The sequence below is a fragment of the Grus americana genome, chromosome 1, assembly GCF_028858705.1.
Source record: "Grus americana isolate bGruAme1 chromosome 1, bGruAme1.mat, whole genome shotgun sequence".
Taxonomy (NCBI): domain Eukaryota; kingdom Metazoa; phylum Chordata; class Aves; order Gruiformes; family Gruidae; genus Grus; species Grus americana.
The window spans coordinates 150,393,044-150,522,216 of NC_072852.1; the positions used below are offsets into that span (position 1 = coordinate 150,393,044).

The 129,173-nt window shown below is 41.4% G+C and overlaps 1 protein-coding gene across 4 annotated transcripts; it reads left to right on the plus strand.

The window, feature by feature from the left end:
• The first annotated feature begins 9,949 nt into the window (after positions 1 to 9,949).
• On the plus strand, positions 9,950 to 93,926 carry NCK2 (NCK adaptor protein 2). Of its 4 annotated transcripts, none has more exons than XM_054811951.1 (5): positions 9,950 to 10,241; positions 43,071 to 43,142; positions 62,521 to 62,762; positions 83,273 to 83,994; positions 92,535 to 93,926. In XM_054811951.1, the coding sequence occupies exons 3-5, from the start codon at positions 62,537 to 62,539 to the stop codon at positions 92,727 to 92,729; spliced, it is 1,143 nt and encodes a 380-aa protein (XP_054667926.1). In that variant the 5' UTR covers positions 9,950 to 10,241; positions 43,071 to 43,142; positions 62,521 to 62,536; the 3' UTR covers positions 92,730 to 93,926. The 4 variants fall into 4 exon arrangements, with proteins under 4 accessions (XP_054667926.1, XP_054667941.1, XP_054667932.1 ...); XM_054811966.1 differs by having other exon boundaries at positions 43,075 to 43,142; XM_054811957.1 differs by lacking the exon at positions 9,950 to 10,241 and adding an exon at positions 14,063 to 14,084.
• Positions 93,927 to 129,173: the final 35,247 nt, after the last annotated feature.

Below are 129,173 nucleotides of genomic sequence, written 5' to 3' on the forward strand. Positions count from 1 at the left end.
AAAGGAAAAGGAAAAGGAAAAGGAAAAGGAAAAGGAGAAGGAGAAGGAGAAGGAAAAGGAAGGGGGAAAAAGGAAAGAAAAAAGTCTTTTGAGAGTTAATTCTTCAGTCATTTTCCTCTCTTTTTGAGCTGGCACTCCATGACAGCATTTCCATTATGTGCCGTCTCTGGTGTATTGCTATCAAAGCATACAGAATTTTTCCATTGAGTGGAAAATTGGCAAGGCTTTCTTGTTTACAACTGCAAAGGTAACAACTCTGATAAACTAATGGCCATAATTATGCCACTTTTAGCCAAACTGTGGGAAAAATAACTTTCCGTTCCGTTAGCCTGGTCAGTGCACCTGAACGTGTTATTCTTAAAACCAATACGGATGTGGCTTGTTAGCAGCATCCCCGCTCAGAAAGGGCTGCACTCACTTAGTGACTTACTGGCTTCAGCAAATCATAAAAGGGTTCTCCCTGCAAGTGTAGTTTGAGGATTTTCATTGTAATCGGTGCTCTCAATAGGCTCAGATTTGGCAGAAGGGTCTGAGATAGACTTTATTTCTATACCACAGGTTAGAGGCAGCAAGTGAAGCTCTGTGCTCGAAGGGGACCAGGCGGTTGCAGCCAGCTCAGCAGATTCCCCCTGCAGCCCTTTCAGGCTCCTCCGTGTACTGCTGCTTCTCACCAACCACCCTTGAAAGACCAAGTCAGGTCTAAGACTGAAATATAAACGGGTAGATGCTGCACTGCCGTAGCGATCACGCCATCCCCGCTATAAAGATTCACAGGCAAAGCAGTGTAGTGCAAGCCCAGTTGAGAAAAAAACCTCTGAATGAAACTCTGTTGAAAGTAGACCTAGGCTACTTGGAAGGACTTAAAAAAACCCAGGACCACCGTTATTTCAATGCTTTCCCTTTGTGGATCTCAAAGCACTTTACAAACATTCATCGAGCTTCACCACCACCCTGCAAGGTGTTATAACATTGCTACTTTCCCAAGGGTGGATAAAGCAATTCCTGGGTGCCCACAGGGAGATACGTGGAACTCTCAGAGATACCAAACACCCAGAACTGCTAACCACTGGCATGCATAACTTATGGCCCCAAATAAGCACTATTAAAAGTGCAATTGCAGGCTTATTTTTATTTACCTCCTAGTACAAAAGAGCTTAGGAGCACACATTTTCAAGTGTGGCTCCACAGCTTTGAGAGCAAGAAACTTATTTGCTTGCTTTTTTTGCCTAAAGAAAGCTGAGAGTAAACTATTGAAGTAAAGATGCGATTCGGGCAGTTTGGTCTGTAAGCAAAATAAAGTACAGACCATATTGGATGACTCACGGTGAAATTGCAAGAGCAGATGAAATCAGTGAGAGCTATGAGCTTTTCTGTAAACAATTTCAAAGTTACAGACACCAAAGCACAAGGCAGCACAGCATTAGGCACCCATCAGAGGAGAAGACCATTAAAACACACCACACTGTGATGCGATACACTGCACCAGGCCAAGAACAGTGTGGGGAGACCAGCACAAAGCCCGGTTCACAACCTCTTTAGACCTGCTTGAACAATAACATCTTGACCTAAACACACAATTCATTCCCTCTAGCTTGGATACTTCCCAGGAATTCCCCTCCCGGGAGTATTTTGGTGGAGAGGGCCCAGTGACTTGGAGGTTTGGGACAGGAATGGGGAGAATGCAACCACTCCCCGTTATCATTTTTCCCACCCACCCTCCCACGGTGCAGAGCTTTTCTCCCGCCCTGATGCTTTCGCAGGAGCTCCGAAGCCAGCAGCTGGCAAGGGGAGGCGAGCCAGCTACCGCCATGCTGGAGGGGGCTTTGAGGGGGGCTGCAGAGGACACGGGCCTCGAGCCTTGACCCTCGGCAGGGTTCCCTGTGGTCTGCTGGGAAACTCCTACGGTAAATGAACCTGTTTTGTGGGGTGTGGGCAAAGGAAAACAGTCATTTTCCAGATTGATCTGTGAAAGGACCGTCAGGACCTACCAGTATCAACACAAAGTAAATGAACTGCAATTAAGGTTGCTTACACAACTTGCCCTGGCAGCTGGGGACTTCACCAACCAAATTTAAAATCCCTGGAGAGCAGCAGGATACAGCGGTGTTGAGCACTGCAGAAAACCCTCCAGGAGACAAGGAGGAAAACACCATGTAAACGTTTGTAAGAATTAACTCGTTTCACATAAATTTAAACATCAATGTGTAGGTAATTTAAAACCTAGAACAGAACTGTTTATTAGGTCAAATAGCTCCTTAACGCATTGGATCACTGCATTTTCGTACGGCAGCTGAGCAGCGTGTGGCCGCCTGCTCCCTGTGCCTCCTGCCTGGTGGCAGAGCGTGCATTCACGGCTATGGCGAGCAGTCTCTGCTCAAGAGAGGTTTGGCACTGAAAGAGCTACAATATTTTAAATTGAGAATTTGGGGAACTATGCGGACCCCTGGTCCAGAATAGTCTATTTCTGTCCAGGAGTAGGAATTGCTCCTAATTTTGGCAGACGGCACCGGCTCAGACGCCCGTCCAGACTCCTCTGTTTCACATGTATGCCCATGTAAGTTTGCAGACTACAGATAAACATGCCTTGACTTACATTAATATGACAAAGGTATCTGGCTAATGAGTGTCAAAACTATAAACACAACAGACCCACGCAAAATTTGTTAAAGAAAAAATAGCACCCGATATGTTCCAGCTGAGTGCTGGATTTTTCAGCTAAATCAGAATTGATTTCACTGCTGCAAGTCATAACACTAAAATATACCTGTATACGATGCCCTCCGTGCTTTACATCTACAAATTAGCCCTCCATCATCCCGGTGAACTATTACCATAATCGTATAAAAGATAGGAATGCTAAACTGCCAAAGCTTTACTGACTAAGCTAAAGCTAGATAGCACTCAGATGACAGTGACAGATAGAAAACAAAGGCTGGGAACACTGATTTCTGAATTATTTCTCTTGTCTCTAGACAATACCTGTATGTAATAGAGATCACCTAAAAGAATGGTAGTGGAGCAGATCTGAGGTTAGATATGCTCAGCCATTTGCTGTTACTGTCTTTGCCATAGCCGCTTAAAAATGGATTGCTTTTAAGCTGAAAAAAACCCTACCCAAACCCAAGAAACCCGTAACTGTATTTTGCAACCTGATTTTTTTCCAGCTCTTTTGTCACAACTAAAAAGTTTGTCCCTTAAAATAATTAACTGTACAGAACATGAGTTCTGTTTAAAATACAATCGATATTTAAAATAAATTTTACTTTATCTTGATTTCAGTTAACAACCCATATTTACAATTTTGTATACTTAAAATTGTCTCCATCTCTGATTTAACCGTTCAGTGTTTCCAGATTCTTTTATGTAATATTTGTATTTGACCAGTGATTTTTATATTGCTATCCTGTATTCGGTTTTTCTATTATGTATAATTGTTCAGCTGTTTCAATTATAACTGATGGAGTCACAGGACAATTTCTCTTTCAATCATGTTAGTTCTTTATACTAGCTTTCTTTCAGCTAATTCTAATTTTAATTAGTTAGAACAGCAATTGATTGTACTGATGTACTATTCAATTAATTCCACAGTGGTCACTGAGGTTATTTGCTGAGTGACAGCAAAATACCAGAGTACATTGTATTTTACAATAATTACGTACCAGTTCTACTGGAAACAGTGGTCCATCCTCTTGTATATCCAAATGCTGATTTTAAAGTCACACCTATTTACATATTCTTTTTTAACATATTTCTCATTAGAAAACAAGGATGACTTCACTTGTTAAGTGTAGAGATGATAAGCTCTGTAACATTAAGAAGGAATTTTAGAAATCGACCATACGAAACATCTTGAAGTTAAGTTCTTCATCAGAAGCAGGCGGAGTCTTGGTTTGTTATTGTATGTCCATGGTGTTCTAGCCCTTGTTATTGTAGGTCATGTAGATGCAGGGAAAATTATCTAGTGATCTCTCTACTGTTATGGTCTTTTTCATCTTTTAATTCGAGATGGAAAGGTAAAATACAGGCTACACTTCTGTATTTTCTGAACCAGACAAAGCGGATTTGGCTATGACCCATGTAGATCATAGACGATGTTTGATCTGTGCGGACTGCACATCTGTGTAGACTAAAACCTTGTGTACTGATTGGTAACAGTCTGCATTACCTATTCAAACAGGAAATGTTGCATGATGGTAAACTTCATGCTGGCTTATAATAGCAGAAATCTACTTACAGTGTCTGACCTGATTCAGAATCACCAACCTCAAACATTCAAAAATTCAATCAGGACACCAATCATGAGACTAATGTAAAATCCTGATTTAAAAGCACATCGATTTTTCTGTTATCTACAGGTTTCTAAGTTCACAGGGATCAGGGATCCAGACTTTCCCCAGCAGTCATGAAGGATGAAAACATTGTTTGAAGGTTCAGCTTCTCGCATAGCCTTATGCTTCTTGGAATCGGTGCTCTGAGAGATACCAAATATTTTGTATAACAATGACAATACTGTAATAATTGGCAATACAGTTTCCAAAGGCAGGGCCTATTATTAGTCATCAGTTATTACAAAAGGAATGGGAAGGCTAATAAGGAGCATTTGTTTCCTTCTCTGCAGTCAACTACAGTATTGTTAGCTTGTGAAACTCTGACACCAGCTAGAGCTCTTAAGGGTGAAGTCATCTCACGCGTATAAAGTTGGTAATTAAGGCTGTAGACACACAGTATAGAGCTGAGTAGGAACTTAAACCCGAGTCACGTTACAGGATTGTTGAGTTGCCTTCACTCACAACCTGTGGCTGCTTTTCCAACCTCTTGGTCCAAATCGATGCCACTGTCTCTCTGCTCTGTTTGCCCAAGGTCTTGGGTTGACAGGATCCATCAACGTAACTACAGACCTGCCACAAGTCCCTTTGCCCGCCTCCCCAGACCGTGGCTACCATGCCAAGCTGGGATGGGCCAGAGAAGTCGTCCTGCCCATGCACAGAGATGATGTCCCCAAGGTGGTGGGGGAGACAAGGCTGGTGAGTCCCCAAGGAAGCTGCCATGGAGCTTGACCAGGTTGAGGGCCCACTGGGTTAAGCTTCTCTCCATCATAAAGGATAAATGAGAAATGCTCCTTCCAAGCAACGAAAACGCTGGTCCCCGGGCTTGTGCAATCTGTAAATTGGTCATGCAGCCTACTGGATCTGCAAGTAAAAGAAAACCCTCTCTGTTTCTCTTCTGTTGCCTCTCCCTGCATGTTTTTCTCCATGAGAGGGGAGTATCAGCTTGCAGTCCTGAGCAAAGTCCAATGCGGGTAATTACATTTTGCTGACATAACCCACCTTGGCAGTGGGACGCTACATCCTGCGCCGCTTGCTCTGAACTCTTGCACGACCCTGCCACGTTTCAGTCTCCCTTGAGACAGCTGCACCTCATGGCTGGAAGATGCAACGCCCAGGTCAATGCCTGGGTCTCTGCAGTTTGCAGCACGGCCAGCTCTGGACAGAATTTGGTATTGCAAAATGGAGATTATGCTGCAGAGTCAAGCCATTTAGCAGCAATATTTTGAATTTCAAAACTGTATGAAAGATCAGTTTTAACCTTTGAATAGAGTTCAAAAGATGTCCCTCAGCACACTTTCACTTTTAAATAAACAGGAGAATCAAGGGCCCTGACATTTCCAAAGCCCAAACCACCGGTTTGTTTTCCTTACATAAATACTTCGAATCTCAGCAACTGTCTACAAAAGATAACGATAGAATTTGTCATAATAAAATGCAATCTGCTGATAGATTTAGCTGGCAGTTTTACAGCACCTTTGGGTAGCTGTGGTCCACTGAAGAGAAGAATTTGGATGTATTTTGAGCTCTAAGGACACGTTCTTCCCCCTCAACGTTTTTCGTAAATGTCATTGAAGATGCAGCAGCCATGCAGCAAGTGAGAAAAGCAGCTGCGTTACCATCAGGCTGAATTAGAATCATTGTGCAAATATACTTAAGTGACTCAGCAGTAACTAATTGAGTACTTGGGATCTCTTCTCCCCTGGTAGTGGTCATGTAATTCCCCTTCATCTACATGGTAATCGAGCATATGCTTCAAGCAGAAACTAGATGATCTGGATGGTATGTAGTGATGTAAACCCTTGAAGAAGGAGATTTTTTTTTGAGAGCAAAGACTTTGACGCTCCTTTCAACATTTTAAAATTACCTGAATCGTAAGCTGGGAAATTTTCTGAAAGGTGTTATTAAAATTAACATTTTTTCAGATTAGAGTGAATTAAAAACCACCTTGTTTTTTCTGGAGTACCCAGTGTTTCTTTACCTCTCCATCCGTAGGTGACACAGTATTACAACCCTACATGTATAAATTAATTTTATTACAATATCGGTGCCTTTAAAAGACAGTTTTGAAAAGCAGGAATAGTGATTTTTAAAACAAGTTAATTTAGATTTACGTATATTTTCTCCGCAATGGACTAACATAGAGTGACCAAACACCTTTGCTGTCCACCTCTGAACTGGACAATGCCATTTTCCATATTTTCAAACAACTTTTCAGTCCCTCCTTCTCACATCCCTGCTAAAATGTCTCCCGGTGGCCTTTGGGAGTGGATATTAGCTCATACTCTACATAAAGCAGCTGGTGAGAAAACTTGATGCACCTGGAAAAAGGGTAAGTGTGCAGAATGTGGAAGGAGCCTGCCTGGGATGTGGCAGTTGTGTCCTTGCCACGCTGAGGTGTAAATATATCAAAATGGCTGGATCTGTACAGCTTGGGTCCGTGGCGGAGATTATGGCCGCGTGCCCATCCTGAGGAAGCCACCACTCGGCCGGGCAGGTGGTAAAGCACAAGCAGCATCACATAGGGGACAGAAAATGGGTAGTCATGAAAAAAGAAAAGTGAAGAAAAATAAAGAAATACAAGCCAAAAGACACAATATGGTTTTTTAGCCTTTTGTGCAAGATACGGATGTCAAGACTGCCATTACGTAACTGCAAAAGAAGTCTGTCACACAACATGTGTGACATGTTGTTCGCACGTAACCCTGTTCGAAGCAGCAGCATGAGGCAGGCTGTTTCTTTACCAAAGACGAAGAGACATCTTTCTATTGCTTAATCATTTTTTCTTTTATTTTTATATACAGTTACAGCCTTAGGCTGGGAGAAATATTCATGCTCTTCTCTCCTGTGTATATATTTTCTAAGGACTGCACCACTCATGCATATGCAGAAGTGCATGCTTTGCATATTTACTTTCTTTATACAAAACAGTGTGCCTGCCACATCATGTACTGCTTTCACTTCTGTGCAGATTCCCCCAAATTTATCATCTTCTCATATTTAGAATATAATTCTCACTCAAATCACAAGTAGCCAGCTCTTCTTAATAACAGTTATTCCAGAGATAACAGCTAATTATGAGATTTCAAAAAGCGTACATTAATATTTTAGTAGGCTCAACATTTTGAAATACTACTCAGGGCAACATCTTGGTCTTTTTTGCTGGTGAAACATAAAGATAAGTTCAGCAGACAGGCAGTTAAAACACACTTCAACATACCCTTGCAAACCCTTTCTACATTTTATCCTGTTCATCATAAGCCACAGTTTGGAAAAAAACAGCTTTAATGGCTCGTTTCTTAATGTAATTAAATATTTTTAACAACAGTATGCTTCAGAGTCCTTAAATTAGTCCTTTGCCTGAAGACAATGTATTCGCCCAAATCCCTCCCTAAAACATTCTTCTGTAAATCCTATTAACATTAATCTGCTAAAGCTAGATGTGCTTTATAATTTTTTGCCAGACACCTGGAAAGCTTTGAGATCTACTGCTCACTCGGCGTCTTACAGTGCTGAACACTTCCAGAGGTCTGATTTAGCCTGGAAACCCTGCAGGGTTGTGTCACCTTCCCCTGGACGTCCTCAGCTCAGCGGCGCCGTAGGGAAAACAACAAAGTGGAAGGTTTCTGAAGGATGGGACTAGCAAGGGTGTGGTAGTAAGGGACAAAACCCAGACTGAAACCTAACTGTGTATTATAAATGCAAAGGAGAGGAGGGATAATTCACCTCTCCTTTATCGCTCCCATGGTGCATTCTGTTCCAGGAACAAGAGACTTGTATCTGAAAGTCCTTGGACAACCGATCCTATTTAAATTCAGCGTAAGACTCCACAGGCTGGAGTGAGACCTGACCGCACAGTGAGGTGGAGGCAGCAAGGACCCCAAATATTTCCCAGTTCTAAAAAAGCGCGGTCAGCTTGTTGTTTCAAAAGGGAGATTAACACCTCTCTGAATCGAAGTCAAATGTGTGCGCAAAAAGCCTGGAGAGGAAAGGGGCCTTCTGTTCCTCCCCGAGGCGCACGCAAAGTCTTTCTTGGAAGCAGAGGCCACACTTTCCTTTCAGGTTTATCTCACGGGTATGTGAAAGGTGCTTGGGGCTTCCCAAACCATCAATTAAATGCTGCGAGAATTAGTAAAAGTTAACAAGGGGAAGAGGGAGTTGTTTGAGGATTTCTAACCTGTTTTAAGTAGGAGCATGGAAAGATCTCAGAGTACGCATTTTTTAATCATTAACGAGTTGAAAATCTTTCTTCAAGGTTTTCCCTGCTACTTATAGCTTCATACGGGAAAACAAGACAGCAGGGCTGCTGACTTTATTTTGGATTTGGAAAAGGTGGCGTTGCATAGCCTTGCCTCCCAAGCCAGGAAACGTGTCCTGAAGAGAGACTGAACCAGGATGGGTAACGCGGAGCCTACTCTCTGGAAGCCGCCATGTTGGAAAGGGTTAATAGCTTTATAACGTTTCAGAGCGGCTTCCCCCGCACCACTCGTTTTTACCCCGAACTCTCCGGGTTACTCCAGAGGGACAATCCTTCCACGCTCACCCCCGCCGAGGAACTGCACCCCGGGGCCGGCGGGACCGTGACTGCCCGACGTCGGTGTCCCCGACGACCCTTCCCACGAGAGACCCCGGCCTCAGGGGGGGCCTTCTGCCCACCCTCTTTAACCACTCGTGGGGAAGCCCACCCTTCCCACGAGTGAAGGAACGCAGGGGGCGGCCCGGCCCTGCCCCGTACCCCGGAATGGGGCTCAATTTCCTAAGAAAAGGGCGGCTTGGGGTGGCTTCCGTGCCCGGCGCCCTCTCCTGAGGGAACACCTGGACAGGTACGTACCGAGCCCCGGTAATAAAAATTACCGCCCCACTGGGTTACATGCGGGGCGCTGAGGTTGAAACTCTGCCCCGGGGAGGAAGGGGAGAGGAAAGACGAATAGAGACCGGAACCGAGACCAGCCCGACCCGACCGCCGCTCTGGGGCTGCGGCTGCGGCTGGGGCCGCGGCCGCCCCGCGCGCCCCGGCGTGACGTCACGGCCCGCGGCCAATGGGAGGCGGAGGCGCCCTGATGCCATGGCTGGAAGTTCCCCGGCGGCGGCTCTGTGTCTCCGGTCCGTCGCACCGCCGGGGCAAAGCGCGGAGCGGCCGCTGACCGCTCCGGGGCTCTTCTCCCGGCCCGGCCCCGAAGTCCGCGCACCCTGCCCTCCCCCCCCCCCCGTTTCTTTAAGCGCTCGCCACTACTTTCCCCAGGCGTTTCCGCTCCCAGCGGGGGAGCGTTACCGGGAGTGCCGGGTCTCCCGGGGATTGAGGGGGACGAGTGGTGGTGGTGGTGTGGGGGGGTGCCAGGGCGCCCCCGCCGGGCAGGACCCCCCCTTGCCCCACCCCCCTGGTCCCAGCCCGCAGCCCCGGCGGCGCAGAGGGGAGGGAGCCGCCCGGCCCGGCCTTCCTGCGCTGGGGCGGGGGGAGCGGCGGCCCTCCCGGCGGGCGAGGGGGAGTCCGGGGAGCTCCTCCCGCGCGATCCCGGCAGCGGCAGCGGCAGGAAGGGCAGGGCGGAGGCGGGGGCTGGGGCTGTGCCTGTGCCGGGGGGGCGGGCGGTTGGCGGGGGAGGGGCTGCCGCCGCCGGGCGCAGCAGGCTGAGGGGAGGCAGGGAGCGGAGCCGCCGCCGCCGAGGGCCGGGGCCTTGGACGCGTCCGGCGCGGAGCGGAGGAAGAGGAGGAAGGGGAAGGGGGGGAGCCAGCCGGCCCCTCTCGGAGGACGCGGCCCGCATCCGCCCGGGGAAGGGCAGAGGGAAGCAGAGGGGGGAGCGAGCGGGCGCCGCCGCCGCGGAGGAGACAAAGAAGCGGAGCCCGCCTGGGCTGGGAGCCTCCCCACCGCCGCAACCGCCGCCCGCCCCGCTCCGCTCCCCGCTGGCCGGCCGGTCGGAGGTAAGCGCGGCCGCAGGCGGGACGAGGATGGGGCTGGGGCCCGCCGTAAACTTGTGGCGGCCGCGGGGGGCGACCGCTGGGGGCGGCGCGGGGGAAGGGCCGCCGGTAGCGGGGGGAGGGGCGGGTGTCACCTGGGCGGGGAGGCCCCGTCGCCGCCCCGAGGGGGGGCCGGTACCTGCCGTAGGCGGCACGGGGGGTCGGGAGGGGGGTCGGTGTTTGTGTGCCACGTCCAGGTGCGGGGGGGGGGGGGGGTTATCGGGGACGGCTCCTCCTCATCCTCCCGAGTTGCTGCTTGTGAGTGAGTGTGTGACAGCCGCTGCTTTGTGCCACCCGCCGTCCTGCCGGGGGCAGCGGCGGGCCGGGACGCCCCCCTCACCTACCCCCACCCCGCGGGGCTCCGCGGCGGGAGAATAGAGGCGGCGTATCCAGCGGGCGCGGGGGCAGCCAGCGGGCCCGGCGGCGGGGGAAGGCGGGCAGCGCCTCCCGGCCGGAGCGCGGCGCAACCGGAAAGTTTCCCGGGCGGGAGCGCCCTCGGTGCGGAGCGCCGCCACCCCGTGCGGGGACCGGCCGGCTGCGTTCACACCGGGCTGCGGCCGGGGGTACGGCTCCCGGGCCCCCTGCTCCTTCTTTCTTTCCGTTCCCGACTTTCGACTTTGTGAGAGCTGAAGCTGGGGGTTTTCTAGAGGAGCGCGGTGCAATATGCCCCCGGCCGATGCCAATGTAGGTAAAGGACATAAAGCTAAAAGAAACCCAAACCAACAAACCAATAAGGTGAAATTATACCTCGTGTACTGACTGCTCGGTAAAGCGCATCCCTGGGTGTTTTGGGAAGAAAATTACTTCAGTTTATAAGTATTTTCATCCTGGTTTTAGTCAAAAATGTGCCCACACTAACAGATACCCCTTGCTGGCAGGCTGGGCACCGTGGCCCACCTCAAATAAAGTTGTCAGATGGGGATTCAGGTTTGTAATTCAGGTCTGACCTGCCGCTGGCTAATCGTGAGTGCCTCTCCACTCTCCTTCTGACGCTAACATCTTCCACTGTTGCTTTTTTTACAGTGCATGTGGCCCTCTGCATGTACCAGGGTTATTCCGTGAATTCCATATAGCATTTAACTCAGAACTGTCTCGTTATTTTGTTACTTTAAAACTTGAATGCTGACTGAACCTCCGCAAGAATTTAAAGCGTTCTTTAGCTGAACCGCTTCTCTTCCCCTTGCTGTGAAGCAATATTTGTTTCTGAGGAGCATACCGCTGCTGTGGTAGTGGCTCAACGCAGGAGAATTAGACTTCTCTTTCATGAAACGTGGTAGTGCCCTTTGTAAAAACAGTTTTTCATGGCCTAACCATGCGTGGTTTGTATCATCGAGAGTTCGGACTGGTAACTTAATATGGAGGAATTTGAAAGGGCTCACTGGGTAGGAGCTGATGAAGAATTTCTGTTTGAAAGTACTTGTTTTGCCACTGCTTTTTAGGAATCTGAAGCAGTCAGCACCATGTAGATGATGTTAATAGTACTGTGTTCTCATTTTTAGGATTATAACTTCTGAAGTAAAATAACATTGCTTCTTAGAAATAGTGATTTCACAACTCTGGAAATTTAAATCCTCTGTCTGACCCAAGTCAGTTTAAGCAGTTAAGCATATCTCTTTGTAACTGACTTGCTTCTTGAGACTTTGGCAGAAGGTGTCACTTTTGGGAACAGTGAATAAATGTAGAGATAGAAGGCACTTGTATCACGGAGATCAAGATTGTAATTAGCAAATATTTTTATATAGGCCATGAAACAGATACAGACTCTTTTTGATGTTAGCTCTCGTTGCTGTTGCTCTGTCATTGCAATGTTAGCTGTTGTATTGGCCTTTTCCTTCTACCAGATGACATTTCTGATTGCTGTTGTGATATAATGATACACAAAATTTCTTTTGCTATATTAACCCAAAATAAACAGAGTTAATCCTTGATTGTCTGGATGGTCCTTCTTATTACATCCTTGCTACTGAATATATGATAAATTCAAAACTTCAGCCTTTGGCTTGTTACTGCAGTGGAAAGGGAACTTATTATCTCCCCTTCCTCTCTCTTCTTCTATGGTTTCCTGGCTAGCTGTGGGAGCATAAGGAAAGGTATTTGCTCTCTTACGTGTCACCTCGCATCTACTGTCAGCTAAAGAAGAGGGACAAGGTCAGCAGCATCTGTTTCTTTTTCAGCCTTTCTTTTTCGGAGCTTGTGTTGCCGTTGTAGGTTACTCCTTTGTGGTGCTCGGGGCTTTCCTGGGTAGAAACTCTAACAGTACCGACTCAAAGTGATGCCTGGATAGCTTTGTTTGCTGGTCATGGTCTTGAGCAGCAGCAAAACTACCCAGATTATCTGTGTTTTTCATGCTCCTTGAGCATAAAAGCTGCTTCCAGACTCATGGAGACAGGTGTTGGATCAATTTACTTGCCGCAGGTTTGAAATCAAAACCAAGGCATCTTTGAATCCGAAGCGTATGTTCTAGAAAATATTTCCTGTTTGCATAGAGGGACTGATGGTTCCTAGCCGTGGGTATTCCCCCCTTACCCTCTGCTGTGTGTTTTGAGGAAGGGGGGTTGCTGATGGGGATTAGAGATGTTTGAGGGAGCTTGTAGATAGCTGAACACTGAAACCAGATGCTACTGTGTTTCAGTTGGTTTATTACCTGGGGTAAGGTGCCGGGCGCTGGACACCCTGCTCCCCTGAAGTAGGTCATCGGGCATGTTGAAGAGGCGGAGAGTTGAGGCGCTCTGCAGGAAAGCTGCTTTCTACTTCTACTGAAATAATAAACTTACAGGCAATACGCTTTATCCGTGCATTTACTAGGTATACAGAAATGCTGCAGAACAATAGTTTCCCCAGAGTGAAAGTTAGGAATCCTTCTTAGTTCCTGGGAGTGGAAGACCTTCGGAGAGAGCCGGGATGGTGTTTGTAATGTGGGAAATAGCATTGTTTCTTCTTCCTAAAGTGTGTGAGGCCTGTGCTCTTCATTTAACCAGTGCACCCTTGTCCAGTCTTCTGAAAAATGTACTACATGAGATCCTGGTGACTTACACCTTTTGAAAAATGACTTTCCTGTTTGTTTTGCTTTGCAAATTTATGAATATTGGTCTGGGTATCCTAAGCTCATTTCTGTTTTAGGTAGTGCCATTAAAATTTTTCTTGCAGATTCAATTAGGCCCATTAGTTTCTTCATAATAACGTAGTCGTCGGTGTTCTGCCCAATTAAACTGTTGCTCTGTTCAGTGATGGGTTAAGTAATTCTTTCAGGTGTTAAGTTGTTTTTTTTTTCTTGGAGTAATCTTTTTTCCCCATCATAAGGATTCTTAATTGTTTCATAAATGCTAATGAAATGAGTAAATTGGAAGTGCATTGAAATATGAAATATATATTTTTATATTCCATTAAATATATGTGACACAACAAATGAATTTTTCTCACCATTAATGAAGTGAGTTCATATTTTAAAACCAGCATAAATAACTTTGTGTGCAGTGAGGTGGCCTGGCAGTTTGTTTCTAAGCTTTAATAGAATATTGTAAATTTTAAGAATTCAGGTGCAGAGCAATAAATCTCGATTAGAGAATAGCAACCCGTTGCATTTTAAATTATTGCAGCTATGGACAATAATCTGATGTCAGTAAAGTTTTAGAAATGCTCATGCTGAGAAAAACATGTGTTAGAGTGGAAGCTCAGACATGCTGGTATAGCCAATATTTGTTCAAAGACGTAGAAACAAACTTCGTGGCTTAGAGGCTTTTTTCTTCTGTAGGTTTGTTGTGCTGGTTTTGGACCTGATCTCATTAACAAGTATTAATACGGTGACATGTAAGTAATATTGATTATTCTGTGAAGCAGACAGTGGGGTGAACATGCTGGGACTCTTGGTAAATGCCTGAATTCTCAAAAATGTTGCTTTCTCTTACAACCACGACAAAATACAGATGTAAAATAAAATGCAATACAGGTGTGTTTTTAATCTAAGCTGAAGAAACCTGATCCAGTTTTCCTCAACTCATCTAAGTTATTGTCTGCAGAGTACACACAACTGTAGAAATAGATGCAAAACCAGGTCGCGAGTTATACCACAGAGTACAGCTGAAACTTATCGGACAAAACCTGGTATATTTAGTATGTTTACAAAATTAGGTGGTAACCCTCTTGGGCAACCTCCTTTTTTAACTTTTTTTTTTTTTAAGCAAATGATATATAAAATTTGTTTCCAAGAAGATTTTTAATTTAAAAAAAAAGAAAAGTATATTTAGATGGTAACTCATTACCGTCATGTTTCAGCAGGTTGTGCTGTTTTGATAGGTAGGGCACTTTCTTCTTCTGGTGCTTCAGCAGGTGTCTAACGTGTGGTCCTTGGAGGCGGTGAGGAGAACGTTTGCTGTGCCAGGGCTGGGCTGTTTAGCCAAAATGGATCAGTAACCAAGAAGAAATGAGCAGGCATTCAGATTATTACTTCTTTGTTAGAAAGGCAGATTTTAGCCTTCTGAGCCATATAAAGTGTCTGAGTTCTAGCAATGGTCAGAGTATTTGTGAGAGCCTTAATAAGGAGAAGTGACAGGGGTGTGAAAGCAGATACCGAAGTTTAGTGAGTGGGTAGAGGCTGTGGATGCTCTTCCTGACGCAGGTGAACTGGGTCACGTCCTCCTATGGTGTGAGAGGCTGCTTTTAGTTGAGTGCCGTCTCTCGGCGGTCCTTCCCTACAGGTTACACTGGATCCAGCTCCGTGCAAGCACAGAGGAGCTGTCAGACCCTGCAGGAGAATGGGAGGAGGGTTAGCAAAAGCAAGTGCTTTCTGCTCGTGCTGGGCTGAGATTTCGGGTTCTGCTAGCAGTGCAGGATTTAAAAAAAAATATGCTTTTTTTCTTTAAGAAAATAAAAGTAAGCTGTTCAAAAAAATAATCAATTTATCTTCTGATTTAACTATATTGCCCTTATTTATATTATTTTCTAAAAGTCATTAAGCACTGTTTTAGAACCTTTCCTTCAAAATGAGAATAGATCCTTGCAGAGTGTGAATGTTTAGAAAGAAAATAATAGTTTTCATTAAGCATACAAACTATACATAAAATATATTGGCATTTTTTTAATTCCTCCTTCTTGTCAAATTTAAGTTGGCTGAAATAATCCTTTTTGTATACCAGTTAAATATTTAGTTAACTATTTAGTAAAATAAAGCAGTTCATGAGTAGTCCCTTTGCAGGTTTAGGAGAGAAGAGGAACACTGAATCGTGGTAAAAAGTACTCCACATATGGAGAGTGAAACTGGTGTATTACTCTGAATTTCTTTAGGGCATTCTGGACTGATAAAACATTTCAAGGAACAACAATAAATTAAGCCTCCAGTTTAGCAAGCCCTGGCAGTGATACTGGAGGAGAGGAGTCCCAAGCATCGATCGGACTGACCTCTTGGTTTTAATGCAACAGGAGCGTAGCGTGGCTGCAAGGTTTTTCCTTCCTGTTCTTACAATAGCAGTGTATTCATCACACTTGTTTTCTCCCACATCCCTTGTGTGTCAGACTTGGCTCCCAGTGCCATCCTGGGCTACTGCTGTTCCAAGGGAGTTGACTTCTTAGCTGACATCCTAATGATGTTTTTGATGACGACAGGGACAGCATTTTTCAAACTTTTAGTGCAGAAGGAGAGATACATGGCTGTATGATATGTTCTCAGGCTGAATTTTGATAGCTGTGTGACAACAAATCACACGTTCATTTCCCTGAATGGATGGTGTCCCTCCAGACACACACAGAGTGTTATCAAATTTGACAGATCTTGAATGATGACATGTCAAGGATTCTGGATTCCACCACAGGGTACTTGGGCTGCTGCAAATGCACACTGCCACCTGGCTTAGCAAAACTTACTGTAGGCTTTTTCTTGGTTTTGAGTTCAGGTGGAAAAAGAAGTGCCCTTTGGGGTTTTGTTTGTTTTGTTTTAAATAAATTTAGTGTTTGTTGAAAAATTAATTGGTGATTTTAGATTGGAAGTTTGTTTGCTAGATCAGCAGAAGGAAAAAAAGGTATTTGGACTTCATCCAGTCACTTTAATGATCTGTATGTTTCAGATGCTTTCAGTGTTTTTATTAAGAACTTCAACAAAAACAGAAGGGCAAGTGTTGAGTATTCTTTAGGTCAGAAGCAGGCACTTTATGCACTGGCTTTTCATTTTGGGTTAGTGTTACCAGTCAGTGATTACACAAACTCCCCACGTTAGTCCTGCTGAGGAGGGCAGGGGCGGGAGCTGACACCTGTATAGATGGGCTGCGAACCCGGGCAGTGCCACAGATGGTTTGTTTGGCTTATTTATAGCCTTGCCTCTTGTTTATTCGTAAAGTTGCAATTTCAGTTGGACAGCTGTTTCTGGTTTAACCAGACTGCAGAAGTCTTGTAAAATTGGATAAAAACCTGTAAATACTGATTTTTGTGTGTTTTATATGAGAATGTTATGCTGGGTTATGGTCCTTCAGTATCTAGTGCTCTGGTAATTCTGACTCAGATGATCTGCAAACAGCAGTTTTAGATGAGTGGCATTGTATTTATTTATTTGGAGTTGTGAATTATTTTTGTTAGCAATACTGTCTGGCTATATCTGTAGCAAGTTAATTAAAAATTGGTATCATTTAGCTGCTGGAAAAAAAGGTGCCGTGTTTGTAGCTTCCTACCAGAACTCCTTGAAATCCTGTGGATGTATCAACTTTGGAAATGTAAGTTAAGACATAGCGTTTTTCCCAGCAAGTATTGAAATTTTGTAAAAGTCCCTGCTATTTCTGCAGCTTTGTGGTTTTAATTAAGAATGTTTTTGTTCCAGTTGTAGAAGAAATTGGCTATGGTATATCTTGCTTAAATGTGTTTTCCTTTAATCATTGCACATTGAATACAAAAATATGTAGATGGCATTTATAGGTATAAAGACATATATTTTTACATCAAAAAAGACTGTAAGTCATTTAGAATATAAACATATCGAGCTTCACCTTTTCTGTCTTCCTGAAAAAAGATTTTTAAAAAAATTGATGATCAATCTCCTTCCTTTACATTTTCCAGTCTGTAGGCAGTCTTTCTGCTAGTGCTGCAGGGATAATATGGAAATAATTGTATTGTGGACTATTCATAAATTCACACTGTTTTGGATTCCATTTAATTCAAGTAGAGAAAGAAATTAATGCTGATATCCCAAATAATTAATGCTATAATAAAGGATCTGCCTTCCACTTGACACTGAATGACTTATGTTCTGTTGCATCAAAAGACTTAAATCATTTTGAGCATTCAGTATTAAAATTCTAGTTCATGAATATTAGAAATTTAATCAGATAGTAAGGACTATGTGGATTGTATGGGGTTTAAACACGGGTAATAATAAAGCTTGTGTTTAGCACAAGTATCAAAATATGACACATCATTTTTATGAGGTCTGAGGCTCTTAAGGGATGCATGGGGAATCGTAATGAACTGAAATGTTATAGACCTCCTGTGACAAAAAACTATTAAAGTCTGTGTAATGTTGTTATTGCAGCGATGTGTGTCTTCTGCTGTTAGGCCTGTCTTGTAATACTGATGTATTCCTTTAGGATCTTTTCCGGTTTTGCTGCCAGGAGATCCTGGATGTTTTATTTTGTTCAGATATTCCTTTTGCCTCTCTGGAACGTCAGCGTTGTGGTTTTAGCAAAGTGTTTGTTCTTTGTTTGGTATGCCAACTTTTCCTGCTGTTGCTGCGGCCCTGTGAAAATGCAAGTGTGTGCTTAGTGGTGCTAGTGGTCCTACTGGAATGAACGTCTCTTATTTACAAAACACGAAGCTGAGCCATAAGTACGTCTTCTCAAGACAAGAACCATAATTACATTGCAGGTCAACTCTTTTTTAGTTATACGTTCTTTAACTTGTCATGACGTGTATGTTAAATTACATGCTGAACTTCTACTCGCAGTGTCACATAGCCGGCTTATGTTTACAGACGGACTTTACACTTATACACTATTATGTTACTCTATCAGCAGTCCCATAAAGTCAGTGGGACTGCTAGTAGTTTAACGTTGTTTAATTAATGATAATACTGAGATGCTGAAGAACAGGGATGGATCAGGTAGTACCTGATATAATAATGCCTGCTTAAGTTGATGGAAAAAGGAAGTTAGTTCCTCATGGGGAAAACAAGGAATGGTTTAGTTTGGTGTTTAATTTTAAAATATGGAAACCTACAATTTAAAAATGAAAACCAGACTGTATGAAAGCAGAAAAAAGGAAAAAATAAAATGCGATGCATGAAAAGCCCTTAAATGCATTGAGGGTTATAATATCTGTTTTGGAGGAATTGAGGTTTGAAGATAGGTATATTAATGCAGAACATGGAAAGAAACTATTTTAAAATTGTTTTTAAAAATAATTTTTGAACAATTTTAAAACTCTCTCTCCCCCACCATGTTTTAACTATAATACATTGTTTAATGGTGCAACTAGACTTATTTTCAACATTTTATGATAAAAGTATTTTCAGCTTGCCCTTATAATTTATCTATTCTGTTCTTTGATTTTTTTTTTTCTTCTTTCTGAATGGACAATTTTAGCAGTTAAGTAGTTGGTCATTTGGATTCCTTTGAGATAATATAAGCGACGTACTTGTGGTTAAAAGAAGATATCGTACATAACTGCAATCTGAATTAATGGACATTGCCTTACTCTTCTGCAGCAATGGCATACATACCATTATTAAGTGTACATAGCACTAGAAGCGGCTTGGTATTCAGTAGATTATACTGTGCTTGCTAAGCAGGTAGTAAAATTTTAAGTGTTTCATTCTTAAAGATAGCAATCCTGAGTCTGCCAGTGAATCATGAATGCAGGTGAGTCAGGGTGAGAAGATAATTTTTCTGGTGGTTGAGGTAGAGCACCTGTTGATACATTATCAAGTCACTTCACAGCAAAATCTAGGAGGAGTCTATATAGACCCTAGATCAGCAAGATAATAATCAACTAACCTTTGATTGTAAAGCCTTTTTCTTACTGATTGTGTGGAGAACAGCTTGGCATTGCTAATTCCAGGTGCGTTTGGCAGTTTAGAGATTGTTTTTCAATACATGAACCGAACGTGTTTGGCAAAGGAGCTGGTAAGTACTGAGGGAAAGGCTGTGTGTCCCCCAGGTCTCCCGTGGCCCACAGCCGCGTGGGAAGATGTTGGTAAAAGTGCAGGGCTCATAAACTGTGAGCAGCTCAAAAAAAATCAGGTGTTGACTTTCAAGCCCCAGCCCTCAGGCAGAGCTGTCCTGCCTGCAGGCGAGCCCGTCCCGTGTCTGCCTGGGCAGTGCAGGCAGCCCAGAGCTGTCACCTCCTCCGCCACCACACTGGTCGGCTCTGCCTGCCCGCTGCCTGCCTGCCTGCCTGGCAGCAGCCCTTGCCTCTCACTTCTGCCCCTTTTTCCTAGGACCGGCTTTTTGAACGTGAGGGATGTGCCCATCTTGCAAGATGCCACCCCGGTGTTAAGCAGCTGGATTTCAGTGGGTTGTTTAAATTGCTGACACCATCCTAAAATTGTGGTGCCTGCTAGATGTAAGAAAAGCCCAACAAACCCAACCCCAAATAACCCAACAACAAACAAAACCCCAAACCCAATAAGAATACTTGCACCTGGTATCAATATAATTCATGGTTTCAGTGCTTGTATAGATGTGCCCTTAGATTTTCTTAGGGAAATACCATTTTATTTTACAAAGCTTGTGAATATTTGATCTTCATTCTAGAAAAACTTTAATTTAGTTGGTGCATACCATGACTGGTTTGTTCCTAAACAGATGGTGATCACCTCTGCTTTGTGGCTGTGTTAGTCTTTTCGCTCCTCCTTTTCCATTTTGCAGTGTTTTGCACAGAGTTAGAACTGGGAATAGTCTTGACTGTGAGTGGATATGGATTGTCTGTAATCCATTCATATGGCAGAAATATTTCAAGGGGAAAAAAAATCACTAGACAAGACTAAAAAACCCCATATCCTGTCTAGCATGATTACACTCATCTGGGAATAAAATGAGCAAGATTTGACTGCAACATTGCAGTTAAAAGTGATGTTTAAAAATACAGTTGATGAGGTTTCTGAAATAAGGACAGATTATCCACACTTTTGAACCCTCGCATACAACGTTTCTTCTCCCGTAATTATGTTCTGGCATTGCATTAAGGTATTGGGGTGGGCTCCCATATGTTTTGGTCAGTAACTGTCTTTCACTAAATAAAAAGAAGCATTTTCACATTGAGAAAGGTCGTGAATGTTTTCCATTGTTTTTGTATCATTTTCAGTGCATTTGTCTTAAAATACTATAAATTTACAGAAGGCTAAAATTAATGCTGTGGTGCGTAACCATCCTCTGGAGATGTCTGTATGTTCCTGCAGCTGCTGTGTGAGAGCTATCGTCATATGTTGTCTTGAATCACGCAGCCCCTTGCTCTAATCCCTCTTTCAAAGCATTCGAATCCGCCTTTTCCCCCCATCTCCATTCTGCTCCCTTTGCAGTACCAGGGGGGCACTGGTCATTGCTTTAGAAATGCAGGTCTTGTGATTAATTCACTTTTTCCAAGCGACTTGGAGGCTGTCAGGTAGCTGAATGGCATCCAGCTGCTGTGTTATGAAGCCCCTTGTCTAACGGTCTGCTGTTAAAAAAAAAAAAAAAAAAAAAAGTTGCTGTGGACGCTATCGCTCATGTATCCTTCATGCCGAAAGAGTCTTTTCATTAAATTAACAGCTGTGAATAAGATTTGGATAAAGATATTTTCATTCTTGTTTTGTTGGCTCGCTATTCTAAGCATGCAGTCGCACACCAGTCACAGAAATGAGGTTGTCTGCTTGCTTTATCTGCTGAGGCTGGGAGTAAGTACATGGTGCCTTACAGGTTCTGCTGTTGAATGTCATGTTTTCACTTCCTACCTACATATGCATATGCCTGCAACCTGGTGTTTGGGAATGATTTGTTAAATCTGAACTGAATTTATGAATATCACTGGTCCAAATTGGAGTAGGATTTACCAGTGTGAACTGACTTTGGACTAAAATGAATTCTATAAAAATGACACCGTACTTTCCTTCCCTATGTAGCGGTGTCCTCCTGCTTCTCCACGCTTTATCCTGGGAGAGGGAGAGCTGCTGTAGTGAGAAATGTGTGCTGAGGTCCAGCGTTGGATCTCAGTGCGACAGTGAGTTGGGGGAATAGCAGAAGCAATCTTACTTAGGTTTTCCTGTTTCCCAGTAGCTGGATATTCTCTTTTCAGTAATATTTCTCCAGAATGTTGCTGCTATGAAAAATCTCTGTTCTTCAATACTGAAACATAGCCCGGGGTTTTCAGCTTGTAGATGTGCTGTAATATACTTTCTGACAATCACCGATTCTGAGGCTTTTATATGCAATGCCAATCTAAAACTTGGAAATTTCTGAGGGTAGGTAAAGGAAAGTGAGCTGGAGAATAGCAATCCTGAGTTTCAGGAGAGTTAGGCAAGGAATGCATGATTTACAGCTAGTAGTATTGAATGTGTATGTAGCTTTTTTTAAAAGAAGAAAGTTTCATTTGGGCATGCTTCTAAGATTGGTTTTTAAAGTTGATTCTTTGTGCCTAGCAGCTTTTGCTGCAAAGTGGACATAATGCAGGTTGCTGAGTCATTGACCCTTGTAAGCAACAATTTATGTATCTTCAGCTTGTTTAGCTTCATACGAAGAAACAGTAGAAAAGTGATATTTATATAAAGTCACTAGGTGAATAAACTTGTTCACGAAGGAAGAACTTTAATTTTTCTCTGGTACATCTAATTTTTTATCATTATGTGTGGACTTACAGAATGTGCTCAGCTGAGATTGATCACTGGTGTGTGAAATGACCAAATTATAACAATGGAGAGTTTTCTGAGGTGGGTAATATATTTTCATATGTAGCTTCCAGCAATGAGTTTAATACACTGAAGGCCACATTTTCAATGCTTCTGTTATTGAAATGTAGTGCTCTGATCGTTTTTCTGCTGAACTTCAATTTGGAGCTTCATCTGGAAAACATCCAAGGAAAAAAGCATCAAAGCAAAATAATAAGAATTGTGTCGGAATGCAGGAAGATCTTTAAGTATAAAATTAAAATATGCAGCAAGAGTATGAAAAAAAGTGCATAGAACACCTTAAAGGCTAAATCTGTAAGTAAGAAAAGAAAATAGCTTTACTGGCACATACCTTGAAATTGTAATAGTTTGCTAACCTTGGGTACAGGAAGTAAACTTTTACGTTCTTACTGTTTATAGCTTCATTTCCCATCTCGAATCTTTTGGCTTTGCTTCAGCTAAAGGATTGTTACCATTTTAATGATAGATCCCCAAGGAGTATATTACTACCTGCAGAGCTCTGGTTCGGTCCTCTGCTCTGGTTCAAAGCCACCAGGTGAACTCTTCCAAATATTTAATCAACTGAGTTATGATACTCAAGCCACTTATGTTTAGTTAACTTTTCCAAGGCTTAGATTTGGGACTTCAGTAAGAAAAGCACATATGTGAAAAAGAAAACTGTGATTAAAAGAAGTGTATGCGTAGCTGAGACTCAGTTCTGTCTCTGTAGCATTTTAGTTGTGACAATGTGAGAACTGCTGTTCTACATACTTGTGTCTGTCTAGGATAGCTTGTTGCCAGTGTAGTAATAGCTGTGGGAGGATGGTAGAGTGTGTGCAACTCCAATAGTGGGCTGCTTTTCTCTTTTCTAGTCCTTCATTGAGGAATATGATACAAGTTGAGTTTCAAACTGATGGCCAATATATTTTTATTGTAAGAATAATTAAAGAAGAACTTTCTTCTGTATTATCCAGGAACACCTCCATCTATCACACTGAAGTCATTCTCTTGCTTAGGCTTCTTCCCATGTGGGATTTTCCTTTCTTTGCAGTAGGTCTGGAGCTGTCAAACACAGACTTGGGTGGTTCTTGAATTGTTCTGGCAGCATCAGCAGGTAGTTTCCATGCAACCTGCAAAACATATAGAAAGTTCTTTCTAGGGGTTTTATTTGTTTTTATTCTGCCTTGCAATGAATTTTAAAACATTCAGGAAATTTAGCATGCTTTATTTGTCTGCTGGGCACAATAAAATTTTGCTGTAGCATGTGAAAGCTCAGTATACTTAAAAAGCCCAGGTATTGGCTGGGAACAGGGAGAGATCTGCTCATCAATCTAAATCTTAGCAGACATGGGGATTTTCTTCACCTCTTTTATTACAGGGGACTCTTTTGCTTGTTTTAGTTTCTACATTGTCTGTCCAGCTCAGCCTACGCATTTTTCTTGCTTTTCTAGGAATAGCTTCCCTTGATGGCAACACCAGTGGCTGGCAGCTCTGTGCTTGTTACGCCTGGGGAAAAAGCCCTGGGTTTCTTAAAGCCCACTGCCTCTAGCAGCAACGGGCAGAGACGCTGTCACCATTAGGAGATGTGAGCGGCAGATATGCCGCACTCTTGCCTCCGGATAGCTGAAGCACTCGTCGGCTGGAGCAGCCGAATGGATCCTGCTCTTGGATGAACATGATTGATTAGTATAGTGGAACAATATCTGTGCTATGTTAAATATCCCAGTTGATGCTGCCATAAGTTATTTAGGTGCTTGCAAGTGTTCTCTCCCAGTTAGGGTGGAAATGCTCTTGATTTTCTTTCTTATACATAGAAACCTTGCAGTAGGTTTGGATTAGACTCTGATTACAGAATCACCTATATGTTCTTGTCATCTTTCCGGTCACGTCCCCATTCTGGATAAATGGTATACGTACACTGTCTCCAAAACAAATTTGGCTATGGAATATGCACACAGGACATTCTTCAGAGACTCTAGGATCCACCCCTCTGGAGTAAGATTTTTTTTTTTCTTGATTTCTGTGTATGTTTCGAAACAAAGTACCAGCCCCAAAGCAGCTCTTGTCAACAGAGTTATTACTTGCTGTTAATTTTCATCCTGGGGTAAAAAGATGTGTGCTAAGATAAGTTAGTTTCAAGAGGCAAAATGAGGAGGAAAGAGAGGAAGGTAAAACTGAGCATGCCAGCAAAGGTGAATGATTCACTGTTTCCCAGTATCTTTGTTGAAAAATACTATAATCTGTGATTCCAGCCTTGAAAGAAAAAAGCAAGGAGGAAGGTCATTCCAGTCATGTAATGTCATTTGATTGTTGCTTGTTAATCTCTGTTTTCTTTCTTAGAAAAAGAAAAATGATTGTTTCTTCACAGATTGCAAATAGTGGAAAGCTGACATCCCTGGAAAGTAGAAATAGCAGTAGAAGGATGAATTAGTTGCTTTCTACCTACAGTACAGGATTTGCTCACTTTGGCAACAGCAAGATGTTTAGCCTAGCTCCGCCAATTTATTTTTTTTTTTAAATCTCACTCTAATTTGCTGAGTTTGGAGACTGTCTGATTATCTCAGCCAGCAGGAGAGCCTTATTTCATTTTCAGGTTTAAAAAATAATAAAAATCTGTTTGCTAATTGTTCTGTTATTTTTTTTAAAATGTTACTTCCTGACGTGCACCATTAAACTTTGTATGCAGGAATGGGAAGAAGTAATTATTTCTTTTTCAGTTGGTTCACACTGAAATAGCCATAAAACTCTTGATCCTGATTCTCCACTGTTTTGCAGCTTGTAAATCATTTACTTTGTGCTCCAAGTGCAACGTGTTTGCATAATTCTAGTATTGATGTTGATGTATTATTTCTACTTCAGTCTCACTTAAGGCAAGTGTAAATAACTTTAGAGAGTTGCAAAACAGTAGGGAAATGAGCCTCCACAAGCTAAGGCATCAGATTTATTTTCTGGGGCAAATGAAGAGATTCTTTGAAGCCTGATCAAAGCCCAGGCTCTACAATTGCGTGTAGTATGAAGTTGGTGGTGTTTGAGCTGGATCTGTTGGCTTCAGGAGGGTTGGTGGTTTTCTTTCTTTCTTTCTTTTTTTTTTTTTTTATTGGGGCTTTATATCTCTGGAACCCATATTCAACATATTTCTGGAAATGACAAATGCACTGCCATATGGCACGCCAGATTTCAAGCCACTTCGAGGTGTATGTGTGAATTTTAGAGTGCCTGGAAGAAATGAATGAAAACCACATTCTCAATTTTATCTGTTGCCGAGCTCTGTGGGCAGAGGAGGGGGGAGGCTTTGAAGTAAATTCTGCTGGAGGGATTGCATGCTTATTTCTGAGCTGCCATCCTAATGCAGCAAGGTGTAGACGTAATTTATGTTTCAAAATATGCACTAATTTCAGCAGGACTCTCAGTTTATATGCTGCTGTGTTTATTCTGGGAGATGCTAAGAAATACAGAGCATCCTTTTGCTACTGGCAACTCTGCCATTTTCAATCCTTCATTTCCAACCCTTTTTTGTGCCTAAACCTCTCTTTCAGGCTTTAATGCCTGAATTTAATTCTTAGATATTGTTGAACTGTTATTTCTATATAAGCTGTGTCTCCTTAAAAGGTTCTGTATTGATTGTACTTCATGAGTAGATTTCTTAAGCTTTTGTTGGTTAGTAAAAGCTGAGGAAGCATTACTGGAGATATTTCTACCAGGGTTATTTTAAATCATGGAGACTTTATGAAAACTTTTTAAATGCAGAAAAGATGTTTGAGGAATTTGTGTCAGGTTTGGGTTAGACAAAACATCTCCTTGCGAAGGGCAAACTAATAAGGTAGTTCCTTACTAAGATCAGTTGTGTTCAAACTTACACAAATTCTGTGAATTTTCTTCAGAATCAAAGACAATGAATTTTTAAATTTTCTTTATATAGAAAAAGGGAGGAAAACCCCCTTACTTGTGACACAGATAATTTGAATGATTAATATTTTGGTACGGTAGTTGCTTAGCTGGTAGAATTTCTTAAAATTGATTCTGTCTTCCTGTAGGAATAAGAAAGAGTTCACAGGGGAAATCATGTTACTTTACTAAATCCTTTCCCCCAATTTTTCTTTTAAAAAGTGTTGTATCTTGATACAGTAATTGTTCATAACCGCTTGCAACCCACAGCTCTTATACTGTTCGATTTGCATGGACTCCTAAGGCTTTTGATAAGGTTGTGAGTTTCCTCCATGTTAGATCATCTCCATGGTTCAGTGGAACTTCTTGTGTGCTGGTTAATTGCCACTTCTGACCTTGAACGAAGGCATGTGTTGTGCGCTCCAGTTGCAATAAAAGTGTGACGACGAAGGGATGGTATTCAGTGATGTAAAGCAGCAGTTTTACATGTGTTTATAATTACCAACAATTCTGATGTTCTTAGTCACACAGCTTTCTGGTGGAAAAACGTTCTCCTTCCTCCTGGAAAATACCAATTCATTAGGCCTATGTTAATTAATAAATCAGTTTGACGAGGATGGATCTTCTGGTCAAGGTCAAGAAGCGGGAGGCTGCGGTTCTCGCCGGCAGCGGGCAGGAGGGCCAGAAGCCGCTCCTGGGACCTGGGTGTGCGCGTTGCTGCTCCGGGCGCGGGCAGCTGCCCCTGGTTGGAGTGCCGTGGTCAGGAACGTGAATGGGGTTCCTGATGCTGACAGCACGTTCTTCTGTGGGGGCAATGGGTAACTGTCTGAAAATTCAGGGAGACTTCTAGGAGGGGAAGACTATATCCTTTCTTTTTCTCTGAGTGAGCTTTTTTTTTTGTGTGTGTGTGTGTGAAATCCATCTTCAAACGATCATCTTTCCGAGGCAAAGGATTTCTTTTTAATGTAATTTAAGCAAACTTTTTTAATACAGAATCTCAGTTCATATCTGTACTCCACTTAAAGACTTCTGGAGTATAAATAAAAAACCCAACAATAATAAGACATTGTTATTTGCTTTTGAAATTCTGTGACACCGTATCTAGCATTAAGCATGTATTCAGTGTAATGTTTCTTTGTGATCGAGAATTTGACGTTTCTGAAATGCAACTTCTGGGATTTTTTGGTAGGAATAAAATAAAAGACATTTTAGAGTTTTTAGCTTTATCTGTTTTACACACCAAACAATTTTTAAGCATAATGTTCTGTGTCAGAATGGTAATACACTTCTCAAATTTCCATCCATGTAGAAACTGGGTTTGAAATGGTTTAAGAGGAGTATTAGTACATCGTGGATTTGTTAGTTAGGCTTCTTTCTTCATATCTTCATTTGAAAACTCTTCTCCCACTTTTTCTAGAAATGCTATGTGTATTCACATGTTAAAAGAAACTGAAAAATCACAAAATGAACAGGTAGTCAGACATTTAAAGAATCGCTGCACGCTAAACCTTTTCGTCTTGTGTCTTTGACTTGGATCAGAATTAACAACAACAATCTCTGCAATTCTTCCCTTTCTGAAAGGCTGGCTCAAATTCATTAGTATTTTATCTTTCAGGATTAGAGTTTAAGCTGTCAAATACAAAACCTTAACTAAAGCCTGAGATCTTTTGGCGTAATACTCAGTGTAGATGGTCTGTGTTTTCCTTTATTGTTTATAAATTTCCTTAACTTTATTATCTCTGAAATTTCAGTGTATCAAAAAGGATGTCTGCACCTAGGCTATTACCAGCCAACCCTTATTTTCTGTCAAATTGTTCTGAATATTTTAAAAAAATCTGTTATAATTAGTGGTTATTTGCCATCAGCTTAATTAAGAAAACTAAACTCTGCATAGCTCTTCCATGAGTGTTTTTCCTTCCCTGTCTGTGCAGGGAATTGCAAATTGCGTAAAATCTTTCTGCATCTTTTTCAGTGTTGTTCCTCTTATGTTTTGGCTGCTCTTGGCCTGTTTCTTCCTCCGCTTTTGCAGTGCTCAACCTTCTCACAGCAGCCTCCCACTCTGTATTGTACGCAAGGTGTGGAGTCTTTACCAGCCACTTAGTAAGAGACTACATGTGCAATCCGAGCTCTTGTTTTGAAGACACCAGCGAGGAGCAATTTGGCAGATCTCTCTGCAATAAAATTGAGATGTGATTGCATGCTGATCCAAGCTTTAATCTAGATATCGCAGGTAACGGCAGTAATGAAGATATGATAGCATGGTCTAGCAACCAGGATATATCCCGGTAGATTTGTATTCTCTTTTGCATGTTGGTACTGCTTGGAGAAGCTCTGTAGACCTGATGCAGACCTCGTTCTGCCCTCAGGCCATTGATTTACAAATATTTTTAGTTCTGCAAGTTTTCTTGAAACCATAGGTGTATGAGGTTTTATTGTTTTTTGTTTGGTTTTTGTTTTGCTTTATTTCGGGTTGGTTTTTTTAGTGAAGAAATGTTTCATAACATTTTGTGGTGATTAGTTTGAGTCAGTCTTTTGAGTTGTAGGGTAAACCCTGTCCTGCTGAGAGTTACAGAAGTCCTGTGGCTGATTTTTGAGGACCCCACAGTCTCATTCTATTTTTCAGTAAAGCTTTTGTATAGGTACACAAGATGCCTTCATAGTTTGCGGATGTGTATGTATTAGTCTGATGGCTCATTCTTTAATTTGACATCATAAATTTGACTGAGTAACATGTGCCAAGAACTTTTCAAAGCTGGTGTTTATGTCGGATTACTTACTCTTCTGCTTGCCAGCGTAACTCTTCTTGAAGTAGCAGGTCTGGGCAGTCCTCCTGCCTTATAGCTCTGGGGAGAGCATTGAAAGGAAAAAGACAATTTTTGCCTGTGGGTATATTAAAAGGCTGGAAGAAGAAACAATATCACCCTCCTTTGAGGTGATTTGGAGCTTTATTCAAACAGGAGGCGTTTTCACTCTGTGACAGCTTTGAGTTTGGTTCTCAGACCCAGGTGCTCATTTGAAGCTCCCATCAGGTTGTACTCTGCAGAAAAGAGGAGTCATGTTTTTGTGGTGAAGCCAGACAGCTTTTTTTTTTAGGTGGCAAAGCTAAAATTGGCTTCTGAAACATAAGTTATGCAAAGTGTGTAACATTTAGCTTTACACTTTATAAATGTAGCACCATCTTCTTGGAAACTTCATTACTGATCCATAATAGGCGTAGAAACCCAAGCTAGGGAATTTTGGTGGGTATATGCTCTGGAGGGTTGCTTTTTTACCCCATGTTTCCATTGAGTCTCACAAAGTGAGATGGTCCTCTGCCTGTAATAAAAATAAGTAGATGTGAATTGCTTTGGTCCATGCACATTTTGAAATGCTGAATATTGATAGACCATTCTTGAGATCATTAATGCCCATCATCAGCAGGAAGGGTAAGGTAATTTTAGTTGAACAAAGAAGTTTGCACATGTAAAGTTACTGCAAGTTAGTAAAATGTGAGGTGAGAATTGGCATTCGGCAGAGGAATGAATTAATGGTGCACCCCGTAAGGGGCAGAACCAGTACTAGAAGCTGCATCATGCTTTTTGTCCTTGGTGTTCCTTCACTGTCATGTTTATTTCTGACTGTTGGACCATCACCAGAATTTTGAATCCTGTTTGCACAGGATATCTGTTTCTGGACTGATTTTTTTTTTTTTTTTTTTTTTTTGCTACCATATGTCAAATGTGCTAAGAACTTGAAGCTTGTTGCAATGCTTTCTGAAGGTACCTACTGCCTCTAAAAATACAGTAGCTATAATTTAAGCACTTGATATGTTTATAGTCTGTATTTAGTCTCTAGCTTTGAAAATTCTTGATTTTTACTGGGAACTGTTACTTTATATTTGTCAGGAAGAAAGCACTCATGGCATCTGTGACACCACTGATTTAAATGGAAGGTTGCTATAACTGATATTGCAAAGAAAAATTGTGTGTATGCTTTAGCAATCGACAGTGGGTTTCTGAGACACTCTTAGGTTTCATGGCAATAGGTTTTGTGTTCTGAAACACGTGGGATGTTTGTGCTCTTTTGCAGCTCAGCAGGTGTAACTTCCCAAGAGAATAAGTTCTTGTTACAGGATCCGTATTTGCCATCATAGCCTACTGAAAGAAATGATAAAATACAATGAAAGCAAATATAATTAAAATCCAGTAGAAAAGAGGGGAAATCATTCCACCTTAAAAGTAAACCAGAGTTTTCAAAATTATTTAAATATACAAATACAATTTAGTATTTTCAGTTCTTTATTAGCTTTAAAAATAGGAGATGATACCCTTAGCTTCATCTTCAGGCTTCATGACATTTGGGTCGTGAAGCTTCATATTTTTGTAAGTGAAGTTTATCTTCCTTAAGGTCTGTTATGTTGCTTAAAGTTGCTGGCAGAGTTAATTCAGGGTCTGTGGTCTTTGGCTTTTGTTGTTCCCTAATGTGGCTTGCCCATAGTTTTAGATATAAGGTGAAGATAAATGGGAGGTAGTTAAATGGGAGCAAAAAGCAAAGCAGTGGGGAAGGCATTTTAAAGGGCATGCAGAAAAAACCCGTGAAAATACACTAGAAAAGGCTGTTATTGTGTAATATGCATAGGGAAATGCCTGTCTTTTGCTTCCTTTTCTAGCAAAAGGGAAAAAATCAATAATGTTGCTGTCTTTATAATCTTCTCTGCACAGGGAAAGCTCTGGCCCAAATCTTCCTATTCTAATTGCAGAATTGGAGCACAAACCTTGAAATGCCTTAATTACCCTCCCTTCCCCCATCAGCATCCTCTCTCCCTCAACCTGGAACTTACCTGTTTCTCATGGTTTTACTGACTATTGGTGGCAGGCATGTAAAGGCCAAAACTTAATAAAATTATAACTAAAATTGTTTAATGGGATGACTGAAATATTTAAAAGTCTGTTCTTGAAACTTTGAACCTTTCTTTCCTAGCAACAGAGTAAGTGTCTGGGGAATATGTTTGAAAGTGGACAGCATATGTTTTCCTGGCTTTTGTTTTTTAACAACAGATCATGTGTTTAAATGTCAGTGTGACATTTTGATTTCTAGCCTGCATGAGGAAGATGATTTAGTCAGGTCAGCTATTAAGAAACAGCTATTCAACAAGGCTCTTTTGCATCCTTCTGAGAGAGCTTTGACTGTGGCGACTGCTTACAGCAAATGAGGGTTTTTTTGGGGTTGGTTTTTTGGTTTGGTGGTTTTTTGGTGGGTTGGTTTTTTTTTTGCATTCCCAAAAGGAAGGGTAGACCTGGACATCTCTAAACAGTAGTCACTAGGTAGTGAGACAAGCTCGGGAAATACTGTAATGAAGGTAGGGGGGCACATGATTATATTATATCCATAAACTAATTGCACTGAAGCATTAAAGTATTCAGAACTTCTGAAAGTTGTGCAAATTTACTTTGCAGTGTTTAGCAATGATAGTTTTTTACATCCAGATAGGATAAGAGCTTAGCTAAAAATGCCATCATCTTTTCAATACTCTTCAGATTAGTGGGGTTTTGTTTCGCTCTCCCCTCTTCCCAACCTTCCATTACCCTGTGTCAAAGGGTTCCTTACGCAAGAAATCTTAAAACACCAAAATCATGACACCTTTGAAATCAATGTTGAATTTGCTAGGTAGTGGTTGGTAGGGTTTGCATGTGTTTTAAGCATTAAGCACTGTGACGCACTTCTGTGCCGCCAGCAGAAGGCTCAGGTGTTTGAGAAGCATGAAATAACTATGGCCAATGGGCTTCTTCAAGGGAGGGTGGGAAGAAGCGGCATTTCCCAAGTCACCCAGAAATGCCTGGCAGAGAAAGAGAAAATTCAGAGCTACCTTCCTTGTGAATGAGATTTTATTAAGCTGTGATTGCCACCTATGTCATGCTGTAAAGATGGTTGAAAAACATGCTGATGCTCATTTCGTTCAGTTTATTGTCATACCGTATGGGATTTAAATGAGACCTAATACAGTAGTAATTGGATTTGCAGTGCCTGCGTGACATAAAGGAGGATTCATGGTACTGTGCTCGGTGTCTTCTAGAGAGCAAATGCAAAAATGAAATCTCTCGTAATAAAGAACTGGCAACAAATGGATTCCTTGTATATATACTTAAAATTAAAAAAAATTAAAAAAGCTGAAGAAATTTGTTCTAGGATTTGCCAAAATGTTTGACAGCCTCATTGACTGCGTGGTTCAACTGGAAGCTATTTTAAATAAACTGTGTATCTTTTCATTGTAAGAATATACTCACAGTAAAGTATATTAACAAGTTTAGTTAAAATTATTGTATATGATATTCTAAGTTATGCTTTAACGTCAGAAGATGTGTTGGGTTACTGATCTGCATTTGGTCCAAATTGGTAATATTCAAGATTGCTAGCTTGCAAAGGGATCTCTGTGCATGCCTCTCAAAATGATTTTGACATTAAATGAACTGAGCAGGTGAAGATGGTAGCTGGTCTTTATTGGCACTGCTCTGAATTAAGACTCGAGCTCTGGAGTGCAACCCTGTATTTGTGTATTACCCATTGCTTTGAATTTCTTTTTGAATTAGTTGTACACCCTAGAACTTACCAGATTTTGACCAAAAAAAGTTTCTTATTTTCAGACTTTTTTGAATATCCCTAATGACTGTGCTCAGGAAAAAAATAAAAAGTAGCAACACCCCCCTCACCTTATCCCCCCCCCCCCCCCCCTTAACTGTGTGAGTCCAGGTGTAAGAAGCACAGTCTGGAATGTGCAATCCTAAATCTGGGCCCGTTCATAATGAATGCTTTACTCTGTCCTGAACTGGCTATCATGCTGATAGCAGAAGCACTCGTAATATATGTACAGTGCATGTTCTATCCTTACCTTTGAAAGTGTTCTCTCCAGTATACGAACGGATTAGAGTTAGAAAATTTGTCTAAATCAGTCCACTATTTTTCATTGTGATTCACTTACATTTATTTAAAGGTTTATTTATTTAATCGTAATAGAGATAAAGGTTTCTAGTTAGAATGTAGTTACTAACCAGTATGCATTGCTTCAGTTATTTGGCATGTGCAGTTTTTTCTTTAGTAGCAGTCTCTTGAATAGTTTCATTTAAGAAACAGATAAACTTGTATTTATCTGTAGTTTCAAAAGCAGTTATTTTAATATGCCTGCAAAGAAAGAAACAAAAATTCTTTTATTTTTTTCTTTGTTGAATTAAAAGGCTATTCTCCCCCTCCCCAACTTGATAGCTGTCTTTTTTAAAACCGCAAATGAACAGAACCCCATGGCAAGGTTCAGCAAACTGAAATTGCCACATAATTAAGCAGTAACACTGACACTTCCAAGGCAAAAGGGAAATCAGCAGTTACAATGGTTTAAGGAAAGCAGCAAAAGCAGCAAGAAATCATGCTCTTGAATTAAAAGCCCCAAATACTATTTGTCACTGCTGCTTAGTACTTAAGTGAGGGAGAGTATTTTTTTCTTTTATGTAGGTTTTAGATAAATTTAATTTGTGCTTCTGGGAAGTTGGCATGTTCTACTACTACTGTTAATATTTGGTTGGGAAAAAGAAGTTTTGGAAAAACCAAAGTGGTATTGGAGGTAAGCAGAAATCTTTTTAATTATTGGAGTCAATACATCTTATTTCTAAGAAGAGAACCTGGAAGCTATTATCTTGGGGGGCAAATTTGGACAAGTTAATTGGCTTTGACCTTTTGCCAGATGTCTAACAGTTCTTTTTCTCCTCTCCCTTGCATCCAGATAAATGTCATGCCTTTAGGTTTTTGTTCCCTTGTTCTGGTTTCAAGTGTGGAGCTGCTTATGTAGCTAATCTGCGCTTAAAATTATTTCCACTTCTAACCCCAGTAGGACTCTCTTTTGGGGTATTCAGACAGAATTGACATAATTGGATTTCTGCCCAGATACTGTATTTAGATCGCTTTGGAGATGTCATTAATTTGACAGCTGCCATAGGAAATCTTTGTTTTGACTATTGTTACAGGGCCTGCAATGTTTCTATTGCATTTTCATTTGTAGTCTGCCACTGAATTGGCGTGATTAAAATGAGTAGAATAAGACACCATCAAATGTGTACAAGACATGAAAGGGAGAAAATCAGTGCTGAAAAACCTCAGAAGGCAGGCTGTTGCCAAATTTTATTTGGGTATTATGAGATTTTGGAATATCTAGTTATCTTTCAAATAGCAATAATAGCAGCGCCTGCGGCTAGGGCTGCTGTACGCTGCGGTGGAACCAAAGCTGTGTTAATGTTTCTCTTCTTCTTGTCAACCTAAAGCAAAGTTTATGGGGCGGTTCAGCCAAACACTGCTTCAACAGTTTCTGACGGTGAACTTGGAAGAAAAAGCGGGTGTTTTGGGGGACATTGTGTTCTTGGGAAGTAGCGATCCTAGCAACTCAGGTGTTTGTTCCTTTATGGGGATCTGAGGAACCTAGCGGTTTTGTTTTGACCTGCACGTTGAAGGTGCCAACCTTGGGGACTGCCATTCTGCCATGTCCAAAGAGGACAGTCACGGTACCCCATGTCACCAACTAGCATGTACCACCTACCAAATCGTATAGGAACCAAAACCACTTCTAAGTTCCAAGTGTTTGTCTTCCAAGAGACCTTTGGCTCTTAGTTGCAAACCCCTAGTTATGATAGTTTTGTACTTGAAAAGCATTAAGTTTGTTGTTTTTCTTCAATTGGGCCATCAGAGGAAACTCAGAAAAACTTTAAATCTGGAATGGTAGTTTTTCCCAGCCTTTGATATACAAATGTATCAGGACAAAAATGCCTTACCCCTCCCAAGGAAGATTGTTTTCATCAGTGCATTACCGAATTCTAACACTAGGTACTATTTGAGCATATCCCAGTTTCAGTAAGGGGTTTTGTGTTGTGATCTTTGGGGTTTTTTGGAGGGGTTTTTTTTTTTTTTTGGTTGGTTGGTTTTTTTACTAATGGGTTCCAGTTTAATGTCTGTTTATGTGAGTTCTGCACCCTTGTGCTTTTCAACATTGTAAATGAAATACCAAGTTTGAGTAAACAATAGATCTTTCTACTCTTTCTGCTGATGGTGGTTGAGAAAGACTTCTTCAACTTGCTCCCTCAGCTGAAATCGTTATAGATTTCTTCACCTGAGGGCCGAGGTGCCTGGACTTTTCTGCCATCCCTTCGAAGTGAAATGGCTCTTGTTCATGCTGACAGTACTTCAGATGCAGTTTGCCTGAACAGATTAGGGCAGAGCTTGCATACTCTTCAGAAAAAGATGTTCTACTTGGACAGTAATGCCCGCAGCATCGTTGCATACTCGGTAGCTGTGCACCTGGAGGAAGGGTAAAACCCAAATACCCTCAGGAAAGAGGCCCAGGCACATGGAGCGATTGCTGCAGCTGTTGGTGATGCTGCTTTTACAGCAGGTGGGGAGTGCCTGGACCAGGCCTCCTCCCATCAGCATAACCTACCCAGTTGCCACTTTGGTTTTTTAAGAGTTTTCAAGTTGTTTCTGACAACGTTTTCCTTGAGGGCATCAGTTAAGATCTGCTCTGTGCATTTCTTTCAATTCGCTGTATCTGCCTGGTGATTTCAAAAACAACCAACCGACCTTGGCCTGCCCCTTTTAACATCACCTTACCCCTATATTTTAGCACTGAGACAATAGTGGCACTATTATTTCAAATTCGGAAGTGCCATGTTGAGTGTACACACAGAAAAGATTTTCTTTGGACTAAGAAAGAACCAGAACCGGAGCTCTAATAAGGGTTGCAGTCAGCCTTTAACTTTGAATTGCTGGTGGGCTAGGCCTGCCTTACTTGACTCTACCGTATTAGTGATCTGTAGTCTCTCTGTAGCCCCTGCTACAGTCCATTTTCTGTTACATCTCACCCCAAAGCAAATTTTCTTTAACTGTATAGATGTGAGATTTATTTGCTTATTTTACACATTCGTCTCCCTAGCCAAGAGTGATAACCAGGCATCTCTGCTTAGTGTTTCTCTGATAGTGAGTTAGCGTTGCATCCTTCTGTGGTAGCTAATTCATCGGAATGTGTGGTTTTCACTTCTCCAAAAGGCATCTGTGAATGCTGTTTTCCAGTGGAGGTGTGCATTGTCAGTAATCTGCATCTGCAGATTACTAGATTACTGTAAAGAATATTTTAATATGCTGTTTGTAGTCATCTTTCACAGCCCTGAAATCCACAAGTATTGAATTAAAAGCTCTGAGTTTACTAGAGAGGTTTAGAAGAACTGTTATGATTCAGTGAGTCGTATATTTCTTTATGTAAAACATTTTAATGGCAAAGATGCAATAGGAAAAATAGATTTTTTTGAAGAAGCTGCTTGGACTGAGCTGCTTGTCAATCACTTGGGCCCTCAAAGATTCTGAGCTGATTTTACTTAATGGAAAAGACTGTCATTGTGCAGGTTTTACAAACAAAAAATTGAAGTATCAATCAGAAAAAGGCTGAAGTTCCACTGGAATGAATTATTAAGCTACCTGTACAAAATACTAATTTCTAAAGAGCTGAAGAATGTTATCTAACTAAATGCTAAGACGTTTCTAAAAATCAAATCTGTAATTTGAATAATAAAGTGTTCTGTTAAGGAAACCAGAATTATTATCTTGTGTTCAAGCCATTGCCTGAGAAAGTCTAAGGTTGAAGTCTAATCCTTTCTTTTCCTTAAAGATATTACGATACAAAGTTTAAGAGCAGCCGTGGTAGATATAGTTCTGTTTCTGCTTATCTATCTGCAATTATAATTGGTAATTCAGGTCTTCTGGCACACATTGATTCTTGAGGTGCTTAGAGCTGTCCTAAGCATAAATCAAGACCTTTGCTTCTGCTGCGTGGGCTTTAGGGATATTTATACATGTGTTTGCGTAGCCAGCTTGTAAACCCTTAAATAAGGAAAATTAGAAAGGTTGTGAGTTCCTATTCCTTATTGTAAATAGAAAAGAAAAAACATGGTAATTGAAATAAAATTAAGTTTGAATACTTCAGCTCTCACAGATGGCTTGTGAATAGAAATGCTTAAAAAAACTGGGACTATTTTGGTGGCATGGTACCTTTGTTGTGAGCCTCCTTCAGCTTGCAGAGAGTGGCTGGACACGACTTGCATTTATTTTGATGCTTGTTTATCAGTCTGAAAGACAGATGTGTGGGGCTTTTTGTTGGTTGTAGGGTTTTCGTTTGTTTTTGAGACTGCAATATTACCTGTCCTTTCAAAGAATTTGTAGCCTCGCTGGGGGGAGGCTTCCTGGCCTCCCATTCACAATTTCTCTGCTCTGCTTTGTGGGTTTTTTTTCTTTTTCTCATGCAGGGTCTGCCCTGGAATTTTGCAGCTCAGCATAATCAAATTTGAATTAGGTCAATATCAGTAAGTATCAAGATGGAAAATCCTGCTTAAGCCAGGAATTTAAAAAATTGCATATTACAGTGAGTTTAGGTAGTAATTTGGTATCAGTGTTAGGTTTTTTAATAGCTCAGACTTTTTGGGGAAACTTCTAGCTGAGAGAATGTAAGCAGCATGTGATTCCTCTTAATAAAATAATGTGAATCTATACAATATATGTTGTGGAATTTTTAGCAGATGAAGTCACTAACAGATGTAACCCTCCTCATTTCTTTCCAGTTTAAAAGGGTGCTAGTCATGCATGTATTTGGATTGCAACTACAGAGGAAGCTGGCAATGGAAGTTGGTTTTTGAAATACAGTATTTTTTTAAATGCTGATATTATTTAGACAATCAACTAAATGAGTAGACTGGGAGTTGGTGGTTATGTGAGTAGATGTAAAAAAAAAAAAAGTTCTTGTTTTTTTGAAAATGTATCATAGGTACACCAGAGTCTGCAGAGGATATGCATTTGACTGCAGGAGTGCAATGAGAATATAGGTCAGTGTAGCCTCTTTGATTGCATGTGGTTAAAGTGTGAGCCATTGCACGCTTTCTCTAGTTTTGTTCCTCTCCCTACTCCCCCAGGTATATGTTTATTTAAAAATAAAAAATAAAATTGTTTGAGCAACCAATGATATATGTCTAATCGCTTCCTCTTTGCTACAGACAGCATGGCTGGGAGGTGTACTACAGCTCTTGCATGCCAGGTAGGAACACAGAGAAGATACACAACCTCCTGCCTGTGCAGTGTTCAGAAGAGACCCAAATTTCTTAGGCTAACCCTTACAGCCTCTGGTGATAACTCCAAACCTGGACTGCTTAAAAAAGCCCATTTAAACACAGAAGTTTGTCTTTGCTTCAAGGGCTAGTCTCATTTTCACAGCTGGCATACAGGCTTAAATCTCTCTGTGTTTAAAGCATCCAGCAGTCTCTTCTGCATGCAAGGCAGTGAACCTGTTCTTGTGCCCCATTTCACTGGCTTCCTAGCTGTTAAGGAACCACAATCTTAAGAGAAGAAAAGCTTCGAGTATATAGCATGAAGGGTTTTTAATTTTTTGGTTTGTTTTCAGAATGTTATACACATTGTAATGCAACGTTCCAATTTGCTGATTTTTTTGAAACCTTAAAGATGTGAATCCAGTCTTGCTTTCTGTTTTCTCCCTGTGTTTCATACTTAGTTATAAGATGTAGTATTCAACGAATGCCTTGACTGGTCTGAGTTAAAGAATAGTTGCGTATTGTAACGTTACCATTTTCTTACCTTTAGAAGAAGGTAATAGTAAGTGTGTTTTATGAGGATATATATGACTAGGAGATTAAAATACTAAGCATCTACTAGAGTCTTGAATAAACTTGGTGGGTTTCTTTTACCTTTAAGCAAATTCAGGCACTGAGCTTTTGAGTACTTAGGCTGATCTGTCTGCTGCTCTGTGGAACTGGATTGTGCTTGCCCAATTGTCTGCATAGTTAAAATATTTTGGACATAGCCTATTTTGATGTAACTTCATTTGAAATATCTGCCTAATGGAGAAGTCTTAATGGAATACTTTAATAGCCCAAAGTGGTTACCTGCAATTGCTCCAGCGTATTTCAGTCAATTACAAAGGCAGGCAATATTTAATGTTGGAGTGGAGCTAGATGGTGTAATGAACTGGCAGATTGCCAGCTTGATCTTCTCCACAGGAGAATTTGTATTAATGTGATGCTTTTCATTTGTTCTCCAGAAGGTCACTAGTAATACGTCAATTGTTGAATTTTATCATCGTTATCAGAGTCACTTGAATGCCTTACCATTGGAGTTAAAATTCCCACTCTGTGCAGTACAGGTTTATGGTCAGGTCATTCTTGTGTATTAGCACATTAAGTATCAAAGAGATTATTTTAGCTATTTCGTGTCAGAATTTAAATAGGAGGTGGTCGGGTATTGGGAAGAGAGCTTGAGAGAATTGTCATTGAAATAGTCACTGTAAGGCTGAATCTGGATTTTAGCCATAGGGATAAAGAAAATGGGGCACATTAGAGCTATTAGTGAAAGGAAAGGTGGTTAATAACTTTGGATGTTACTTGTAATATAATCATTACAAGAGCACTAATTTATTCTTTAGGTTGTAATTTTTAAAGATTACACAGTTAAATATAAATATAAGGTGCTTATTGTATTAGATGTTACTGATATTTATCTGCTGGTGCTTGTTTGCAAGCATCAAGTTCAAACTTTTATTTCTGACTATTGAAAAGTGCTTTTTACTGTGGGACTTGCATAATCCGTGTGTAGAAAATGAATGAGAGTGAGGTTGCTGTTCAAACGTAGACAAATTTGTCTTTCTGCCTTGCACATTTGTAATCGCATGTTCCTCCAATTCCTATACTCTGCCGTGCCTGTTCCTTGTCGTCATCTTCTGTTCCTCTGCTCAGACCCTCATGGTAAACGTGGAATGTGAAGGCAGTCACGAGTGGTAAGGAACTGTGGCGTTTTGCATGCAGCAGGGCTGGCATTGCTGCAGTAGTATTGGCATTAGGATTGAAATACGATAAATGGACGTCACACTAGATGTTGCAGAAGTGATGGGCACTGGTGATAACATGGGATGCGACTGCCCAGCCCTGTGCCTCCATTTGCCTTGCTGCCTTTCAAAAAAGTTGTTGACTTCATTTGTCAAGTTTTCTAATGTTGCACCGATTTGTCTTTTGGGTGGACAGTCAGTGTTTGCCATGCGTGCTCCCAGGCTTTCGAAGGTCGATGATTATTTTGTACTCTCAAAGTTTAACTATTCATTCCTCAGCCTGACTTGGCTGTCAAATACAGCTGTTGTCTAGAGTTCTTGCTGGTAGGACCTAGCAGCAGAGCCAGAAAACCCCACCTACGGTGCAAACCCTCTGCCTGGGGGCAGATAGCCCCAAACCCTAACCACTGTTTCCATTTACTGCCCTTTGAGAAGGAAGATCTTGAAACCGAAAGATTGTTTCAAGGAACATATTTAAAGTATAAGCGAATTATTTGTGGTCCAGGTTTCCATCCTGAGTTTGACTCACTCTGCAAGTCACAACGTTGCAGGCAAAGCTTTGGGCCGCGGGGGTGTGTGACGGAAATTGGTTACTCTTCTGGTGAAATGGCTCTTGGTGTGACTTCTAGCAGAAAACTCCCTCTGGTTCTTCCATAGCAAAGTGAAGATTTTTACTAGGAGAAAAATAGAAATGGAGGTCGAAATGCAACAGAATTTTGCCCAGAGAGGACAGAGACCAGTCTGCATCTTGCGCTCGTGTGTCTGTGAGATAAACAGAGTTTTATTTCAATCAAAGTGTTAGTAGGAATGAGGTTTTCTTGTGCATGTTCTTCCTTTGACTCTTTGCGCTGTCACCATTAACATTCTGAGCTACTTATAATGTATGTTAATTGAGCTGCAAAAATAAAACCATTCTTGCTGTACAGAAGGAAGTTAGCATTGTTATATGAGGTAAACACATGACTCATTCTTTTCTTATGTGTTTAGATGGAATTCAGACTTTTATTTTCCCCAACTGTACTTCCTCTCTTGTTGACTAATAAATACAAGGTTAGTTTTTCAAGTATTGATTATTAACAGTACTGGTTTTCAGCTCACTTTCAAATGCAAGTTCTATACATGAACGTGCATTTGTGAAGGTGGGAGCAATAATTGAGAGAGGTGTTGGCTATTTCTTTAAGAAACAAAAATGAAAAAAAACCCAAACCACAAAGTCAGAAGCTTGGTACAGTACTTCAGTGGTGGATGGTAATGGGCAGGAGATGATTTGTAAGGTAGGAAGGGGAAAAACAGTACTCTTCAGAAGATCTTGTAACAAAAAATGAAATTACTTTTATTTTCTCACTTTTCTCCCTTAATATTAAAAATGTTCTTGCATTATTAACAGGAGAAAAACATATACTGCAAAACATCAGCCCGTAGGAAAATAGATCTGCCCTGCCTCAGGGTTTTAGCGTTGCTTCATTTGTTAAAATATCTTTCCCATTTACTTGAGACCTGTCTTGTAATTTCAAATATAGAGCAGTTTTCAGTGAGGTCTGTAACTGGGTAGGAAAATTGATATAGCCAAGTGTGGCTGCCCACGGTCTGGGTCCGTGGGAAGCTGACCCCCCGGGTTGGGCAGTGGGGCAGCAGCATGGCAGAGGAGAAGGGGGCAGGTCACCCTCCAGTCCCATCTGGTCTCTTCTGTCACAGGCCCGCCTTCATTCCAGCACTGGATTGGATTAGGAGAGACTTCTGTTTGAATAATTTTCTCACAATTCGTCCCCCTCTGTTTTTTTCACCTTGCATGTTTTTCGGAAGGGCTGGCAATGCTCTGGCTCCCCTCCCAGCTGCTGCGGAGCAAGGGCTGAGTCGCCGGGAGCTGAGGGGCAGGGGCTTTGTCCCCTAACAATATGTTTATGCTTAAATTTTTGTCGAACTGTGGGTTTAGTAGTTCTGTTACTCTGCTTATTAACGGGTAGAAGTCTAAATCTCACTTTTAAACATCTGTGCAAGGTATTTTTAATATATTTGTCAATACTTTTTTTTCCCCCTTCATTGTGATGTATGGCAACATTGGATGAATTGCTCCTTTAATAGAATTTCTTTGTAGGATGCTTTTGCAGAGTGGCAACTGATTGAAATCTGTTCAGAGAAGACTTTGAACAGAAACATTTGTGCATGAATGGCCTCAAGTTGAGTAGGAGTTGTAATCTGTTGTCCTTATGAGCTCTAGGGCCTGCAGCACAGGAAGACATTCAGAATTTTTTCCTTCTCTTTGAATCGGATCTTAATGGGTTTACACTGCTGGAGTGTGTCAGACATCTTATGGAGTTAGAAGCGTCGTTAAAAGCCAGAAACAAATGTTTAAACATTTTGAAATCTCTTCTGAAAGGTTACTTTTGTGGCTAGGGCAATGAGGGCCGGGAGGGACCTCTGGAGGGTCCGCAGCCCAGCTCCCGGCAGGGCTAAGGCCGCAGCTGGGGCTGTGTCCAGGAGAATTTGAGACTGCCTGGGGAAGAGCGCCCATCGCTTCTCAGGGGGCACGTGGCCATGCTTAGCCACCTTCATGGTGAAACCTTTCTTCTTTACATCCAGTCAGAATTTCCATTAACGGAGTTCTCCAGCCTTCTGACCAACTTCACTGCCTTCTCCAGGACACTCTCCTGCTGGGTCAGCATCTCTTGTGCCAGAGGGCCCCAAAGCACATGCGGCAGTATCCCGATGGATTACACATCCAGGTGTCTGCAAGCGCCTCCTGGGTGGAAGTAGTTGTGTCCTGCAAAACTTGTGGCTATGCTTTTGCTGATGTACCTCAATTTTCCACGTGTAACAGCATTTCCCTTTTCTTAGGAAGTTTAGGCAAGTTAAACTGACCAACGTGAAAGTAAAAGAAACAGTAAAGAACAGCGCTTTTTTTTCAAATGCAATCTTTCTAAAACTTTTTCTCTGTATTGTGATGGCTGGATTTGTAGTTGCTTTCTTTCCTAGATGGTTTGGGTGGTCTGTGGTTAAACTGACCTTGTATTCATTGAGAAAAGTTAAATATGAAGATGGATTCTGTTTATGCCAAACAAGTGGATCAAGTTAGAGCCATTCTGCCTGCACTTCAGCATCTCTTAGGAGATTTTGATAGAATGAAAACTAAATTACCTAGCTAAATTTGTTCTAAGTTTAGTGCTGAAACTAAAATATGTGGTGTTTGTTGTTTCAGACAGTGGTGTACAGAACTTTGTTCGAGAGTCCTGCCATTCACTGCCTGGATCCTTTTAACAGTGTGCCAAAGGTGAGTGGTTCAAGTTCAGTGGCTATTTTCGTAACTAAAGATAACAAGTGAACTGGATATATTGCTCTGTTTTGCTTTCATGTAGCGTAATACCTGTAATTTATTTATTTAATTTTTTTAACTGCTGGATGGATGTTAAATAGCAAGTCTCTTTCCTTCTTCAGTGATCTGAGACAAATCAGTTTTATCTCTTTCAAAAAAAAGACAAGAAGAAAGGATAAGCTCAGATTATTAATTAAACACTAGATATTGCTACCGCTGTTTTTTGGCTCCCACCTCCTCTTACCTACTGCTTTTACTTTGGACATTTTGTCCTGAAGGCACTGTGGGCAGGACGTGGTAGTGTGGGAGGTATGTAGGCGTAGCGGCCATCCATAACCTGTGGTGGAGCAGGCTTAATATTATTCTTTGATTGAATTCTAAAAACTAAGTAATAGCTTATAGAGTATTGAGAGGAAAGGAGGTTTGTATACCCGTAGGTTTTCAGTGAGAGCAGAACAGAATTGCATTCAATATATAGAGAGTATCTCTGGCTCAGAAGACCTGAGGTAACCTAGCAAAGCCGATGTTTTCCATAGGATTCATGTAGAATCAGGCCATCATCTTTCTGTTAATTCATGTACCCTGTTGTCTGGTTTTAGTAACTGTAGTTGATCTCTGTGGCTTAGCAGAGATTTATTAACAGAAACTTTTAATAAAGTGAAACCTCATTACAACTGTACCAAAAAACAAAAGCAAAAAGGCAGAACACTGAATGAACTTTCAGCATTGTTGTGGCTGGCTTCAGCACGGAGCAGGAAACTGGGAATCTTAGTTTTATTCATTACTTTACCAGGTGGATTTATTATTTCTTACTCAAATTCTCTGTTTATAAAATAAAAATAATGTTACCTTCTTCAGAAGGAAGTTATGAAGGCTAATTATTGACATTTTGGAGCCTTCAGTTGGAAAATGATGTATGAAGGCCTTGTGTGCCTTGATTTTTTGCTGTGAGTTCTGTTAAATGCTTGTTCAATGAAGTGTTATCAGATGTTGAAATTAGACTTAATTTGTTTAATAAAGTGCAGGTGAACCAGTTAGAATTAAAAATGCAATCTTAAGACTTAAGTTTAACATCTACATATGTTTTTGCAAATGATTCAGTTTCCTTCAAACTGAAAAGGAAATTCTAAAGTACTAGGATAGAAACTCTGAGATGCTACAATTGCATTACATTTTCAAATTTATCTGATATATGTCTTTAACTGTAATGCACAAATTTATAACCCTGGCCTTTCCAACAGATCAGAGTATAGCCTTGAACATTTTGTAAAGACTAATAGTGAGAAACTTTTTGTAGTGATTTGCTGGAGTAGAAACTCTAGTAAGTCTTCTTTATACTTTTTGTGTGTTGTGTAGGTAGCAAAATTAAAATGTTTTTTAAATGGATGTTAATGTAAAGAGAAAACAAACACACAATCCTAAAGCAAATGATTCATCAAACTATAGACTTAATCACAGTAAAATGATTCTAATTTTTCTGTTAAAATTTCTACTCAAAATTAAGCTTGAATTTTACTGACTATGGCCCAAATTTTGTATTTACTTCAAATGTGTAATATAAAACTCTTTAAAGTTTTATCTTTGGAATCTGTTTCTTGTCCTGCTTTATGATAGTTTTCAGTTCAAATGTTCTGTGAAAATAATTAAAAAATAATCCACTGATTTGTTGAAGGAAATAGGTGTTTGGAATCTGGGTTATGGATTTAGTTATCTTTATTTGTTGTACTTACTTCTGCAATATTTGGCTTATTGAGTAATTTTTTTCTTCTACCCTTTAAAATAAGAAGTGGGGTGGGGAACCAAACATGCCCAAAGCGAAGGTGTTTCCAGCAGGTGAAGGTTTTATATACTTCCCCAAAAGGCAATAAATAGATAGTAGCTCACTGAAAGGAGGAGAGGTTTTTTTGAAGTATGGGTACTCAGAATACTTGCTATGTCCAGTTAGACAACAGTTAATTTCAGTAACAAAATTAAATCTAACTTCTGTATTAATGTCTTTTCCATTCTTTGTGTGCATGTTTCTGCTGGACTATATTCAACTAGGTAAAGATGTGATTCTGCAAAACATGGAGCATTCTAATGCCTTTCCGGAAAGGAAATGAATGCATAGGTGTAGCTTCAGTAAAGCCTACACCTGAAATGCTTTGTTGAACCAGAACATAATAAACCTTTTGCCCTTTAAAAAGGAAATGCTGTTGGCAACAGAGTAAATAGTTACAAATGACACTCAGAATGTTCTTAAACTTTACCAAACTGTGGACAATAATGTGTCCTTATAGGATTTTGTTGAGTCAGAACTACAGTGTAATTAGTATGTGGTTGTCAAGATCCGCCAGCTCATCTTTTATCTAGTGGGGCAAGCTGCCTTTTTTCAGTTGGTTTTTTTTTTCTGTTTTTTTTTCTTAATTTTTTTTAAAGGAAGAGAACTGTATGGAAAGGCACTCTTTAAAAAAAAAAATCTGTCATTTCTGCAATTAAATTAATATGGAGTTACAGATGAAGTTTAATGTTCTGGCAATTATTGCAGTCATTCAGTTGTTGCAAACCTGAAACTATCCTAAAAGCATTTAAACTCTTTTGGAACATCATATTGCATGTAGTGGTATTCTGTACTTTTGAATTTGTTCCTCATTCACTTACAGTCTTTGAATCAAAAAAATAAATTGCATCTGGTATTTTCTCAATAGAATATTTTGAAAAGTGATTGCAATATTAATATGTGCCTGGAGCAGTTTTTTTTTTTGTATTTTAGTGATAATGTTTAGATAAAATCTCCTGAGAAATGTTCTTTAATCGTATAATTTTTTGAGACTTAATACACCTTTATGGAATGTACTGTTCAATTCTTCAGGGATACCTCTGTACACAGGAGGGAGATTGATGAGATCAGAAGCGAACAGGTACAAGCAAAGTTATCAGTGTCTTAGTACTTAGCAGATTCTCTAAATTGCGTTGAGATGTCACTGGCCACAGTGCCACAACATTTGGTAGAAAGCCTGGTCTGTAAAGGTGCTCAGAACAACTGTAATGCAGATGTGCTCCTCACACTGCGAGACTTGAGGACCTGCTCACAGCTTCTGAAAGACTGATCCTCCTCCTCATTTAAAGAGGAAAAAAGCACCACAGACATTTCAACTTGATGGAACTGACTGCGATGCTGTGTCAAAATATTTCTGTGGTATTTTTCTGTGGATCCGCATGCTTGTAGTTGTTGATTTCTGAGGAGTTTAAACCTGAGAAAAACAATACCTATTCTTAGTGCTTCATATGAGTTAGTTATGGGAAATTTTGATTCTGACAGTAACTGAGAGAATGAAAGGTATATGTACTGAGTGGATGTCTGCATTCCTTTCCCTTAAAAAAAGGTTCCTGTAATTGCATCAATTATTGCAGGTGCCTAAAGTGCTGATTTTAAGCCTTTGAATGCAACTTTAGTATTATTAAATATATTTACAGACATTTAGTACAATAAATGAATTTATAGAATACTGACCATTATGTTGTGCTAGTGGCATAATACTCTCTAACCTGTAATTGTCAACAGTAGGGAAGAACACTTTCATCCCACTCCGATGATCCAATAACCACAGGTATACCCCCCAAATAAAGAGATTGTCCCTGAATTATGTAATTTTAGTACCTTCTTTTTTAGATTATTTTACTACATTTTTTTCTGGTTCTCTTTGTAGTAATTGTAGATCTTTGCATGAAAGTACAAGCATGCTTTTATTTACTAACTATATTAAAATAGATTATTAAGAATCACTTGTCCAAGTTTTTTGCAGCTTTGATAGCTTCAGGTTCAACTCAGGTTTGTAGATATCAATGGTACCTTTTATGGCCCACAAATGGCCTTTGCAGTATACTTTAACTGCAGGCCATATGGATTCCTCATCAGAGGGCACTGTACAGCTTTCATCAATACATGAAAATTCAGTTTAGTAAAAATAAAATGATGACCATGTTTTTCCTGGTGGAAGTAGTTTTGTGGTTTGATAGCCAGTATGGACTTTGGCTGTCTTCTCATCCAGCGTGTCAGTTTTTCTGAGCCAAAAAAAACTTTGCCTGCTGAAAAGAATCTAGCATGTTGCTCATGAACATAGCTATGAGTTAAGCTATATATATAAAATAGATATATCTGAGTAAGCTAAGGTTAAGTTTGTGTCCAAGTAAATTCGTGAACTGAGTAAAAAAAACACTCAGTGACCAACCCTGGTGTCTTGACCAGTGTTCAGAGGAATGCCACTGGCAGAACTGGTTATTGAGCCTCTATTTCTGTCATTTCTAAATAAACATATCCCTGCTTTACACTAGTTTCAGTTAGAAGATTTAAATATGCACTGCACTTTTTGGGTCAACTGATGTGGTTTAGAATATGATCTTGAGAAACTCTTCAAGATAGCTTATGAAGTTAAGCTACATCACAGGTAGGGAGGGTATCCCGAGATGCTGAAAGCATTCATGACTTAGGTGAGCATTGTACATATGGGCATATGTCGGGGAAAGTCAGCTTGAGGCATTTGGGATGCGGGGAGTGGGAGCAGTCCTTGTGCCAGCTCTGCACTGCTGCAGGGCTGTGTCCGGCGCCGGGATGGGTCAGCGATCCCAAAGCCTCCTGAAGGAGGAAGCAGGTTAGCAGCTGAGGCCGATGTCACCGAGTTACTCCAAGATCTAACTGTCCCATAAAGGAGCTGTTGTCGTCATCTGCTTGCAAATGCCTCCTGGAGATCTCCTCCCCTCAGGTTTCTGAGGGGTGCTGTGTCTGTTTCCTAGCTCTTCAGGGCTGACTGCTTCAGCTGGTGCTTTGCAGGAGTGGGCACGCAGCCAACGTTGGCGTAGGTCACTTATTGAAAATCAGTTGAAGGCTTGTTCCTCCGTTTGATAATGGCTGGAAGGCAGCTCTTCTGGTGTGGAGGCTTTGAGGGAACTTTAAATGATTCATTGTTCCTGTTAGAATCGGTGTGTAGTAGAAATATAGCTAAAACTAAACGTGTATTTTCAGTAGTGCTCATAATGTATTCCATCGAACATCATGTTCAAATGGTATTACACCAAATGTATTATGATATTAAAAAATGGTTTGGCTTGCTGAAATACTTTAATGAATGGGAAGACACTGTACACACAGTTCATCTCGTTTCATATCTGGCAAATGATTTTGTGTCTTACCCAGAGGTGTTCTGGATAACTGCTGAAATTGGTGTATTTCACAGAACAGAAAATACTTAAAGGTTAGTGTGGTATATTTGCTGTGGAATTCTGTTTCTAATAATTCGGTTAATTAATCTTGGATTACAATTACTGTTTGCACTGTAGTAACAAAGCTTGAATTGTACTAAGCAGAGATGACTGAGAAAATGAGCTTGTCCTGTTGTTTATTTTTTAAGCCAGTAGTAACACAAAGCATAGAATACCATGCATACAGATACAAAACTTCTACAGTCTATTTTTCTTTTCCTGATTTTAAGTTTGAGAGTCTCATTTTAAGACATTGCAGGCTCTTTGCAGTCTCCTGGGTTTAATTCCCACTTTCCTTTGTGCTCTCTCTTCACACCCTTTTGTTTGAGGGATCCCCTGCAGCTTTCATCCCTCCTTACTTCAAGGCTGTTGTGTGTGTCAGCTGCTCTTAGTTGTTCCCCATGATAGAGCCTCTGTGCAGCTTATTTTCTACCTGCTCTGTCACCCTCTTTTTCCCCCCTCTTTTCTTTTAAAAGATCCTACTCCTGTTTTTTGATTCAGCAGCTGTATGTGCGATCCTTCCAGCAGGTCCTGTGCTACTGTCACTGCTACTCACACTTTTTTTTTTCCTCCTTGCTAGTGTGAGTCCTTGCATTTCTTTTTAGCCCGTCTTTTCCTTGTGCCTCTTTGTTCCACCTCTTCCCACTAACCTATAAAATTTACCCGTAGCCTGTTTTTTTTTTTTTTATGTGAAATACAGACATCTTAACAGACATGTTCCTATATCTGCTCTCATGCAAGCAGGCTATGGCAGGTGATGTCAGAGAGCTGCTTTGCCTGAAGCAGCAGGTAGTTGGGGGATCCACATTTTCCCAAGAGGCTGATTTTGAAGTCTGTCTTGCACCAAAATCAGTAGCTCTTTGTCCATCAGTGCTTGGTACGTTCCCTGATAAGCTCGGTTGTCTCATACCATTAGTTCTCAAGTTATCACATACCAGCCCAAAAAATGCTGTTGAATGAGGGTTAGACCTCTCTTTATATTTGATCTCTGAATTTGTCTTTCAAGATTAATCAGTCAAGAGTATTAGTTTTCCTTTCTTAGTTCTCCCTCAAGATTGCTGAATGGCATTTTCTACCAGCTCTGGATTTGTATAGGATCTGGAAAGGTCTGTTCCATTATTGCTGGAGAGTGCTGGTTTATGATGGTGAAGGTCAGGGTGTTTGTTAAGCTAAAGCATTTATCTCAAAAGAAAAGGGTGTGACATCCTTGAGTTTACTTAAATGTTTTGACTAGGACTACAAACCTGATGTGTGTGTATGTTTATAAAACTGGTTTTGAAACTAGCTCATAAGTGAGGTTTTAACAGTTGTGCTCTTTAGAAATTGGATTTACCGTCAGAGGGATAATGGAATCTTGCATTCTCAACTGCTGACTTGCGCTTCAGGCACTCTTTGGATGCATGGCTGCTATAACATACTTTCTGACTACAGTAAGTTGCTGAAACTTCAGAAAGTCTTGACCTGTGAGCTGTAACACATCATCGCTTGGTCAAGAATGAGGTGTCCCATACGTGTGCTGGGCTTATGTCCAGTTGTGTGAGGAGCGGCTGCTGCTGTGTATTCTTCAGGAAAAAAGGTGACAGCAGAGAGATGAGTAGTAGGTGGTTGTGACCTGCTCCCCGGCTGTGGGTCAGGAGAAGCAGAGGAAAATGACAGCACAAAGCAGGCTACTCGTGAGACTAAAGATTCTGGCCTGTAAGTGGTGGCTGTGCATCTCCGCATCCCAAGTCAGTAACCTGACTAATTCTGCAGAATCCTTAAAAATAAGAGAAACAAAACCTGAGGGCAGCATGTGATGCAATGACACAGTACTGCTTACCTTTATGGAACTAAAGCTTGGTTTCAGGTTTGCGTTTTTGAACCTAAATGTATTATGCACCAGAGGAGCAGGAACAAGGCATCAAATAACACTTCAGTCCAAGACCTGTTCCTCAGAGCTTAATTTTCGACAGGGAGCTTGAGAACAAGAACAAATAAAATAAAAATGCTTGGTATTAGTCACGTGAAGCATTCAGAAGTTCTGTGATGCAAGAAAAGAAAAGGGGTCTCTGTTCTGTAAGTTCTCCCTGAGATCCAGGGGGAGAAGGGAGACATGTGTCGTCTCCTTCTCCCTATTCTCTTCCCCACCTTGTGGTAATTTGTGAATTTTTGTACATTTGCTCCTACTTTTGATGAGCCAAGGGATTGTAACTTACTACTCCTTTCATATGCTGCTCCAATATTTGTGTATGAATTTTCTTTAGTTACATACATAAGCACAGAATCAAGAATCAGGAATGATACCTTGTGTCTGGTGATTATTTTTACCTGTAGTATTCAAAGACCCTGCTTCTAGAAAGTACCTTTTTGCCTGAAAAACTCTCCTAGAGATGAGAAATAATAGGTGTTCAGTTACCCCAAATTCAGGGAGACATCTATGGACTTTGCCTTGAGAGTTAAATTAAGAAGTATCTTTCCCCCCCCCCCCCCCCCTTATGTTGCCACATGCACCTTTTTATATTGGATAAAAATTCTGGTCCAGGTGACCTGGTAAAAAAAGTCCGGAAGTCTTTCAGAATTTATTCAGTATTTGAAATGACAGTAAACTAGAAAATCACAGGAACATAGTCTGAACAGGGCCCTTAAAATACTTAGTGCTCTGTGAGCTAGAAAGTTGTTTTAATATACATATTTTTCACATTTTCCTACTGTTCTGAGGTAGATTGAATGGGTTTTTTATAAAGCAATTTATCAATTGCTTAAGACTATAAAGTGAACATTGTCTAGAAATGGACAATGTACTCTTTTTTTTCTTAAACAGCTTTGGGAATAAATGCGTTTTTGAACTGAACAAACATCTCTTCCTCTTTCTAGTTAAAAAGTGAATATATGATATTTCTATTGGGGAACAGAAGGTCAGCAGTTCAATTTTATTTTCAGCATTTTATAGACAGTTTAAAGTGAAATCCCTTTAAAAGTAGGTAGCAGCGTTTCAAGGGATTAGCAGTAAAACGTAGCAACCCACAGTGATTCTGAGCTTTGTCCTTCTGTGTGAGATCAAGGTTAAACTACTTATGTCTGAGGACTGTTCTTTGTTTATACAATACATAAATGTACTAACACTTCTAGTGAAGTATAATTCCTGCAGACCACTGAATGTTTGAACTAGGGGAAAAGAAGCGGCAATGGAAGCAAATCATTCAAATACCTTTTTTTTTTTTTTTTTTTTTTAATCTTGAAAGAAATTCAAGGATGTCTCCTTTATAAAATTTCATGGTGTTCACCATATCCTGAGTGGCTGGCTGCTTTAATTTCAAGGCGAGAAGGAAGGTTTATTGCTAGTGAGGATGAAAGTGCATGAACAGCAGTACACTTAACTTGTTCTTCTGCAGAGCATGTTTCACCAGTCTATCATAGAGATAATACTATGTGAATGTCCTTCCAGTGGAGTGTCTGGGTTTTTTTCTACAATCTTATGTGCTTGGCTCCTTCCTACCCCCTTTTTGTAAGGGACTGTGGAGACGTTGGTAGGTGTAAAATGATTTGTAATATAGTCTTGTCTAGACACCTAATGTACGTTACATTCTTCCTGGACTTTCCCCTCTCTTCTATCTTGTTTGTTGTCTGTTTTTGTTTGTGGTTTTTTAATGTATTTCCAAATGTATAGGTAAGCTTAAATGTCTGCTGGGAGGAATGGAGAGAGAAGAGTCCAGAGCAGCACCAACAAACATTAAGCTTATCCGTGTCTCTCAGCAGAAACACCCATAAACCGAGGCGGAGATGTGGCCATTAATCATTGCTGCTGTTCTAGAGGCAAGATGAGGTCTCTGTTCCCAAAAGTTTCCTTTAGTGCAGTTGAGCTGTTTATTAGCTGCATGGCTTTTCTGAACCTACTTTTAAAAGAATTCAGGAAAAGATGAGCCGACGCTCTTCTCTGACCCTCTTGCTGTATTTATCTAAATGTGAGGCAGCCTTTGGGGTTCTGTTGTGTTTACTCTGCAGCCAAGAAACGTGGGCCAAAAAAGCTGCCTCCTCCCTGTTTGTCTCATGCTCTTTGCAGCTAAAGGGTCTGACGACGTCCTTTCTGCACAACCTGCGTTTTACCATTGCTGTCTAGAATGTGGAAAATCATGGTTCTTGATGGCAATGCCTTCAAAATAAAGCACAAAGCAGCTTTTTGCCCTAATAGTGGAAAAAGTCTGCGGTGGTTCAATCTGCGTAGGCTGCTGACGGAGGCAGAACGAGAACCTGCAGCTGCTGCCGGCACCTGCCCGAGCCCTGCCTGAGCCCTGCCTGCCGGTGGAGCTGGCAGCGACAGATGCAGGAAAGGGAGGTGGAGGGCAGATGGCACCGGCATGTGGGGGCTAAAGGCTGGAGGAAGGGCTTGGTAGAAAGGTATGTTAGCTGGCTATCTGCAGTTGGAGTTGCTCTATATTCAGACTTCTTTTTTTTTTTCCTCTTTCAACAGGCTAAAACCAGTGATGATAACTTAATAATTCATGCTTCTTGTGTTTTCTGATAAGTATATAATAAGAGGGCACAAAAAGATGCCATTTTGTATAGTGTTCAAGGTATGGGGAAATACCTTCCAAAAATACCATCTGGGTTGGAGGAAGCACTAATAAAATCATCTAACTATAAAAATCCTCACTCTTAGTGTTTTCTGCCTGGTCTTTACAAGGTTGCTGGTACTGTCTGGTAATCTTTGTCCTGCTTTCTGAATGAAACACAAATATAAATGTCTTAAAAACAACCCCTCTCAACCCCCCAAAACAAGCTGAAATATGTTTGTTTGGGTTTCTTAATCCTTTAAGGTTGTCCTTAGTCGATTTCTTAATAGTCATTCCATCTTTATGGAAAGACTTGAGCCAGGTTTTTATTATAAGCCCTGTGTGTTGGTGACCATACTCAATTTCAGCTTAGCTGAAGACCTGTTAGAGTGTTTTCTCTGTAACTTCTATTACCATTATCTATCTTTAAGCATAAGTAAGTTATAGGGCAACTAACTAGTACTGCTGAACTTTAACATATGTTAATATAATACCAACTTGTTCCTGTAGAATACCAGCTTTTTGTCCTTTGAAATAGAATTTTAAATTTAAATCATCTGTCAGAAGCTAAAAATGAACACTGCCTACTTTATAATAGGCATGCTGTTCCAGAAAAGCTATAGGAATATCCTTTTCTTTTTAAGTAAGACATCAAAAGATTTTTAAAAACTTAGCTTCCTGAAACAGCAGAATGCTTATTACATAAATAGGAAAGATAGTACTTAGTATTATGTCTTTTAAAGACTGTCACATTGATTAAGCATTTGTATCTTGAACTGCCTCAGACCAAGAAATTTTGTGGCATAGCAGTATTACTAATGAAATTAAAAACATATGAAATTGGGAAGGTTAGCTTTTATGAAGGTCACAACATGCAGCAGAGTGAACATCATATAAAATGCGGGTGGTATTGCATGAATTAATAGAAGGCCAGAACTCAGATTTGTGTTCTTTGAGTGCTGCAGCAGCCTACCTTTTAACAGCCCTGACAGCTTTCTCTTGCTACCACTAGAGAGGTAGCAGGCTAAAGTATCTGCCACTTTCTCGTACAAATGGTAGCAATTTTATTCTTATCTAATAATATTTTCTAGAGTGTTAGTGCTGTGACAATATTGTGTCCTCTTCCTGCAACTTCATCTTTTTCTGGGACCGTATGCCTCAAATTCTGAGGCTGTATTAGTCTGAATAATAGGCAGTTGTGACTGTGAGGTGACCTTGGCTTACAAGAAAGGAGGAAAGATGGGAGCTGGGGGCTGCCCTCACGGTGTTTGTTTCTACCTCTGAGGGCATCCCCGCTGCTGTTCTCCGGTAGACGCTGGTGCTGGAGTGGGCTTGGAGAGCTGGAAAGGGCTGAGGCATCACCTACAGGTGTTGGAGATGGTCATTGCTAAGAGTCCGGGCTGCATGCAAAACTTACATGGGTCTTGCTGAGGAGATGCAGACTTTGTGAATAAAATGATTCCTTTTCCTTAAATGGAGAGTTTACAAAGATCCTTTCAAGCAGTTCCTGCTTATTTAGTTTGGGCAGGGTGATTCGTGTGACAGGCTTCATGAAAACATTGGGTGGGAAATTTTTTTTACAAACATCCTTTTGTATGTTATTATATAAACATCTATCAAGTGAGATTTCTTTTTTGTTGGATGGTAAAGTGCTGTACCGACTCCTTAGCAGGAAGGATGTATTTCTGGGTGTTTCTAATCTGTATTCTCCTTTATTTCTTTGTGTGTCTTTTTAAAAGACTTCTAAGCCACTTACAAGACAAAAAACAAGCTGAAATTTTGTGCTGTATTGGAGCTATGCAGAAATTCGTTACCACTAAACTAGTCTTGAGGTTTCCTGTTTGCAGTTGTTCTGTAATGCAAGATATAAGGCACCCGAGTCTAGCTGCAGTTGTATTAGAGATTGGGAAATCAGATATGTTGTGGGGCCGAGGGAAGCAAACATCACTTAAAAGCTGTCGGAGGCATCCGGTTGCAGAAACAAAACCCCAAACCTCGCACCATCGTGCCCTGAAACAATGGCAGGCGGTACGGAGGGGAAGAGGGGTTTTGAGGCGCGCGGAGGCAAGCTGTTGGGTAGCATCAAGATGAAGTTACTTAGCTAGTACAGTTCCAAAGTACTGGTTAGTTAAGACTGTTCCTTCACTTTTTTGAAGATACACAGTGTGCTTATATTTTAGGAAGAAGTATCATCTAAAAAACCCCCGTGGAAGTGGGCTGTGGCAGGGCAGTCCCGCCTGAGGCACACGGGCCGCGGCGCCTCCGATGTGATTAACCGTTCCACCAGGCTGTATCACCCTCACAGTTTTATCTATATTTTTTTTTTTTCCTCCTAAGTGAGTCATAGGGAAACCAACTACTTTTGCACCTAAGAACAAATGTTTTGGGACCTGCCAGAAAGGCTCCTGGTGTTTGCTGAGCTGGTCTTTGAAGTCACCCTTGTGGCTGGGCCTGCCTGGCAGCTGTGGTTAATCTGTCCAATGTGGGTGTGGGCTTGGGTGGATGGGTAGACCTAAATCAGGAGCTCAAATGAAGTGTTAAGTGTAGAAAAATCAGTTTTTTCACACCTGTCTTCCTTAAAACCCTTTTGGTATGCTGTGTGGAGTTTTCTGGGGGTTCTTTGTCTCTTTCCTTTATATTTCATTAGGATTAGAGTTCGTCCAACTACTTGGTAGTGTTATCAAGGACGTCCAATTTATGCTTTCAAATTAATGGCACAACTGTAATTCTCCAAAACTACTTCATTGCTCCAAATTTTCCTCAGACTTGACATTAAAACTGTAAAAGCTTTGTGGACGGTTCTGCTATCTTGGGGTACAACTGAAGATTAAAAGTGTTTAATTTGTCTTATTATTTTCAAGCCCTCGTTAATGACAGAGCAGAATGTGGTTGTCATTGTAAAATAATCCCATAGTGTGGAAATACATATTAAACATTCTTTTCTGATATCACGTGCAGGAAACTTAATATTCTAATTCTATATTTATTCTATTGCTAATATTTAATTTATTCCAGATGCAGTTTAGTAACTTTTTATACTACTTAATGAGCTGGACTGTACTTCTTTTGATACCTTCAGTTTGCATTTCTTGACTTGAGCTTGTTAACTGTCCGTTTTTCCTTTTCAAAGAAAGGACCGGGGGAGAGGACACAGACAACCTCTAGAGCTTTTTACCTCGCTTTTTAAGCAGGATATCTTAACTGTGTACTAATTCTTTCATAAATGCCAAATTGTGAGAGTAGGTTGGGAAATGTAATAAAACATTCCTCCTTTGCACTTGATCAATTTATTTATATCTTTGTTCATGTTTATTCTTTACAGCTCCCACTCGTCCTTGCTTTCAGCTTTGGAAAACTGACCCTCTTAAAGTACCTGCACTGGTTTCCATTGATTGTGACTGTGTCTTCAGTTTGCACTTCAAAGCAAATTAGATAATAATCACTTGCACTTACTCAGCTATCACTTTTAGTTCTGTAGTTAATACATCCTAAGGAGACCTAATAGCGAAATACCCTAAATTAATTGTCAAGCTTGCGTTAAAACAGTCAGCAGTTTTAGGCAGCTCAGGTATGTGGGTTTTTTCTGCTCGGGTGTCGGTTCGACACCTCAGAACTGCATAGCGGGATGATGAATGTGTGGTCACTACAGCTATTTAGTTAACTTTCTTTAATAGAGGGGGGAAGTATTCTTACGATAATTTTTGGTGCAGTGACCTCTTTCCAAAGAAATGTGTCCCTTGGGGTGGATTGACACACATTATATGCAGCATTAAAGTGTTAAACTGCAGAAGCAGTTAGACAAGGTGGCCTTTAAGCAATCCATCTCCTTTTATCAAATAGCCCATGTGAAAAAGCATGGAAAGGGTTTTACTGGTTTTAACAAAGGGCTACGATTTGCTGTAATTTGGGTCAGTTTGTTTACTCTTTTTATACCTCTGCACTTTGAGATTTTCTTGTAGCAATCATTAGAAATATGGTATTTTACTTGTTTTGGGTTAACTTTGACCTTTGCATGAAAGAGATGATATTTTCCTGTTTTTCAAATAGATACATACCTTAAGTGTCACAAATGCTGTGTTTTACTGGAAATTGCTAAAAGTATGTCCAAAAGTTGTATTCTTTCTCATAAGTTTTCAATTGAATTCTCGTTTCTGTTCTTTTTAATGCCTTTTCAGTTCTGTCTTTGAGTTTGGTGCTATATTGATCACCAAGAACCGAGTGAAACAATCTCAAATATAAATATGCACTTTTTTTAAATCTTTCTATATGTCAAAACTATTCATCCAGGCTGATTTAAAAAAAAGCTAACCACACGCTCACACATGCAACAAAGAAAACAACTGTAAGTGAAAACAAAGCTTCAAACATCCTGAAACAGCAGACAGGCTAACCAGAGATTGCGTCTTAATAAATAAGACAGCTTCAGACTTAGAGTGTGCTTGAGATGAAGTCATCTAATACAAGTTATTTTATTAATTACAGAGTACAGTAAGCACATCCGCTCACTATGAAAGAGGCCTTGATGGAAAGAAATGTTTGGTGTTTTTATTTTCCACAACTGTGTTGCCTTAGAGGACCGAATGCTGCCTATTTGCTATATAACTTATGAAAGATTAACCAAGTTGGTGCTAGATAGCTGGCCCATGAGCAACACGTGCTCCAGAGTTCAAAACCCATTTTGATTTTCAGAGTTTGGGGGCAGGAGAAGGGAGAGGTGGTTCAGCCTTCAAATCTTAGAGAAAACAGTGATATGTCATTAGTTATCTTTTCATTCTCCCGAGACAATTAACTAAATATTGTATAGTAATTATGTCTTATGTAATATTGTATAGCAATTACGTGTTTTGTGCACATCAGTGTCATGTAAAAGCCTCCATATCAATTTAGTGCCTTTCTTTCAGTGTGTCTTAGGAGGACATCCAATTTCAGAACAGTCTGTTATAACAATTGTCACTTCCTATTAATAGAATTTTTGCTTGTTCCCTTGGTGAGGGATTAAATTTCAAGCATTACTGTCAATCATTTTTCAGCCATGTTCCTTTTTTGCAAAATAAATTGTGAACAGGGAGAGCAACGGCTGCTTTTCTCATGACGTCCTTAAAGCTCAACCATACCTCCTGTTTGTGCTCTCCTAACTAACCGTATCCCTGACTTAACCTTGAGCCTGCCTTCTGAAGGCAAGAAGAGATGCTGCTTTTCTGCCCATTGGGCCAGGGCATTAAACTAGTGGGTGTGTGAAGTTGGGTCAGTCTATAGGAGAAGATCCCAGTTCAGGTAGCGTGCTGGAATGGGTCCTTCCTTATTTATCATTGTGGGAGAAACACATTAGCCCTGCACGGGTGGTGGTGGGGAATCTAGGCCTGGTAAAAGAAAATGAGATCTATATAACAGTTGTACCTAGTTTGATATTTAAAATAACATCAACTGAGCAAATCTTTCACATGAAAAATCACTGGCAGATCGACAAGTTTCTGGGAGCAAATTCTTGTAAGTTCCTCTACATTTAAGTTTCCATAGTCTCAAATATTGCTTGCGTGGTTGTTTTAAGTATTGGTTCAAAATGGCATAGGTGGTTGTCTTTGGGTGGTTTTTTTGTTTTGTTTTGTGGGGTATTTTGGGGTTTGTTTGTTTGTTTTTACATTGCTAAATTCTTTAATTATTAATAGCTTATTGAACATAACCTTTTCCTTTCTGGACTTTCTTCTGATAAAGTCTACACAGGAGCTACAGTACTAGATACTCTGCCTTAGGGTTAGCTAACGTTCCTTGCCTGTCTGAGCAGGCTTCCAGTACAATCTTCTTATAACTGATTTGACCTTGGCTGGGTTTTTGTTCACTGCCTTCCGAGCTGAGCAGATTTTTCAGTTTTTCCCTCTCTCTCAAGCCTGTTTTTTTGTATTGGAACGTTTTCACATGTGTTTCTGCAATAGGGCAGCTGCCACTGAAGACTCCTCTCCTAATAAAACCTATATTGGATGGAAGAAACAAAGTGGCTGAAAGTACCTGAGCTGGATCTAAGCTAATTAATTGTAACATTTCAGCAAATACATTGTTGGTAAAATAAATTAGTTTAGTACCACTGCTAGCAATGAAGGAAATACTGGCTTAAAAGGGGTTGGAAATAAGGATCGGTCACTTAGCTGATAGAAGAATTACCTTTTGATGGTCTGGGTTGTGGAGTTTAGTTTGTTTGCTTGTTAACCACAACATCTTGGGTTTGGGTTTTTTTGGTTTTGTTTTAAAAACTGCAGTTGGAAGTTAGATTGCCCTAAAAGTAAAGCGAGTGCTTGATATGGCAAGCTAAAAACCAATGCCATACATACACTTTTTAAAGTGCATGTCAAGTTTTTATGGGACACTCAGATACTTCAGAAGGTTATATTATTGTTTTTTCCTTATGTTTTTCCCCAAATTTAGTTATGGTGTTTGCTTCTAATCTTTTGTTTGGCACAGAGCTGTGTTGCAGAAGCATTTCAAAACTATTAATTCTACATTCCCTACTTCTGGGGAACAAATATGTCCTTATTCACATACAAGGAAATCTTAACTCTGGAAATGTCACAGGAAGAACCTTATTGTCCTTGATGGAGCCAGTCTAATGATGTAACCAGAAGAAAGTAATTTAAGAACTTTAGTTCCTCACATTTAAAAAATAAAAAGCAAAAAACAAACAAAACCCCCACCAAACAAAAAAAAACCCCACCCTAAACAAAACCACCCCCCCCCAAACCCACCAAACAAACAAAGCCCCCTCCTAAAAAACTATCACAACCAAAACCCTCCACACACATGTGTACAGCTTTTAAATGGGCAAATATTGAGCTGCAATTATAGGATGCATTTTGACTCTTTATAAATCCTATCCCCACTTGAGTAGGCATGCTTGTGCCATAAAACATTCAGCAAAACCTGGAGTACTTTACTGATGTTTGTTCTGTGTGCACAGGCCACTTGAGAAACTTGGCTTCTCTACACTTCTGCCAAAATTGCATCATGCAAGGGTGTCTGCTTGTTTCTCAGGCAGAGCAGCAGTTTTACACATGGGCAATAACTGGAAGTGTGGAAATGAGGTAGCTTGGGGCTCTCTGTCCTGAGTGAATTTTGGAGTTGATGTCAGCCCAGACGTGTTGTCTCTTCCTGTGCTTCTGTGCTTGCCCAACACTTTGGGGAAACACTTGGCGACTCTTAAAACAGGGGCCGATTCAAATTATTATATTTTTTTTAAGCTTCAGAGGGATAGGAAGAGTTTAGTTTTCTATCAGTCACTAGTCAAATATTATGCCTAATACTTTTTTTTTTGTTAATTGTTAATTTACTGTAATATAGATAATTCTAACTTGCCTGGTTGTGAAGATAACCTTTTTTAGACACAGAGCCTGTGTGGTGGCAACATCAGCCGACTGCATTGATGGTGTCCTATTTCTTCATGTTCTCCATGTCCCCAGGAATAGTAAGAATCGACCATTTTACAATTGCTGAGATAAAATAAACCAATCTAAATTGGAGAGAGATTATATTGACAACGCTGGCCTCCAGAACATGCTTGATTGCAGTCCGCCTGTGGCTACATCAGCTTATCGACCTGTCAGTTATCTGTCTGTTTTATGAGTCAGAAACCAGGTCGGTTTATTGGAGACCGTGGTCCAAAGCTCAGGCTCTCCTGTGTCACTGTCAGTGCCAGACGGGATGATTATTTTAGGGAAAAAAAAATTGTTGAAGGGTATAGTGACTTAATTCTTGTAAAATGATCAATTCCGCCTGCATAAGTCACAGCCTGTTTGAACTGTAAGGGTTGTGTTTCTTCTCAGTTGTTCAAAACATCGTAACTTCTTTCTGAATTCATCTTCAGGCTCTCAGCTATGCAAACTCACATTTGAATTGTGTTTTAATTGTTGTATGTTCCTCTGTGTTTTCTAGCTGGAAAATTAGAACTTAAGCATGTTGATTTCAGCTTCAGATTTTGAAAAATGTTGTCCTACCTTGGCCATCATGCCAGTGTCATACCTGGTGTCCCTGAGGGGTGACGTTGCTGGTGCTCTCCATAGCTTTGCTGTCAAATAGTTTAGCAACTATAGCACAACCCTATATGATTCTCTCCTGGAAACAAAAATGATGATGAGAGGAGACTATTAAAGTATAATAGAGTCTACTATTGTGTGTTATGATTATAGATTAAAAAAGGAAAAAACTTTTTCTTGAAAGAGTAGACCGATGGGGTGTCTAACATGTAGTTTTCACAGCTTGTACTGTAGCTAAAGTGTGTGTGCATGTGTTTACAGAAGTGCAGAAGGAACCCTTTCTGAATATAGGTGATAAAATTTACATGCTGAACAGAATTTCTGAATGATATTTAGGGGTGTTTTAAATTACCTTTCTGTCATGTAAACTGTTAGGGTTGTGGACTGCTAAGGACTAGGCAACAAAGTCAAACCGTGTTAAAAAGATCCTTGGACGTTAATAGTTTTAAGTACTCTGGGACCTGTTTCTACTAATCTGTAATTTAAAGGAAATCTATAGCTTTTACTTTTTTAATTAAAAAAAAAATCTACTACTTTGATTTTCAAATATATTCTCACCTCCCACTATTTCCTGTCCTCCTCCACTTCCCTCCCCTGCTAAAACCCCCAGCAGTGATTAGAAAATTTTAAGTCACTTCTCAGAAATTTCTAGAAACAATTTAGAGGACAAAATCAACATGTTTTGGTTGCCATTATAATATGTTTGGATGTCACTGGTACTGGCATGGGACTTTTCTCTTCCTTGCACACTATTGTGCTCCCTCGCATTGTTCCCAGTAATTACTGGGACGCGTAGGAAAACGTGGAGGCATGCAGCTGTCTTTATGCAGCTGACAAATAGCTTTGGAAAAGATTGTTCTAGTTACAGGTAATTTAAAAAAAAAAAAAAGACAACTCATTCAGTCTTAACAGAACTCTGGATAAGTTTCAGGTAGGGAAGCCATGAAATGCAATCAAGGGAAGCGCAGTGGGTACTCTTTCCACCCAGCTGACTCATGCCCGGCACGGCAGATTTCCTTACTGAGTTACATTACTACTTGAAGTATTTTTAACTTTCTACTAAAAAAAGATAGATAACTTTCCTGCATTTAAACAAACTTATAAATAATATGTTAGAATGAGGTTGAAGAATTAGCACAGAAGGAAAATATACCTTTTTTTTTTCCCCCTGCTGCTATATTTTTTTTTCTCTGATCAGAACTTTGAATGCCAGGTGTGGGATAGTTTTATAATGCTATATGCAAAAACTAAATGGGTTTTATAAATTAGCCTTTGTTGATGTATATCTGAATAATATTTTATATACTTTAAGATGAAGTGAATGTAATACATTATGACTAGAATTTACTGTCAAAGCATTGTCAAGAAAGGTCAATATGATTTCACTTAGTTTTAAAAGAGGAGTTCCAGTCTATGAGGTTTTTCTCTGTATGGCTTTCTCATTTTTCCCTACCCTTTTCTTGCTCATTTCAGAAGAGCTTGAAGAAAAAAATGAGTAAGAATTACATGGCGTAATTTACTGATGAGCATGTTTTTAATATTTTGTTGCAGAAGGACTCCATGAAAGATGACAGAAGAAGTTATTGTTATTGCAAAGTGGGATTACACTGCACAGCAGGACCAAGAACTTGACATCAAGAAAAATGAGCGTCTTTGGCTATTAGATGATTCCAAGACATGGTGGAGGGTAAGAAACGCGGCCAACAAAACGGGATATGTGCCATCAAATTACGTGGAGCGAAAAAACAGCTTGAAGAAAGGTTCTCTGGTTAAAAATCTAAAAGACACATTGGGTAAGTCCTTTTGTATTTTGGAAGAAGTTTAGTAGACTTGATGGGTTTCAGATTGGGAATGTAATGTGCTTATAAATGTTTTTTAGCATGCTTGTTTGGATTTTCTTAACCCTTCGTTTGAGGTGACATGGTAGATGATTGGGGAGGGGGGGAGAGTCATGTGGAAAAATCTGTAACAGGTTTTTTTGCATCATGTCCAGGAGAATAAGATGTTATTTTTCTTCCAGTTTGTCAGAGGTTGTGTGTTTTCAGTGGCTGAAAAGTGTGTTTTTATTGAGATATGAAGTGCTGAATCCTCTCCTCTCAGGCCAAGTCTTCTCACTCAGAAACAGAAGGATGTAAACTGGATTGTTCAGCATAGCTATCATAGCAAAGCTAAATCACTTTATGAATGGGATTATATGATGTGGCTATGTGCAATGTCAGGGGTTAAGTTTCTGTGGTCTGAGATGTTGCTTCTACGTCAAAGTCCTTAATATGTACTCTGTTTTATGCTTGCACGTAAATTCTTCACAACATTGTATCATACATATAAAATAATATACCTTTGAAAAAATTTGAGTGTATTTTGAAGAAATGTATTTGGAAGACAGGTAAAATTAATTTTTTTCTTTATTTTTGCAATGGTTTTTAAGGACGGATTAAATTACTGAAAAGGGTTTGCATATGGCTGGAAAAGGTTAAACATAGCAATAAGTTATCATTTTACATATAGAGGCCAAAAAAACCCCTACTAGTAGTATTTTAGGATGTAATGAATAAAACAGAAACATATGTGCCTGGAGGTGTTTTGAGGTTATATTTTGCTTGTGTTTTGGTTTTTGCCTCTATTTTGCAGTCTTACATAGGGAAAACTTATTCTGTTCCAGTTTGCTGTAGAAAATACTGACTCTTCAACAGAAAAACTAGAATTTGGGATTGGACTTGTTAGATAGCAAAAAGATTCACTTAAAAATAACGTGGCAATATCTCGAGTAGATTTATTGCAGTTGTCCCGTGCTAGTGTTGTGTCTAACAGGTTGGGTTTCTTGGTCACTTCTTCATTACCATGTCCTCCATTGCTGAGCTGCCATAAAGTTCATGGAAATTGAGGACTGCAGGATGGGTGGCAGGCAAACTAGGCTATCACAAGGTGTACCACAGTAATATTTAAAACCATAGGCCTTTCTACAGATTCTCTTGGAATACGCTCATTACAGTGCCAGCAAATATGATTATGGCTTTTCAGAGGTTTGTATAAAGAATAAGCTCCAACATCAATTAACTAGTTAAAATCCCAGTTGTTACTTAAGGTCCTTTTATATTTATTGTGTTTAAAATATATATATTTTGTCTAAAAGCTACTTTATGAAAGGATTGTGTTTCTGTTGTGATAATAAATCAAGTGCTTGTGTAAAATGTGGATAGTATTTACTTGATGTAAATAAACACATTTTTATTTATATCCAACAGAAATGCATATCAGTGAAGGAACAGAGACATGTCGTAGCATATATGCGTGTTTACCTCTTTGATCTTAACAAAGCTGCATGCTGCAGGGTGCTTTGCTTCACTATGGTGGTGACCAATGAAACAATGTGAGAACAAAGCTTGGTGGTTTCATAGCTGAGCCTTAGCTAGTGTCGTGCCTTCCAAACCTCAACCCTTTGCAGGCAGGTACACGGGTTTTTAAGTTCTAGAGAACCGTTACTACAATCTACTGATTTCTATTTCTAATAGTTTTATGTGTGCGTTGTTTGTTCAGCTGAGACAGAAAACACCATGTGGCAGAACCTAGGTTTTGCTTTTGCAGTGACCACATGTGCCCACTAAGCATACAGAGTGCAAAGCACCTCTCATGCTCTTCTGTGCCCATACATCCTGTGACGGTAAGAAGCTGCCTAAGCCATAACTAACCCACAAATTGGCTCAGGATATTCTTAACACCCCGTCAAAAAAATTGGTGGTATTTTTTATAGTTTAAGGGCTGTCAACTACTTACCATAATGAAACATGTTTGTGTGGTGCACCACATATCTGTAAAATTTTATTATCATAGAATCACAGAATAGTTTGGGTTGGAAGGGACCTTAAAGCTCATCTAGTTCCAACCCCCCTGCTGCGGGCAGGGACATCCTCCACTAGACCAGGTTGCCCAAAGCCTCTTCCAACCTGGCCTTGAACACTTCCAGGGAGGGGGCATCCACAACTTCACTGAGCAATTTTCTCTTTACATTTCCTGAGTTTGAGTCCTCAACTAAACTATAGTCTTTAAGCCTTCCTTGTCTTGCTGTACAGTAATTTCCTGTTCAGAACAAGAAGAGCGTGTATCCTTTCTTAGAGGATCCTTTGTTCTGAGCAGCCATTGAGAATGTGCTTCTGGGTTTTGGGGGGGGGGGGGGTTGTTGTTTGGGGTTTTTTTTGGGTTTTTTTTAAACAAAGGCTTGCAAATTGCAAGGCCAATGCTTGATCTAGTGAAACAGCTTTTGAAAGTTTTGCTGCGCCCAGTGAAACAAGTTAAGTTCTCTTTATACAAATATATCTATGTCTCGTCAAACATGTCTCTGCTAAGATCACAAGAAAATTCACGTTAAAATACCCACTAACCCAGCACAGATGGGAATGGTGGTCATGAGTGTTAGCCCTTAAACCAAATCTGTTTCCAACTTTGAGCTTGAAGCTATTACCAAAATATCAGGTATTGAAGTTAAAAAAAAAAAAAAAAGTCCCTTAATCAGTCAAATATCAATCATAAGTCTTGTGACTCTCAGGAGAGAAATAGCAGGCTCTTAGCTGCTTCCAGTGACAGGGCCAGCAGGCTTTAGAGAGAGGGACCTACCGACGTACCTGGATCTACCTTTGATACTTAACGGTGCTCCAGCAAACAGTTGCTTCCATGGAGATGCACTTCTTTGCCCTGCCTCTTCCTTAATCAGTTACATTTCCTTGTGTTCAAGCATATTTCATCTGAAAGCATTGTTATCGCACAAATGATGCAGTGTGGTGTCTGTGATTGCCCCTAGCTATCTACCACTCTTAAGCTTATCCACAGTAATTACCGGTGGTTGATTTATACTTACTTCCAGATAGTCAATAGATATGAAAAATGCCAGCCATAGTTCAAATTGTGGCAGACCCCATAAGAGCTATTACTATTTAATTAATAGTCCCTATAGTTGGCTGTTGAAGATGCATCATCTAAATAGTTCTTAATCCATGTGGTCTGTGTTCTAATGAAAGTTTATGGCACCAGTTAGTACATCAGTGTCTCGTACATAAAAAGCCAAACACACCACTGAAGTTTACTACCTTTACAAAGTTGCCTTTATCAGGAAAACTCTTAATCTCATCAGAGAATGAAGTCATGCCTGTTTGATGCTGAAAACTAATTTTCCTGGAACTCTGTTGACTGTCATTAATTGAATCTCAGCCCTTGAATACTTTATTAATAGAATCCCATCAGCTTTACCATTGTTTGGCTTGGGGTTGATGGAAAGTTAATGGGCATGTAGGTACCTAGAACACGCAGCTTGATGGTTAAACATCAGCCTGTTTTCAGCAATGTCTTCAGGCTTCTGGAATTTTCATTGTATTTCAGCATTTTTGAAAAAGAACATCAGCAAATAGAATGTGTTCGGAGCTGGCTCTTTTAAGTGTGTTAGATGCATGTTAAAAGGCTGGTTAAACTTGTTTAGCATATCTTCATTAAATCAGTTACCTGTGGACTGAAAAATGGCTCACCTCAAATCTCAAATGATCTCCAGTAATTTCTGAAAAGATGCTTTTGTATCATCCTACGTCTTTTGAAAAATAATAGCCTTTTCTGCACCGTTAACTTTCTTTTTCCTTCTAAGGGTTTACCCCGTTATACTTTATCTTCTTCTAGTCCTATCATCAGGGAATTTTTCCAGAACTTCTGAGTTTCCTTAAGTAACTTGGAGAGATTTCGAGACTTGCAATTTTCCTATTGATGACTGTCTGTTTTTATCATTTTTCTGTTTGATATACATTACTTCTATGTTCTTAAATCTCTTTCTTGAGTGAACTCTAATGGATATGGCCTGGTTTTAATTATGGAAATTTAGAGTATAGGCCACCTGTTGCGTATTTTAAATGATTCATCTTCTCATTCCCGTTTTTTTGTCTTAACTGAGTGATACTGTGAATAAAAAGTTAATGGCAATTTAGCTATTTCAAATTACTGTCTTCTGTTTGCTCATATGGAATGAAATCTGGTAATTATTACTATTCTTAAGGCAAAAGCCAGCTTCCAGGCCTGTGATTAAAATTTCATCTTCATTATAATGAAGTTTAAAATAGTTTCCTTGTACAGAATTTCTTTTGTGGGGACGGTATTTTTTTATACATTTTGTTTAAGTCTTACTAAGCAAGAGACCTCCAGTGTGCATCTACCAAACTGTAATTTTCTGTAATATAATTCTTCCCATGCGCTGGGGTTAGGAAGGAAATCCCATACCAGTTTGGGTGGAGCGAGTGTTTGCCAGCACCACCTCCAGAGCTGCCTCTGAGCACGGCTCCATGGGTTTCCTCTTCTCTACGCTTACTGGCTCATCTCTGACACGTTGAACAGAAACCTTACCTGAAGGAAGGAAAAATAATTTAGTAGTCAGTTGTTTTTGTAAGCAAAAAAAAAAAAAAAAGCTTCTGCGTTTTTTCTATCCCTTTGCAAGTCATTTTCCTGGCAAGAGCACAACTCCCCAGGCAGCAGCATGCCACGGGTGACTGATGTGTGTGATCCGGCAGCAGGGTGCCATTTTCATGGGAATCCACAATTTTCTGAATATTACTGCTTTTGCTTCACAACCAGCACTGCGTAATAGGGCTTTCTTAAAGGTATCCAGTCTTGCTTCCTTTAGTGAACAACCATATAAGAAACTTTGAAGACATTTCCATTTGGTTCTTGGTGTGGGTTTTTGAACAGATGCCTAGCAAAAGAAAGAACGTTTATTAAACCTGAGAAATTGGGCACCAAGAATACAGGAGCTGTGTTTGCAAAATGCGTAGGAACAACAGAAACACTAGAGATGAGCATTGGCAATGATGGCAAATAACAGTAATCTCGATTGCATTTCACAGAGATGTTTGTTGCAGGCGAGACTCTTCAAATGACTTCTTTATTAAGCTTCTGTAAGTCAGCAAAACATTTCAGTAACTTTTTAGTTTTAATTCACTCAGTGTGCCAGATTTTCACGTGGAAAGTAAGAATTGCCAAGTGAGATATAAAGTACAGAAATCAGTCCTTACTTGCATCACTGTTCCTAGTGCATTATTTCAGAAGCGTTGTGAGTGTCCAGGAGCATCTAGGAGTGTGCCTGTGTTAGTCAGCCTCCATGATGTTGACCTGGGTCAGTCTATAGATCTGTGCAGCAGTTCCTGAGTGCTATATACACTGTTGCTTCCAGGAATCAACTGTTTTACACCCCTCCCCGTCTCCCCTGGTTATTTTCATTTATTTATGTGAAAAGGTTTTTTGCGCATTTATAACTTCACATTTTCCCATTTGAGAGCTACTTAATACCGCCTTCATCACGCCTTTCTGCAAACTGCTAGGGAAGTTAGCTCTTTTTTCTTTAGGCAGTCACTGCTTAGTAACACGCAGAAATATATACTAGGTCATTTTTTAATGTGATGTTTTCTTTGACATTGGATAACACTGTTGGTTAAGAAGTTTAGTGTACTTCGTTTTTAGATACAAATATTTCAACTCAAATTTAAACTATTACCATCATAGTTTTATGTAACATGGTCATGAAATCTCATTCTCCAAATAAGTAATCAACCTTTAACATCTTAATTTTTATTTTGGTTTTGAGGATTTTTTCTTTTTTAAAATATCTTAGTGACCCAATTTCGATAGTTTTGACATGGCATGTCTGGTAGATTTAGGAGCTATCTGAAGCTTAAAGAAAAGCTCTTTTTTGTATAAAGTGATATTATGACATTTGTGAAATTACTTCTGAATCTTTTCTCGAGTACTGAAATTCGATCGCTACTTAAGTCTTTCACTGGTGAAAATTTACTTATGTGACTCTAATTGTTGTGGGTTTTAACTGAACTTTTTCCAGTTCTTCAGCACTAGTTTTTAAAAGCATAATCGTGAGGAGCATATACGTATTTCTGGCACAGACGTAGCTATAAATTGAGTCTTTCATACTCTTTGCTTGATGAATTTGTGTTTGTTTATCAGCAAACTGCCTTAGCCATATTAGCTGCAAGATCACAGAAAACACATTAAATCAGTAATATGACCAAGTACTAGTTTGAAAATACTTCTATTAGTTCTTAATTAGTTGTTTTCAATTTTAGTATTTTCTGGACACCATGTGGGTGTAAAATTTGCTACAGAATGAAAGAAAGGTGGAAATAAGAGTAAATATGGTATCATTGTATAAGTACATTGCTATATAGTGCAGCCTCTTAAGCCTCATAGAGCTCATGTTAATTAAAACAGAGCTGCCTTATAAGACAAACAGAAGTCATTTTAATCTCCAGAGCTTTGAGTTCCCAATGTTGATGGGCTTCCTTGTCACAGACCCATAAGAAATGCTAGTCTTCCCACTCAAGAGCAGGCATTTAATAAATTTGATATAAAAAAAATTAAATAACCAATCTTCAGAACTTTCTGCAGTATGTAGCTACTTGTCAAATTATTTATCATTTATAAAGATTTCTAAGAATGATATGAATTCTTTCGTTTAGCCAAACATCTCTAGTTGAAATTAGCAGTAAAATCCCCTTGTAGGAATTTAACACAAATAAAAGTATTTTTCCTGTGTCACTTCATGTTGCTTTGAAGCTTTCTAGCTTGTCAGCAAATGTGGACATGACAGTAGTGGCATGTCTGTCATGTCTCTTGGAGGACTGGATGATGGTAAGTTGCCTATATCGGCACTTGTAAGCAGTCAATATACAGGAATTTAAGCTCATCTTTACAGAGAGGAAGTAGTCGAAGTTTTTATATACAGCAGAAATTCTTGCTCAGTTTCCTAGAATCTGTGTGTTAAAATAACTCCTTCCATGGTTGAATTGGTTCAGCAAAAGCACTTTCTCTTCTGCGCTTCTTCCAGTTTTTAGTTGCATTGCTCAAAGTAAGTGTGTGTGTTTGTGGGGCAGGGTGGTAACAGTGCTGACTCTTCACCAGTGGTGAAATTGAGGAACGTGGGTTTGTCGTAGTGAGGGAAGCTGAAGGGAACTCTGTTTAGGTGTGGTGCCTTTGGTGGTTTGGGAGAAGGAAAAAAGCTGGAACCACTGAGTTTATTCCATCTTTGCAGTAATAATAGATTAGTCTGCATGGATTACTGTCATTAGATGCTGAGAAAGGAGAAATGGGAGATGTTCGCAGTGATTTCAAAACACAGGGAAGAAATTTCTTCCGTTCACGTCTAGAGCATGTGGAGTTAGGAGCTGGCAGTGCTGATACCACTGGAGTGAGAGCAGATGATTTGTATAATAAGGAATTCAAATGCTTTGCTACTTTCTGGAAACATGTTTGCTTCATGATCATCATCAAAACCTAGACTTGGCTTAAGTGGCTATTTTCAGTTCATTGATGATCTTTGAAGATCTAGAGACATATTCAAGAGCAGTAGCTCTGCACATGGAAAATGATACAAGAAGATATTGCCGACAAGGTAGGGTCTGCTATCTCTCCATCAATTTGATACATAGGTAATGGCAGAAGAATATATTCATTTTGAATTAGTGCTACTCTTATGCATGTTAAAATGGCTACCCAGAATGCAAAACGAACTCACAAATTTATGGGTACAGGCCTATTGTACGCCTGTAAAAATTTAAATAACTTTATACATATCAACTGTGTCCAGTGAAAGCAGCATTAAAGGAATTGAAGTCCCTGCTTTGTGGAACTAAAATCAGACTTTCTAAAAAATACCATGTTATAATTTCTAAAGGAACATGGGCTTAAGAAGGAAAAAAATCTGAAATTGCAGATCAGACTAATGCAAAAAAAAGCCCAAAAGAAAATAAACCACAAACTTCATGCTCGTTTGTTACCAGCAGCAAAAAGACTTGAAAGCAAAGAAGATGGGTAAATATTCTGGAGAACTCAAGGTAGAGAGTAATGCTTCTTTTACTGCTTAATAGAAGACTTTCTCTGCTGGATGTATGCAGCAGGACCTTTATCTGATCTGAGGTGAAAAGCCAAAAGCAGCGGTGAAAGCAGAACCTGCAGCTTGCTCCAGCGCCCCGAGCTCCGGTGCTAGCTGGTGATGGGAGCACAAGTTTGCTCTTTTTTCACTTTACAATTGCATGTATTATATTCTGCTGAAAGTTTGTCTTCTGTGAATTATTTATTGGGGTGGATTATTTAAAGGATTCACTGCTTCAGGAGTTTGAAAGAAGCATATAATGGAAACCATGGTGTGTCCTACCTTTCAGCAGATTTTTCTGATATAACGGTTGCAGTAAAATGTTGCAAGGCTGAAGGTGTAAAGAAACCTTGCTGGTTTTAGTCCACGTTGAGTGAATAAATTTGTTCTTTGTAATATATTAGAAGCTTTGTGTAATAGGTACATCTCTCCCCCCTCCCCATGCAGAGCGTGTGTGTGTGCTTGGAGGTACAACTTGACATAGACGTATTGCAGAATGAGCCTTTATTTTAGTCATAATTATGTTTTGAAAATATAAAAGGATCGCCTTAACTCAATGTGGCTGTGTGTACTGCTGTCTTTGGTGGTATTACTTCCCTCAGGTGTCACCTTTGAGGACCTTTGGCTTTGCCCCTCTCTGAGCCAGTTATGTTTCAACATGTATTTGTGTTTGGCCTTAGAGCTAGCCCAAAAATTAGCTCCCAAGGTAGTTTCATCGTTCCCTATTAAAGAGAGCCACCCCGTTGCCGATAGCTCTTCCTACACCCCGTTCCAGCCATGGAGTCAGAGCTCTGTGCTCTCTTAGCATTAAAAGTTTGTGTCTGAATTCTCAACTCTTTTGATGTTTCATTTTTTCCATGGAATAAAATCCTTTAAGCGATCTGCTAATTATGTCTCCTCTTCTGAGAGTACGTTTGGGTTTTTTTAAGCAGTGTCTTGTGCTGGACTTCTTGCGTTGTGGTCCCTTCTGTCCTTTCTCTCGGATTCCTGGGAAGACCCAAGTTTGCCGAGGCAGCAGAACTGGGGCCACAGCGTGGGTTGCCGCATTGCTCCCTGCTGCCTGGCTTGGACCCTTCCTGTAAGCCTCTGCTTATGGGGGGATGTAGTGATGACAGTTCTTCAGAAAATGTGGTATGTGTGCACTCTGCATACTGTGCTCTCCTTTAGCTTCATGTCCTGGCACGTGAAGGTGGTAGCAGAGAAGAAACAATTGACAGTAAGCTGATTTTGAGGTCTTGCGTTATACCTTGGTTGGTGTGTATAGCTGGGTCCCCCTTCTAAAGACCTAAGATGACTGGCAAAAATCAGTAGCCTGTGTATGTACTCTCAGGGACGCTATTTTCCAAACAATTCCAGTGACTCAAAGGTCAAGTGATTTTTGTATATTGAAGTGACAGTGGCTGGCTGTTCCTCCTACCATCTTACCATCTTCGGGGGATTTCTTCTCATTCAGATCTGGGTATTTTCTCCAATATGCATCCCTAACTAATTCTTTCAATATTACTGGATCTCTCTTTTTGAGGCCTTTGGCTGTCTAACATTTAATCTTCCAGGGTCTCTCAGAGTATTAGTTTCTTTTTCTCTGTGTGGGCCCACTCAGGTTCCATTGCTTTCTGCTCCTCAGGTTTTTTGAAGACCTGAACAATAGGTGGCCATTCTGTGACATGTTTTCATACCGCACAAACAGAATTTCTAAATTTGCATTCACGCCAAAAAAAATGGGCTTTGTCTCAGAATGTACAAGAGAAGGTTTCCTTCCTTTTTCTGAGTCTCAAACATGTTTTGTTTTGTGGAGTGTGTCCATAAAGCAGGAATCGAGATGCATGTAATGTATGCAGACACCCAGCATAAAGCTGCTCAGTGAGAGAAAATGCCCACCTCTGTTGTTTCTAAGGAGGACAGTTCTAGTGACAGAGATGGCTTTCTCTGAGTCACTTCAAAGGTAAACATGATTGTTTACTGATAACTAGTTTTTGTGGTCTCAGCAAACAGATTTGGACAGACACTGCTCTTAATGTGAATGGGCGGTCAGTTTGTCATTCATGGTGGACATTCATGGGTGCTGTTTCTACTCAGTGACTATTTGTAGCTGTATTTTGCACCAGAAAATTGATTTAGGGCTTTTGCTGTAGACCGTCTAAACTATACACGATCATTGGCATCACTCCTGTTTAGCAGTCTTTGGGACCTTGTAAATAAAGGAAAATGGAAAGTGAAAGAAAAAAAGAAAGGGAAAATGTATTTTGATGTAGTGAAAATGCTGCTGTTCTTGTATATGGGCTCTACCAGTTTACAAACCTGTAAGATTTTTTTAATTGTTCATTCAAGAAGTTGTTCTCCAGATGAGGAACTAAATTTATTACTATATTACTATGTAATTCATGATTGAGTTTTAATCTACAGAATAAATTGGTTTGTTTGTGAGTTGTGGGGTTTTGTGCTTTGGTTGTGAGGGCCAAACCTCAGAGGAGACGGGCTGTTTTGTTAAGCAAGCCATTTTCCCCTGTTACTTCCCCCTCAGTGTTGGGGAGGTCTGATTTTATGTGTGTAGTTGCATATAACCTGAGAGCCCTTGATTAATGAAGCTAGGAGCATTGCAATTCAGAGAGGACATTAGTAAAGAAAAGGTGGTATTTATTTTGCCTCCCTTTCTTAAAAGGAGCTTTGAATACAATTGCAGTACCTATGACAGGCTTCTAAGGAGTTCTGAGGCTGGCAAAGAAAAAAGTAATTAACACCTTGGATTTTCTTGTACCACGTTGTTTAAGGTTTGAAAATATTAGTGTAGTATAGCATTATCATTCTGACCTTATGGTAGAATTACTAAGGCTTTACATCATGCTTGGTGTCGGCATGGACCAGCTGGAATAAAACACTATGACCTTAAAGAGTAGCTGACCATGTTACGTTCAGGAGGGACTATCTATCTTGAGCTTTTTGATGCCGAGAGATTGCCCTTTGTTAGTCAGTGTTTGCATCGCTGTCTTCTCATGCATTTCTTTGTGTTGAGGGGCTGTATAATTACTGCTTTTTAATTTATCTGTTCAGGTTTGGGCTTGATGATCTGAACTTCAATCTGTATTTGTAACACCTATTAAGCCTTTCATTTTCATGTGCAGAATTGAGAGCAAATTTGAGAAAACAAGAAGTGAAAAGACCAAGTTAGTACTATAATCGCTCGTATCCAAAATAGAATGATTCCGTCTCAGTTATCTGGAAAAGTCTTTAAATTGGAGGGTCATCATCTTATGTTCAGGGTAGTCTAGTTTGTACTTGCTGTATTATTGATTTTTTAAAAAATAAACAATTGAGTGGGTTCATGTTAGCAAGTTGGATTTGTATCTAAAGCTGTCTCACACACCTCTCCTACCTCAGATGAATGCAAGACAGCTAAATATAAATCGTATTTCCATCAAATGGTGGAGGAGGAGGGGGAACATAAGCTGTTGTATTCTTACTGAGGGACAGGAGCATGTATTGGGGTAGACAGTTTGGAGCACCTCGTGCATATTAGGGATCTCTTTGTCAATATTCCGTTAGTGTTTGTGAAGGAGAGGCAGAAGGGTGTAGCTTTCCTTTTCTACATCAAGGGAAGAGAAAGTACTGGGAAGTCCTACAGGGCTACTGTGCCTCCTCCCCATACCTTATAAATCTGTTCTTAGAATGATAGGGCTGCCTTAGGTTTAAGGTAGTCCTGGCTATTTTTTCTTATTGGGGCATCCTACAAAATCAAGAGAGCATCATTAATGAGATTATAAAGTAGGTGGAAATATCTTTAAATTATCTCTATTTGTTTAAAACAAGCTGGCTTCAATTTAAATTTGTAGACAAATTGGAACCATAGGTCTGGAGAAACCCCATTCATTTTGTATGCCTTCTATTTGAGTCTGAGACAGCCGTTTTCCTATTCCATGGGGGATTTCAAATCCCTAGGTCATTACAAATTTGCCTAGTAAGACTTCATCTACTTCACTTTCCCATCGGGGTAAGAACATACACAAGGTGGTTGATGGAAGCCTTCAGATCCTGTGTTTGATGCCTTTGGAAAACTGTCCACATACATCCCTGTAGTACATCTTTCATTTTAACCTCTTGGTCTCAAATGCTTTGGGTACAGGAAACTCATTGTCTGGTACTGGAATTTGAATGTACCTTTCCTGATAACAGATAGGCATGTTTAACACAATCTAAATTACAAGAATTAACGTAGTAGTTGTTTTTAATATGGTCGAGTTAATTTCTTTATGGAAGCTTCCATACCAAAGAGTGTTTGATGTATGGGAAACTTTGACACTACTTTTTCCTGTATTTGAAAAACATAGTGATAAAGCAGCCAGGTTGTTGAAATGTCAGAATTTCACTTTGACATTTAAAGAAGAGTTTCCATTTTCTGATTTGTTCTAGTATAGCTTTTCTTGATATTGAGCTTCTTAAAGAAGATACAAAAAGTCATTAATAGAGCTGTAAGGCTTCATTTCTGTATCACAAATGCAGTTGAAGATTTCTGCAATTTATAGCAGTGTCCTTTAAAGAGTGCTATTGATGGAGATGCTGCTTCTAAAATACTGACTATCCCATATGGATCTTGGCCTTTGAACATTCGCTTGTGAACTGGATGTGTAGGTGGAGGGGGAGAAGAAAGGGTGGGAGGTTGCAGACTGAAATGTGCAGAAATGTTTGGTTTTTCTTTCTATGTAACAAAAGAAAGTTCAGTCTGCTGAATTCCATTTTAATAAAGCAGCAAAGAGAAGTTAAAGTTGTAATAATAATAAATAAGAAAGCTAAATGAATATCTGATCTGGACATTCAAGCTGTAAAGAAGTTATGTGTTTATCTCTGTATTGGGTGAATTAATAATTTACATCATTTTATGTTGTTTCTTAAGAATTTTCCTGAAAAGTTAATTACTTCTTTCTTAATAAATTTTTTGTTTTTCCAAAAAGACACTGTACACTTTGCATACATTCATATGCAATATAATTTAGAGCCTTAGTGTTAGGAAATTAATAACTTATTTGCTAAACAGAACAGGATTTTTTTTTTTAACTGTATATGTGTGAAGCTGGATGGAATTGCAATTCTATTAAAATGCACAAGAAAAATAATGATTTTAAGTATCTTAAAAATTGGCTAAAATGTTGAATAAATATTATCTCTAAATAAAAATGGGTTTTGATAAACTTGCTTGTTTCTGCTACGTCTAACACAAAACACTTGATTAGTAAATTGAATGAGAATTTCTGATTACTTTGAAGATTTTTAGAACTAGGAGAGCCAGTCTGTAAAATTTGATTTTTATATGTGAGAGAACTAAAACATATTTCCATCTCAGCTGAAATTGATTTCTTATTATGTAAGTCACTAAACAGAAATAATTTAAAATTGTTTTTTCTAACTCTGTCAGAGATGACTATTATTCAGTATTTGAACAAGCTCCTTCTTTAGGTATTTATATCGGGAGTTCTCCTAGCTCATTTGTTTGAATTCCCTAAATTGATCAGCCTCAGACTTGTTTTGCTTGAATATTTCAGCTGTTTAATGGAAGTTGGCTTAATAGATTATAGTAATGTTAAATTTTTCAGCTCTGGAGTGCCTTCTTTCCATTTGAATTATAATGGGTTTATTTTTAAAGATGAAACCCATTATTTTAAAAATCTCATTAAAATGAAAATATTTTCATAAAAAACGTACTGTACTTATGCTCTTTATGGTGGTTTCTATGATCACGTTTTTGAACCTTAAAGCAAGTAGTACTGTTTAAAGCATTTTACTGTAGGAGAAGGGTACAAATTTTACAAGTAACTGCTTGGGTTGGGTTTTTATGGTGGTTTTTGTTTTGTTTTGTTTTTTAAATCAAAGAAAAATGGCCAGTAATGAAAAAAATATTTCAGTTGCTGGGTAATTTGTAAGGCCAATGAAAGATCCCCCCAGTGCCGCAGCGGGGGGTCGAGGGGCACCATGGTGTTCCTGCTGGCCCATCAAAATCAGCTCAGCGTTGCATCATCTCGCTAAAATCATGCCCGTTAGTCAGCTTTTGACAGAACTGTGAGTCACAGGTTGAGTTTTGGGTGCTAATCTGATGCAGAGCCAAGTCCCTTTGGAGAAAAACAGGGCTGGTTTGGGCAACGCGGGGGCTGGCGGGGAGCAAGGAGGTGGGAAGACGGGGATCCTCACTAGCCCTGCTTGCCTTCGAGGTGGGCAAAACATCATGCTTCTGTTTCTGGAGGATGTAAAAAAATAAAAGCATCTACAAAATTTAGTTTAGAGAGATAAAAAAAGGAAATGTACCGTTTTCTACCCACCTTTTTTTCTGACTGTATGTCAGCTTTTAAGCTCTAGTATCAGTTCCTGTGTTTTGACTAGGTGATATACAGCATGATTTAGCTTTTTAATTGAGAAAGATCTTGTTGTTTCTGTAAATAGATTATGAAAGAAAGTAGCTGGCAGTATCTGATGTACTCGTAATTCAAGATATCTATTTGATGACCCTTATCGTACTTGAGTTAATTTTTTGCTGATTTACCGCTTTGTAATAATAATAGTAATAATAATAATATATAATAACTGATGGAAAACCAATTTCAGGCATGAAAGGTTGAATACATGATACAAAAATCGGTTCTGACTTGTTATGAAAAAGAATTTATTAAGATATGTAAATATAGCAATATAAGCAAAGGTATCAAAAGTTGATTTTCTGATAGCCACGGGGAGAGAGAAGGTAACAGCATTACTCAGCAGCACTTGTTATTATATTTCCAGCTGTATGTTTAGACTTAAAACCCCAAAAGTGCTACTGGATATTTGAAGGATGCCATTTAGTAGAAATCTAGTCCCTTAAAAAGTAGTTTCCAAGAACTTAGTTGTAAAAAAAGTTGCATTTTTGTTGTTGTTTTTTATAGGTTAAAGATCATGTGCTTTGGGGTGGAGGGGGAATCTTTCCTTAATTGCTCTCAATATTTTAATAACAAGCTCTCAGAGGCTTCTTAAGCAGTTGCAAATGGCATATTTAGTGGCATGGTCTCTTTCATTGAGTTCTGGATTGAGGAATTCTGTTCTGGAAATCGCTTAGTGTTGCCTTTATGATTTCTCAAAGCAATATAGTTTTCTTGTATTGCACCTTTTTTCTGAAAGGCCTTTTCTTTGGTGCTTTTTTTTTTTATTTGATGCGCAGATAAGCTACAAAAAATATTTTTGCTCATGATTTATGCATTAAAATCAGAGAAGGTTTTAGAAAAGATAGATTGGGAGAATTCAGATGACACTACTTTCACTTGCCAACTATTTTTCAGAAATTGGCTTTGGGTATTGACTGACCTTTTTTATATACAGAAGACGGGAGAATGGAAAAGTCAGTAATCTGAGATATCAAGTAAACTAAAAATTCCTTTGGAAAAGAAATGCAACTGTATTTAGTCTATTTAAAGTTAAGCTACATACAAGATGTAATAAATTTAGGGGGCAACCTTGGGAGGGGCATGCTAGACAATTTGACTGCAAATTTCTTCAGTGTTTAGTGCATGTTATTCTGAAATAGAACTTAATAAAATTAAAGTGAGTACGGATAAGCCTGAAGAGATGCATTATACAGCCACATCAGTGAATCTATTCTTTCACCTCTAGGGATGAGCAAAAGTAGTTAAAATACAAAATGTGGTCATTCATCAGTTTCACACAAGGACACGAGCTTCCAGGAGTGTGGAAAGACTCATCAAATAAGACTTCCTAAAATTAGGAAAAGATACCTGTTTTGTAAATGGAGTTTTTCTGGTAAAGGTAGTATGTAATATAAACCATAATTAGCAAATGAAATATAAATTTTTACTAGGGGCAAAACAATCCCTTTCTAGACAAGTGTTATGTATGTATTTGATGAAGTATGTATAGGCTTAAAGTTTTAAAGATAATTGAACTCATTTATTCGAAGCACCAATTTTCATAAACTTAGTAGCTATGCAGCCTTGTTTCAGTGCCTTCACTGAAGGCAGAAGGAGAGAGAAATCCTTCTTCAGTTTAGCAGGAGAGAACTGGGCAGTCGGGGCATCTGTGCTGTCTGACAGGCGGCCAAGCTTTGGGCCAGGAGCATGGCCGGCATTGCAGAAGACATAGGTAAGGGTAGGGCAAATGGCACTATCACAGCATTGGGCCAAAGCGGGGTGACCAGAAGGAAATTCCACCACTTTGAGGTTTGGGGGAGCTCAAGTCATTTCCTGGGGGAGCGTAAGGAGTGCGAGGTGGGAAGGCTGGAAGTGCTGCAGGGAGAGGGCATTGGAGGTGCGAGCTGGAGGAGCTACGGGTTACAGTGGGAAGGCCGTCACAGGGACAAGCTGGTAACGAAAGGGTGCAAAGCTGGGGTTTGCACAACGGGGACTTAAGAGACAGGAAGCAAATTCATAGGAAACTGGTCTTCCTTCGGCCTGCTGCTCGCAAAACAAGCTATTCTTTAGAGCCGCAACTGAGCGAGGAAAGGAAGAGGGCACAGAGTAATGTGGGAGGCATGTTTCTGAGTCTCCTTAAGAGTAACCTCGGGGCCAGAGGATTTCTTTCACTGTGGAGAGAAGGAGGATTTGCAGTGGATCCCTCCTCTGGAAATGATGCTAACCAGTTTGGGTTTTTTATCTCAGCAATATGTCCACCTAAAAAATTAATCATACTCACATCACTTGGCAACTTGTTTGTAAGAATGAAAATGAACTAGTTTAGTGTGGGTCAGCTTTAAATTGTGAACAGTGTTATTTCCTATGAGACCCCATAACATAAAATAGGCTTTCTGCTGCTTTGCATTGCTTTTACTCCCACTCTTTTCCCCTCGCTTGAAAGCTAATCCATTGCTTTAGGTTTCTCCTTACGACAACTAGTTGTGTTACAAAGGATTATGACTTCAGATGAACTGTAATCAATGAGTCAGAATGGGAAAATACAGTTGTATTTCACTAGTAGATAAGTTTTCATTAAAACAATGACAATAAAAATGCCAAAAATTATGACTGCAGTCACAAGTATATTTGAGTCTTCCAAATATGACTCCCCAAGTGCTTGAATGTTTTGTTTTCCATGAAATTCTTTACATTCTCATTCCATTTGGACATAAGAATAGGGATACCCTCACAAATAGTAGTAAGCAAACATTTCTGTTAGCAAGTAGTGGCAGTGTTTACTCTTCCAGAAATGACTCATGTAGATTGTACTTTTTTTTTAATGGAGTTGTGATTTTTGTCATCGATGCATATGAAGTTTAGAATCATCCTGACTTTATTCTTGCTCAGCTATGACCAGCCATCCTACTAAATTGTATTTTTAGACTTCTTTCCTAAGGAAATGAAGCTTACACTAGTCATGCTGTCACAGTCAGCTGTCATCGTCCGTCCATCTGTCCACCCGTGATAGCCAATTTTAAGCAAACTTGACAGACTGGCAGAGATAAACTAACTAGTTTTCTCCAACTCGGTGCCTGGGAGGGTCATTGCTGGTGTCCCTCACTGGAGGAGAGGCCAGAGCAATCCCAGCTCTTTGCCCAGTCCAGGCAGGGCTGAAAGGCAGCAGGGAGCCAGGCACCGTGCTCGGCTGGCCAGCCCAACGAAGGTATGGCGGGCAACACCAGGGGAGATGGAGTATGCTTCGAGGGCAGTTTGGAGATTGTGGTGGGAAACTGGAGGTACGAGAAGGACGTGGGAATGCAAAGGCAGTCATATGGTAAGGGGGCTTATTGCGGATCCTGCAAGAGATAGATGAGGCAGAGGGAGGAGGAGTGCGGCATGAGTCGTAAGGAGAAAAACAGGAACAGATTTCCTTCGTTCTGCTCATGGAACAAGTTGTTTCCTCTTCTGTCATAGACACAGTTATGAGTCTTGTAACCTCACAGAAAAAATGAATGTTAGATAACGTTGTGCATGTCCTTCACTGAGCTTGGCTGCAGATGGGTCTGTGCATAGTTACCTTGGTCAAACCAGCTGCAAACGCATTGCTGCTATTGCAAAAGGCTGATCATTACCGTGCTGTTTAGTTGCATTGAATGTTAAGCTTAAACTAAAGAGCTCCGACAGACTTTATTGATAAGAAACAAAAGTGAAGTTTCTGAGTTTTTTTCCGCCTATGTTGTTATGGTTTGTGTTGAATGGGGAGGATGGAAAGGAACATTTAAAACGTCAGACACAGCATTGGAAGGTTTGTGAAAGAAGATGCAACTTATGAAACTCCAAGTGAAAGAAAGTGCTTGGATGATAATCTTTTACTAAATGTTTAGACACCTTTATCAGACTTCAGAATTTTTTTTGAGAAATTTGGTTTTCACCTGTTTGTAAACAATTTTTTCTCTAGATACTTTGGCTTATGGCATTCTCTTATCACACTACATCCCCATATCTCTGTGCTCTGCTTTTCAACTAGTTTTCTCCTGGCCAGCTACTTCATCATCTGGTGTTTATTTTTTTTATTTTATTACTACTTCTGCTGTAATTCCAAGAAGTGGTGCTGCATATCTCCATTACAAAGCACATCAAAACTGAAGCTTTTAATCTGGAAAGTTCTATCTCACTGTAGGGCTTTATGTAGAGTGAATCTATTGAAATACAGTTGCTTGTTTTCCATGAAGTTATAACCAGTAATTTCCCCCCTTTCCTAACAGAAAAACCCTTAAGTTGTATTTGTTTATATCACCCTAATTTAATGCCCCTTCATTCTGATACATCCTTGTCTTTTGGTTGAAAATGATCTCTAAACTCATGAAAATTTCCAGTCTTGGCAGGAATCAGAGCCTGGCCACCTTCCGATTAGAGCTTGCTTGGACACTCTTTTCCTGCGATTGTCTCCCCTGGTACAATAAGCTGCTCTCCCTCATCTTGCCTGAAAGTGCAGCCGCCGGCTCTCGGCTGAAATGATGTAGTTAGAATGACATTAGGATGTAAGCAGGCTCCGGCAGGAAGCAAGGAGCTGCTGGAGAAGGTCAGGAAACACTTTAGGATCATCAGAATTTTCTGCCGTCTTCTGAGACCTGAAGACTGTGTTAATTAACGTATTTAACTCTTCTAGTTAGCAATCCCTGCATGGTCGCATGTGCGCTGTTTGTGCTGTACAGCTAACCCTGTGAAATAAACCACGTAGTTTTGCACTGAACAAACAGCTTTGCTGAAGATATTCATTGTATATGTATGTACATATGTATGTATATATATTAAAAAAATCAACACACTTTTCAGCAGTGGAGTGGCGAGATTAAATAGTCCTGAATTATTAAAAATGAAATAGCATGCATCTCCTTCTATCAGATTATTTGAAGTAACAAAAACAAAGTCCTATTTTTTTTTTTCCCCTTTTTCAATCTGCCGTAATCAGCGTGTACTCACTGTGTCTCAAGTGAATCTCCCACCTGCCAGCAAGGTTCTAGGAGCATGGAGAAAAGTACCAAAGCTCCGATTTCTCTGTTGGTTTTTGCTTTCTATCCCCTGTGCGACATTTTGGGTGTTGCTTGGTTTGTGCTACACTGAGACTTCATCTTTTGTTTTCTCTTCAGAATGTTTATAATTGAATTTCACAGGAGAGGGCTACTTGTTCACTTTATCTTTCTGTTTATAAAGCTTAAGTAGTCCTGCAAAAGTTTGAAAAGTACACCAAGTGTGTTGTGTGTTTTTTCTTCCATATTTAAACAGACATTAGCGTGGCTCCTCTCGCTAAGAAAAAAAGTTATGTACTTAATGTTATTGTTGTTTCTTCTGCACATTGTATTTCATGCTATAATTAAAGCCACGACAGTACATCAGAATTTACGGATTATAGGGGAATATATGCAAACGGTCTTCCTCACAGTCAGGTTTGTTTTTAATAGTATGTGACGAAACGTAGATGAAAGAGGTGTGGGCTTCAAAAGGGGGCTTGCAGTCAGAAGGAGTTGCAGCTGTAGCTGCCTGGGGTCTGACTGAAGAATGAAGAGAGTAAAATGTAATCTGCAGAGAAACTTAAGCTTTTATTGCTCTGCTAGTTTAGTTTTGTAGATTTTTCTTTTGTGTTTTGCTTGAGCCAAATTAAAGTCATCACTAAAATTAAAAGGCATGATCACTTAGCTGGATTTTTAACAGACATAACAGCAAGGTGTGCAACTGTTCCAGTGATTAGCTGTTCTCGTAGTGAAGAAACCACTGTTCTTAAGTGTGTTAAAACTCTGGTACTTCTGGGAAGGGAAGAGAGCCATTATGACACAAATTGCTCCTTACTTAATGGTGCATCAGCTGGATGTTAAAGATAATCTCTTAAAGGTGTTACTATTTCCTGACTATGTAGTATTACAGAAGAGATCTCCATTTAGCAGTGCTGTTAAAGCGATGGAGGAGCACACCACTAAATCCAGCGTTTGCAGTCTGGGGACCAGCATTCCAAGTGATCACTTTACGTTTCTCTTTTTAACAGGTTTGGGAAAAACCAAGAGAAAGACGAGTGCGAGAGATGCCTCACCCACTCCTAGCACAGATGCGGAATACCCATCCAATGGCAGCAGCGCCGACCGGATTTATGATCTTAACATTCCAGCCTATGTGAAATTTGCGTATGTCGCGGAGAGGGAGGATGAACTGTCCCTCGTTAAAGGATCCCGGGTGATTGTCATGGAGAAGTGCAGTGACGGCTGGTGGAGAGGTAGCTACAATGGACAGATTGGCTGGTTTCCTTCGAACTATGTGGTAGAGGAGGTTGAGGAGGCGACTGCAGATTCACCCAGCTTTCTCAGCTTAAGGAAAGGCGCTTCCATGAGTAACGGCCAGGGCACCAAAGTACTCCACGTTGTTCAGACACTGTATCCATTCAGCTCCGTCACAGAAGAAGAGCTCAATTTTGAAAAAGGGGAAACAATGGAAGTCATTGAAAAGCCAGAAAATGACCCAGAATGGTGGAAATGTAAAAATTCCAGAGGGCAAATTGGTCTTGTTCCTAAAAACTATGTAGTAATCATTAGCGATGGTCCTACCATTAACACTTCTCATCCGCCTCAGATAAGCTACACAGGACCATCTTCTACCGGACGGTTTGCTGGAAGAGAGTGGTATTACGGGAATGTTACCCGGCACCAAGCAGAATGTGCCCTGAACGAAAGGGGAGTGGAAGGAGACTTCCTTGTTAGAGATAGTGAATCTTCGGTAAGTGGTACTCAGCCCGGCAGGCTTTTGTAATACCCAATGCTTGGGTTAGCAAGCGTGACGGTTAATAGCTTCTCTAGCTGTAGTAAAGGACTTTTCACCCTTAAAGAAAGAAGTAACGCTTCAGCATTACCAACTGATACGCTTACTGCTCCTGAGAATCAGTCTGCTGCTGAAATGCAGTGACATTTACACTGAAATTTAACAGCTGTGGATTGTATTATCCCGGGTTTCTTAATTAGTGGACAAGCAAATAAGTATTTCAGGCTTTAGTTTGACTAGTCATGTGTTCCTCATATGCAATCCTCCTCAAATTTACAGTGCTACAAGATAAATTATTCTTCTGAATTGCAAATCTGGTCATTAATTTGATTTTAAAGCTAATTTCAAATGGGATCTTTGCATTGATCAGTTTTGTTCTGCCTTTAATTGAATAATAACATAGGTTCTTTATTGGTTAAAATCCCATTTTAATGTATTTCTACTCTACTTAGATCTTTTTTTTTCTTTTTTTTAGGTTGTAATAAGGTAAAGTTGTTATTGTATCTAGTTGTTAAGATTATAATACACAACAGAGAGGGTCAAGTCGGCAGCTTTGTAATGCTTTGTAAATTGAGCCTTGATGACATCAGAGGGATATGAGTAATGCTAATTAGAGATCATTGCAATTCTGAAAGTTCAAATTTAAAATTACGCTATACGAAGGCAAATGCAAATAAAACAGAGAACAGGAAGAAAAATAGAAATTAAATAAAAATAAGCCAGAGGAGAACAGGAAGAAAAATAGAAATTTAGAAAACATGACTGACTTACAGAGGCTGAGAGGAATCAAGTTGGTTTACTCAACAGAAGAAAAGACCAAGGTGGGGCATACTGTCTTCTAAAATGTAGAAAGCCACTAGAGGATTATGGTAATCATGAAATTACAGTAGTTCAGCTGTCTCTTCTGGGCAGCATCGTGTCTGACAGGGACAGGCGGATATACTGGATGTGGTGTATGTACCCTTGGTGTGTCTGTCCAGCAGGTAGGTAGAAACTCACTTTCAGATCTGAATGCTGCATCTGGGTTATGCTGAGGCAGTAGCTATCAATTTTCTTCTGTCTTTTGGGAAAGTGCCAGAAGGACAGTTTGAAAATGAGTGCATTACTTAAAATACAAAAATGTGCAGCTGTTTCTCACTGCACACCATGTCACAGTGACCACCAGCTCATTTCTTTGCTCTTAAGAGTCTACTTCTGGAATAAACAAATTTCCTTGAAAGGGCACAGTAACCTTTTAATTTAATATGACATCGTAACACTAAACACACTTGTATTCAAAGCAGTTTCAAATTTGCTGCTTGCATTGTTGCTGGGGAAATTGCTGCTTGTGGACCACAAAAAGATTCATTCAGAATGTGGTCTTCAAGTTGTTTCCAGCATCTGACACTTACTGGAATCTCAGAAAATTTACTCAATTCATATTACAGCACGCTTTTTTGCACACACGCAAAGAAAAATGTGCTGAATTGAAGAATTTATCTCTTTTTTTTTTTTTTTTTCTTTTTCTAATCTTGATCCTGTCTTGCAGATCCTGTATTTGGGGTTTTTTTATGCAATGAGAAAAACTGTAGTCATGCATGTAAATGCCTCCTTTGTCTTAGTGCTACTTGAGAGTTTTAGTTTTTATTAGATTTAAAGAAATATTTTACTACATCTCAAACTTTTGTCTGCCCTAATCTTTATATATCATACCATCATATAATTTACGTGAATTATAAAAGCACTGGGGATTGCTAGTGGGTTTTTTGTGGGGTTTTTTTTTCCTTTTCTAAAGTACCAGGAGTGATATAATAAGCGAATGGGCATACTTGATAGCATTAGGGAAAAGATTATAAAAGATCTATATCAAGCTTATTATGTATGGAACAAAGAAAGATTTTAGAAATAACTCTTAAGTTCTTGACGGTGGCCATATTTCATATGCGTGACTACAGAGGCTGTTCGCACTGTGGCAGAAAGTCACCAGGAGTGTCTGCACGATCAGAGCAAAAGATCTTGATTAGAGAAACCAGGCTGAACAGGGCGAAGTTGTCAGCTCTCCGCTTTGCTCATCTTTCCATCAGACCAGCACTTCCCATTACATTGTGTTATGAACGCACCTATTAAAGCGGTTGATGCAGGCCTTTCTAAAAAGGCCCCGTAGATAAAACTGTGAGTCATCCTGCTAATCCCGTGCCTGATTTTTTGACCTGTTTTAGGGATTTCTGTAGCCTTCCATCATCATAGTTGTGAAAAGTCATGTGTGTAAGAGTTTTCCTTAGATCTCTTTGAGTTTTGCTCTTGAGTTATGAAAAGCTCTCCTTGGATAGATGAAGGTTTGTATTATTCTGTATTGACTTGATGAGCCTGTCTTGTTTTTCCATTTCAAATTTTAGTAGATGCAAGATTTTACAATGTTTCTGTAGACTTAACTTACCAGAAGTTTGTCTCACAGCTAGATTCCTTTAGCCAAAAATACTCTCCTCAGTTACACTTCGATCTGAGTGAGGGATGCTGCCATAGTGGAGAATATCCTGAGGTGAACTCTTGTCAGGTAGCTAGGAGCCTGATCATCTTCATTAATTAGGAAATACTATTATTAGAACCATAAACTTGTTTGAACCATTTAAGCCCATAGTTTACGTAACAGGCCCAGTTACCTACTGATAACATTTTTGCCAACTCTGTTACACCTAGATAATGTCACCTTAGTTTTGGAGACGTAAAGGAGAAGACTGAAGCGGAACACACCTAGTTAGAAATACTGCTTGATTTGTTCTTTCTGTTGCAGGCTGCCCAGTTGACAAAAACTGAAGTTGATTGTCTCATTTAAGTAGCACTCCTGAACAAATAATGCAGATTTAATCTATGCAGTCTCTCTACAGCCACTTCTTAACCTTTTTTTGAGTTCCAGGCTTTTTAGCAGTCAGATTTTTTTGTTCTCTCTGTGTAGTACCTAACACAAGACAAAACAAGTCTTGGCTGACACTGTTGGCCTGGATTGGGTAGGTGGTTGTCATGCTTTGAAAATTCAAAATTCCACTGGGGAGAGAAGCAAATCTGGAAGGAAGAGGGGGTTTTGTTCAGATTCACCCTGGTAAATAAGTGTGCTCATAGTGCTGTAGCTAACAGGAAGCAGTAATAGATTGTGACTGGTGATGAGGGAGGGCAACCACACCACACTGCACCTCTAGCTTCTGAGCAGATCCTTTGCTGCAGACACCATTAGACTTCAAAGGAAGCTTCTGTCAAGACTTGCAATCCCCTTGCACTCCACTGTGAGTGGGTGCAAAACTGGCGATTAGTTACTGGTGATTAGACAAACACCACTGCTTCATAGCCCTATGATGTCTTCGCATGAAGCAGAGAAGATGTTATTTTTCTCAAACCAGTTCTCTTTGTTAGCAGGAATAAGCTATGAAACTTTTTGGACCATTCCAGGAGCAATTATTCACTAGGGAGTAATGGCAACCTTCTGCCAATAGTGTCACAGCTATCAAATTATAGTAAGTGATCCTGAATGGAGTTGCAGGGTATTGTATTTATTAAGATGATACTGAGTATTGTAGATGTATTAAGATGATCCTGAGGATTGTAGGGGAGGCTGGATTTGTGTCAGTCCATTGAGATAGCATTTAGCTTCTATGATTTTTGTCCAGCAATAGTGACAGCAGAGGGAGGAGGCACAGGTTGAGAGTTTGTATGCTTTTTGAGGTGCTAATTCTGTAGCATTCAGGGTGTCCCATATTTTCCTGGAGTTTTAATCCTGCAAGTGTTGCATAGAAGCAATGAAACGTGGCAGCTGTTCAAAACCTGAAGCATTTGTCATGTTCTGTGACATGCTGTGATTGATGAGTACAGCGGAGAGGAGGAAAAAGTTTATCTTTAAAAATAGGCTTAAGGAAATATCCTAGTGGTTTATTTTAAATGGAAGAACAGAAATCTTATTAGAGCTGTATTTGAAGATCGATGGAGCAAATTCATGTTTCTGACCTGTGTAACATTGATTTTGGAACATGGTGAACTGCATAGGGAGGAAGGGTATTTGTATGTATCTAAATGGGGTGGAAGAGGTAGATAAAGGAATTTTTAACCCTCCCAGGTGGTTCTCTCCAGCCTGATCTTACACCTTTTAGCTATGACTTGATTTTTTAATTTTTTTTTGGATGGATGACTGAGTAGGAGGAGGAGTGAGGGAAAACCTGTGTATGGAAATGGAAGGAGTTGGGGAGCTCCAGGGCAGGCTCACAGATGCGAGCTCGAAGGGTTTAGAATATTCTGAAGATGAGAGTATCTTCCGTGGAGAAAGGCTGTTGCCAGGTTGAACTGGATTGAAAGGAATAAAAAAAAAAAGTTACAGATCAGTAAAAGGCTTTCGGGGGACTTACTTTCCCCAACATTGCCATTTATGGTAAAATTGTCTTGTTTCATTCTCAAATGGAGATTGTAAAGAGGGAACTTTCTTTCCTGGTTTCACTTGTTTTTTTCCCTTATATCGCTTTATACGTTGTTTTCATGATAAAATTTTCCATCTTTTTTTGAAAAGACAGTGAAGTTCCTGGCCAAAGATGTAAAATTAAAGGAACACCTTCTTGCCTGTTGTCTTCCAGATGCGGTAGGCATCACCTAACCTATGCTCATCTTAGTCATAAGCGGGAGTTAAAATAAAGGAATCTGAAACAATTCAAAGAAATATTACACCTAGACTGAAGAGCTGCAGATGCATAACAGCTAATCTTCCAGTTTCTGATTTAGGAATTGATTTAACTTCAAGTTTAGGTCTTCCCAATTATGATGGCACAGAAATATTCACAAGTTCTCTGCTGCGAAGCTATGCTCTAATTCTGTTGCAGAGGCATCAACTCCTCTGTAGATTTCAGGGATTAAAGCTTACTTCTAATGTGCCCTTATTTGGTATATATGAGGCTTTTATTCCTGGAAAAGTTAATGTGCAAACATCCAAATGTAGCAATTAATTTCAGAGGGAGAGGGGAGAAAAATTGGCCAGCAGTTGAAACAAAATAGCTTAAACAGTAAATAAAATAAACATACTTGGAGCAAATCCAAGGAGGACAGCAGGGAACCAATTCAGGCTGCATCAAACCAGCATACTTCGAAATGGTAATGTTAAGAGCAGTAGTTTATCTAGAATTTTTTTTTAATAGGTTTTTAACCATATTGCATGTTTGTTAGAGTAGGAAAGAACCAAAATAAAAACAAATGTAAGTCCAGCTGCTTCTGCTGTTTGTTCTTGTATCCTTTAGAAGTTACCACGCTGAGGCCAATAAAGGGTTTCAGGATTTTTGCAACAGCTGTTCGACCTCTTCCATCTCTTTGCACCGGATGATGGCTCTCAAAAGAGTTAGATCAGCCTTTCCGCTGTGTTTCTAATGAAATCAGCTCACGAAAAGAATAAACTTTGTAACATATAATCTGGAGAAAATAAGTGATAATAGCATCTTCTATTTATGCATCAATCTAATTAGCAGCTCCGAGGCTGAGAGGAATGGACAATAGTTCAGGACAATGTTCATTCATTAAAGTTATAATTAAAATGGCAGGAAGAACATTTAATGTATCACAAAGATCTAAGTCTGGCCAGTACCTGGGATATAGGACAGTAGATCAGAGGTCTAAGACCTGTTCCAGCACCTCTTTGTGTGTCATTAGCGCATCCTTTCTGGTCTAAAGATAATGATTCTTAGCAGATATAAGGAGCTTTGAAAACTGATAATGTTGACATGCTGAAAACAACTGTGCTTTGTCAGAAAATGTTAAAACTTTGTTCAGCACTAAGTGATTATTTCACTTATTTCTAAACCTTTGTCATAACATCTTTTCCTGTTCTTAAAACAACAAAAAGTGTGGTTCAGATTATGAACTTTCCATTTTTTAAGTTCTTCTATTTTAAATGAGGGCCCTTGGGTTACTGGTTTTCATTTGGCATAGGCATCACCCATGGAAGCAACAGAACTTAGGAAGACTTGATCTTGTTTTTTGAATCCTAAGCGGCTAGTCTGTAAGTGCTCCCCTCAGTGCTGTCCTTGAATGAGACCCCACGGACCTGCCTGGTAGCCTAGGTTTGGAGCAGAGCAATCAGCACGCTGCCTGGAGCCCGTGCCCTAAATTTCTCCTCCGTAAGCCCAGGGTCCCCGAGCTTCTGCAGAGCTTCGCTTGTGCAGGCCTGTGCTTCGTTACCCTTTAATGGCTGCTGCTAAGGGCTGTGGACACGTCTATTGCAACAGGTCCTAGGTCTGTGTAGTTTTGGCTGCCCTGCCAGAGGGTTTGTCCACACTGCATTTGAGATCTTAACCACAGCGCAGTGTTGGTACAACCGAGTTAGCTTTAACACAGGAGGGTAGGTGTTGAAAACTGGTCAGTCTTGGTGTGAGCTCTGTGCTGCCTTGTTTGTGATGCTCCTGAGACAGGGGTTTCGTATCAGAGCTAGCTGGCTTAAAATAGCAGTTTTCAAACTTGGAGCTAGATGACAGGGCACGAGATGTATCTTGGGTGGAGAACTGGAAACCCCAAAGATAGGCTATTAGACACTTCTTTCCATCCCTCTCCCCACCCTCCCCAGTCCTCTCCTCTTGACAGTCACGGGGGCTGCTGTGTGTATGTTGAGCCAGTGAGTTTGGAGCAACTCGATGGCTGAAGTTGCTGTCCTGCCGGGGCCTGCACTAACCCAGCCAAGGCCCGGAGGCACCAGGTTATAGATGGAAGTAGTAATTCTCCTATGGATGTTACATAAAATAATTTTTAAAGCAGTGTTGCTTGTGGATCTGGAATGTAGTGGCTTGAGATAGAAGAGCATTAGTCCAGATGTGTGGGGAGCTAGCTGCTGGCTTGAGTAGCGTGGGAGGGGAAGAGCTGCTGCCCAATGCCAAGGTGCAAGCCCAGGGAGTTGGGCCACAGAGCCAGATCAACAGGCACAGCAGGAGCTTTGTTTGCTCTGGGCAGGGTCGATGGAGTAGGAAGGGAAGGCAAAGAAGGCATTGGGACTAAAACAGGTGAGGGGGAGATGCAAGGGACAAGATTTTGAGTTAGGCAGGACGTGGGGGATGTGTGGGGCAGAGACCCACATCACTGCAAGAAAAAAAGACAATGTGCTTGAGAAAATGCTGTCCTTCACCTTACTTGGGTACGTACTCAAGTGTGTACCTGACGCCCCAAACACAGTGTAGAGGACTCTGGAGGCTGCGGTTTCATGAACCGAAGTCTGGTGACAGCAGTAACAACTGAGGGCTCCCGCTTCCCTCCCCCGCTGGCTCGGTCTTCTGTTGTGCCGCAGCTGCGCTCGGGGTTGTTCGTAAGGCGGTGCTGTGAACCAGATAGTCCCTTGTGGGTTTTGTTTAGCCTGGACAATTTCAGGTTTGCAGTGCTGGCCTGACCGAAGCAGCAGTGTGGTGTGGGGGAGGACCGAGGGACTGCAGGAAGGCTGTGTCTGCATTTGGCATGGTTTCTGCCTGAAGCCATGCCTTCAGCAGGGAGAGACCCTGCAGCAGGACCTCCAGTCACATCAGGCATTACTTATCTCCATTAAGTACTTGCTACAAACTCTGGTGTGTGCTTTTTATTTTTCATTATTCCATTTTCCTGCTGGCTGGCAACACCCCCATCCAGACACTTCTTGTGGGGCAAAGCCCATGCTCCCATCTCTACGGCCAGCCAGCAGCAGTCCATGGTTAGAGATGAAGTTCAGCTGGAAGCAATGGACACTGTGTCCTTTTTACCTTCCTATGGCAGCATGTGGTACAGAAAGCAGCATGGTCTCATCCCAGCTGTTTGGATGACAGCGCTGTCTTCGTTAAAGCAACCAGTTGCCAAGATGAAGAGATTTATCATGTGAAATTGTTCTGTCCTGAATAACTTAATTAGTGCTTAAATTTTGTCTTTTGTGGGCAGTGGTTTGATGGTGAGATTTGTACTGGGTTTTTATTCTAGCTTTATATTTTTTTACAAAAAAGGTATACTCAATGGGAGAAATTATTCCCCATCCGCGTGGTAAGGAAGATAAAAGGTGAATGTGTTTCTGTCTTTTGCACTGCAAAGCGAGAACAGCCCTCTAGTGGTCATGGCTCTAAAAAAAGCAATACGGGGAATTTTCTTCATCTCACCTAGCAATATTGCAATAAGTGCTTTCTCCAGGGCTCTCTTGCAAGGAGACCATACATGATGAAAGTTTTTTCCCTTCTCCTCGACATTCTCGTGCTTGTAGATTGAGTAACTAAGATAATATTTGCAATTTAGTCATGTAATTGGCAACTTCAGACTGCGCATCTGGGGAGCTTTCACTTAACTGATTTAACTGTACACGTTAATAATGATGGCAATTATTTACTGAATAATAGACTAGTGGGTTTCTTAAGTGGCTAAAGCACCAAGCTGTGGAACAAAGACTAACATAAATTACCGTCAACTATATGACACAGTTTGTTCCTGAAACCACAAAATTACGCCTTCATTTTGTTCATTTTTATGTAATTCTTTTTTTTTTCTTTTTGAATTCTTCTCAACAGCCCAGTGACTTCTCGGTATCTCTAAAGGCATCGGGGAAGAACAAACATTTCAAGGTGCAACTCGTGGACAATGTCTATTGTATTGGGCAGCGTCGCTTTAATACTATGGATGAGTTGGTGGAACACTACAAAAAGGCTCCCATCTTCACCAGTGAACACGGGGAAAAGCTATATCTTGTGAAAGCACTTCAGTGACGTTGAAGATGGACTTGGCCTCCTGGGCCTCTCATAACTTACAAGCCTTAGGTCCTAAATTCACTTTTATAGAGCAGAGCAATATCTGAAGCAGGCTTAAGGAATAGGTTCTTTCTAAAGTGTTTGCTCTGTCGGTTGCTGTTCGTCCTTTTTTTTTTCTTTTTTTTTTTTTTTTTTTTTTGTTTGCCTCTTCTTGTGTTCTGTTAATCTCCGACCACCTCTCTTCAGGTTGAGAGTTTCCCTTGGGTGGCCGTGGCGAGCACTCACCTTCCCGGCTGAGTTCAAAACTCCCCTCTCCTGTGTACGTTTACATAGTTAGCTCAGATCAAGGAGGGGCGTTTTCAATTCAAACCAGTGTTAATCTGTTCAGATTGCTCATGCAGGCAGAACTCTCCGTTCAGAGACATCGGGCACAGTTTGAATGCACTGAAGCTGCAGCCACTTAAGTGAGAGAGAGTAGACATAACAGTTGTGGCTGTGAGTTCTGTAGCTATATCGCTTACCGAGTAGTATATTACAAAAACTCCTAGTTCCTAGAAGCACTCTTTACACTGTACTCTGCTATTACATTGCCTCTCTGACTCTTTGTAAAGAGTACACTAATTAAAAGCATTTTGTAATAGTACTTCTTAAACTACTATGGTAAGATTGTAGTAAAAGAAAACTATCTAGTGTATTTTGGTCTGTAATTGCAACAAAGAGAAATTTTATTTGAAAGTTGATTACTGGAGAAAGAATCATTGAATTGTAAAGGCTGAATGTTTTGGTAATCTACAACCAAATGTGCCATCCACATAATGCTTTTTCCTCTTGCCCTTCTGCTTGTTTGAATTAAACGATTATGTATTTAATTCTCAAAGTAATATGTATCTGTAGCTGATTGTTGACACTAATACAGAGGATTAATAAAAACTGATCTTGGGACGGGGTGGGGCGGGCTACCAACACTATATATATATTTGCTTTACGGAAAGAAATCTTCGGGTTTTACAGAGGATGGCGTGGTTGGTAGGAAGAGACACACAGAATGTTTATGAAGAAATGCGTTTTTCTCTTTTCTTTACATTTAAACTCCTTTATGGTTTAAATATACAGTCTTTAGATGGCACATTCCTGAGATCGAAGAAGGGATCGTGAGATCTCAAAATCTTGCATACTCAGTTTTTTGGATATTGTAATAAAAAAGGTATTATGTCATGATGGAGTACTGGATTTATCCTTGGGTGGTAGTCCTGGTGTTGCTTTAGCAAGGTGAAATAGAGTGAATAATGAATTTGTTTGTCTTGGAATTTGTGTGGCCTAAAAAGAAAACTTTTGTGACTGCTGAGAACAGTTTGATGTGAGGCAGCGTCTAATGAGCTCTGTGTTGCTTGTTCCTGTGATAAGTAAGTCCGTTCATAGCTTTAATGAAAACTACAAGATGGACCTGTTTCCTGGTACCTTTTTGCTATTAAAACATGTTCCTTACCTATTCTGTATTTCAGCCAGTGGTAGTACAACTACCTTTGTGCATAACTCCAGTGTAGGTCCAGCAGACACCAGTGCTATCTGACTTGCTTTGGTGCAGATCGTACCACTGCCAGGAGACTGCACTGGTATGTCTGCAAATGAATTGTGCTCTTGTACTTGCCTCTCGGTGTGAGTAATTTTTGAAGTTCTACACACATAGTGTTTTCCCACCACTCTTGAAATCTTATTTCTGTAAGGTTATCTGGATTGACATCTGTATTTGAATTAACAACTGTATTTTTCTGTACATGCATTAACTAAAAATTGGGCAGTGACCCTTCTGCTTGGTCCAGCTTAATGAAGGAAAGCAGTGATTCTGAGCAATCCAAATGGTCATGCATTATCCTGAAGAGCACCTACCCATGACTATCTTCTGAGAGCATAGAAGTTTTCCTTAGGAAGTTGGTGAGAAGTACCAGTTGTTTACAATCCACCTACAGAAGGACTCCACAGTGGGCTGCTGCTTAAATTTCATAAGTGAATTCTGCAGAGAATGTAGGGGTTTGCTTTCTAATACCTAGTTCTTTCTTAGGTGAATCTAAGCATGTACCAAGTATGGCAATGATGTTAAGAAAGTCAACTGTATGTTGTATGAGCATTTTCAGGTTTGAGTGAATTGCTTTTCAGTCTCTTTGACTCTTTGTAGTATTTGGAAAAATGATATATGGGAATGGTTTTCCTTTTCAGTAAACTGATTACTGCAATTACTCTTTCATGCCCCTTGTTCATTTTTCTGAACTGTTCCCCATGTTTCCTGTTCCAGGAGCCTTTGTATGCCTCTTGCTATCCTTTTTTCCACTTTTTTTTTAATGTCTCTTTTTACAAGTTAGTTCCTTTCTAGTCTTATACATCTTAAATAGATGTATAAGTGAAGCTTTTACCATATGCTTTATATCTTAATGGATTTATCAAATTTTTATTTTTCTTTTTTGTTACCTCATCCTTTGTAAACAGCTTCTGTGTATTGAGGTGAGAATTGTTAAAGTATTTTGTTTTGGAAGCAGTTAGTTGATTTACGACACAGCAGTGTGAGTGACTAGCTTGACTTTTTTTTTTTTTTTTTTTTTAAAAAACAAGCCTCATCTTGTTTTTGCCCATGCTGTATTTAATCAACATGCTCTCCATTCAACAGGCTCATTAATAGTGCTTCAGTTGTTCCCGTCTTTTACTAATTGAGATAAGTTTATGCAAGTTTTGCTGCCTTTTTGACCTCATTTGCTGGATTGGGTCTAAGCATTAACAATCTTCAATACTAACTGCTTAATAAAGAGGCAATAGAGATGGATTTTATTTTTATTTTCATATTTTGTACATGCCTTTTTATCATTTGACAAAGCCTCACCCTTATTTTTTGACTATTTGTCAAAGCTTGGGGTTGGAGGTCTGTGGGTTTTTTAAGATGAGAGGAATTCTGGTGACCTGAGTTTCTTTACCTGCAGCTTTCATTAAAGGCTCAAATAATTTCTGATGGAGTAGAAGTGGTGATTTTTCTTTATGATATTCAGTCTGGCTTTCCCCATCATACCTGGTTCATATAGGTGCGTAAGTTGTGCTTTTAAGTATTACTCCTGTACAGCTGTTAATGTTTTCTTGCCTTGCTTGTGTTTACATAGGAACGTGAATGAGTTGTCTGAATCCATAGCAGTTGCTGTACTTTCCATGCAGTGGCAGGAATTTGAGATCAATGTTTTCACTTTTAGCTGCAGGAGCTTGGTGACGAGCTCCCTCTTCCAGTTATCTCCACCGCTTATGGTATCACCAAATAGCCCTACCTTGAGTAGGCACAAAAAGACAATAAAAATCCTGTCACTTCCGAACTTACACATCATAGCCTATCTGTTCTGTATTAAACGATTATCTAAGAGTGAACTGAGAGCATGGCAGGTAAACTCACATGGATTTACTGTATTATACAAGCAAAGGGTTTGCTTAGTCTTTGCTTTTGGGGAGACAAGAGGCAATAAAGACGTGTGATTGGGTAATTAACATGCATATGGACTATATGAATGGACTGTAAAGTCCCACTCTTGAATTATTCTGTTTAGTGTTCCCTATTCAGGTTTTTTTGTCTCAAATTTATATGAAATCCTTAAAGTTTACAGCTGTTCTTCCAAGCCTGTCCTGTAGCTCTTCTATACTGTAAAGTTTGCTGCCTGGTTTAATGGTTTCACTAAGGGGAAATAGAGATCTTCCACACTTAGAACAATAACTTTTGTTATAACACAAAGGTGAATTAGTTTTAAAATTCCACTATACAATTTTACTTGTAAAAATGAGTCAGATTTTGCCTAAATGATAAATCAAAAACTAGAAAAGTTTCCTTTGGCTTAGGTCTGGCAATTTACTTGGCAAAAGCTACTAAACAACTGTAAGGGCTTTTGTTCCTTCTTGGTCTTAAGCTAGTTTAATTCAGTGATTTAGAGGTAAATGAAACCTGTGCAATCTCCGGAATCTGATGAGTTCTGTTTTCTTACTCCAGTGGGATGGGATGACTCATTTTTAAATGGAAACTTGTTAACATGTTTATACTGATAAGCTGTGAAAGGTGTATTGCTAAAGTAACTCTCAGCTCTTAAAATGCACTATGAACTGTGGATCTTTCTATTCATTTCTCTTCAGCATATCCAAAATTCAGTGCCTCTTTTAAGAAGTGGAAAAGTGTAAACCAGCAAGAGTACAGGGTGCACAGTCCCAAAAAGTGTTATTAGACCACCCAGACCACGTGAATGAAAGGTTTCAGAGTAAAAGGAGGGTGCAGGTAAATGCTGCTGTTCATTCACTAGTTGCTCCTAGGTGGAATAGACTTTTAAGTAACAAATCACTTATACAATACTATTCTAGAAAGCATACTGCAATTGCAACCCAAATGTGCACCAACTTTAGTATATGATAACAATGCCTAATATGCGTATGTTCTTGTGCTGGTGTCTTGCAAAAGCAATAGCTTATTGTCTTTTTCTCTGTTTTCGATGAGTATTCTTATCTGTTGGATATAGTAACAGTTTGTTGGAAAATTCAACACACAGAATGTTTTTTTTACCTGAAATGACATAACATGAAATATAACTGGTATATAATATACTTAAAACTGTAATGTTTTCTGGTCCTTTGCATGCCTCTGGAACCCTGTGCTGCTTTTGTATTCTAAAATGCAAGTTTTTCTGGCATATTCTTGGTGTTTCTTTTCTTGTTATAAAATAGATTATCTCCCCTGTTGTTATTCGAAATACCTACACAAGCTCATATGCAAGCTGACTAACAGCTTCAAGTGGCATGTAACCATTGACAGATTAGACAAGTTTTTCCTTGCATTTTCTTTCATATGTGGTAATATTAAATGTTTTAGGAGTGGGAGGTTAAAAAAAAAAAAAAAAGACTCTCTAACTTGACAGATTATCTTCAGCAGTGGGAATCCAGAGTTATGAGGAAAAAGTAACAGGTAAGAAATGTTCTTTGCTATTTTCTTAAGTGAATTTAGTGTGGAATTTAGCTTGACATCATGTGGCAGTAGTGCATGAAGTATTCCAAAGGTTAAGAAATTAATGCTGACTCAGTCCAGCTTAATGAAGAAATGGATGGATAAAACTGTTAATGTCCTACTCTAGAAAATAGTAGTAATCTTCAAAAGGGGAGAACTGTGATTTTGGAGATTTTTTGTTGGGGTGGGAGGGGGCTGGTGTTTTGATTTTTGAGGGAAGACTTCAAAAGAGGTGTCTTGCTCCAGTTTTCATGCCAAATTTTGCTTCTGAGCTTCTTCCTGAGAAGCATCTCTTTGGGTGTGAGCCAGGCCACAGAGAATATGCTAAGTGAAATGATTCTCCCAGCTGTAATTGAAACTGTGGTGGTGAATAATGGAGTAGTTTTTTCCTTTCTTTTTTTTTTTTAAATTTTGATTTCTATTAGATTGGATACATACATCTATATGGTAATTAATTAGTGGGTTCTGTGGGTACTGACTTAGCTTTTCACCTGGGTTCAACTCTGTTTGATGATTATTTTTTTTTCCTTTTTATGTCACAGAACCAGTAGTGCATTCAGTGCAATTATAATTTGTCATGCAAAGAAGCCCTTCAGTTGTGGGCGGCTGGTATGTTTGGAATACTAAGTCCATAGATGATGATAATACAACCATAAAGAATCAGGGTAAGAGCACCAGCAGACAGGCAGAGAGAACAGACTCTTGGGATCATGAAGCAAGTATCTGATGGTTTGTCTTTGGAGAATTAGGATATTTATTTTCATTTGAATATGTATAGCTAATTTGTAAGAGTGAAACTTAACCCTTTTTTTGTGTACAGTCTGTTTATTCAGAAGTAAATTCCAGGAATTAGCACTGCAGGAAGGAAAGTGGATGTTGATCCTAAGAAAAATGAAGGGTACTGGTGTTTGTGGCAGTTTTCCTACTGAAAATCCTCCCAGGTTTGTATCCCAGTGAAAAGTGGGATACTCCTCTGTGTTACTTGGTTTTGCACTGGTGTCAGCCCGACTTTGTGCTGGCATAACCTGTCTCTACTGAAGACAGGGTAACTGCTTATGTTAGAAGAGATTTCCATAACATAGTCAAGGCTCTTGGGCAACTGGCTTGGGCTAAGCACAGAGTTCAAGGTCAAGAGAAGAGCAAGTTGTTGAATGAGTATTCACCAGTAATGGATAGGTGCCATATAGAACTCTTTTAATCCAGTTATTTTGTCTTTTGCCCTTACTAATTCAGCAGTTGGTGCTGACTTTATCAGTGTTTGATATTCTGTGTTAATAAAGCACTGAGGTGTTTCTTGTGCTAACAGGTAACTTTGATCAGATGTGCCACTTCTCTGGCTTTTCTCTCTGAAATCATTCTGCTATGAAATTCAGGATGGTTTAAGAGAAATTATGTCATTTCTTTTTAGCAGGCATTTCTAATGCGATATATAGCACACCTACGCTGTCAGCCTTCTGATGCTCTTTGGTGTAACCTGTTCTGCAAAACTGAGAAGTCTGAGCACATTTCAAAAGCTAGCAGTCTCAGCTCAGTCCTTTGCCATGTGGTGAGTGTTAGATTACTAGTCACGGGCCCCTTGATGGCAATATCTCATGGTTTTTTTAACGGTGGTCTTTGAGACTTGTCTCCCTAAATTAACATCAGATTTGTCTTTTTTTTTTCTCTCCACCTTTTCCTTAAAAATGCACACGCATCTGTCTTTGGCATTCCTGTTACTTCCCGGAAAGTCTCCTTGGCCACCATTCTGAAACTTAGTGGGCCATTTGGAACAACGGAGTTTCCATTCAGTGTTAGCTTAATGGGAAATAATACCTTTCTTGATGGATTGCATGGTCCTGTGATGGGGGAAATAAGAGACAAAGGTGCTTTCCTACTTTATGCTAGATCTTGGAAGCACTTTGTGCTAATGGAATGAACTCTGGCCGCTCTTTAGAAAAGAAACAAAAAAAAGAACAGGTTACAGTTCTGGTTTAAATCAAATCACTCTGTAAATGCTTGTGAATCATTTTAAAGCTGTAAGAATGGAGAAGCTCGTTATATATGCAGTGCCAGGAACTACTTTAGTTACTGGTGGAAGGAGGAGACTGCTTTCCTCAGCATTAGCAGAATGTTAATTCTGCAATACTTGTAGAATTTTTTTAAAAACAAACCCAATCACCTTCAGAAACATATTCAAAACAAAGCTGTGCATACTAAAGACAGTTCTAAAGAACCTTTGAGGATAGGGCACCATGCAGTCACATAGCTTGAAGTTTTGTTTTGTTGTTTTACTGTTAACTGCAATGATTTTACTTGTATGATGACTCAGATAAATTAATTTTTCTTGTGTGTTTTCTAGTGCAGTTGCATGTGGTCTGGCATCGCTTCCATTTGAGCTGGTCAAGTTTCCAGGAATCCTGCTTGTCCTGTGCTTTGTTCCTCTGCACTGCCTTCCTGCCCCATGTCCACTTGGTCTCCTACTCTGCCTTTTCTCCTTTCCTCCTCTGTTTTCTCTTGCACCCTAATGCATCTCAAGTTTTTCAGCTCTTTGTTCCTTTCTTCAATTGTCTCTACTCTCCATTTTCAACCTTTGATATTTAGAGCCTACCTATGAACAGGAAAAATTGCTGTACTCTACGCTTCTCCCTTACGCATCCAGGTTGCAGAGAAGCAGGCCCACTTCACCACATGGAGCTGTATTTGTGCTGTGGGCACAGCAGGGAACAGGCTGTCAAGCGACTGCATTGCTTGAGCAAACCTGTTCTTATCATTCACAGAGGTGGTTCATTGCATGATATAATCCCAGCTTAAATCGATAGCTTGACTTTAGGACTTCAGCGCATGTGTTCTCACTGTTGAAGGCTTGGTGCTCAAACAGGCTAAGCAGCTGCAACTCTAAAAGGGGGAGCAGAAAAAGACATGGTCAATGTTTCATAGAATCACAGAATGGTTTGGATCGGAAGGGACCTTTAATGGTCATCTAGTTGCAGCCACCCTGCCATGGGCAGGGACACCCTCCACTAGACCACGTTGCCCAAAGCCCCATCCAATCGGGCCTTGAACACTTCCAGGGAGTGTTCCACGTCCACAGCCTCTCTGGGCAACCTGTTCCAGTGCCTCACCACCCTCACAGTGAAGAAGTTTTTCCTTGTATCTAATCTAAATCTACCCTCCTTCAGTTTAAACCCATTACCCCTTGTCCTGTCACTACATGCCCGTGTAAATAGTCCCTCACCATCTTTCCTTTAGGCCTCCTTCAGGTACTGGAAGGTCTCCCCAGAGACCACAATAAGGTCTCCCCAGAGCCTTCTTTTCTCCAGGCTGAACAACCCCAACTCTCTCAGCCTGTCCTCACAGGAGAGGTGCTCCAGCCCTCTGATCAGCTTTGTGGCCCTCCTCTGGATTCATTCCAACAGGTCCATGTCCTACTTATGTTGGGGACCCCAGAGCTGGACGCAGTACTCCACATGGGGTTTCACCAGAGGAGTAGAGGGGCAGGATCACCTCCCTCGACCTGCTGGTCACACCTCTTTTGATGCAACCCAGGACACAGTTGGCTTTCCGGGCTGCAAGCGCACACTGCCGGCTCATGTTGAGCTTCTCATCAACCAACACTCCCAAGTCCTCCTCCTCAGGGCTGCTTTCAATCCATTCTCTGCCCAGCCTGCATATTTACCCCAAGTGTCGCACAGCATGCTCATCGAAATAGGGACAGTGAAATTCTTACATTATGCTGATATTTTTAGGGCTGGGGGACTGCAACTATACGTGGTTTTGTTGTGGAGAAAGCAGTGTAGTGCCCACTCCTCCTTTCCTGCTTGCTTGAGTTTCTTTCCCCTGACTTACTGGATGGTATTTTCCAGTACTGAAGAGAGAAAATATCAAGGATTCCTCCAAGAGAGTTGCATTGCAGTTCAGCAGTAGCAGTTTTTGTGACATCTAATTTGCTTGAAGTGCATAGATATGTAGTTAGGCTGACATAGTGGAGATGTTGTGCTGGCATTTAACTATAACACTGTGTTGTAGCTGTAAATGACAGTTTGTACTGTTTATTGGGACTGTTATAATTATGGGGTCTGCTGTAAATCTTCATTCAAAAACCTGATACTGTAAACAAAGTCCTTTAATTGAAAAGGAAAAATACCCTTCAGCCCACGTACAAAAGGAAGGAACAGTTCAAACTGAAGAGAGCCGCCAAAATAATTGCTGTGTACTGTACAATGATGATAGAAGGCAGACAAAGAGCATACACCAAGGAGCCATGGAAATGAAGCATCATAAAAGGACTGGTGACAGACAACGCTATTAGGAGTGCGCTCGCCCACACGAATGCGATGATACATGTGTTGGCACCAGTGAGCGGGAGGGAAGTTCAAAATGATTGCACAAGGCGTTGGCTAAGGGACTGGGCCTGGCAGGGCCGTGCCGGAGGAACTTCAATTTCCTCCTGAAAGCTTTTTTTCTCAAGATGCAGAGACCGGGTATAAACAGCAGTTGCATTGAATAAGCAGTCAGCCTCTGCTTCTGCAGCAGGAAATGAAGACATCTAAGAAATCCCCTTTGTCCCATATAGATGTGTGTGTGCACATGTTTACTTTCCTTCCATTTAAAAGATTTCTTCAAATTTGATTTGTTCCAGAATTAACTCGCTTATCCTTTCAGAATCGGTGCACACCTTTCCGTAGCAGAGTGATTGTTGGGGAAAGGTTTGATTACATTTGAACATGTGTGCAGACTTGCCCTAGACTGCACGTGGGTGACTATTCCTTGATGAGCTCAGTGGTCTCTGAAGGGAGAGACAGCGTTTGAACAATTGCAGCTGTGCTCATGATTGCGTTAAAAGTCCTCTATTTTCTACCTTCCCCAGCACGCTGATTGCTTGCGAACGCGTATCCCTTTGGCTTCTATGTTCTGTTTTACAGTCCTGATACTTGTTCAAATTTATTCCAACTTTAAGTCTGATATTTGGGGGGGAAAAAACCCAAACAACTTGAGCCTGCTTCTCCTCACACCAGCGTTTCCCATTGAATATTAAAAATGGCTGCACTTGTATAGTCATACACATGCCAGCCGGGGAACCTGGTTGTCCACTGCCATAACCAGATGAACATGTTGCCTGCCATCAGCAGCCAGAAGCTAAAGGATTGCCCCATCACCAGTGGAAGAGCAGTACGAGCAGTGTTGTTATTCCGCATCCATATGGACATGAGTTGGATCAGGAGCTGATGAGAAAGATGAGAAGAGGTGAACTATGGTGTGTGTCAGGTCTGAATTGGCTCTCCTCAATGCAGAGGTGTTAATGGCTATGCTGGCCCTCCTTTAACCATGCAGTTGTAGTAGCAGACTTCTCAGTACAGATATGTTAGGGCGATGTGAGGCCTGAAAAGCTCTGAAATTCACTGTGGTGCTTCTGTTTCTAAAGCAGAACGACAGAATCGTAAAAACAGTGAATCTTTTCCTTCCCTCAGTAGGTTAGATTTTTCTTACATTTTTCAATTTTTGTTCACTTCTGGTCTAAAATACACCTCCCTTGTTACTGGTATTGACTCACCCAGTCTTTTTGCTGGTTTCCCATCAGTTCTTGGGGGTCCTTCTGACTTCTGGATGGGACCCATCTCTTCCCAAGCAGGATGGGTAGAAGTGCAATCTGAACTTCTAGCATGGTGCTCTGAGCTAATCCTTCCCTGGCCTTTGGACTGCTGTGCTTCCCGGTCATGAAAACCACATCCATAATTTAGTGGCCTGGAAAAGAAAGCGGGGATGTTTTCCCAAAAATCTTGGATCTTTTTCAGCAGAAATTAGGAAAAAACAGTATTTTGAAATTAAGCTATTGTGATCTAGACAACCAAAGATTTTCATGCTCATCTAAGATGACAGATAGCCAGGGACTGCAAAAATGGGAAGAGTTAATGAAGATGCTTCTTTCTCTGAATGTCGTTCACCTTTCCTGTAAGCCTTGGCCTTTCCAACCCATAGGGAAGTTTGGCAATGCTTCCTCCCCTCCTTAGTTCTTGCCCCAGAACTCAGGAAACCAGCCAGTCTTGCTACTGCCTTCTAGTAAACGCTTACAATTTACACTCGCCACATGTGTTGAATATACAGGCTTGTTAACATACTTCAGCAAGATTGCTGTGTAATTATGCAAGCACAGACACAAAATCATTGACCCTCAGTGATGCTGCCCGCACTGGTAAGCGCACGTGTACCTCTGCATATATGTATATTTAACATTTTTCTTCTAGGTGTGGGAACATGATGGTGTTTGCTTAATGTTTTACATGTTTTTGTAGATTTCACAAAATCCTGACCCTTTGTGTACATGCACAATCAGATACTGCCTGCAGATTCGTATCCTTTATCTGGCACCCTGATTGTTACTTTGATGGCACTTTGGTTTTTAATGAGCAGTGGCCACGAACTGCAATGCAGAAAGAGAAAATCATTTGCAAAGAACCTTGCAACATCGCACGGTAACCACAAAGAGCATCAGCGTTTACTTTGCATGTTTTCTGTGGGCTTATACCAAGGCAGGGTGAAATTTAATGGAAAGATCAAAGTGACTAGACTTGGCTTTGGATCAAACTGTAACACAATTCATTTCATACTGACTTTTGTTTGATATCAGAAAGTATTAAGGCACTTACCCTTATGATTTTAAGAGGCCTAATTTTAGAGGATAGAGAGGATCAGAGCTGTTAACTTCTGTTCCAGAGCAGCTGACTGATACGTGTGTTTTCTAAACTATCATAGATGAAGCATATTTACTTTATCAATCTTGCAAAAAGGATAAAAAGTGGAGATGGTGCCAAATCTGCAAAGAAAATGTCATATAAAAGAGGATTTCATGCTTGTTTTGGTATCAACTGTTGCACTGTTCTTTAACTGAACCTGACTTTCTAGGTTTTCTGCTATAGAATTGCTATGGCTTTTCTCAGATTTTCTGGTTAAAATTCAGCCTTCTGACTCCAGAGCTCCCTTCCCTAATGTTATTTTATCCTAGCTAGAGGAAAGTGGTTTAAGTGATAGATATATTTTTAATGGACAAAGCTTTCTTACTGTTAAGAATTTAAAGAATATTAGACTTCTGGACTTAGAAACCTCAGATTGGAGAAGAAAAGGATGCTATTGTTTTCTTGTTTTATTTGTTTTATTTCACCTTTTGACTACTGTTCCAGCTCTCCAGGGAACACTACGGTATTACCGTGCTAGTGCTCTTGGACCTTACGTTTCCATTCCATAGGGATGTTGCGTGTTTTGTTCATCTGTAATAAGCCAGCATTAAAAAATAAACTCTGGATCTAGAAACATACTCTTTTTCAGTCTCTTGGAATTACAGAGTAGACAGTCCCAGGGCATATTCCCAGTTTCGGGACTTGTTTTCAAGATAGTCGCTTGTTGCATCATTGTAATGAAAACTTTTATCAATACGTGAATGAGCTCAGAGGGTAGATTGTGAGTGACTGTTTTTGATTTTGTTCATCTCATGGGTTTTGATGTTTATCTTTGTGACGGTATAGTGATATAACACAAAGCTTAGCTAAAGTTTGGCAGTTTGCTCCTCTTGGGTTCTCTTTGTTTCAGCTTCTCAGCCCTTGCTGCTTAGTTATGTTGCTTTCTTCTCTACTGGCTGGAGCTGGCTGGATTCACAAGCTTGATATTGCAGTAATTACTCTGGAATTCATAATAAGATGTTTAGTATCGGAGCTTGGCTACTTAAAGAAAAGAGCAGCGAGTTTCCAGGCAGGGATCAGGTTCTGCCAACTGCTTGCAGAAGGATTTAGCGAGGTTACACCTGTTTATCTGCTGCAAGCTGGTCATTTTTCCTTTCTCTTGCTGCCATTTTCCCACGTCTTCAGTGATTCACAGCCTCCTACACTGTGGTCCGATGGGACTTCCAGAGATGACTTTGTTATTAGATGATGTTTCTTGGATGACCCGAGTTTTCCTTGTAATCCGATTCCATCGAGGGGATGGTGTCAAGCCTCTGGGATTTTCCGGAATGGCTCGAATTGCACACACTTCAGGGAAGCTTGTTCAAAGTGACCTAAAAGCTTAAAAGTCTCAAAGCACTCACCAGTGTTCAGTTCTGGGCCCCAGAACGTGAGTTGCTGAAGTGCCCGAGCTCTTTTGGGTGAGTTCCCTCACTCTGTGCTCAGCTCTCCTGCTCACCTCTCCTCTAGCCCTCAGCTCCTCTGTGCGTGCAGGGTTATGTCAGATGACCCCCAGTGTCTGTACTGCCCCGGTGCTTTCACTGCTGTGGCCTTCTCTTGTATCTGTATGCTTAGCATGGGAGATTTCTCGATCACGCGTAGAACTAAAAGCACAACCTTGGGGCCTGCTCATGAAGCGCTATTAACAAGCCTTTACAGACTTGGGCTCGTGTCAGGTATATGGAAGTCCACCGGCTCGACAGAGTGGTATGTTTCCATTTTCTAGTTATGCAAACAATAACAAATCACAAAATATCACAAGATTATTCCTGTACGCTGTATGTGCTCTTTGTAGACCCCCCAAAAACAGAGGGACTTTAAAAAGGAATTAGAAAAATAAATGGTACTGTGTGCTTTCTGCCACCGGCTTGTTCGAGCTCCCATTCCTTCCACATGCTTTGCAGCAGTGAGAAGTATAAACACAGCTAAGTCTCTTCCTTTTTCAGCACTGCTTAGACAGTGTGTCCCTCTGCTACTTGTATTCCTTGCCAGAGCTGCCAAGTGGTGAATCGCACTCGTGAATGGACGTTTGTTCAGCTGAAATTGCATTGGTGCCGCAAAACTGCTTCCTATAGGTCACTGCTTTGCTGTCATTCAGGTGATTAGCGATGTTGTTAATCATTCATTTTTGCTGTTGATCTGAGCCACACTTTAGTCTGTGAAGAAGAGAGCAGAGGATATTCAATATAAATCTGAACTGTGCAATTCTCTCTGAAGGTACATGTCATAAAGATGCCAGGGAATTAATTCCCTCACTGCTTCTGCCACAAATGGGATTTAATGTGACCCGAGAAACTTCAGCTGATGTTCGGTGTTTTATTGTGTGTCAGGCAAACCTGGAAACTTGCTCCGTGAGGGCTGTGCATGCTGTTGACTGATGAAATAGTTCACCCACTTCAACAGTGGGTGGTTGTTTAATTAAAGAGACTAGGTAGCACATACTATAGCAAACTTACTTTAATTTTGAAAACTTGCAAATGAGAATTAATAGATTCATGCAGAAGCGTGCTTACAGGGGATTAATGACTTTTGTTAAGCTGGTGATTATTCATTTCCATTTGAATACATTGCTCTGAGAATACACTTGGGATACAAAAAAAATTTTTTTAAAAAAGGGAATTGTGGGGGCTTGAGGGTGGGAAGGGCAAGACTGAAATGTGTTTCACTCCAGTGGTACAGAATTAAAACCCCTTGGGTGGTGCTTCAGGTAACTGTGACTGTCATTTCGGCCCTGCGTGTGTTCCTGCGACTTTCTGCTCAACTTTTCAAGTATGCCGTAATAGCATGGATAGGGCTTAAAGAGAGCAGTACAAATAAAAGTGTGAAATACTAAGAAAAGCCCTATTTCATACCAATGGTTGGGGGAAAACACAGTGAAGGGTTGCATGATGTTCACGTGGATTTCCGTGTCATCTAGCTCTCACTGACATCCAGAGTCCTCCTACAGGCTCGGAGACTTGGATCACACCTAGTTTATTATCAGCGCAACCTCTTTTCTCATGTCTTGCTTCATCCAGGGTTAAAGAAACCGCCTCCCAGTTGTAGGACTGGGATTTAAAATAAATGGGCAGTAATAAGAGATGTAAGCCAGCCCTTTTTAAGGGCCAGCCCCGTAGAATGGTATCGGAAGAAAAACTGAGTGTGGGGTAGAACAAGAGAAAGCCGAGGTACCCAAGCGTGAGATTTTAATGTAGCGAGAAGGATAGGGGGGTGACTGGAAAGATCAGGAGGAGGAATGAGTCTCCACCAATGCTCACACAGAAAGGGAAGAACTCAGATCTATTGATTGGCAACGGTACAAAAGTAATACTTTTCCCTTAAGCACAACTCTGCTGTCACAGCTGTTTGGTTACTTATGTCTCCTCCCAACAGAAGACATTACCTTAATGCAGAGAGGTTGCTGTAAGCTGCAGGCGTAACAGGCTGTGCCATAGTCTCCACCATGGTTATGCAGATTAGTTTTTTTCTAGTGCATTTTTACATCTTTATATTTTTCTCTCCTGAATGCTTCTGTTGATATTCAGACTTTCTCAATAGTTATTGATCACATTAAATGGTCAGAGGAGAGAAGAGTGAAAACCCAAGTGATTGTGGTGGGAGGCTCCTTTCCCTGACTCTTGCAAAATCGTTATTGGCAGCAACTGAGATCAACGTGGGGGATAAGAGAAGCACAAAAAAAGTACATGAGGGGTTAAAAAGACAATGTAAGTGTCTGTAGAACAACATCTTCCTCTCTCAAATAAAATGCTCTCATCCACTAACCATCTATCTCAGTCCTCATTAAAGTTAGTGGGAGCCTTTCCATTAACTTAAAAGGATATTGGATCAGCCCCAGATCCTCCGTGCTGGGTGTAACGGGCACAGTCTTTAAGCTCAGAGGTGAGCGGAAGGAATTTTACGACTGAAGAGTCTGTATGAAATCCCAACCCTCTTGAATCCAATGGTGAAACTCCCATTAATTTCATTAGCGCTGGGATTTTGCCACTAGACTCAGCATGAAGTGAAATCAATGCGTCAAGAGATGGCGGGATGTTTGACAACAGAGATGCTAGCTGTGTTTTTTTCCTACGGCTGGAATGCCAAAGCGTAAACTATTTTCACTGTTAAAGTTTCATGCTGTCATTTCAGTGGCAATAGGAGGGAATTGAGCCTGACCGCAGCTTCCTGTCTTGTATGGAGAGCAATCCTGGCATGGCACCTGGCACAGGCTTTCCTTCCAAAAACGCTCCCTTGGGAGTTTTCCAGTTTATCCAGAGGTGGCTGTATCTAATATGCAGTGGATAACTGGAATATAGAACGTTTCCATCCTGCAGCAGAGACCATGCCCATAATCTACCAGGTGGAGGAAAGCACAAAGCAAAAGTTAAAATAAAACTAAGGAATCAGGAAGAAGCTTCTAAGAAAGTAATAAGCTGTACCTGTCCAGCAGTGCTATCTGCAAGGAGATGATGTATTTTTGAATTGGAAAGAAGAGGGGTTGGGTGTGTGTAAGAAGGAGGAAAACATTATTGAAAACACATGCGAATGGAAAAGACTTTCACCAAACTCTCCTCCAATCTGAAAAGAAAGCTGTCCATTATAATAATTGCAATGTAAGCCCCAGAAATATGCTGCAGTGTGAGGCCAGATCCCTCCCTGGAGGGCTCGCAGGCAGAGATGAATATAAAAAGAAGGCACAGGAGTTCAGGGGTAGGTCAATACAGTGATTTCAGTTTTTAAGCAACTAGTACAGGATTTTCTAGAAAGGGCTGAAAATCTATTTCCCTTAAGCAATCGGAGTTGAACTCCGAAACCCAAGGGCTCTTAAAGGCCCAGTTGCTTTCAAAAATGTTTGTGGTTATCAATATCTAATCCTGGCCTGCTTTCCAACCTTGGGCTGCCTTTGAAGTATCGCTACCGAGAGCCGCTCCGCGCTCCTCCTCTGCCCTAGCCTGGTCCCTAGGCAGGCTCCAAACTGGAAGGGTTTGTTGTAAGCACACAATTCACCTTTTATTTCTGCGTGTTGTCAACTGGTATTAGCACTACCTTCCTTGAAAGAGATGGGGATGATAACAAGGTAATGCTTAATTGAGATCCCTAAAATAAGAAACCGCTGGCTTTAGGCTCCCTCAGAGGTCACCAAAGAGCTTTGTCTTTGGGGAGAGCATGTAGACCTAGGTGCTCCATTCGACGGGCTGCCCGTGAGTCTTACTTCTCCTGGGGTTAAATGGTCATCCCTTCAAATACTATTTTATTGGTAATGTCAGTGTGTCATTCATGTAGAGAGCTATTAAAAGTGGAACATTTTTTCCCTCTCCTTTTCCATGTGGTAATGCTAAATGTGGTCCCCTGTTCCCCCTCCCCCCAATCCTTTCCTCTTTCTGGAGCATCCGGAGTGCATGACTTCATCTGCTTGATTATCTCGAGCCTTGGGAATGCTGGCTTTGTCTCCGAAACCACCAGAATGTGCTGAGCAAACACCGCTCCTAGTCAGGCTGCATCAGCGCCGGCGGTTAAAGCCTCCTATGTGAGAAAACTTCCTAGGAGCTGCTTGTCGATGAGATCATCTTTAATGATACGGGGTTGTCTTATTTGGTGAACTGGATTGAACATGAGGGCAGTATTACGGTCAAATAAAGGAGCTGTTGTTTCCAAATGTTTTTGTAGCTTTCTAGGATTGCGTTTCTGCACAAAAGTGGGCATTCATTCTTCGTTACGTTGCAGTTTCATCTTTCATACTGACAGCATGGTTTCTGTCATTGCAGAATTAACTGGAACTGCTTCCAATGGATTTTTAAAATGTTATTGGAGAGGGGACTGGTTTTTCTCTGAGAGGGAGAAAGAGCCGTATCTCTGACAATGCAAACTTCTCCTTAAGCAGAACTAGGTTGTTCATTCAAGTCTGTCTGGCTATCGACCGTTGCTGTTCTTGTGCATCGAGCAGCTGGAGTAAGCTGAGACAATGGAAAGGGAAGGATTGCTGACAGGCACCTAACGGGGGCCATTCCACAAAAAGCCCTGTGATGTGAGCGCGGGAGCACTCCATGCAACATCTCCGACGTGTTGAAGGGTGTATTTGCTGCCACAGCTGTTCTGATGTGCTGCCTCCTGAAAGAAACAACAGGAAATTAGGATGGGTTAGATATTACTGGGATCCTAAGAGGAGGTATTATGTTTCTATATTAGCTGATAATATCTAGGCTATGCAAATGCGATGTTTACGGTGTGCAAATATCTCCTCCTGCCCTCCATGAGGAAGATAACTTTTCACAGCTTGCTCAAAACTTCACAGAAGATCAAGCTGCAGTGTTACATTGATCCAACAGGGTGTGGGAGGGGGGGTGTTGAAAAAACCCAGAATAACATGAGTTGTGTACCCTGACCCTCAGCCTGTGAAGGGAAGGCTCTTATTAACATCTTGAATTTCCTCCCTGAATATCCCAGAAATGGGAGCCTGCCACTGTTTGTACGCAGCAGAGGCGAGTAATGCAGACAGCAATTACAACTGCTATTCAGATCTTAGTCAAGCATGTGCTTATTAGTCTGAGCAGCGTCAAGGTCCCAGCTTTCTCCCTGTCAGGAGGTCCAGCCCCTGCAGGCTGAGGAGCTGCCAGTGCATGTGAGGACATTTGCTGGTTTCTGACACCGTTCTTGTGATGTGCACAAAGTTGAACGTTACCCTGGTGTTAGGGTGATCGCTTCCAGCACAGCTTTTTTGGGGGAATAAATCAATCTGCTCAAATTAGGAAGTGATCCAAGGTCTTGCTCATAACTCACATTAAATAGAGCAAAGTTTTTATTTTATTCTAGTTTAGAAGAGGTTTAACTCTCTTTGCCAAGAGGCCCTCTATACTCCCTCCTAGTCCATCACGCAAGCATCAAAGAAATTGTTATAGCTCAGCCAGAAACACTTAAAGATGTTCTAGAAAAGAAGTTATTCTCACGGAGCTGAGAGGATGAACTTGTGCAGACCTGAAACCGGCTCCCAGGAGCTTTTCAGGTGGAAGCTTTGAATATTCAACCTGGAGACTGGCTCAGTTTTGATGGTTCCTATTGAGATTGGTGTTCACGTCAGTGCTAACGCAGAGTTTTGCGTGGCCTAGCAAATAGAAGATGTAGCTCTATCACAGAAGATGAAATTGAAGTATTTTCCATTGAGACAGCAGCTAGAGAAGGCTATGCAGGACAACTGCTGACTCTGAACATTTTAAAGTCGTTAAATCCAAGAAATTCCTATCTGAGAATTTTTAAAGAGCTGGAGAGAGGAGCTCTGTTGACCTCTATATGTTGCTTTTTAGCCAGTGAGTGGAAAAAAGCGTGTTGTGAAATCGAGTGCTGGTGGTAAGTATAGGTCTGTCAGCTTGACGTTGATCCAAAGCAAAATAATGGAACAACTGAAATAGGACTCCTTTAATAACAAATTAAGGGAGGACCACTTTGTTAACGTCTATCTTCCTGAGCCTAAGGAAAATGTATCTTGTCAAATCAGCTTGATGTATTTTACTTTACAGAGATTACAAGCTTGGCTGATAAAAGATGCAGTAGTCTTCTGAGCGGACATCCTTCGCATCTTGATCCAGAAACAAAACGAACAATGTCCAACAGAAAATGGTTTTGACGCTGACAGATCTCCAAATAGAGATGGATGGAGGGAATCATCTCTGAGCTGGTGTGTGTATAGCGGGGCTCCTCAGGGATCGTTTGCTGGCCTTTCACTATTTAAGGCTCGTAGCAATAGTTTGCTAGAAAACATGAAATCAGTACTGATAATGTTTGCAGATGTGCACGCAGGCTGGGGACTGCTGAGGTGATGAATAAGTCGGCTCACTGGAAGAGCCATCTACGTTATTTGATAAACTGGGAGAATGTACGAAACGCTCATTTCTTATTTCCCCGGTATAGGGGCTTGTGTTTAGAGCTCACTCGGGACAGCAGGTCTTGCGGGGGCTTCGGTCCTGCAGGGCAGCGCCTGAGAGGCCCCGACGCATGGAAAAGGGAGTATAAATCCCGACACTCTGCCAGGGTGTGGGATTTGATAAGGCACCGTTGTGGATGTGGAAGGAAACGTTAGAAAACTAAACTCAGTATTGGTAAAAGGAAGTGGGTTGTTTACAAAGTCACTGTATGTTGGATAAAATCCACTTTTGTGCGGAGGGCTAGCACAGATGATATCAAGGCTTGGAATGAGATTTTCATCTCGGGCTGCCTTTCAGTGCAGGGGTGGAGTTTACCCTTTGAGCCTCTGTATGTAATTGTGCTACATCAGGATTTAAATTCTGTATTTACTGTTTTCCTGGCAAACATTTAGGTAAATGTTGCATTAAGTAGACATTTATTTTTAATAACATTGACATTTATCTTGCTTTTCTCCTGACATTTTTAGCATCTTCACCGATATCTGCATAGCTATTTCTGTTCTAAAATTTGCACTAATTAATTGCTTTTCTGTGTATCTATGGGAGCAGCTATCAGCAAAGAGAAAGGGAGGCACTGCAGTTACACATCTTTTGATTAAAGATAAATTGAAATAATTAAAGATGTGGTATTTAATGTAGATGCTTTAGGGCTGAAAACCAACATCCTGATACCTGCTGAGAAACACCTTACTCCACAAATAATCTCCGTTCTAGTAACTTCTGCTGTGAGTAAGTGTAGCATCGGAACGTGGCCCGTGGTAATTACTGTTTTGAGACAAAGGGGACACTTTCTGTTCACCCAGAAATAAATCATTTTGATTGCTCTTCTCCTATGGTAGAGCACCGCATGTATAATTTAAGATGTACAACGCAGCAGTGGAGCCTTTTAGAACTGGATCATCCCAGCAGTCAGCAGTGAGAAAGCTAATGCAAGCGATGGGTGAGCAGAGGAACACCGACGATTTTGGGTGCGGACTAGTTAGTGTCAGGGATGCGACACGGTACTTGCACAGCTGAGTGTGCCATACATCTTTCAGTCACCGGTATCGATCCTTCCAGAGGTGAGACCCGGTGTGGCTGAGCTGCAGGAATGTCTTGGGATTGCCTGAGCGCTGAGTGGAGCTGCAGTCGTGTTGAGAAGACCAGTCCGTCGTGTCAAATGCTAATAACAGGAATTAAGTCACTCTGGGAGCACATTTTTGTGAAGTATAAACATGCGTAATCAGTTCGGTGTTCCTTAACAGACCGGTATGTGATGACTCTGGAGAGTCTCAGAAAAGCTTTTGGAGAGCAAGGCAAGGGAGAGCATCCCCTTCGAGAGTGTATTTGCTGAAAGCACGGGGCTTTCTCGTAGCCGTGCGCGGAGCCGCTCTGTGCACAGCCGGGGGTGACCTCACGAACACAGGGTTGTTTGTTGAGTTAGTATCCAGCCACTTGGGAAGGTTTCTAAAAACAGCTCTTTTTTTATTACTTGGCAAGCGCTTGAAACACACAGTGTAAGGCAGAAATTGCTGATGTACTTGCATCAATTTCCTTTCAATGGTTGTCTCTTGTTTCTTTAGTCTGAGGTCTGAGATGCTTTGGGAAGTCTGGGCTCTTCCTCCCCCCCTTCCCTGACTCCAGCTCCTCCCCAGGCAGCAAACTCAGCCTCGATCTCTCTGTCTCTCACCCTCCTCTAAAGTCTTTAAACCTTTAACCAACGCTGCAGCTAAACCGCCCCTTCACGCGGTGCTGCAAAATCACATCTCGCCCTGCGTGCCCCGAGTTTCTGTACCGGAGGCATGGCAAGAACCGGAGGAACTGCCTCTGCCGGCAGCCCACCCACTTCTTCCAGGGCTTTCCACCCGAGCAGGTGGTTGCTGGTGCTCCACATCGTCCCTGCTCTGGCTGAGAGGAGGGGTGAACAGCCAGCATCCGAGGTTCTGGTGTCACGGAGCAACCGGCGAGGTGGCATCAGCCAAAATTCACGAACCTGGACTTTGATATACCGCATTTTCTCTTCTGGCTCAGCTGAAAGGCTGACTTGGGAAGTTCAGTAAAACATGTTACGTAGGCACCCAGCACCTGTCACGGATGAGATTGCTTCATTGTCTCCCATGTGTTTGTCTGAAAAAGCAAATACATGTAGTTTGCATGTCTAATGCAACTAAAAGAGCCAGAAAAAGACCAAAAAAGAGTGTCTTTCTGTTTCATTTCTGGAGCCGTTCTACTTTTGTGTAAAATCAGCATTGTGATTGAGGCATTCTTATTATAATTTTGCAGATACGTGTTTGTAATATGAGGCATTGCCATGTGGCATTCTTAGTCTCCCCCCCCCTTTTTTTTTCCCTTCTTTGTAAAATTTTATGCTTTCAGTTCTGAAAGTAAATTAAAGGTTTTGGATTGACAGTTCCAGATGTAGATGTCTGTTCATAAAGCAGGTGCTGTACAGTAGCAGGATTAAACTGCTGGTTTAGTTTCACTTGAGCACCTCCGATCTGATCCGAAGCAACCTTCATGCCAGCAGAGAAAGTTAGCAATCGTATTTTCAGTACAAGCGTGAACTTTTATGATGCAGAAGTTACGCAGCTGACTGAAATGAATTTGATGGTATTGCTGCTTTTCCATCTCTTTCCTCGCTTGCTGGCAATAAAAACCTGCCTCTCTACCCCTGTTCATAGCAAGTTTTCTACTTTCTGGATCTGCTGAGCTTCAGTAACATGTTTGCTGAGAAAAATTCCTGTTGTCTAATATGAAGCCTTCTGCATTTTTATGCATTTTCTTGTCATTTCCATTTTAAATAAAAGGGGTGGGGGGAGGGAAAGCTTGAATCCTAACAGAAAGGCTGTTCAGGCGGTGAGTGCGACCTGGAGGCTAAACCAAACTTTCTCCTTTTGAATCACTCCATGGGTGGTGCTGCTTCTGTACAAGCACAGGGTCCCCTACGTATGTCTGTAATTCAAAATTTTTTCCAGCACTATCAGTGCAGATGGAGCCGATAATCGGTGTTTATTTCTAGGCTCTTTCTATCTTCTCATGGGGGGAAAAGAGTCTTTCTGATGCCCTTTTGAAGCTGAGGATGATGCAAAAATCAGGCAGACCTTTCATCTTCCTTCTCTCCTGATGCTCACCATCTTCTCTGAAACACGGGCACAACGGCATCTGTCTAGCATATGGATTGAGGCTCCTACGCGCAGGGCTGGAGACACAGACCACAGCCGTCTCTTCTGGGCAGGACCCAGAGAAATGGCTCACCCCAGCCCCAGCCTGTGGGTCTGTGCCGGGGCTGGATCCCCATCTCACACCGGTCCCAGGCAGGGGCCGGAGCGGGCTGCCCCTCGCACAGGGACGACGCACAGCGCCGGGGCAAACGGCCCTCGCCTGCGCCTGTTGCTATCAAAACCCGGGGGAGGTTTCTTTTCCAGAAGCCTAACGGGAGATGTTTCAATCTCTCCTAATTGAGTATTACTCCGAAACAAAATGCCATTTAAAAATCGATGTTCCTCTGCACGCGGCTCCTCTCTCGCCTCTTTCACAACGATGGAGGCATGGAGCTGAATTACAAGCCCTGCAACAGCTGGGTAGCGACTGGCAACAGGGCGCGTTCGCAAGGGCCAAAACTTGGTCTAGACTGGGGGGGCGGGTAGAGAAACCCATCTCCTGTAAGGACATCTGGCAGCTTGAACAGACCGGCACAGTTTCTCTGCCCCCCATCCCAGCCGCGGTTAGGCACCGGGCCGGCACGCCGGTGGGATGCTCTCCACACCCATCCTCTCTCTGCCAGGCACAATCTGTCCCTCTGTGCCGGCCGCTGGAAACGCGCGTAGGGGTTATTGAACAAAGCTCTGCCTGTGCAGCTGGTGAAGGGAGAAGCGCTCGTTCTCAGATGGAAATGACAACAGCTTTTTTTTTTTTTTTAACCTAATCATTTATTTGAGTAGATTAGATGGTAACTGTGTGCTGTCTTCAGAGTCATTTAAAACCAAATTAATGGAGCACACTTATAAGCTGAGGCATAGGGAGGCAAGTAAGTCCTTCTTCCCGATTCTCAGGGGAGTTGCTTTTTCCCTGCAGCATGTGAGAAGGACTCACACGTGTTTAAAATGTCATGTATCAGATGCCGCCACTGGTAAGCGCGCAGTTTTCTTCCCTCTTGACCCAGTAATGTGTGTGCCCTCTCATCATCATCCTCCATTTTATTTTAATAGGGACCAGGTTACACCAGCAGCATGACGATCTGTTTCGCAGGGGTTTCTCCTCATCGAAGGATGATCTTTAGCAAAAAGCTGGGGTAGGATTGACACGTGGGAAATCACTGGACTAAGGCTGGAGTGCATGGAGAGTCTGGCCTGGCCCATCTGCACTTGAAGCTCATGCTGCTCTTGGTTTTTGGGATTAATATCTGGCAGAAATTCGGGCTGGAGCAGCAATGCTGCTGTTTGCAGCTGGAGGTGCAGGGAGAGGTTTGCTGCTCCCTTATGCACCATCGTTGGCTGTTGGGTCACTGGAGAAGCTGGCAAGCTGCTTCAGATAACCGCCTGGGTGAGATATTTTGGAGTAACTGCTGCTGGGATTGCCCTCAACCCAAAAGCCTGTTAAAGTCGGTGGTAGTCTGCTGAACAGTGATTTCTGCTCATTGGTATAAAGTCTAAAATGACTGGACAGAAAAAGCTATCGGTTTGCAGTTCTCCTCGAGCAGATGTTTCTGCCCAAGATAACTCCCCTCTGGGGGTGGGGATGAATGGAAATTAGTTATAGGGAGTTCCAAGGGAAGGCAAAAATAAAAACAATTTCATTATGAAGTAAGTGTTTATGTTGCAGAAATAACTAATGGATTTTGAGAAATAGTGATTTCAGGATATAAAATAGAGAAATTAAATAATTTATGCATGGAAAATATTTTTGGTAGATTCTGAATACTAGATTTTATGCTCGAGTAAATTTGTACTGTTAGTTCTGTCCAGAAAAATGAGATTTTTTTAATGGAAACAGTAGCAGGACATTGTCTAGTAGAGAGCCATGGTGAAAGGGGCTTTCTCTCACCCTGCATCTACACCCAGAAAATTTTGTTTTTTCCTGTATCTTGACCAAAACCCCAAACATTTTTAATGCATACTCTGAATGCTGCTTTGCACTGTACTGCACAGAGTAGGGGCAGCTGACTGAAATAGACTGATGGGGAAAGCATAAAAATTATTGTACAAAGAGAGATTGTTTAGATATCTTTATTTAGCAAGTGAAGTACATTGCCAATAGGAAGGAGAAAAATGGAGACTCAGCTGTGTTTACAAAGGCAACAGAAATTTTCCTGAAGTGAGGCCAACTTTGATATGAGCTATTAAGTTTGCCTGATTTTTGCAGGGCTAATTCTGAATAGGATTTGAATGTCATGTTTTTGAGCAAGGGCATAAACAACTTTCAGTTCATGTTAGCTTTGCATCCGTGCTTCTAAAAACTGACACTTGGTCTGGCGCTCGCAGACCTGTAACGTGGCTGAGATTGCAGTGCGACCTGAAATGGGTTGTGCCCTGAGCCCTGTACGGTTTTGGGAAGAGCTGGGATCCTTGTGACACCAAAACAGGTTCTTGATACTAGTGCCAAGTGCATTGTTTTGATTTTGTGTTTTCTGCTCTTCTCTTCTTCCATCGCAGCAAATGTTTTCCTTGTGGCCTTGATCCAACAAGCCGATTATCTGTGTGCAGGTGCAAGCATGTGAAGGGACCTACTAGCACGTCTCACTATGTGCAAATCTGTATTTTCAATGAAAAGCAAGCTACAAGACAACCCCTGTGCTCACCTGCCCCTGCCAGCCCCAGCCTTTGTTAGTGCTGAGTACAAACATCTTTCGAGAGCACCAAGATCAGGGGGGCAAACTAGGAAATACCAAATTAAGGTACAAGTCCCTACGTCTCTCTGTCTGACCTCCAAAGGTGGGTAGAGCTGCTGGGAATTACCTGCGGCACTTTGGCTTTATCCACAAGAGCAGTTTTGCTGAGTGCTTGATGTGGCAGCTGGGCAGCGCGGCAGGCTGGTCCTGGGTCTCCTTGAACGCAGTTGTCGGAGGACAGGTTGACTGGTCATGCAAGGCCACCTGTAACACTGGCACCATCAGTGATTCACGTGCAAGTTATCGGTGGCAGGCTGTGGTGGGTTGACCCTGGCTGGAAGCCAGGTGCCCACCAGAGCCGCTCTCTCACTCCCCTCATTCACTAGACAGGGGAGAAAAGGTATAACGAAACGCCTGTGGGTCGAGATAAGGACAGGGAGAGATCACTCACTAATTATCGTCACGAGCAAAACAGACCGAACTTAGAGAGGGAATTCATCTAATTTATTACTAGGCAAAACAGAGTAGAGGAATGAGAAATAAAATCAACTCTTAAAACACTTCCCCCCACCCCTCCCATCTTCCCGGGCTCAACTTCACTCCCGGCTTTAACCTTCCCCCCTCAGCGGCACAGGGGGACGGGGAATGGGGGTTACGGTCAGTTCATCTCATGGTGTTTCTGCCGCTTCTTCATCCTCAGGGGGAGGACTCCTCTCATCGTTCCCCTGCTCCAGCATGGAGTCCCTCTCACGGGAGACAGCCCTTCACAAACTTCTCCAACGTGGGTCTCTCCCACGGGGTGCAGACCTTCAGGAGCAGACTGCTCCAGCGTGGGGTCCCCCACGGGGTCACAAGTCCTGCCAGCAAACCTGCTCCAGCGTGGGCTCCTCTCTCCACGGGTCCACAGGTCCTGCCAGGAGCTTGCTCCAGCATGGGCTTCCCATGGGCCACAGCCTCCTTCAGGTGCCTCCACCTGCTCCGGCGTGGGGTCCTCCACGGGCTGCAGGTGGAATCGCTACACCCCCTCATCCTTCCTCCATGGGCTGCAGGGGGACAGCCTGCTTCACCATGGCCTTCACCAGGGGCTGCAGGGGGATCTCTGCTCTGGTGCCTGGAGCACCTCCTGCCCCTCCTTCTGCACTGACCTTGGTGTCTGCAGAGTTTCTTACATCTTCTCACTCCTCTCTCTGGCTGCAAAAGCTCTCTCTAACTGGTTTTTTTTTTTTCCGTCTTAAATATGTTATCACAGAGGCGCTGATTGGCTTGGCCTTGGCCAGCGGCGGGTCCGTCTTGGAGCCGGCTGGCATTGGCTCTGTCAGACACAGGGGGAGCTTCTAGCAGCTTCTCACAGAAGCCACCCCTGTAGCCCGCCCCCCCCAAAACCTTGCCATGCAAACCCAACACACAGGCGCAGGTGGTGGTGTCCTGGAGATTGCCATCCATGAAACGCTAGTGGAGGGTGAACATTATTCTACAGGGTTTCCTGTGAATCGCATTTTTTCCTGTTACCTAGGCACATCAGCTATTAGCTGATGGCTTCAATACCTGCAAACCTATGCAAGATGTAAAGTCTATTTCTGCCTCCATCCTGCCTCAGATAAGTGTCAGGCATGAGTGCCAATACGTGACTGTCCTTTCTTGCCCCACTAGGACACTCATGCTCCTGACCCATTGACCATTAGGTTGAGAGTCTTGCTCCTTGGCCCCTTTACTGCTGTAGATTTAGGTGAGAAGTAGCTCTGAAGGGTCTCCTGTATCTCATGCCCACTCTAATCACTACCCTTTCCCCTTAACAGGAGCCCTTGGCCTCCTCTTTCCCCACTGATGACTTTTCTCGTAATATCACCCTTCTTATTATTCCCCCATTCCTCCTTAATTCAAATTTTTATGCCAGGAAGAATTTATTTAGCTTCAAGTGCTTTTTTGATTTCTTGCTCTACTCAAATTGCAGCACCTCAAAGTGAGCCCTGCCCCTCCCCATCACCTCCTTAACAAAGCCAGGTTGTAAGAGTATACCTTACTTCCTTCCACTGAAGGTTGAAGAACACATTTGGTAAGTATTGTTCAGGTTTTGGGGCTAGTGAACCTTCCCACTGATTCTGTTGAGCAAAAGAGAAAAATCAAAGGCTAGAAATTTTCTTGACCTGCCTAAGCATGTGTACTGTGACTCGTTTGGCTGAATTTCTTACACATATGACTGACCACTGAAGAGCTTGATTGTTGTAGCAATACAGTGTTGAATTTTCCATGTCCCAGGAGGGACTTACTTGGTGCTACTTAAGTGGAAATGTCAACAGGCTCGCATGTATGAAGTTATGACCACAATCTGCTCATGAGCGAGATCTGGTAGACTTCTGTCCACCTTAAGAAACTGATGGATTTGTCTGAAGATCATATCCTCTGGTTTGCACAGCCAAGAAGAGCCAGTCCCATGGAGTTATTTATGGTATCTACCTCACATCAATGATATTTTCCTCTTTTGGAGCGCTGTGAACAATTATTGGGTACAGCCAAGTTTGTGAGATTTGGGTGGGAGTTTTAGTTCAAAGGACTTCTACGTAACATCTAAATAAGGTTTAATTTGAACCCTGAGGAGGAAAATACAACAAATGGGCATGATCCAACTCCCATTGACTTAGAGAGAAAAGCGTCTACGACATCCCTTGACAAATGGACTTGACTGAGGCTTAACCAAGGACAATAAGCCATGGGACCAGATGAAGAAGTTCCCAAAGAAATCTTTTTGCAGCTTGTCATTTCCTTTGGCAGCCCCAAGCTGATAGAAGCTCTAAGCTTTGTTACTCTCCCAACCCAACCCCTAACCCTAGACAAGAGCTAAGCCCTTTTCCAAGGACCACAGACTATAGCAGAAATCAAGAAGCTATCAGGGGAGAAATATTTTTGCAGCGTCCCTTTTCAGCCACAACCACACTGGAGTTTGAGGATGTTCCCTCTCCTAATCCTAAACACTGGCCTTGGCTGGACTGTCACCAAGTAGCACAAGCCACACCAATGATGTAGTTTTCAGAGGCAAAATCCAGATGAAGACAGTCCCTCCCTCTGAGGGAGTTTCTTGGCAGGTCCACATCCCATGGAGCTCTAGGCTTTGACATTCTCCCGGACCTAACCCTAAACACTGTGTGTGAGCTGAGCATTTGCCAAAAAGACCAAGCCATTGCCAAAATAAAGTTGTGAGAGGAGAAATCTCTTTGCAGCCTCTCTTTTCCTTTGGCAGTGCATTAACAACCCTATGCCAGCTGGAGCTATAGGACCTTTTTAACATCTTTGTTGGTGACATGAACAGTGGGATTGAGTGCACCCTCAGCAAGTTTTCTCAATGACACCAAGCTGTGTGGTGCAGTTGACATGCTGGAGGAAAGGGATGCCATCCAGAGGGACCTTGACAAGCTTGAGAGGTGGGCCCATGTGAACCTCATGAAGTTCAACAAGGCCAAGCACAAGATCCTGCACATGGGTCAGGGCAATCCCAAGCACAACTACAGGCTGGGTGGAGAATGGATTGAGAGCAGCCCTGAGGAGAAGGGCTTGGGGGTGTTGACTGATGAAAAGCTCAACATGAGCCAGCAACATGTGCTTGCAGCCCAGAAAGCCAACCATGTCCTGGGCTGCATCAACAGAAGGGTGACCAGCAGGTCGAGGGAGGTGATTCTCCACCTCTAATCCGCTCTCATGAGACCCCACCTGGAGTACTGTGTCCAGCTCTGGAGTCCCCAGTGCAAGGAAAACGTTGAGCTGTTGGAGCGAGTCCAGAGGAGGGCCATGAAGATGATCAGAGGGCTGGAGCACCTCTCCTGTGAGGACAGGCTGAGAGAGTTGGGCTTGTTCAGCCTGGAGAAGAGAAGGCTCCAGGGAGACCTTATAGCAGCCTTCCAGTACTTGAAAGGGCCTACAGGAAGAGGGACTTTTTACAAGGGCAAGTAGTGACAGGACAAGGAGTAATGGCTTTAAGCTGAAGGATTTAGACTAGATATAAGGAAGACATTCTTCACTGTTAGAGTGGTGAGGCACTGGAACAGGTTGCCCAGAGAAGCTGTGGATGCCCCCTCCCTGGAAGTGTTCAAGGCCAGGTTGGATGGGGCTTTGGGTAACATGGCCTAGTGGAGGGTGTCTCTGCCCATGGCAGGGGGGTTGGAACTAGATGATTTTTAAGGTCGCTTCCAACCCAAACCATTCTGTGATTCTATGACCTGTAAGTATCCTCACTGTAACCCTAAGCTGAGGTGTGGGCTGCACCATAGATACGAACACTCAGCCGTGGCTGAGATGAAACATTTAGCTGGGGGCAAGTTTTTCACTGTTCATTCCAGCCTTTTCCAAACCCTTTGCAGACTCGTGTCAGCTGGAGCTCTAGGCTTTGTCCCTCCTCCATCCCTAGCCCTAAAGCCCGAGAACAGCTGATCCTTAGACAGGCACCCAGAGCAATGGTCTAGATGAAAAAGTGATCAGAGGAAAATTTTTTTTGTGGCCCACACTTTCCTTCAGAAGCCTCTCACCAGTGCCATGCTAACTGGAACTTTAGACTTTGTGCCTTGCCCCAACCCAACCCTAACACTGTGCATTGCATGAACCCTTTGCTGAGGACCCAAAGCTCAAATCAAGCAGTTGTCAAAGGAATCATCTTTTAGGAGACTGCTACTTCTTTTGGCAGCCTGTGAGAAATGCAACAGCTGAAGCTTCAGGGCTTGTCTCCCTCCAAAAGCAAAACCTGACCTTGAGTTAACTATAGCTAGGGACAACCAGCCGTGGTCCCAATGAAGATGTCAGAGGAACAATCTTTCAGATAACCTATACCTTAACCCTAACACTAAGCATGGAATGAGACCTGGGCCAAGACATGCAGCCATCATTTCAATGAAAAAGTTGTTGAGGAGAAACATTTTTGCTGCCTCTTCCTTACTTTGGAAGCCCCTTGGCAGCCCTATGCCAACTGGAGCTCCTCTCCCAACTCTCTCCCTGTTCCTGTTCCAACCCTAACCCTACCCCAGACTGTTCTCTCAGCTCATCTACAGCCAAAGGCCTGCATCCGTGGCCCAGAAGAAAAAACTGTCAGGGGATACATTTTTTTTCAGCCTACACATTTCTTTGACAGTCCAATGCCAACTGGAGCTTTAGGCTTTGTCCCGTTTCCAACCAGTAATGTTACTGTAACCTGAATTTTAACTTTAACCCTAATCCTAAACTGGACTCTTCAAGGGGTAACTGGGTTATTCCAGTGCTGAGATGTTGACAATCTCTAGTCTTCCTTCTAGCTATAGTGACTCACTTTTACTCTTTAAGGTCTCTGTTCCTTTTGACTCTTTTTCTAGTGTGTGTTGGGTTTGCGTGGCAGGGTTTTGGTAGCGGGGGGGCTACAGGGGTGGCTTCTGTGAGAAGCTGCTAGAAGCTTCCCCTGTGTCTGACAGAGCCAATGCCAGCCGGCTCTAAGACGGGCCCGCCGCTGGCCAAGGCCAAGCCAATCAGCGCCTCTGTGATAACATATTTAAGAAGTAGAAAAACAGAGAGTGAGAGCTTTTGCAGCCGGAGAGAGGAGTGAGAAGATGTAAGAAACTCTGCAGACACCCAGGTCAGTGCAGAAGGAGGGGCAGGAGGTGCTCCAGGCGCCGGAGCAGAGATCCCCCTGCAGCCCCTGGTGAAGGCCATGGTGAAGCAGGCTGTCCCCCTGCAGCCCATGGAGGAAGGATGAGGGGGTGTAGAGATTCCACCTGCAGCCCGTGGAGGACCCCACGCCGGAGCAGGTGGAGGCACCTGAAGGAGGCTGCGGCCCGTGGGAAGCCCACGCTGGAGCAAGTTCCTGGCCGGACCGGTGGACCCGTGAAGAGGGGAGCCCACGCCAGGGCAGGTTTGCTGGCAGGACTTGTGACCCCGTGGGGGACCCCATGCTGGAGCAGTTTGCTCCTGAAGGTCTGCACCCTGTGGGAGGGACTCCATGCTGGAGCAGGGGAACGATGAGAGGAGTCCTCCCCCTGAGGATGAAGAAGCGGCAGAAACACCGTGAGATGAACTGACCGTAACCCCCATTCCCCGTCCCCCTGTGCCGCTGAAGGGGGAAGGTTGAAGCCGGGAGTGAAGTTGAGCCCGGGAAGATGGGAGGGGTGGGGGGAAGTGTTTTAAGAGTTGATTTTATTTTCTCATTCCTCTACTCTGTTTTGCCTAGTAATAAATTAGATGAATTCCCTCTCTAAGTTTGGTCTGTTTTGCTCGTGACAACAATTAGTGAGTGATCTCTCCCTGTCCTTATCTCGACCTACAAGCATTTCGTTGTGCCTTTTCTCCCCTGTTTAGTGAATGAGGGGAGTGAGAGAGCGGCTCTGGTGGGCACCTGGCTTCCAGCCAGGCTCAACCCACCACATAGTGCCACAGCTAGGCACAGCACAATTGAAGATTATTAACAGAGCCATATGTTGCCAGTGTGTTTGTGAGCACTATTCAGGGCTCTTTACTGAAAAAAAATTAAATCCTCTACCAGGTAGCACTGCTGTGTCTGTGATTAATTATGGGGAGGATGGAAGACCAGACGACATCCTTGTGAAATGGGTGCATTTGTCCACTATCCTATGTGGACTGGTACGTCTGCATGATGAAGTGATGATAACATGGACTCCAGACACCACGTATCTTCCTGCCTGTTCTGGTGCAGGCCAAGCACCATTTCCCCCTCTCGAAGACTCTACCCTGGCATCCAGCTGGGCAGAACGGAAGGATCAAACCAGCTCCATGTTCTTTTGCATCCAGCTCTTGCTGTTCCTGCCAACAGAGCTGAGAGGAAGACCGTGTGTTTATTTTCATGTAGTGTCTCCCACCCATCAGCTGGAGCAAGCCATGGATCCCCGCCATCTGAATCCTGCAAGTACTTTCCCTTTCTCCCTCTTCAACTCTGTGTGCCCATGCTGGAAATAAACATCATCATCATCATCATCATAATAATGGTTTCCCATATTAGGAGAGATTATTTTCTGTAGCTCCTGTTACAATATGTTCCAATATGCTCAAGTCACAGGAGTCCAGTTGGGGACCTCTAGATCTCCTCTATTGTGCTTTAATGCTGGGAAGGCTGGGGTGTCCAACCCCCATGTGCAGAAACCTCAGCACCCACCTGCCCCAGAACTATAGCCACCATGTCCCCATGGGATGGAAGGGCTCGTAGCACGTGATACTGATGGGTCATTCTTAAACACACACCAAATTCACCCACGTGCCCATGGGTAACTGGGATGTGGACAAGTTTGGGCCTTTTTGAGGTGGAACATGCTGGTAGGCAGGAGCTGTCAGTCCCAGCAGGTCTGCTTATGGGTTGTCATCCCTGCCAGCTTATGAGACTGCTGCTTTCCTCCGTACTGTCCCCTGCAACCAGAGACCTCCTCTCCTGTGCAAGTACATCTCAAAATCTTATACACCTCTGCAAGCAATGTCATATATTCCCAGGCTCAAACTCTGGGGCTGTGAGTCATCCTGAATAAAGATGTGTTGGGTCGACAGAAGGAGAAAGCAAGCAGTAAGAGAAATATTTTCCATTAGGAAAAGGAATGAGACGTGCTTGGAAAATGGAAGAGTGAATGCTAACAGATCCTCTCCCTGTGGTGTGCCCTCTGGTGATTAGTATTTCAGATAGCCCTGAATGAGGGCTATCTCCTGTAGCTTCTCAGATCCTTGGCAAAACAAGGAAACGTGCTTCTTGAGATCAGCCCAGCTGCATCTAAGGCTGTGAGTCCCTAATCTGAACCACAACTCAAAGCTTTAAGATTGAATTTTGACTGGTGCAATGGAAATCAAGGTAAACCTGCAGCACGTGCAATTGCTTTTTCAGAAAGCTCGAAGGGGTGAGGCCAGGAAGGGAGGATGACTCTGAAAGTTGGATGGAAAATGGAAAGTGTCACTGATACGAAATAAAATTGCTGTATTAAGGATTTCCGTAGGCAAAAACCAGGTCTAGTGCTGATGAATGGTTACTGCCCAAGCCTCACTCATGGGTTATTGTGGGGTGGAAAGTAAGACACCACAATGAGGATCCTCATTCAGCAGGGAGAGTCCTCCTGCACTTTCATGTGATGCACAAGGGTTTACCTAAATGGTTTTGGTAGTGCTTTAACTCCATCTGTAACAATTAAATCAGGACAGCCCTCTAGCATGTATGCAGTTACACTGACAGGACCTGGTACCCACACATCTAGCAGATAAAGCCACACAGATGTGAACAACTCCAAACTGATACAGCCACAAAAGTTTGTACCGTTGTGATGACACTGGCAGTAAATTACAACTCTCTATCCAAAGGTAAATTGCTAAAAAAACCCAAACCAATCCATGTGTCGTAATTTAAAAAAGAAAAGACAAGCTTTGTTTCTCTGCATGTTCATCTTTCCAGCTCCTTGAGCCAAGAGCCAAGAGCCAGAGGGATACATGGATCCGCAGGTAGCAGAAGAGGGGAAAGGCAGGGTGAGCTGAGGGAGGAAGAGCTGCCCTTGGCCCAGCACACCAAATCCATGCTGTGCCCACCGCAGGGCTGTGTCCACTGCAGAGCTGTGGCCGCACAGTTTAATCATAGAATCATAGAAGAGTGGTTTGGGTTGGAAGGAACCTCAAAGATCGTCTAGTTCCAACCCCCCTGCCATGGGCAGGGACACCCTCCACTGCACCAGGCAGTACAAAAGGAGCAGGGTCTAAGGGAGGGTTTGACGAGGCTGGAGTTGCTGAAGGGTTCTCCAGCTAGAGGAGACAGCAACGGGGAAGGAGCCGAGGGGAGGAATGAATGGTGGAGCGGCTGCACGGGCAAAGCAGTTAGCAGGGTATGAGAAAGCTGTAAATCTTCAGCCCAGCCACACATCTGACCGTTTCATTTGCTTGCTAGGCCAATGACGGAAGGCTTATTCATCAAACTGTGGTATCCTGAAGTGTGCCGCATTTTAGCAGAAATAACACTTTGGAGCAAGATAAATTATTTATTCCCGATCCTTTCACCACAGCCAGAACACTTTTTCATGTGATTTAAGTGAATTAACAAGTAGACTGTGATCTGATGAAGCAGTGAATTCTGCAGCAGTGCTACAGGACAGAGTTCCCCTGTCCCTGGGGATGGGGCTCTGCCACCAGCTCAGACCTTGAAAGAAGCAGCTAAGGAAAAAAAAAAAAAAAGAGCTCGAAAGAGCATTTTTTTAATGGGTGTTGAAGTGGCGTGAATGCGCAGGCTGTGCTGAGGGCTTCAGCTGGTCTTGCCATGATGTCATCAAACCTGAGTCAGTGGTAATGCAGAGCAGAGAGAAATATATGAGGAAGCAGCAGAAATAACAGATTGCCAATAGTTGTTGTGATATATTTTTGTTAACAGTGCTAGCCAAAACTTAGGAAAGATCACAACCTGCTCACAGGACCAAATTAAGCTGAGGAACATTTTTTCTAGAATAGAAAAGAGGCTGAGTTTATTGGATTTATGTATCCACAACAAGCAACATACTCATTCTCAGTACAGAAATCAGGTGTACGGCCAGAGGTCCTGTTGTCCTGCTGCATTACAGTTAATTGTTAGGAAGTTTCTGAAGTGCGTTTTCAGCAGAAGGCATGAAGGACAAGCATGACCACCACTCACACAACAAGCTGAAAATGTGCTTCTAAATGATGGTCCTCTCTGGTCACAGCATTTGGGGTGACATTCAGAAAGCCCAAGGAAATCTCCTGAGGCTGGAAAATGGCTGGCTGCACGGAGGTAGATTTTATTCTTCCAGGAGTAAGTGACCGTTGCTTCCCATGGTTTCTCTGAGTGGGGTTTGCATTTGGTGTTGGGGCAGCATCTTGTCACCCTGTTCCCCAGCTTGGGTCCCTTTGCAATGCCTGAGTGGGATGCATTGGATAAAATGTGTTTAATAAGCATTTCTCAAAAAGTGCAGCAGGAGGAAGAAGAGGGCCCCCTCCCCTCAGAAAGCGCCAGAGTTAATGCAGCATGTGGTAGATACAGGTTAGCTCCCTCCTCTCTCCCTTGGGCTCCCTGGGCGCGCCTCTCACACCTTCCTGTTGAAGCTGCTCCACTTCGCTTCAGTAGTCACTTGGCTAGAGAAAAAAAGAGACAATGTAAGGCAATTGCAATAATAATGATGATGATGATGATGATTTACTGTTGACGGCTGCATGGATCACATTGGGATCTGACCACTTTTCTGGTGAGTTTTTCCTCTTGCACCTCTGAGAGGGCAGGAGATTTGCTGGCCCTGCTCACCACAGGTGAGGCAGAAGGACACTGAGGAAGCAAATCTGGATGACCGGAGTCGCAGCCTGCTGTACCTGCAAGACCCTTCCTCTTCCTCTCCATCAGAACCAGGAATGAAGGGTTGCGGCCTGATCAGCTCTGCCTTGGAGAGAATGCAGCTGATGCTCAGAAATCAGAGTGAATAATTCCTCTTGCACAAAATTAATTTAAAATGTAGGGAAATGACCAGAAGGAAAGAATATGGAAAGGTGCTGAAAACGATCAGTATTTGCAGATGCAGCATTTGCCTCATCAGGAAGGTAAATGGCTGAGGCAAGGCAGAGGCTGCGCTAGGAAAGTCAGTGGTTTTCGAGCTTTGCACATCGCAAAGGATTTAAGGAGACAGCAGACAGGGAAGAACTAACAGTAGTGACTGGCATATCCAAAAGCAAAACCAAAAGAAACCTTTTCCAAAATCTAAATCTTGATCTCCACTTCCCCTTCGCCCCTGCTCTTGGATCACTAACCATTGGTCGCGGCTACTCCAGGCTCAAAGGGAAAAATGCTGAAGTAGGGCATCTCTTCCTCCTCCGGGACATTTATTAAACTAATGCCTTTATTATTCAAAATATTTGAACAAGTGGTAGCGCGGTTACCTCCCTCTTTCGGACGTCTGCTGACAGCGGCCGTAACACAGAAGAAAGTGGAGACTTCTGCTCAGCACACCGTTTCTCGTCTCCCCTGTTCCCCCCCGTGAAGTGACCCCTGATGAAGGGCAGGTGGAGGCCCGAGCTTTAGAACAGATTATTTTGTTCACCCTCGGAACTGAAAGCAAACACTGCTGAGTCTCCTTTGGTGCCAGCTGACCTGAA

Excerpts from the sequence above, each read along its gene's own strand:
- NCK2 (XM_054811951.1), top strand. The coding sequence starts at position 62,537 with ATGACAGAAGAAGTTATTGTTATTGCAAAGTGGGATTACACTGCACAG. Across the intron at positions 62,763-83,272 it reads AAATCTAAAAGACACATTGG|GTTTGGGAAAAACCAAGAGA; the intron begins GTAAGTCCTTTT and ends TCTTTTTAACAG. Across the intron at positions 83,995-92,534 it reads TTAGAGATAGTGAATCTTCG|CCCAGTGACTTCTCGGTATC; the intron begins GTAAGTGGTACT and ends TCTTCTCAACAG.